The sequence below is a fragment of the Mustelus asterias genome, chromosome 4 (genome assembly GCF_964213995.1).
Source record: "Mustelus asterias chromosome 4, sMusAst1.hap1.1, whole genome shotgun sequence".
Taxonomy (NCBI): Eukaryota; Metazoa; Chordata; class Chondrichthyes; order Carcharhiniformes; family Triakidae; genus Mustelus; species Mustelus asterias.
The window spans coordinates 31,374,869-31,519,047 of NC_135804.1; the positions used below are offsets into that span (position 1 = coordinate 31,374,869).

The window sequence follows — 144,179 nt, forward strand, 5'->3', positions numbered from 1 at the left end:
GTGTCCTTGATAGGTATGTCCCTGTCAGGCAGGGAGGAAATGGCCGAGTGAGGGAACCGTGGTTCACGAAAGAGGTGGAATGTCTTGTGAAAAGGAAGAGGGAAGCTTATGTAGGGATGAGGAAACAAGGTTCAGATGGCTCGATTGAAGGTTACAAGTTAGCAAGGAATGAGCTGAAAAAGGGGCTTAGGAGAGCTAGGAGGGGACATGAGAAGTCCTTGGCGGGTCGGATCAAGCAAAACCCCAAGGCTTTTTACTCTTATGTGAGGAATAAAAGAATGACCAGAGTGAGGTTAGGGCCGGTCAAGGACAGTAGTGGGAACTTGTGTATGGAGTCAGTAGAGATAGGCGAGGTGATGAATGAATACTTTTCTTCAGTGTTCACCAAGGAGAGGGGCCATGTTTTTGAGGAAGAGAAGGTGTTACAGGCTAATAGGCTGGAGGAAATAGATGTTCGGAGGGAGGATGTCCTGGCAGTTTTGAATAAACTGAAGGTCGATAAGTCCCCTGGGCCTGATGAAATATATCCTAGGATTCTTTGGGAGGCAAGGGATGAGATTGCAGAGCCTTTGGCTTTGACCTTTGGGTCCTCACTGTCCACGGGGATGGCGCCAGAGGACTGGAGAGTGGTGAATGTTGTTCCTCTGTTTAAGAAAGGGAATAGAAATGACCCTGGTAATTATAGACCGGTTAGTCTTACTTCGGTGGTTGGTAAATTGATGGAAAAGGCCCTTAGGGATGGGATTTACGACCATTTAGAAAGATGCGTATTAATCCGGGATAGTCAGCACGGATTCGTGAAGGGCAAGTCGTGCCTCACAAATTTGATTGAATTTTTTGAGGAGGTAACTAAGTGTGTTGATGAAGGTAGGGCAGTTGATGTCATATACATGGATTTTAGTAAGGTGTTTGATAAGGTCCCCCATGGTCGGCTTATGATGAAAGTAAGGAGGTGTGGGATAGAGGGAAAGTTGGCCGATTGGATAGGTAACTGGCTATCTGATCGAAGACAGAGGGTGGTGGTGGATGGAAAATTTTCGGACTGGAGGCAGGTTGCTAGCGGAGTGCCACAGGGATCAGTGCTTGGTCCTCTGCTCTTTGTGATTATTATTAATGTCTTAGAGGAGGGGGCTGAAGGGTGGATCAGTAAATTTGCTGATGACACCAAGATTGGTGGAGTAGTGGATGAGGTGGAGGGCTGTTGTAGGCTGCAAAGAGACATAGATAGGATGCAAAGCTGGGCTGAAAAATGGCAAATGGAGTTTATCCCTGATAAATGTGAGATGATTCATTTTGGTAGGACTAATTTAAATGTGGATTACAGGGTCAAAGGTAGGGTTCTGAAGACTGTGGAGGAACAGAGAGATCTTGGGGTCCATATCCACAGATCTCTAAAGGTTGCCACTCAAGTGGATAGAGCTGTGAAGAAGGCTTATAGTGTGTTAGCTTTTATTAACGGGGGTTGGAGTTTAAGAGCCGTGGGGTTATGCTGCAACTGTACAGGACCTTGGTGAGACCACATTTGGAATATTGTGCGCAGTTCTGGTCACCTCACTATAAGAAGGATGTGGAAGCACTGGAAAGAGTGCAGAGGAGATTTACCAGGATGCTGCCTGGTTTGGAGGGTAGGTCTTATGAGGAAAGGTTGAGGGAGCTAGGGCTGTTCTCTCTGGAGCGGAGGAGGCTGAGGGGAGACTTAATAGAGGTTTATAAAATGATGAAGGGGATAGATAGAGTGAATGTTCAAAGACTATTTCCTCGGGTGGATGTAGCTATTACAAGGGGGCATAACTATAGGGTTCATGGTGGGAGATATAGGAAGGATATCAGAGGTAGGTTCTTTACGCAGAGAGTGGTTGGGGTGTGGAATGGACTGCCTGCAGTGATAGTGGAGTCAGACACTTTAGGAACATTTAAGCGGTTATTGGATAGGCACATGGAGCACACCAGGATGATAGGGAGTGGGATAGCTTGATCTTGGTTTCAGATAAAGCTCGGCACAACATCGTGGGCCGAAGGGCCTGTTCTGTGCTGTACTGTTCTATGTTCTATGTTCTATTCTGTCAGTTGTTGGGCCATGCAGCCCACGTACCTAACATCACACTGGCACTACAATTCATATCCAGCATTACCCATTTGTGTGATAGGCAGAGCATCTGTTTGACTTGACGGCAGCATCCTTTTAGAGGTGAATACCACTTGTGTTGCTGTTGCTGCAAGCTTCACCTGTTGCTAAAATTTCTGAGATATCTTATACTTCAAGGGTAACCTGAGGTTGACCGGGCATTTTTCAGGATCGCAAGTGGAGGCCTTAAGCCCATTCATGAGTTTGCATGACATACAGTGAGCAACGACCTTACTGATCTGGGATACGCGCCTTCGCACTTGATTGGCTCAGCTTCCCACCTCGACACTCCATAGGGTCTGGCTTGACCACGTGACCTCGGAACGCCTCATTAAAGGGGCCACACTACCACACTCCTTCCCCACTAACTGTTGAAGTCACATAAGGAGAAAACAAAAAAAAACAAACAACAAATTACAATAAAAACACTAGGGGAAAACCTCCAGGACAACGTTTCGTAAGTTTACTCAGTCCAGCGACTTCCGAACTCTTACAGAACATCTCAACTCCAAGCTAGGTTCATCTGGATATGAAAAATCAGTTTGGGTCGAGGCAAATGGCAAACTCATCACCCCAAGGTCCAGATCATCCTCGACAGTTGCTGTATTCTCTGTTATTACAACTGGTTCCACATCTACCACCGCGATCCCCGCACCCAATTCAGGCGGTTCTACATGTACTGCTGGAGTCACCTGTTATCCCATGTATCAGGTGCCACTCTCCTCAGGTGATCCATATGCTTCTTGACGTGACAACCTTGCACCTCTATAATATAGGAGAGCTGCCCTGTCCTTTCCACGATCTTCGCAGCCATCCATGCTAGTCCAGCTGCAAAATTTCTGACCATGACTAAATCCTCGTCTCTGAAGGTTTACTTTCTGAGAGGCTTGTCAAGCCTCCACCCTCCCCATTAAATTTGGAAATATCATATCCAACAACGCCCTTAAACAATGTCTCCATAGCAACTCAGCTGGCGTGACCCTCGTGATCACATTTGGCACGGTGTTGTAAGATGACAAAAAGCTAGGGATCCTTAAAGGCAGAGGAGGCCTATTTACTTGTTTCTGCATCGAGGCCTTAAACGTTTTGCACGGCATATTCTGCTAACCTGTTGGATGCTGGGTGAGAAGGTGCTGACCTAACATGATGAATGCCATTTGATTTCACAAATTTCTGAAATTCGTCTGCTGTGAAAATGTACCATCGTCTGATACTAATACCTCTGGGATCCCATGAATGGCAAAGATTTGTCTCAATTCATGAATGCTGGCAGCAGCTGTCATGGGGGTGGATATCCAACCATATCGAGTGTGTGTCCTCTACAATCAGAAACATGTGGCAAGGGTCCCATAAAGTCAATATGTATTTATGCCCAGTGTCTCCCTCGCCACTCCCAAAGGCGCAGTTAGCTAGCAGCGCAGTGCTGTTAAGCTTGACAATTAGGGCATTGACTAACCATCCTCCCAATCTCTGTATCAAGGTCTGACCATCATACCTAACTTCTGGCTAGTGATTTCATCCTGCTTTGACCTGGATATGACTTGTGTAGCTCTTGCGACAATAGCCATCTTCCTTGGGGCAGGACTATAACTCTAGCCCCCAACCACACCTCGTCTTCACAAGTTATCTCCATCCTCCTTTGTTGATAGGGCTTTAACAGCTCGGACTTCTCATATCTCCACCCTTGCAATATCATTTTTTTTTAACCTTCAGTAATATTTGATGCATCACAAGTCATCAATAAGGTCTTTGATCATTGTGCACCAATAATGCCGATGACTGCAGAGCCTGTTTGATTCTTGTGAAGGCCTCCTTCTGGTTTCTCCCCATCTTCATTGTTGATGTTTCTTTAATAATTGGTGAATGGGATTAAGATGGTAGATACATCTTGTAGAAACCTACCATAAAGTTCACCATTCCGAGAAATGATTTTAATTCAGAGATGTTTGCTGGCTATGGACTTCTTATGACTTTTACTTTGTCTTCGAAAGGGTGCAAACCTTTTGCATCCACCCAAAAATCTAAGTAAGTAACTTTTTCTGCTTGGAAAGTATATTTCTCCTGTTTAAGCCTAAGCCCCGCTTCAAAATTTCCTCCACGTTTGCTCTGTGTTCTTCAGGTGTGGATCCTACAATTAATATGTCATTGAGATAAACCACTGGCAGGTCCATCGATATGAATTTGGACATCGTTAGGAATAGCGTGCATTTTGTTGATAGAGTCACACTTGTTAAGGATGACTTGCAGTCCCTTTGTCGGGTTTAAAGATATATATGTCCAGGTTGGCCTTGAGATCTCACACTGTTACCTGACATTTGTATTGCATGTGAAAATCGGGCAAGTCATTCACAATCTTGCAATATATTTGTGTTAGCTCAGCTGGGAATAGTTTCAAGGATTCAGCGTCTTCAGTGGATGCTGGTTTATAACAGGATAGCTGGGAATACAGGGTTACAAACTCAGCAAATGCCTCTTCCCATTTGATGTGGGATGGAGGCATTCCAAAACTGAAACTATATGCAAGGACAAACTCCTCGCTGTCAGAGAGATTCACCTCACGTGTGATGGCGTTGATTATACTCAAATTCCATACTACCAAATGACTCATTCCGCATTACTTAAGTTCCTCATTCTCAATATCACGTTAGTATATCTCTTTTGCATATTCTGTTTTCTAAAGTGTGGTGGCCAGAATGGGACACAACATTGCAGCTGGGGCTTAGCCACTGTTTTATGAAAGTTTAGCATAACCACTTGGCTTTTGTATGCCTCTATTGATAAAACCAAGAATCTTGTGTGCTTTAAAACATTATTTTGCCGACCATCTTTAAGAATTTGTGTATTAAGTACCTCCAGGCGTCTCTGTTCTGCACCACCGTTACAATGGTACTATTTAGTTCATATTACATCTCATTATTCTCTGTAAATATACGCTTCTATTTTATATTTCATCTGTCCTACGTATGCCCCTTTCACTAATCTGTACCCCCTTGAAGTGTGTCACTATCCACCTCATTGTTTACGTATTGAGAAACAGCATAAAGAGGAATGTGAACACATTCTGTAGATCTAACACTCTATAGCCTATATTCATCCCAGTCACCTAGCAAATTTAAAATGTTCATCCTTTCTCAGAGTCACATGGCTCTGTATTTCTCTTGTAATCTCCTCCAGCCCTACAGCTACCCCAAATGTTATTCCTGACTCCTGCCATTATGTATCTTCTCTTACCCACAAGTGACAACAATACCTTTAGGTGCTTTGGCTCCAGACTCTGGAATCCTTCCCTCTAAAATTCCTTCTAAACGACTTGGCCTCTGTATTTCCCTCTTTTCCTTTGAGCCGTTATATCCTTAAAAGACACCTCTTTGATGAAGATTTTGATCAGCTTTTCTAATCTCTCCTTCTTTGGCTCATTCATTTTTGAATACGCTTCTGTGAAATGCAGTCATGTTAAAGATTCAATATAAATTTTAATCGTGCAATTCTGTGACAGAAATTCTCTCTTGACACAATCAATGCCTGTATCCAATCCTCTTAACCTCCTGTCCTCCAAGGATAACAGCCCTAGCCTCCCCAATCAATCCACACATCTGAAATTCCTCATCCCTGGAAACTTTTCTGCACCCTCTCTATTGGCTTTGCATCCTTCCTTAAGTGTGGTGCCCAAAACTGGACACAGTACTTGAATTGAAACTGAATTGGTGTTTTATACAGGTTCATCACATTCTCCCCAAGCCTGTGTGGGTTTCCTTTGGTGCTTTGGTTTCCTCCCACAGTCCAAAGATGTGCTGGTTAGGTGGATTGGCTATGCTAAATTGCCCCTTAGTGTTAGGGGGATTAAAAGGGTAAATACATGGGCTTCCAGGGATAGGAACTTGGTGGGATTGTTATCGGTGCAGGCTTGATGGGCCGAATGGCTTCCTTCTGCGCTGTTGGGGTTCTATGATCATAACTTATTTTTTCAAACCTCTATATATTATCTGTATTAGATCTTGGATAATGCTGACACTGGCATTAGGACACATTGATACGGACTATAGCCATGGTCTCTTAGGTTGAACTTTGGAGTTGAAGCAACCAAATTATGTCCATCTAAGTTACATTAGAGGGCTCTGAAAACAAAATGCTAGAAAGAACATAAGTTTCCAAATAGTTTCCAGTTTAGGCGCAGAAAATCTTTTATTGTGCAAGTGCGGGTTAAGTACAGTAATAGGTGTCATGACTGCCTTTGGAAACTGTCAGCATGAATAAAGATGGATGGGAGAAGCCCCAAAGTGTAACTCGGCTAATTTAGTCCATTGGGGTTTAAAATTAGTTCTAAATCTTTCAACTTAGGCCTCAGAGACTGAAGAAAAAGAAACACAGTTTTGACGAAGATAATAAACATGACTATTTTGAAACCCGAAGAACTTTCTTCAATCTTCATCTGGATGTTCTTAAATCTCAAAAGGCTTTGTACCAAGCTACAATGAAAACTGTGCTGTTGTTTTACATGGGACTGTCAAAGGGTGCTGTAACAGCAATCAAAGAACTGACTGATTACTACTGTAATTAAAAAGGTCATTGTTCAATGCTTGAGAGACATTTGTTTTCATTTTCCTGGTTAAGGTCTTTTTGGGAAATGGTATAAATTATGTTTATGCTGCATATTTTACTACTTTAAGTATCATTTACATTTTACAATAGAAATCAATTATTTATTTAAACTTCATAACTTAATATTTCATAAATTATACAAAAGTAACATTAATTCTTTTTGAAGAACCTAATGTTAAATTTGCCTCTTTCACAATGGCAATTGATCACCCTGCTTGGAGGTGTTATTAGGAGAGGGCTTAGAATACTACCACTGAGCCTTTGGTCACCCTGTCTAATGGTAGTTACAGAAATAGAAGATTCTGAGGCATCCTGCAGTATTCCACAAAAGCTTTTAAAAGCAGCTGCGAATGATGATGGGCCAAATTTCGCTGAAGAATCTCACAGGCTGTTTCAATGAGTAGGTCAGGCAGCAGTTTGCAGTGAGGAAGAGATTCCTTGTGAATTACACATTGCCACAACTTGCTTGCCAGTTTGTGCCACTTCACCATTAGTTTTACAACCATAGGATCTCATGCTTAACCACCCCATGATTTTCATTAAGTTGCTGCAAATTAATTATAAAATTTGCCATAGTTAAGTCTAGTAATTAACAGCATAATTATGTCATAATTGTGAATGGTTGGCAGTCAACCTCTCTTGCTCAGAAAGTGAACAAGTGAATCTCATTCCTTCAGATTGTGAACTTTTACCTTTTGAAATTAATCATTTTCCTTTGTATCTTTTTTCTCGCTCAATCCAAGCTTTCTTTTGCACTTTCTGTGAATGTTTTGACATTGAATTCACTCACTCTTATTTCTTAATCCTTTTACCTCACTGGTTAAGTTGCTACGCCCTTTGTTCCATTGTTCACCTGTTTCCTTCATTGCACCATTCATAGCTCACGCTTCCAGCAATTTGCTGAGCAAAGATTTTTTAAAAGCTAAATGTCACATGAATACTCTGATTTCATGATTGCTTAATCTGGAAAAGTGAATACCTTTCTATACTTGGACACATATAAATAAAACGATTGCTAACTGCATGGATTTCACAGGTCTTCCGGGGATTAGAAAGCAGGCGGGTGGTGTCGTAAAATAGGGCACCATTCTGTCGTCAGTGTGTCAGCCACCTGCCTTCCTGCCCTGACAATATTTTATTAGCACCGAAGGAACTGTAGGGTTGGTGGATTCTGCCTGCCTGTGGCCGATATGGGTTCTTAATGGGCAATTAATTGCTCACTTAAGGGTCCTTTCCCAACACTGCTCAGATTTAACGAGTGGCAGGCAAAGCATGTGGCAGGTTTGACCCAGTGGGCTGCTGGCCAGTGAAGAGGGCAGTCTCCTTTCCAGGCCCCATTATCCAAGGTAGCTGAATATCTAAAGGGTAGGATGTGTCCCTCCAAGGTGAGAGTGCTCCATGAAAAAATTGGAAACCCATTCAGCATTATGGTGATCCGCGAAAGGTAACAAATTTAATCAGTTTGAACAGATTTGATGGAAAAACAGGTTGTATGAATTGCTTGCCATTTAATGTAATACTGTAGAACAGTTGTTTGCAAAAATAATACCATTATTAATTAGTGTACATTGAAGTTTGCTGTTTATAATCACTTGGGGCCCTAATCATGTGGAGGTTATTTTTGCAGGGCTAACAATCCTTTCTTGTTACTGTAACCGTTAGAAATCTTAACTATCAATGAAAGATAAAATTTTGAGGTGTGCAAAAGGGGCTCCCAAATCTTATTGCCTGCTTTGAGGTACAAGTTGAGACTAATTTCATCCTAATCTTATTGAACACTGGCAGAAAGAATGTAATCTGCCCATCAATAGGATCCGAGAGCTTAGTCTGTCATTGGATGTTAGATCACCAAGATTCGAGGGAGTCAAAAGAAATCTATAGCTGCTTTCTCACTGATCTTTTATTTATTAAGTGTGCTCAACATTATATGGTTTTGGTGTCAATCAAAGCAAAAGACAGATTTGCAATTATATCACATATAAAGTATCTTTTAATACTTTAGGAAATCCAAAGCTCTTTGACGTGTAGTCAGTGGTGTTAGGAAACGTGGTAGCCAATTTGCAGTCAGCAAGCTTCCAAGCACAGCAATGTGATAATGACCAGAAGATAATCTGTTTCTGTGATTTGTTTGAGGGATAATTATTGACCATGACATTGGGATAACTCAAAATAGTGCCATGGCATACTTTATTTTCACCGTTAAAAAGCAGACAATGCCTCCGTTTAATATCTTATCAAAAGAATGGCTTCTCTACCACTGCAGCACTCCCTCAGTATTGTCCTGGAGTGTCAACCTAGATTTTATGCTCAAGCCTCTGCAGTGAAACTTGAACAACCTTGTGATTCAAAGGTGAGATTGGTATCAATTGAGCCACAACTGACTACTTATTGATCTTGTGAACAAATATTTAGGCACATGCTGAAAGTAAATCTCAGTTTCCACACAAGTGGTGCAATGCAAGAATAGCAGCTAATTGTATCAGGGTATGTATATACAAACGCTCTAGGACATATATTTAGTAAGACCCACTGTGTTAGTAATGCGAGCAGGTAAACCTCTTTTCATCACATACAAGCAAAATAGTATTTTAATGAAATTCTGTTTGCTCTCTGTGTTTAATGTTATAACTCTATTTCTAATATTGAATATTCCTGATTATTACTGTAAGTTCAGATTGATCTTAAGCAAACAATGAACATGACTATGCAGATATGAATAAAAATGCAGTGATGGCAAGGAGCTGCAGATGGGTAGCCAAGAAACGTTCTGCATGGGCTTTGCACCTTATCCTGATGAATGACATCATTTGATGGCATGTTGGTTTTCTGAAGCTGCCTGCTCACCTGCAGAACACAAAAAAGATCTGGTTAACTTTACAACTTGTGATGTCACTCAATTTAATACAGAAAATCTTAAACATAATGGCTCAGAATTTGTTAGAGAAAATAATGTCTAAGTGGCACACGCTGTCATTGTGAAAATTAACTAGCAACTTGTAGCAAAGATGACGTATCTTGTGAATTGGCAATTGCCAAAAGTTGCTGCCCAATTTCGTGGGTTTCCTCCGAGTGCTCCGGTTTCCTCCCACATTCTGAAAGACGTGCTGGTTAGGTGCATTGACCCGAACAAGCGCTGGACTGTGGCGACTAGGGGAATTTCACAGTAACTTCATTGCAGTGTTAATGTAAGCCTTACTTGTGACTAATAAATAAACTTTAATTTCCGCTGCTCCACAGTTGGGTTTGCAAAATGGGCATTTCACACTTAACCTCCCAGTTTCGTGACGTTACTGCATTCGCATGTTAATTGCCCTTTAAGCCAGTGACAGAACATTTAATCTAACAGGCAAGACATTTTTAAACTGGAGGTACAGGAGTTAAAAGGGCACACACAGGTGATGTGCCCTGTTCCAACAAATTCTGGGCCAATTATTTTAAAACTGCTAAATGCTAAGAAATTTACCATTTTATAATCCTGTACTATATATTTTTGTGGCATTTCCAGCACAAGAGAAACAAAGGAGATGCTTGAAGTGGAAATGAAGGGCTTACATTTCTAATAATCAGCAGAGTAAACACTCTTGGCAAGGAAATCTCGTATCAGAGACAATAATCCTTGGTCAAAACATCTATCAGTATCATTTGAGACTTCCGCCTTTTATTGTTTTGCATTGGTTCCCATGAATATATCACTATCATTGGTGACCAATTTGTTTTGCATTCCAATGCTTGAGTGAAACATTTAATAAACATTCTCTTCATGTTGAAAAAAATGAGAATTGCATTATATTTCGGTAAATGCATATTTGAGTGCTTAATATATAGGTTAAAGTTAGGTTAAAATGTGTTCACATTAGCAACTCTTCCAGCATATTAATAATGTGTGTTGTAAGAGTGTAATGGAATTGAATTTTTAAAAAAATTGAATATGGAGAGGAAGCATGATTTTATTTTTGCTTTTTTACCGTCCACGGTAATCATTCCAATTATAAATCAATAATCCTCAAGTTATCTTATTAATTTTGGTCTTAGACTGAAAATGTTTCTCCATATGAAAATATTACAGGTATAATTATTTTCAGGGAAGGCGGAGGTGTAATTGTATTATCATTGAACTGGTAATCCAGAGACCCAGGGCAATGCACTGGGGACCTGGGGTCGATTCCCACCATGACAGATGGTGGAATTTGAATTGAGTAAAAATCTGGAAATAAGGTCTAACGATAGCCATGAATTGATTGTCGCAAAAACCCATCTGGTTCGCTAATGTCCTTGAGGGAGAGAAATCTAATGTCTGGCCTACATATGACTCCAGACCCACAGCAATGTGGTTGACTCTTCTGTCCATATCAGCAGAGATCCTATTTCTAGAAATTTTTGTTTGGCTGCAATATAAACCTAATCATTAATTCTTTCAGAAATTACAAGTGTTGAATTTTCTAAAGATCTCCAATGAACGATAATAAAACTGACCGAGATATATTCGCCGGAATTCTACTGCCCCGCCCGTCAGGGGAATTGGAGCGGACGAGGGGCGGAAGTGGGATAGTCCATTGACCTTGGGTGGGATTTTCAGGTCTTGGGTCGAGCAAGGCCGTAAAATCCCACCCATTATGTTTAACATTCTGTATACACTGAGTTTCAATGTCCATTGTGCTGGTGCTGCGAATAATCAGGAAGTCACCCTGTTTTTTTTACTTACATTCTTGTGACTGGGCAACACAGGCATAGTTCTGAACCAGAGACATAAGGAAATTTGAAGAAAGAAATGCTCCTTAAAGAAAAATCATCTAAGCTTGACCAAAAATAAATATCAGTAACCAGCCAAGCTCCCCTAGTTTAGAAAACTGCTTCACATCGGGTTTGAGAGAAATTTGAACTCGATGAAGAAATGAATAGAACCATAGAATTTCTGCAGTGCAGAAGGAGGCCATTCAGCCCATCAAGCCTGCATCAATTCTCCAAGAGAGCATCCTACCTAGACCCACCCGCCCCACCCCCCCGCCATCCCTGTAACCTCATGTATTTACTCCGCTAATCCCCCTAACCTGCACATCTTGGGATGCTGAGGGGCAATTTAACGTGGGCAATTTAGCGTGGCCAATCCACCTAACCTACACATCTTTGGACTGTGGGAGGTAACCGGAGCACCAGGAGGAAACCCATGCAGACACGGGGAGAATGTGCAAACTCCACACAGTGACCCAACGCTGGAATTAACCTGGATCCCTGATGCTGTGAGGCAGCAGTGCTAACCATTGTGTCACAGTGTCACTCAATAGCTTGCATTGAAAAAACTATGAAAAAACAACTTAATTAACTTTTTGTAAGGTGTTTGTTACAATATCTAATTAAATGCTTATGCATCTAATTTATAATAATGGAACACATTTATGTGAATCTATTTACAGAAAAATTACTCACTTCTTCAGCTTTCTTAAAAACCCGGAGGAAGTTTAAACCAAGCAGCTTCCTAATGTCATTGTCAGTCCACTTACGCTGGAGAAGCTCAGCAATTAAAGCAGGATATTTTGAAACATCTTCTAGCCCAATAGGACCCCTTTCAAAACAAAACAAAGAAACTTTATTGTTCATTCTGCTTCAACAAAGAAATAATTCTAGGTCTAAAATCAGAATCAGCGCACATCTAGATACCTCTCATAACCATCAAAGTCGCTGCCAATGCCCACGTGATCTGCACCGGACACATTTCGAATGTGGTCAAGATGGTCTAAAATTAGAACAGTTTAGTAAATACATAGAGGATTTCAGCTGCTGTCATTGTTGAAAATGGTCACATTATACTAACCTGCCACTTGGGATAAGGTAGCATTTCCTTGACAAGAAATAAAGCTAGGATAAAAATTTACCATCACAATGCCCGAATTGTTTGCCTGAAGAAAAAACAAAGCAGAGAATTTGTGCAATTAAGCAGGACATCAGAATTAATTTTAACATCTTTTAGTTGGTATGATTAGTGCCATAGAATCCTGATCTTAATTCTCTAAAAACCTAGCACTGCCTTAAATCATGACTAATATATGGGCTAAATTTCAATTCAATCCATTGCCTGTAATGTTTGCAGAACTGAATCATTTAACATATTAACATCTGCAGAAATTAAATATCAACATTGAACTAATGTGATTGATTTAATATCAAAAATAAATTGCTGATTACAGCTAATATGCCTGGTAAAATATGGTTATGGTGTAAAAAGCACAGCACAAACACCAGAAGTCTAAAATGAAATGCATAGTGGATGAAGCAGTACCTGAAAAAGAAAGATAGGTTGATGTTTTGATGTAATCTTTTATCATGCATGGTTTATACTCATTTAGACCTCTAAAGAATAAAGTACCCAAAATGTCAAATTAGTTATTTAACTGTAAAGTATGATAAACCAGGTTTGCCTTTATCCTGAAGGAATCAAGCACAAGAAAAAATAAAATTGCTACAATTGGATAGGGCTTTGGCTCGACCACACCTGCAGTACTGCGCTTGCCTTGGAGGTGACAGTGAAAGTTCACTAAATTGGCTCCTGAGAAGGCAGGGTTGTCCCATGATGAGGGGCTGAATAAATTGTGCCTATACTCTTGAGTTTAGAAGAATGACAGTTGATCTCATTTAAACATACAAGATTCTGAAGGGATCAACGTAATAGACGGATGCTGATTAGTCTGGTTGTAGAAACTAGAACATATGGCACAGTCTCACGATAAGGCATTGGCTTTTTATGACTGAGATGAGGAGTATAAGTGTTATGAATCTTTGAAATTGTCTACCTTTTAAGAATTGCGTATATTTCATTGTTTAATACATTCAAGATGTGATCGATAGATTTTTGAATCAAGGGATATAGGGGGCGAGCAGAAAAGAGGAGTTGAGATGGAACATTGGCCATGATCATATTGAATGGTGAAGCAGGCTCGAGGGGCTGAATGGTCGACTCCTACCCCTATTTCTGATGTTCATATTCTTTTAACATTCAACATTTGTAATACTGCTGTGGTAAATTGTTACCTGTAAGGCACAAAGTGATGCATTTATAGTGTCTGCTTTGACATCCTTCTTGTGTAAAATGATGGACATGCAACAAATCCGTAAGGGATAGAGTAACTTCACATAGTGCAAGAGGTAGCTTCTGCCACAAGTGTAGCCACTGATCATCATCTTATGCCTTACACCCTGGACCACAAGCAATGTCACCATTTCCCACTGTCGTTGAATAGTATCTTCCAGGTGTGACAATCAATGTTTAGGGCCCGCATGGCGCACTTGCCAGTATCTTTAAAATGGAGCTTTGTATGTCCTAAAAATCTTCAGGCCACACAGACGTTCCTTGGATATATATGCATCTTCCATCCTGTAAATGTGCCTATGCCAGCAAAGTGACATCTGCTTAATGAGTGCCAATACATTTGGGAGATTTGCCTTTTCTGCTGCCTTCATGATTTTGTCCTTCAATAAGATGCCCAGTATGCACTGCAAACAGCAAAGATGGAAGTTTTTGAACTTCCTTTCTTGATAATGCTAAGTCTTCCTTATTTCACAGCTGAGAATACAGGCCTCATAAGCTAGCACCTTGTTTCGAAGTGTTGTTCTAGGCATGTGTCATGTGTCAAAGGTAGCTGCTTTCCCTATGCATGTATCATCAAGAAACAGATCATCTGTCATTGTGAATCCAAGGTAGCAGAATTTTCTAACCACTTCCAGCAGTGTTATTTTGTGAGATCATAAATCTCACTGCAGCATTTAAGACCATTAGCAGGTATAACTACAAGATTTTGTAGAAAATTGGCTGTCTCGCAAAGCTCCTCAGTCTGATCTGACCCTTTCATGATAACATGCACTGTATGGTACAGTTTGATGGCACCACTTCTGACAGTTTCAGGGTGAAGAATTAAGTGAAACAGGGTTTGGTATTTTCTTTATGCTCCTGACTTGCAGACAAGGAAGGAGTTTCCATGTAGATGAGGAAGACAGCAAGATCTACAATTTGTCAATTCTGCCTGTGACACACGATCAACTGTGGACACACTTTTTATGTTTTCATTTTCTTCAATAACAATGCAGGTAAAACTTGTCTTCAAATAGATGAATAGAGTTAGGCATTTTCTTGCGCCTTTCAGCTCAAAAATGGTTTGCATCATAATGTTCTGGATGTGTGGCACGGACACCAAGACATCTGAGACCTATAGTGCATCTCCTTAACCAATGAGATTTAAAAACAGAAAAATAAACCAAGGCAGTACTGAGGGAGACCATGAATTAGAGTTAAAACCAATACAAACATTGAAATAAAGAGAGACCAAGAAAAATTGGATTAAGGGAGAGTAAAAAAGACAGGAAAGAAAGGTGAAAACAATTCATAATTATCATGTCATTCGGTTAAGGGGAAATTATGCTATTAATTACTTGATGTAACATTCTGTGGCACGTTCAATGGGACAATTGAGGAAGTTTTAAAGAATATTTGGGAGAACAAGGGTGAAATTCCATTTGTGTGAAGAAAGCAACAAGAGTTCATCAATTGACCAATCAATTCTAGCGATTTGGACCTCATGGCATATCTCCTACACTTGCTAAAGTTGCTGACTAATTTTCACATTAATGTCATGATGCATTGTTCAATTGACTTTATTCTTTCAGCAAGTTCTGGTTCAATACATTTATTTTAGATGCTGAATAGTAGTGCACAGCATTTAAAGTTTGCACATAATTACTCATACCAGCTTACGTAGAACATTATCTTGCACATTTCTGTAGTTGTGGCATAAAGCAAATGCAGAAGAATGACTGAAAATAACAGGGGCAGCAGATACTTCAAGTGCAGCCAACATTGTATCTGTAGAGACATGAGACAGATCGACCAACATTCCCAGACGATTCATTTCTTTCACAACTTTCTGAAAAGGACATGCAGAAAACATTTGACATTAGTCTGACATTTCCTTTCTATATAAACAATAACAACTTGTTTTTATGCAGTTCCTTTAATGTACAATAACATTGTAGGGTGCTTTGCAGAAGCAGTGGGAAAAACACAGACCTATTGTCATTAGTTACTTAGAAGTAACCATGAGGAGGAGTGAAAAGACTGGTGAAGGAAATGGATTTTGAGGGGTCTTTAAAGGAGAAGAGGGAGATGTTGTGCCCCGCCCACCATGGCAATCGGAGCGGGCAAGGGGCAGACAATGGAAAGGTCTGTTGACCTCGGGTGGGATTTTACAGTTTCGGGACAAGCAAGGCCGCAAAATCCTGCCCAATGAGTCAGAGGGAAAGAAGACATTATCACCAATGGTAGGAATAAAGGAGGAGGAGATCAACAAGAGGACAAGGGTGGTGGTGGGAGGGAATGTCAGTACAGAAATAGGGACAGGTGAGGCCTTCAAAGCATTGATCTTAAATTGAGGCACCAAGGGAGCAAAAAAGTTCATGGGAAGTAAAATTTGGTCAGTTTTTAAACAGGCAGTGGGCCACTACTGCCCATTTCCCACACTGTGGCAAGTTAAGATCAAACCTCTCCCTCCACATCAGCAGATAATGTTACCAAGGTCCAGAGACAGAGATGAAAGATTGATCTGTGAGGGGTTCTGGAGATAACCATGTGATTACAGGAGAAAGGCTGTTGCTAGATGCACATTCACACTGGACATTGGAGGAGAGCTATTAGAGAGCATAGAACATGTGTAGACCATTTGCCCTCTCAAACCTGTCCTGCCATTCACTGAGCTTATGGTTGATCTGCAACCTAACTCCATATACTTGCCTTGCCCGATATCTGTTTATATAAATGGTTGACAAAAATCAACACCATATTTAAAATTTACAATTGATCTGGCACCAATTGCAGTTTGCAGAGAGAGTTCTGAACCTCTCCCACCATTCATGTGGAGAAATATTTCCTAATTTCTTTTCTAAAAGGTCTGGTTCTAATTTTTAAGACAATGGCCCCCCCAGTCCTCTCCAACCAACAGAAATAGTTTCTCCCAATTTATTCTATTTATACTCCTTCATATCTTGAAAACTTCAAGCAAATAACTGCTTAGCCTTCTAAATTTCAGGAAAAACAACTCTAGTTTGTTTAACTTCTCCTCATAATTTAACCTCATAAGCTAAGTCCAGATATCATTTTGGTAAACTTATGCTGCACTCTCTCCAACTAAAGTAAAATTGCCAAAATGAATCCGCCTCAAACAGTTGAAAGGGAGGGGGATGGAATCAAAGGCTAGGAAGTGCAATTTGTGTAAGGACTGAAAATTGAAATTTGACAAATGTTATCCTAATAATCAAGCATAATGAAATTTGGGCTGAATATCATGTGGAAGGGGAGGGGTGGGGGGATACTACTGCTTATCACCCACCCCAGTGCAAAAGTTGAGTTGGCTCACCAAACAAAGCTGCCCATGCTGGGAGTGGAGCCCTTAATAAGGTAAGTACAGGACTTGTGCCCCTCAGGGACAGAATCATATAATCACTACAGTGCAGAAGGACGCTACCCTGAGAATTGCTGATTAAGGCTGTGTGGTGTGAAAGTCACTCAACAACCTTAATTAGCCACCATCATGGAAATGTGGGTTATTGGCATTGGACCCAACCTGCCCTAGGTAAAGCAGCTGGAGGTGAAAACTCCTCTACAACCCAGTCTGATAGTTTGTGTGCCTCCTTCACCTCCAAAGGCCTAGGAAAATTTGGCTCATAGAATCTTACACTACACATGAGGACCATTCCAATTGTTGTGTCAATGCTGGGTCTTTGAAAGAGCTGTCCAATTTATTCCTTGCTCTGCTTTTCCCCCATATTGAGCTCTGTTCAAACAGACGTCCAATTGACAGATCATAACAACCCTCTGTGTGAAGATAACCACCCACATTTCCCTTCTAGTTATTTTGTAAATCACTTTAAATCGATGACTTCTGGTTACTGATCCACTTGCTTGAGCAAACAGTTTATTCCTACTTGCTCTTTCAAAATCCCTCAATTTGGAACACCTCTGTCAGGTTTTCCATTAACCGTCTCTCCTCAAAGGAAAAAAATTCAGTTTCCCCAATCTCTCCACGTTACAGACATCCTCCATCTCTAGTACCCTGGTAAATCTTTGGCTGGGACATCCTTCCAAAGATGTGATGCCCAGAATTGTACACAATACTCCAGCTAAGGCATAACTAGTGATTGGTAAAGGTTGCTTTCGCTTTGTATTCAACGCCTCTAATTGAGTTTTTAAAAAAAGTTTATTTATTAGTGTCACAATTACATTCACACTGCAATGAAGCTACTGTGAAAATCCCCTAGTCACCACACTCCGGTGCCTGTTCAAGTACACTGAGGGAAAATTTAATATGGCCAATGTACCTAACCAGCACGTCTTTTGGACTGTGGGAAGAAACTGGAGCACCCGGAGGAAACCCACGCAGCCACGGGGAGACCGTGCAGACTCTGCACAGACAGTGACCCAAGCCGGAAATCGAACCCGCATCCCTGGCGCTGTGAGGCAGCAGTTCTAACCACTGTGCCACCATCCCATTCACTTTCTTAGCTGCCTTATGAATTTACCCTGCCACATCTGAGATTTTGTAAAATGCACTCCAAGGTCACTCGATCTGTTTTGCATTCCCTCACAATAGTATCATTTACATTTAGTTTCTCCCAAAGTCCATCACTTCACACTTACCTGTGCTTAAATTGTACCTACCTTGTGTTGCCCGTTTCACCAGTCTATTTACATCTTCTTTCTCACTACTTGCTACATTATTACATTTTGCATTGCTCACAAGCTCCTACATTGTTCTCTCTATACCCAAATTCAGGTCATTTATATATAACAAGAAAAGCTATGATCCGAATAACAACTTCTGGCGAATACCACTTCACGATTCTCCGCAAAAACATCTGTTCACCACTCCACTTTCTGTTTCCCATCCTTTATTTATTTATATACCTGAATAAGTATTATTAATTTAACATTTATTTTCTGAATAAATCTATTGTGTGTTACTATTGTTGTGAGAGGGTGGCACGGTAGCACAGTGGGGGCGGCACGGTAGCACAGTGGTTAGCACTGCTGCTTCACAGCTCCAGGGACCTGGGTTCGATTCCCGGCTTGGGTCACTGTCTGTGTGGAGTTTGCACATTCTCCTCGTGTCTGCGTGGGTTTCCTCTGGGTGCTCCGGTTTCCTCCCACAGTCCAAAGATGTGCGGGTTAGGTTGATTGGCCAAGCTAAAATTGCCCCTTAGTGTCCTGGGATGCGTTGATTAGAGGGATTAGCGGGTAAAATATGTAGGGATATGGGGGTGGGGCCTGGGTGGGATTGTGGTCGGTGCAGACTCGATGGGCCGAATGGCCTCTTTCTGTACTGTGGGGTTTCTATGATTACTTTATCAAATGCCTTCAGAAAGTTCATATATGCAAATTCTACAGCACTATCTTCATCAACCCCGTCTTTTACTTCAAAACACTGTCAGGTTAACCAGACACAAATTTCCTTTCACAAATCCATAATGGTTTGTCTCCAAGTGAAAAGTAATTTTGTCCTTTGATTATTGCCTCTGGTAGTTCTCCCATCACTGATGTTAGAATGGTTGGCTAAGGTTACCAAATTCACCTAACCCCTCATTTTTTGAACAGTTGTGTAACCTTTCAATGCTGCAGTCCCTTGGCGCCACTTCCAAATTCAAGGAATATTGAAAAGTTGTGGTCAGGGCTTTGTTACAAAGTTTTTGGTAAGGCTTAAATGATCAAGTTGGTTTCATTCTCCTGCTGATTCCTACTAAGCAGATAGATTTTGTACACTGCAGTCTGTATTCTAGCACTACAGATTAATGTTGGTAACATTGATTGAAGCTTTCAAGGGGAATAATATCTCAATTATAAGCATTAATTTTTTGCAGTAATCTCCATATATACATCATAACAATATTCACTGATATAAGGACAAATACCTCTGAAATAATAATCACTGTGAATGCTTTCTTTCTACACAGGCAATGTACTTTTGGCATGGTGCTCAAAAACACTCTTTAGGAGTGTCCAGTAAACTTCATAATGTAAATCAAAAGCAGAATTTTTATAGTCTCAGGTACAGTTTACTAACTTTTCCAAAGTCAGATAGGCCTTTGACACCAGGTTTTGCAATGCCACTGTCCACTCTGCTGCTGTCTGCCCTGAAAAATGAGAGAAGTTAAAAAGTTTAGATTAGGTTTGTTGGTACAGAATAAAAAAGTGAAGTCAGTAGTTATGCGATGGGACAATGTATTGATAAACCTTCATGCTTTATCATGGACTAATGATTCTCAACACAACATAAGAATTGGAGCAGCATCTGGGTATTCTGCATTTCAGCCTGCTCTGACATTCAATAAGATCATGGCTGATATTTTCCTTCAACATCATTTTCCTGCATTATCCCCATATCCCTTGATGTTTTTAAGATGTTAGCAATCTATCAATCTCCGTCTTGAACCTCGTCAATGACTGAGCCTCCATAGCCTTCTGGGGCAGAATTCTAAAGATTCACCAATCTGTGAGTGAATGAACTCCTCCTCATCTCAGTCCTAAAAGGCCCAACTCTTATTCTGAGACCGTGTCCCCTAATTCTCGAACCCTCAGCTAATGGAAACATTCTTGCTGCATCTACCCTGTTGAGCCCTGTAACAATTTTATATGTTTAAATGAGATCACCTCTCATTCCTCAAAAAACCCAGAAAATAAAGACCCTGTCTATTCAGTCGTTCCTCAGAGGAAAATCCCTCTATCTCAGGAATTAATTTAATGAACCTTTGTTGCACTCCCTCTGTGGCAAGTGTATCTTTCCTTGGGTAAGGAGACCAAAACTGCATACAATACTCGAGCGGCAGTCTCACTAAGTCTCTTTTTAATTGCAGTAAGATATCTTTACTCCTATAGTCAAATCCACTTGTAATAAAGACCAACATATCATTTGCCTGCCTTCTTAATTGTTTTCTGTACTTGCATGCTAGCTTTCAGTGACTCATGGACAAGGACACCCAAGTCCGTTTGAAGTTCAATGCTTTCCAACCTCTCACCATTTAAGAAATGCTCTGTTTTTCCTATCAAAGTGGATAATCTCACAGTTTTCCACATTGTATTACATCTGTCAAAATTTTCCTCTCATTTAGCCTCTCCAGATCCCTTGGAAAGCATCTTTGCATCCTCCTCACAACTCACATTACCACCTAGTTTTGCGTCATCTGTAAAGTTGAAAATACATTTAATCCCCACATCCAAAACACTGATTCTTGCTGTATCCCACTAGTCACAGCCTACCGACCTGAAATTGTCCATTAACCAGTTTTCAATCCATGCTAGTACATTTCCCCCAATCCCATGAGCTCTAATTTTGTTTACTAACATCTTGTGTGCGATCTTATCAAAAGTTTTCTGATAATCTAAATATACCACATCCGCCAGTTCCCCTTATCTATTCTGTTACATCCTCAAAAAAACTCCTCACAGGTTTGTTGAACATGATTTCCCTTTCATAAATCCATGTTAACTCTACCCAGTCCTACCATTATTTTCTAAGTGTCCTGTTATCACATCCTTATTAAAATATTCGAGTATTTTCCCTATTTCTTATGTGAGGCTAAAAGGTCGATAGTTTCCCGTTCTCTCTCTCTCTCATTTCTTAAATACTGGGGTTACAGTTGCACTTTTCAACCTGCAGGAACCATTCCAGCATCTATAGAACTTTAGAAGATGGCATCTACTATCTCCACAGCCACCTCTTTCAACATTCTGGCATGTAGATCATCAGGTCCAGGGGATTGATCTACTATCAGTCCCATATTGATTTTGCAAGACGAGCTTTGAAGTGACCTTAATAGTTCCCCACAGAGAGTGAGAATTATTCTGTATTGGACTTGTGCACCCCTTTATATCAGATTTCAAAGTGAATTTTGCAGATGTTTGAGAACGGGCCTCATGGCTGTCTTTCACAATGGATGGTGAATGACGGACACACTGAGTGGAATTTTCCTGTCCCGCCTGCCACAATTCCTGTGGCAGGCGGGACACGGGCTATGCACAGGTCCGTTGGCCTTAGGTGGGATTTTCCGGTTTAGGGGTGAGCGCGGCCAGAGAATCCCGCTCACTGTTTTCTATTCAGTCCAAATACAGCAGACACATGGCCCCAATCGATATTTTCTATCACAACAATATGCAGTTTTGTTTTTATTAGGCAATATATTTTTTAGTTATAAATTTCCAAAATACAGGAAGATAAATTGGTATCTAGACATTCATAGTGGTTACCACCTTGATCTTAAGCAGTGTGGCCAGGTTTCCATTATACAGGAATAGGGAATTACTTAAGACATTCGTTCAAGAAAATTACTTTCATTAACTGCATTTGTTCAAGTAACAATGTTGCTGTGTGTAACCCACATTTGCTATTTCAGAGGTAACTGGCTGTACTTTTGTATAATTAAACATTTTCTTACCATGGTGTATTACAGACATGCGTTAATGTCAGGTAACGAACTCCAAGTTCATAGAACATGCGCAAAGTTCCCAGACTGCTGTCGATTCCATGCCCACCTTCCATTCCAATAAGGCTGGCTATTTTACCACTATTAAATACTTCCGTGATTCCTTTAACAGAATTAATCAATTGTATTATGCATTCCAAAAACATTATTCCTATATGCAGTCCTCTACAACCTTATTGCTGATGCCTTGTTATCTGAAGTTTATCGCAGCATTTTGTATAAAATGCCACCATCTCAGAGACAATTAACATTTCTCTGATGATGGTGTCACACAATTTCAAAGTTATGAACTATATAAATCTGTAACCTTATTTTTATTAATTACCCAATTCTTTAGCTTTCTCAAATCACAAACTTTGCCTGCAAATTTTGTTCTTTGAATAGTAAGTCTCACAACACCAGGTTAAAGTCCAACAAGCTTATTTGGAATCGCGAGCTTTCGGGGTGCTGCCCCTTCATGAGGTGAGTGAAGAGACCTACCCTTCCACTCACCTGATGAAGGAGCAGCGCTCCAAAAGCACCTGATTCCAAATAAACCTGTTGGACTTTAACCTGGTGTTGTGAAACTTCTTATGTGCCCACCCCAGTCCAACGCCGGCATCTCCACCTTATAAGTTCTTTGAATAACAAGAGGGCAGTCAAATACTGGTGATCATAGAAATCATAGAAACCCTACAGTACAGAAAGAGGCCATTTGGCCCATCGAGTCTGCACCGACCACAATCCCACCCAGGCCCTACCCCCATATCCCTACATATTTTACCCACTAATCCCTCTAATCTACGCATCCCAGGACACTAAGGGGCAATTTTTTAGGATGGCCAATCAACCTAACCCGCACATCTTTGGACTGTGGGAGGAAACCGGAGCACCCGGAGGAAACCCACGAGGAGAATGTGCAAACTCCACACAGACAGTGACCCAAGCCAGGAATCGAACCCAGGTCCCTGGAGCTGTGAAGCAGCAGTGCTAACCACTGTGCTACCGTGCCGCCGATCTTCCACATCACCCTTGCATTCTTCAGTTTATTAGCAAAGTGTAGACATTGCATATATTACAAATAGCACCTGTTATGCTTCTTTGCAACCCTCAAATATAGATTAGATAATGACATACCATCTGCAGTTGTTGTTAGTTGAAAATCTTTTGGGAACATCTGTACCATTCTTTTTATCACATCTATTTGTTCCAGAGTGTGGCGGACAGCATCTTTGTTCTGCGTGTCACAGGGTGCATAAGCAACCCAAAACTGGGTGCAGTAAAGCAGAAACACATGTTATTGGATCAGCAAAATCAGTACCAAGGTTATTTAATCAGAAATACAGAGTCATTGGTATTCTCATATCCAATCCTTCTTCTTCAATATTATAATTGTCCTTTTCCATATTTACTTAATATGAAAGATTTAGCAGAAGGATTTAACCTGACATAATTCATGATGATGCATCCTTAACGATGTTGCACATTATGATTTCCTTTCATTGTATTGCTGAAACATTGATAATGATGAAGGCCATCTTAAAGATGAAGATAAATTTTAAACATCCATTATTTGGCATGTACCATATTATTCAATGTAATAAAATGATGGTAGTGAATTTCCTCACAATCTTGCATTGCTGTTATGCCAATGGAAAAACATTTATGTCCACTAGTGATCAGGAAAACCTGTTCCTGTTGACCTATTGAATGGCCTAAATACTGTGTAAATCACATGTAATCTGCTGGAGTGCATGGAAATTACACTTGAAGATTTCAGTGGCAGATAGGTATATGTGCAGGTAAATGAGGAAGAGCCTTTTTTAAGTAACTTCACAGTGTGGCTCAACAATTATTTTCTGAAACTTTAAGAATGCCTGCAATAATAGTCACCGGAACCAAGGCAACAAGGCATGGTGTCCGGGTATGGGAAAACTGAGAATGTTGCAGACTCAGACCTCAATGTATTCGAGGAATTCAGATTGTTGGGTGTTTGTCCCAGCAAACCTTCCAGAAGTCTCAAACATGGCACCTGGAAGGAGGCGGCATTGACACAAAATGCCATCTTTCTCACTCCTAATACAGAGGTCCAATGCTGCAAGGAGACACACTAAGAGAAAGAAAGGCAATGGACTCTCACCCTTTCCTTGCTCTACAATAGACACTCTTTATTCTCAAAAAGGAACATTAGAGTAGGTGAAATAGCCTGAAATACTTGAGCCTAGACTATGATGTATATTATTACCTGAAAAACAATGGCTGTGATTCTCCCAAAAAAGTTCTAAGTGTCGACTTCATGGGAAAACTGGTGTATATCACGCTGGTTTTTTCAGTGCGACTTCAGACAAAAATCTCCCACACACTGTGCAATGCAGAGGTCACAATCGGGAATATCATTAAAAGCTCGGGGAGCAGGGACTATTCACGCCGGAGGCTGAGAGTTCTGGGAATTTGCACATGCGCAGTGGCCCCTATCTGTCAGCCTGCAGTTTGCTGGTCATCTTGATCGCTGGTCAGCCTGGGACCCTCGCAGTACTGCCCCTCCACCACCCCGCCCACGGCCCTATCGTGGCCCCCATGACCATTCCCAGTGCCCCGATTTCCAGCCGGCTCCACCCCCCCTCCCCTCCCCCACCCCCAGCAGTGACATATCCCCCACACATCCCCGGCAGAACCCTGCCCCCCAGGAGACAGAACCAGCTCCCCGGCTGACCACCCTCCCCCCCCCCCCCCCCCCCCTCAGCCCACCCCGGTCACTGGCCTCCCTCCTGCCCCCCATCGATAGCAATGGCAGAGTGGCAGCAGGACTTCCTACACCCACCGATCGTCCCAGGTCCTGCCCCCAGCAGGCCCCGCCCATGCCTGATGGGCAGTGCCAAGGTGCCCCCTGGGCATGGGCACTTTGCTCCTTGGGCAGTGCTGGGGCCCAGGCTGGCACTGCCAGGGTGCCCATGCCAAGGGGGCAACACCCCCCTACCGCCTAACCCCCTGCGGGGCCCTAATTGTCCCCCTTCACTCCAGCAGGGCCGTATCACTAGTTCCCTGAAAGTGGAGAGCTAGTCTGAACCCTGCTGGAGGGTGGGAGATGCTAGCGGTCCTGGAGAGTTCAATCCCGGGCCTGTTAATCAGATTTGAATTACATTGAAAGTAGATTTAAATCAATTACCTGGTGTTCCCGCCGGTTTGCAGCGTGGCTCAGATGGCGCCTGATATCCGGCGCTGGGAAATGCGCGTGCGGCAGGAATGCATGCACAAAGCCTGTCAATTGGCGGACACAATTCTCCCACCAAAAAATTAGCGTGGTGGGATGGGAGAATCGCCCCCAATATTTCTCTTATTGTGCACAGATGATTTCCAGCAACAATGAGAGCAACAATGAATTAAGGGTTTGGTTTATAATGAGACTTTAAATCCTGAAAAGTGAGGCTGGAGTGAAATGCACAACTGTACTGCAAATTCATTAATGGAACAGATACTTTCCCAACTGATATCCCTTCCGTCGCCCCTCTTCCTGCCGTAAGATTACATCAATATACTTGCTGTACATCACTGACAAAGAATCTTCTACCTGAGCACCAACTAAACCAGCCCGGAGCTTCTCAATATTGGTCTGAGTAGCAGTCCACGTTTTAAGGTCTACTGCAGAAAGATCATTGTGCACCCTCTTCCTCAGCTGCCATGCCATGTCATTGTGTCTGGAAAAAATGAAAGTCAAGTCCTTTTTATAAAGGAAGAGAATTGATTATTTCATGATACACACATGCAGCAAGTGCAGGTTGTATAGAATGGAAATCTTCCCCATACAAGTGTGTTGCTTGTCTTTACTGGTTTCTCTGCAGAGACGCTAGACTGCTGCAAATTATTTCCTCTTTTCAATTAACTGGTCTCTGACATGCAAAAATTACCAAATTTTAGTTTTTGGGTTTCATGCCAGATATTTTACTCTGATTTAGCATTACCAATCTTTTCCAGTGAACAGACTTTGCATCTCCTAAATCCCCGAATCTGCCTGATATCAGAGTAAATAATTGTGAGATTGAACCAAACATTGCTGCCATTGTACCTTTGGCTAACTGGAAAGTACATGTCGCCATGTGATTCTTACCATAATAGGCAGAATGTATCAGGCCAAGTATCATATTTATAAACCAACAGATATTGAACATTGTGGTGAACCACTGCTACTACATGTATGTACCTGGACACACCCATGCTGCACCTGGCCCGAGACTCCTCCCTTTCCACCCAGAGTGGGGTATAAAGGTGATGGTCCCTCCTCCTTGCCTCAGTTCAGACCAAGTCAGCTATAAGGGTGTGCTCCTGTTCTCAGTGAATAAAAGCCTATTAGTTTTCACTCACTCTCAGAAGTCTACGCGTCGTAATTGATAGTGCATCAAACATAGAACAGGCAAATGAACAGCGCTCAGTGCAAACAGTACAAAGGCAAAATTATACAGATGATGGAAATCTGAAGGAAACACTGCAGAAGCCGGAAATACTCAACAGGTCAGGCAACATCTGTGGAAGTGAAAACAAAGTCAGTATTTCAGGTCTCCGATTTTTCGTCAGGACTGAGACAAGTTAGATAAATAATAGGTTTTGAGCTGAAACAGTTGCTCAAAATATATTATCGTAATTGCATTGAGAAAGCATTTGTCTTGCTGATTGGTCATGCAATTAGCAAATTAACTTCAACATGTACAAGTGAGGTGTTATATCTTGGTGAGAGGAATAAGGAGATTACATATTTGCCAGAAAATAATGTCGATATGGAGTAGAGACATTAGTTATATCAATTAAAGCTAAGTACATACAAGTGGAGGGAATTGATTGGATGGTATCTTGAGCACTTATAAAAAGAAACTTACTGACAAGAATTGATTTGAATCTGGAGGTATATACCTGTAATGTTTCACTCTGTGAATAAAAATATATTTTCGGATTCTTTCCACACCAACTAGCTATCAGGATTATAACAAGAGGAACAGAGGTCTCCGGGTACAGGTACAAAAGTCACTAGAAGTAGTACTCCAGCTTGATAAAGTTATTCAAGTCAATAACAAAAACAAAGCACTGGGGTTAAATTTTAGTGGGACAGAATTGAAAAAATGCAAGTTACATTAGAACAGTACAGAACCATGGTTGGGCCACTTTTGAAGTTCTGGTCTATTTGAAGGATTGAGGAAGGTGCAAAAATGGTTTACTAGAGTGATAGAAACATAGAAAAACTACAGCACAATACAGGCCCTTCAGCCCACAAAGTTGTGCCGAACATGTCCCTACCTTAGCGATTACTAGGCTTACCTATAACCCTCTATCTTACTAAGTTCCATGTACTTCTCTAAAAGTCTCTTAAAAGACCCTATCGAATCCGCCTCCACCACCGTTGCTGGCAGCCCATTCCACGCACCTACCACCCTCTGAGTGGAAAAACTTACCCCTGACATCTCCTCTGTATCTACTCCCCAGTTGGTGATACCTGAACTGAGAGGTCACATCTATCAGCAAAGACTGAATAGGCTGTTGTCCTTTTCTTTGGAAAAGCAAAGCCTTAGGAGGTGACCTGCTAAAAATATTTAAGATCATGAAAATGTTTTAATAGGTTAAAGATGTTGTTTTCACTTGTGGACAAGTCCAGAACTAGGGGTCATAAATATAGTCACTAAAATGACTGTTGAAATACAATAAAGTAATAACCAATTACCCTGAAGGATTCATATTAATTCTCTAACATTTATTTATTTGGATAACATTACCAGCTATGTAATCTAATACAATACAAATATAGATAAATTAGCTCCAGCATTTCATATTGAAATTCTTCAAAATCATTCTAGTCACTACCTGAATCATCAAACAATTTGTTCCAATATCTTCATTCTCTGATATCATCATGTGGATCTTCCTTGTCTTCATCATCATGGGTGGCACTGGTCACTTTAGCATAGTCATTCTTCAAATAATCATTCTCAGCACCACTTCACAGCATATTTGATAGTCCACATTCTTGAAATGAATTTTTGACAATATTGGGTTCAAGTTCATTCCACGGTTCTATGACCCACTGACACAATGGGTGGGATTTTCCGGCCATTCCTGCCAGTGAGATCTTCCGGTCCTGCCGATGGCACATCCTGCCATGGGGTGCAAGCAAAGGGAAACCCCATTGACAGCAGCAGGTCTGGATGATTCCACCGTTGGCCATTGATGGGCCATTTGGCTCCTGCAAAACACACCCAATATTGCTAATAAGGGTGCCCACTTATTTCTGCTTTTAGTGAATGTTTTCTCGCCTTCCAACATTCAACCACAGCACAACTTGAGAAAACAATCCCTGGAAAGTTTAATTATACACAAATCCAAAGGCTGAATAAAACTCGTAAGACCACTCCAAACAAGAGCCATGTTGGTGTTAGTTGATTTCACATCATGGACTACATCGTCGATAAAATGGGATTTGAGCATGTCTGGGATGATCAAGATTTTCTTTTTGTGTGCTTTCATTCATCCATCCAGTCATTCTCGTGAAGGTGAATGGCAACACCATTCTGAAATTTCTTTTTTGGGGAAGTTTTACCCTAGAATATCACTACCAGCTTCATTTTTGTGCCATCAGCCATACAAGATGGACCCACTTTTAATTGCACCTTCTCTTGACCATTCATCTTTACAAGGGCAATTTTTTCATTAATCTTGGTATGGTCTTGTTCGCTGGCACGTCAAGATTAATCGGTGCTTCATCCATGTTTCCAATGCAGACCAATTGATATTCATTCTCCTCTTGATGTTGGGTGATAAATTGTGAAAGTTAATGATTTTATCATCAGGTTTAGGCGGTGGACATTGAAATTTTCATTTTCTAATAGAATACTGAAATGCGCTTTTTCATGGATTTGGTGCAGCATCTGGCACTGGCCTAGGATCCTGAAATACCACTTTTCTTTGCTTTGCTGATGGTGTAGGTGGTAGAATCTTCTCATCATCTCACGTGAGAACACCATCCACCAGATACACGATACATACCCTTGTGACTCGGCCAACTTTGTCTACCTGATACGCTGCAGGAAAAGATGTCCCGAGGCATGGTACATTGGACCATACAGACGCTACGACAACGGATGAATGGACACCGCTCGACAATCACCAGGCAGGAGTGTTCCCTTCCTGTCGGGGAACACTTCAGCAGTCAAGGGCATTCAGCCTCTGATCTTCGGGTAAGCATTCCCCAAGGCGGCCTTCACAACACACAACGCAGAATCGCTGAGCAGAAACTGATAGCCAAGTTCCACACACGAGGACGGCCTCAACCGAGATCTTGGGTTTATGTCACCATCTGTAACCCCCCACGACTTGCCTGGGCTTGCAAAATCTCACTAACTGTCCTGGTTGGAGACAATTCACACCTCTTTAACCTGTGCTTAACCCTCTCTCCACTCACATCATCTGTACCTGTAAAGACTTGATTACCTGTTAAGACTCACATTCCAACCATTATCTTGTAGTTGAGTTTGTGTCTATATATGCCCTGTTTGTGAAACAAATCCTGCACTCACCTGATGAAGGAGCGGCGCTCCAAAAGCTCATGCTACCAAATAAACCTGTTGGACTTTAACCTGGTGTTGAGACTACTTACTGATGGTGTAAGTCAGGTGGCTCTGTGGGTGTAACTATGATGTGGAGATGCTGGCGTTAAGACTTGATTAGCTGTAAAGACTCTCATTCCAATCATTATTCATGTAAATTGAGTTTGTGCCTTTGTGCTGTTTGTGATCAGAACTCCCACCCACCTGACGAAGGAACAGCCTGTTCCGAAAGCTAGTGGCTTTTGCTACCAAATAAACCTGTTGGACTTTAACCTGTTGTTAGACTTCCTACAGTGTAAATATGGCCATTTTGCAGATGCTGGTTAATCTATTCTGCTACCATTTTCTCCAGTTTTACGTTTAGCTGTGTTCTTGTTCATTCTTGAAAGCATCAAGATAGATCATGCACGCTACACATTAGTCTTCTCGATTGGCTGGCAGATTCAGTTAAGACTTAGTCGAGGGAAAATCTAAAGTTTTCTGCATGTGCCTTTCAATTAATGAATTGTAGTAATCACTAGTTCACAATTTGATTCAATTCCTGAGAAACTAGGTTGACTTTTACATGAGATGTATGAGAATTAGTGCAAAAGTCATGGGGACGACTTTTACATGAGTCTGTAAGGAATTTTCTGTAACTCCAGAAACAGTTGAATCCAATGCAAAGTCTCATGTTAATTTAAATATTATCACTTACACTAATTTACATGAACAAATTTCAAGATATACGCTGAAAACCTTGACCTCATCTGCAGCTGGGATTCTCCAGTGCCACTGCAGTGAATGGAGTTTTAACTGGAGCATCAGATTCTCCATTCTTGCTGGCAGTGGGGTGGGTACGGATGAGATCAGAGAATCTCACCCATAAGCTCTAATCTTTCTGATTCAGGTGAAGTAAAGCTTAAAGTGTGATTCACAATTTCTATACAGTTAGGAATACAATAATTTACTCACCCATCAATCAAGGAAGTATTTTTCATTAACTGCTCAGCTTTCTGACGATAAGAAAGTATAGCTGTATATCTTTCAAAACATTGCGTTAAACTTAGCAACAGTAAAACATCCAGAGATTTGAGTGTCATTTCTACAGGATTTTTAATATTTCTCACGACTACAATGGGCTTCTTGCTGTTTGACCTTTCTGATAAGTTGCCATGAATGTTTAAACAATGGTTTTCTGTTACAGGAAACAGTTCCCTTGTGATTTTAGGCAGCGCAAAAATAATGGCTTTAATGGCATATCCTGTCAATATGCGTTATGGTTTAATATACAAAATCAGATGGGATGTAACACAAGCCTGAAATTTTTTTGTGAATTAAAAAAGATTACTTTTGAGCTAGAATTTGAAGCATAAGATTCAGTCGATTTCTGATCCTGTTTTTAAGACTCTTTGCCAGCTTTCAGAATGCACTTCTTGTCCTTGTGAAGATGTATTACTTTGATTGAAAAATTTAAAAGGATTTCACCTAAATTTTGCCAAATGCTTTTCATGGCTGCAGAGTGCACTAGCATGAATCTTGCAAAAAATCAGTGGGTGGGGCCTATTCCCACTGGAGAGGCCAGCAGCATAGTGTTGAGCAGACCACTGGGCGTGTTGCGCTCTGTCAGTGCCGAGATCGGACATGCGCAGTAGACCGCACTGCCGGTCTCCCGATCATTGGCCAGCGGTCCCATGACCACATGATCGCTAGCACAGACTCCCCCACGCCCTGACCGCTGGCGTCCCCAGACACGTCCAGGCCAGCCTCAACCAACTCCCCCTGCATCTCTCCCTGTCACTGCCGAGTGCAGAGTGGCAATGGTATTCCCCCACCCATTGCCTGTCCCCAGAGGCCCCGTCCTCTTCACACTGCCCGATGCCTAGTGGGCAAAGACAAGGTGCCCACTGGGCATTGCCACTTTGTCCCTTGGGCAGTGCCAGGGGCCAGGCTGGCACTGCCAAGCTGGCAACGCTCAGAGGGCACACCACCCTCACCACCGACCCCTGGGGAGCTTCCCTGGCCCCCCTTCACTCCAGCAGGGTTGGCCTGACAGCTCCCCGCAAGTGGGGGCTACTGTGAACCCCACTGGAGTGAAACACTGCTGGCAGGGGCAGAGATTCTAGTGGTCCCGGAGACTTCAGTTCCGAGCTCACTAATGAGATCTAAATGAGCATTTGAATACATTATACAGCTCCACGGCAATTTCTGGTGTGGAGCTGACGGCGCCAGAAATCCGGCAGCCGGAGACTTTCGCACACCGTGGTGCCCAGCGGGAGCTCACTACACGGTCTCCCCGCTTGAGTCGCCTGTCCAAATCGCCCCTGTTGTTTTCAATGAAAACATTTTAGTTAGGTATAGCAAATAAAAATATTTCGCTTCTTAGGCAGTTTTCAGTTGGAGGAAGTGTTAAAATTCTCAGTTTGATTCGAATAGACATTTGTTTTCCTTTGTTTCAAAGTTCAGATTCTATGGAGTAATTTTCAATGTGTACGTGGTTTGACAAAACTAAAATGTGTTTTCTGGTTATACATGAATGCATTGTCAATACGTTTATCAATATTCAACTATTGCAAGTCGTATGCAAAGCCAGCGACAAAGACTATTAGCATAAACCATATTTTTGTAGATGATCCTAAAATTTAACAGGTGCAGCTGAAATTCAACTCCCAAGGCAACATGGATGGGTAGAATAAATAGGTCGGAAAGGAAAGGGGAATAAAGAAATATAAAGAACAGATGGCACATGGGATTGGAGCCACTGCTTATGGAGGATAAACAATGACATGAACTTGCTGGGCTAAATGGCCTATTTCCATGTTGCTACATAAATGTATGGTCACAACATAGAACTCTTAACACTAAGCACTTAACTCTGACTAAAAGCAGAACTGTATTTGGTGGAAAAAAAGGTGATATACCATATAGAATGTACCATCTTCAGTTTTTTTTAAGACAAAGATTTATTACCAAATTACAAATGGTATACTGAATAAAACATAATAGATGACAAACAATACAAGTAAAATAAATTAATCTAATGTTACACAACATTTTAAGAAGTACAATAATTACAGAGGTACTACAGGTCTGGTTTTATTAACACAGAAAAGCTTGCTCAGTTCTACAGTAAGAGATCCATATAGCTTTTGGCATTAAGGCATGCAGCTTAACGTGCGGATTGAATTTGGATACACATTTCTACACGCACACACTCACACAGTCCCGTTATCAAAAGATACTTGTCAGTTTTCTAGAATGCTAATATTTGGCTAACAAAATGTTTTAGTGTTGTTGGTGACATTTGGGAAAGAAGTTCATGTATTCAAAATAATTCTTTAATATCAAATGGCATGTATGTTACATTACTTATACAGTTTCTATATCCACTTCAAACATCAAATTTTAAACTTTCCTTGTACAATCATGGATCTTGAAAAATTATATATTACATTTTAACTAAGTGCTTTCAAAATATCCAAGTATGGTACCAGTAGCCATCTTACAATGTTTTCGTTTAGTATCTTTCATATATTTTGGATTTACTTATGATTGGAAACATAAGCATAGAGCCACAAAAACCAAAAACACATCATCTGATATGAATGGGATACAAAATAACAGGAATAAAAATACATTTGTTTCTGGATCTAAAGGCTCCTGGTTAAACCTATTAACAGTTAAATAACATCTCACAAAAGCAGGTTTCTCCTTACCGTACATTTGTGGGGGGCATGATCACCTAAAGTAAATTTGCAAAGGAAGGTAGTTTGCAGTTTTCTCTCTACCAATGATGCACAATATTTAATTTTTCAGTCAACCTTGCAATGATTCAGGATTCAGTAATAAGGATGTACTTCCTAGTAAGTCCTTACTAGTCAAGCTGAATCCAGCTTAATGAGAACAAAAATCTTTCAGACGCCAACATTTAGATATAGATCCTTACTGTTATTCTTTCGACCCTATAACCTTGAAACCATAATTTATTCTCAAAGATATGGAACTTTATACAAACAGCTGTTGAAGTTTTTTTAAAAATTCACCTTTAACAATTGACTTAATATTAGCCTCCTCACTCCTTTGTATGTTCTCTACCTGCGTCAATCTCTTTAACTCACAAAAGAATGAAAGATAGGTAAATAATGTTGGCTTACAGCAGGCTTTAATTTCTCTAGTCAGTAGTAGAATTAAGATTTTACCAATATAACCACAGATGTGTCAACTACTCTGCCTTCATTAAATTGAACTTTCAATTATTCACATCGATAGGATGCCCCCTTGTGTCTCGATAGGTTGCAACAACCGATGGATTCAATTTCTAAAAAATCTTAGTCCCATTTAGATTGGAATTTGAAACCAAATCTGTTCAGTCTGGTTTGCAAATAGCCATAGAAACACTGGACACTTTGCAAACCAGATTATAATAGACTTTTAATCACTGGCGGTCCAAAAAATGTACTAACGTACTGCATAAATAATAAGTACAGTTGGGGGCGAAACCAAGCATTCTTGAAATCCATTCACCTTGAATTCACCTTTGTGCAATACAAATAGGGCATTACAAATTCTCAGATATTAGCAGTTTGGACGATTTATATATTGCTTTCAATTGTCTTTCACATTCCTGTCAGTCCATTAAGACTTCAAAGTTCTTCCAAACGCTGCTTAATTTTGGAACATTAAGGAAAGGATGTAACCCAGCAGCTGTAGGCCAGTTAGTTGAACCTCGTTGGTTTCAGAATGTGAAAAGTCAGGCAAAGTTCAACACAATAACATTTGCATTTCCTTTCAAGTAACAAAAGCAAAAGATACCCTCACTCAAACACAATCTTAGCTTTTTAAATTAATGGGAAAGTATTTTGCAAACTTCTTTTTACCTGTTGACAAATATTTAAGCAACATAATCATTCTTACTGAAAGGCATTATTTGCTTACTTGTTTGTGGTACGGTTCATGATGAAAGCAGCACCTGGTTCTTCTGGCTTTTCTCTCAACCCAAATACTAGTTCAACCAAACAAATGCCTGAAGTTTGTACTGTCTTCCAATTTCTCAAAGGGCATATCTTCACTTTAGATACTATTTGGTGTAAAAAGCAAGTACTTCCTCATAAATATTTAAATCTTAAATAGATTTTTGAACTGTTTTAATTGCTGTTTATAAGGCCAGTTCATTGCTCAAACTAAACAGTTAAATTTCACGGAGTTCTAAAAATTGAACCATTAGTTCAAAAATGAACAGTAAATTCAAAGGCAAAATCACAAGTCTCTTACCCACAATTTTTGCATTCAAACAAAATATTTAACTCGGTGTAAAAGTATTGTTACATCTTTTAAATTTAATTCACATCAATGTTCGTTTGTGTCTGTTAAAAGTCAATTCAGCATAAGTTTACAATCTTTTAATTTATATCATCAATTACATTGTCAAACTTGAAGTGGATTTCCCTCAAATGGACCATTTTAGTTTTAAGTCGAATCAAAGCAAGGTACCTTATACTGCTTGTTCAGGTCATATGATTCAGTGCAATATTTTGTACAAAAAGAGGAAAAATCATAATTTAAGCAGTAAAATTGCAAATTATAACCGTTTCAAAGGCTCAAAACTGCTAATGTTTATTTTTATCTAAAGTGGCTGTCTCTACCAACAGGCCCAGGACAAATTTCTGAGGAGGTGATGGTCGTATAACTATTAGCCCATTAAAGATGATTTTGAATAATTTCCACTTGGAATACAACATACAGATTTTGTATAAGCTCAAAGCCTTGATATTTCAGTCTGAAGCAGCACAGCTCGGGTGAATATTCACAAACCTTAAATGGCGATCTGAACTAAAGGGTAAAATAAGTTAACAATTATCCACTCCTCCAAATAAAACATTTTAAATTGTCAGCATACACTATGTTTGGAACAAAGCCAATTTTCTGACCGCTTTGAAACAACTCAACAATATCGTTGCATGGAATTTCAAAGAGAATCTGTTTATAATAAAATTAGGTATTCACGGAACACAAAAAATCAAGCAGAGTAAAGCATGACGACTCTTTAAAGCTGCACAAAAAAGTGTTAAGGTGGGACAAACTACTCAGATAAGGCTTTATTCCTTTCTATTTGCAGTGAACTTGTAAAGCACGTATCAGATGCTATTGTATTTCAAGTCAGCCATTCCTAACTAGAGGAAAGCTGTGTGGACTTGGACGAGACCAGTTCCCCAGAAAATTGTATGAACTAAAGTTTTGAACAAAACTTTTGTTTGAAGCCTAAATTTATATTACTACTTAACAAGGGTGAAGCTTACAATCAGCAACTCCTTCATATATCATTGTCCTTAAAAGAGATTTGTTCAGTGATATGATTAGAAAATAGCACCATGAGCAAAGTGCATTGTGAATACAGTAACTCCACTGCCATGTAACAGTTTGTAACTAACTACATGCATAAATATAAAAAAGTTTAATAAATACAGAAATACCATCTGTACCTAAAACACCAGTATTTAGGACGCAGTGTGGAGAAGTGTAAGAAAATTGAAATATCAAAATGATCTTTAAACACTTTGCTTGCATCCAGGTTATTTATATGAAAGATATTGCTTGTATTAAGTTCTTACTAGGGTGAAAACAGCAATGTTTACAACATTTAAAAAAGAAATAAATCCCCTTCTGAAATGTTGACATTCACGTTTTGTTCACACTTGTACAAGCTTATCTCATGACTTCATCCATAAAGAGGCAATATGTATTGTAAATATAGTTTCTGCAGGTTGATTTAGTCAGAACCACTCTGTTCAGGCTGAGAACAGTGGTCCTTGTTAAGGATGATGTTAATGATCTCGCCTTCATGCTCTTTCATGTGATCCATCAACAGCTCTTTACTGGTGGATTCAAATCCGCAGATGCAGCAACAAAACAGCAGGACACAATACTCCATGCCAGCCCGAATCTGACTTCCACTTTTCCCTGGCGTTTCAGAGACATTTATGTCTGAATTCAACTTCTGGCACTTTTCGGGGCTTTTGGTTTCATCAGTAATGAGGTCAATTGCCTCTGGAGTTGACACGAGCTTCTCAGAATTCGTAGAAAGAGGATGAATTGATGGTGGCAATGATGATATTTCTTCAACATCCTCAGCTGCAATTTTTCTCTGGGGCTCTTGAGACCTAAAGCAAGTTAAAGATTAGATAGAAACTACATACATAGCAAGTTTTCCCCCCAAAAATATCTATCTTTATCCATCTATATGTAGTACCTCCTGTCATCTTTCCATTCAAAAGTGCTTTGGTTTGTTCCACACCTGGTGACAGTGCACTTTCACATTTTAAAAATGGTTTTCTTAATAATGTGAATTTATAACAGTGTGATAACAGGCTTTAGCCACTGGGTGGCATGGAGGAGCAGTTAGTTTTCCTCCCTTATGAATTAGTGCAAAACTGGATGGGTTTTTATCATGTTCCTCCCTCCAGCCAGAAATAATCTTTAAAATGTTACATCAGTCACTGTTTCATCAGGCTTCCATTTCCTTTGGGACTCTGGTGGCAGTGCAAGATCAAACTCCCTGCAGCCAAACTTCCCAGTGCATATTACGTAATTTCATAGCATCTATTTTTCTTTATGACCAAATAAACTACCCACCGCTGTCCCATAGATGGTACATCAATTGTCTATATCTCTCAAAATGCGATGTGGTGGACAGAGGCCTGGTATGATGACATTTAGGTCCCTGAGCACCAGCAACCTGCCTCCATTAAGTGCTCTGCCCTGCTGGAATGAACAGTTCACCATAACTTGTGTACATGACCCCAACCTCAACTCGCAGAAAATAGTTATCTGAACAAAAATTCAAGACAATCCCAGCTACATACATGAAGCTTTATACAACACTGGTTCAGCCTCAACTAGAGTACTGTATCCGATTCTGGGCATTTTTCTATCGAGAGGGTGCAGAAAAGATTTATGAGAATGGTTCCAGGGATAAGAGATGTGGCTAGATAGAGAAGTTGAGGTTGTTCTCCTTAGAGAAAGCAAGGTTTGGAGGAGATTTGATAGAGGTGTCCTAAACCGTGAATGGTGTAGACAGAATGGTAAGAGAGAAATGATCCCATCGGCAGAAGGGTCAAGAACCAGAGGAAGCAGAACTGAAGTGATGGCAAAAGAATCAAAGGTGACGTGAGAAAAAAACCTTTGTACACAGAATGCTTACAATCTGGAATGCCTGAAAGAGCAATGGAGGCAGATTTAATTGTGACTTTAAATGTAATTAGATAAGAACCTGAAATGAAATAAATTGCACAACTACAGGGAAAGGGCAGGTGAGTAGGACAAGCTAAATTGCTCTTCAAGGGAGCTAGCATGGGGATGCTCTGTATGGTCTCCTTCTGTCCTGTAACTCTTGCATGGAAGTCATCGAAAATCTATTTTCCTCAGATCTACAATAAAATCATGTGCCCAGTGAAGAAATCTTCCTCTCGTACTGGTGAAGGAAGTATACCTACTAATCCCCTCCCTTTCTCCTCCTCTCCCCCTGAGAATGGAAGAAATTAAATGCCTGTGAGGTGGGAGTCTACATTCTCATCTCCCTCTTTCTGAACAAAAATCAAAGCCTTACAATGGCAGATCATCTCCTCCACCTCTCAAAGAGGAGAATATCCCCATGCCAAGTCATAAATAGCTATACAGCCATGAATATGAATTCCTACCTAGGCTACAGTGTGGTCTAGTATTAAAAATTATTCAGATTATAGTTGATCAGAATGTTTGGCCAATCACAAAATCTGAAGAAGTTTAGCAACGTACAGCCAAATCAAACTACGTAACAAAGGCGAAAGATTTAAAGGCTTCCACTATCCTCACCTGCTGCTTTGTGAAATGGCTTCATTAATGGCCTTATTCACCTGTTCATAATTATAGTTTCGATCACTTGCATGTTTCCACATATGGGACTTCAAAGATGGAGGATGGCTGCACACATAACCACACAGTGAGCACCTATTAAGAAACAGAAAAATTGATCTATGTTTTAGTTTTCATCAAGGTAAAAATAATAAAACCCTAGCCAGGTGGACTCAGTGATAGAAATAGGCCCGTAAAAAGAGGGTCACGAATGTGAATTGCAATCTCGAATAAAATGCAAATATGAGTGTATTGCCACAGGCTAAGTTAGATGTTTTCAGACATGAGGCTCAGCCAATCTAGTGACAAGAAGAATCTCAACAATCATGCAACTCAGATTTTTAAATTGCAGATCCATCCCTTCTTAAGGATTTTTCTGAACTCTCAAAACATGGCATGTAATCAAATGAATATGCAAAGATTAAGATTTAAATTTTCTCTCTGGTTACCATAGTTAAATACATTCTGAAGTTTTAAGAACTTATTTTTTCCTCTGGCCCCTAAATGCTAATGGAAATTGTTGAAATATATTTACCAACTTTAAGTACATTCTTTTAATTACTAACATTTGCATTCTTTTCCGTTAGTGTCCCTGAAAAATAAGTACTACCGACCACGATCTCAGCGCATCCCCAGCTTGCTGTGAGGTCAAAAAAGCCACCCGACAGCTGAAAAACAATAAGACCTCTAGCACAGATGAATATCTCACCTCAGCAGCTACAGGCGTTGGTCGAGTGTGTGGTCCCACGGACCGTCCATCTGGTCAGGTGGGAATGACTGCCGTTCCTCCGGCCGAGGCATTCTGCTGTGAGGAGGCAACTTCACCATCTCCGAAGTTGAGGAGGTGGTGGGAGGACGCCTCCTCGTAGCAGACGTCACGTACAAGAACTGCCCTCTCAGGCTGATAAATGTGTATGCCCCTGCTGTCAAGACCGAGCGGCTGGCGGTTTTTGAACAGCTGCCACTGCTGCTCAACACCTCCAAGCCAATCATTCTGGGTGGGGACTTTAAGTGCATTATTGACAAGGCCGGCCGATCCAGCAGGGCTGAAAACAAACTGGACGCTACGTCCAGAGCCCTGCTGGAAACAGTCAAAGATGCCAAGCTGCTCGACGTCTTCAGCAACCCAGCAGACGGAGGGCAGCGTGGATACACATGGTCGCGGCCAGACAGGTCTGTCCGCTCCAGGATCGACTTCATGTTTGTATCCCGTGCGCTCACGGTCAGGTCCACCGACGTCAAGCCGGTGTTCTTTTCTGACCACTGCCTCCTGCTGGCCGACTGTCAGCTGGAGGAAAACCAGAAAGTGGGCAGGGGGTCCTGGAAGCTAAATGTAGAACTGTTGACCCCAGAGAACCTCGAGGAACTCAAAAGGGTTTACCATGGTTGGAGAACCTTGAAACCCTTCTTTGAGTCTCCATTGCTGTGGTGGGAAACCATCAAGGGCAACATCAAGAGGTTCTTCATCCGCAAAGGGGTTCAGAAGGCCAGGGAGAGACGGGGGGAAATGTCCCCACTCCAGAAAAGCATGCAGAATCTACTCCAATTGCAGTTGATGGGGGTTGATGTCAAGGAGGATCTCCGGGAGGTGAAGAGCCAGCAAGCCTCGCTCTTTGCCTCGGAGGCCTCCAAGGTTATCTTCCGGTCCAAGGTCCACTCCGTGGAGCAGGATGAAAAGTGCTCGCGTTTCTTCTTCCAGAAGGTGCACAGAGAAACCTCTGTGATCAGCAGCCTGAAGGAAGAAGATGGCTTTGTAAGGTCATCGCAGTCTGACATTCTAAGGATCTGCAAATCCTTCTATGCCGGACTGTATGACCTGAAGCCAACAGGCAGCACGGCCTCCCAGTCTTTCCTGTTGTCTATCACGCAGGTCTTAGACGACGGCGAGCGGAAGAGCCTGGACAGACTGGTATCTCTGGATGAGCTGACAAAGGCCATCGAGTCCTTTCAGAAGGGTAAAACGCCCAGAAGCGACGGCTTACCGGCTAAGTTTTACATGGTGTTGTGGGACTTGACGCGCCCGGACCTCCTGGAAGTATACGAGAGTATGCTTCTGGAAGGCAGCATGTCAGAATCCATGAGGAAAGGCATCATTACTCTAATCCACAAGCAGAAGGGGGAAAAGGGAAGAAATTAGAAATTGGCGACCCATTTCACTATTGAACGTGGACTATAAAATTCTGGCCAAGGTCATCGCCAACCGGGTCAAGTCTGCTCTGGGGTCAGTGATCCATCCTGATCAAACCTGTGCTGTACCCGGCAGGAAGATCTTTGATAGCCTCATGCTACTCAGGGATACGATCGCCTACGTGCAGGACAGGCGGGTGCATATCTGCCTCATCAGCCTAGACCAGGAGATGGCGTTTGACAGAATATCGCACAGCTACATGATGGATGTGCTCTCCAAAATGGGCTTTGGGGAGGGAATCCGCAATTGGATCCAACTGCTCTACACAGACATCAGTAGCGCAGTTTCAATCAACGGGTGGGAATCAGATAGGTTTTGGATCAGGTCTGGAGTTAGGCAGGGCTGCCCTCTCTCCTCCGTCCTTTTTGTGTGTTGCATTGCCTTTGTCGAGGCCCTCAGAAGCGACCCAGGCATCAAAGGGGTCACAATCCCAGGCAGCAGAGGCACGCAGGTCAAAGTCCCCCTGTACATGGATGACGTGGCTGTCTTCTGCTCGGACCCCTCGTCTGTTCGCAGGCTCCTCCAAGTCTGTGAGCAGTTCGAGTTGGCTTTGGGAGCCAAAGTCAACCGGGGTAAGAGCGAGGCCATGTTCTTTGGGACTGGGCTGACAGATCCTTTGTACCCTTCACCGTCAGGGCAGACTACCTTAAGGTGCTGGGGATATGGTTTGGAGCGGCAGGGGCATGCGCCAAAAACTGGGAAGAGCGCATCGCCAAAGCCAGGCAAAAATTGGGCTTGTGGGAGTAATGCTCCCTCTCTATCACCGGAAAAAACCTGGTCATCCGGTGCGAGGTCCTGTCCGTGTTGTTGTACGTGGCGCAGGTGTGGCCGATCCCAAAATCCTGCGCAGAAGCAGTGACCCAGGCCATCTTCAAATTTATCTGGAGATCAAAGATGGATCGTGTCCGGCAGGGAAGCGATGCACAAATCTCCAGAGAACAGAGGGAATAATGTTCCCAACGCCGCCTTCATCCTGATGGCCACCTTTGTGTGCGGCTGCATCAAGCTGTGTGTAGATCCTCGGCACGCTAACAGCAAGTGCCACTACCTTTTGAGGTTCTACCTGTCCCAAGTGTTGCGGAGGATGGGTCTGTCCACACTGCCGCGGAATGCACCAAGTAGTTGGACTGTACCGCAGCACCTGTCCTTCGTGGAGAAATTCTTCCGGAAACACACCTTTGACCACATGGCGATCAAGCAGTGGTCAGCATGTAATGTCCTCGAGGCCCTGAGAGGAAAGGAGATGGCGGATCCTGTCGGATGGTTCCCTGAGCAGACTGTCAGTGTCATCTGGCAGAATGCCTCATCACCAGAACTCACAAACAAGCACCAAGACCTGGCTTGGCTGGTGGTGAGAAGGGCACTCCCCGTCAGAGCCTTTATGCACGCTCGAGGTCTCAACATCATTGCACGCTGCCCTCTAAGCGGCTGCGGGGGTGATGAGACGGTCGCACACCTCCTTGTGGAATGTGCCTTTGCAAAGAAGATCTGGAGTGAGATGCAGTGGTATTTGTCGCGGTTCGTCCCGAGCAGCTCGGTGACACAGGACTCTGTGCTCTACGGGCTGTTTCCGGGGACGCACACAGAGACAAATATCAACTGCTGCTGGAGGGTCATCAACTCGGTGAAGGACGCACTTTGGTCCGCCCGAAACCTGCTGATCTTCCAGTTGAAAGATTTGTCCTCGACAGAGTGTTGCAGACTGACACATTCCAAGGTCCAGGGCTACGTGCTGAGGGACGCGCTCAAGCTTGGGGCAGCCACCGCAAAGGCACAATGGGGAAAGGCCACCGTGTAAAACCTTTCAACTGAGGCAGACCGAGGGCCCGGTAACTGCAGAATATCCTCGGCCTGCGTAACTGTGTGCCAATCTGAAAAATAACAGCACACAGTAAAATCTGAAGTATGTATATAGTTTTAAGTAATGAAATGTAATTAATGTAATGTCGTGTAAATAAGCATAGTATTGTACTGTAAAAATGATTCCTTTTTGCACTGTTTGTAATTTTTGGATCTGTCGTTTTGCAATGGTTAATTTGAGAGTTTTTTTAAATGAATAAAGTATATTTTTGAAATAAAAAAAAGACCTCCAGCACAGATGTAATCCCCACTTAAGTATTAAAATGTGGCAGAGAGGCACTCTTGACAAGAATCCATAACCTCATTACCCATGCCTGGAAGGCAGAAATAATGCTGGGAGATCTCAAAGATGCTTTAATTGTGACCATCTTCAAGGAGATAGGTCCGTCTACAGAAATTAGAGGCATTTCCCTACTCACTGCCATGGGAAAGGTCATTGTGAAAATCCTCCTCAACCGTCTCCTCCCAGTGACTGATGAGTTCCTCAATCTCAGTGTGGCTTCTGCCCATCAATAGGCACAATGGACATGATCTTCAGCATTGAACAAATATAGAAGTGCAGAGAGCAGTATCAATCTCTGTACATGGCCTTCTTCAACATCCTCCTTAAATTTGGCTTCCTGCAGATATTCGTCACCATTCTCCATCTGCTCCACAATGACATGCAAAGCCATGATCTTCACCAACGGAACCATCACAGACCCAATGTGCGCGCAAACTGGGGTCAAACAAGGCTGCGCCATCGCACCGATGCTCTTCTCCATCTTTCCCGCAGCAACACTCCACCCCATCACCCTGAAGCTCTCTGCTGGAATGGAGATAACCTACCAGGCAAGCAGAAAACTGTTCAACCTCCAGGCAAGAACCAAGACGACTCCAACTTCTGTCATCAAGCTGCAGTACGCAGACAATGTCTGTGTTCTCATACTCAGAGGCTGAGCTACAAACCATCGTTGACGCAGTCACCGAGACATCTGAGAGAATGGGGCTCAGACTAAACATCCGGAAAACAAAGGTTCTCTACCAGCTTGCTCCTGCTACACAAAACTGCTCCCCAACCATCAAGATCCATGGTGAGCCCCTGGACAATGTGGATCATTTCCCATTTCTCAGGAGCCTCCTCTTGACGCGAGCAGACATCAATGATGAAATCTAGCTTCAACTCCAATGTGCCAGTGCAGTCTTAGGACACCTGAGGAACCGAGTGTTCGAAGCCCAAGACTTCAAATCCAGCACCAAGCTCATGGTCTACAGAGCAGCTGTGGTTCCTGCCCCTCTGTATGCATCAAAAACATGGACAATGTAGAGCAGACACCTCAAATCCCTGGAGAGATATCACCAATGTTGCCTCCGCAAAATCTTGCAAATCCACTGGCAGGGGAGGCATACCTATATGAGCGTCCTCTCCCAGGCTGATACGTCCAGCATCGAGGTACTGGTCATGCTCGACCAGCTGCGATGGGTGGGCCACATTGTTTGTATGCTTGACGTAAGACTCCCTAAACAAGTGTTCTACTCTGAGCTCTGCAATGGCAAGCAATCACTAGGAGGGCAGAGGAAACATTACAAAGACACTCTGAAAAGCTCCCTAAGTAAATGCAACATCTCCATTGACATGTGGGAATCACTTGCCTTAGAATGTGCAAACTGGAGAAAAGCATCTGCGAAGATGCCAATCACCTAGAGTGTCACCAGAGGGAGAATGCGGAGGCCACGTAAATGGTGGAAAGAGTGCAGAACCCTCCTCATCAAACACCACCTGCCAAACCTGTGGCAGAGTCTGCAGATCCAGGATTGGACTATTCAGCCACCGCAGAACTCGCCTCCGTGGAGTGGAAGCAAGTCAACCTCAATCCTAAGGGACTGCCAAAGAAGAAGAAGAAGAGCACCCTCTTCCAGTCCAGGCACCTGAACCGTATCTTCAACAGGCCAATCTCCTGCTCGATCAGCACACATGTTGCAGCGTGAGCCTCATTGCAACAAATCTCCACTGGTGCTTGCGGCCTCCACACTGGCATCATCAGCCACTTCCTGAGTGGGCACCTCCTGTCCCCGAGGAGCCATCCCTTCAGCCACCGTTCTCCTTCAAAGACAGCTGGGATCTAAGAGCGCTCCAAGATGTAGCTGTCATGGATGCTCCCCAGGAAATGGGCACAGACCTGCATGAAGTGCATCGTGTGGTCACAGACGAGCTGCACATGAGTGCGGTTTGTGAATGGCACCATGTGGTGCCTGAGAGTGCGCAGGGTCACGTGGATGCAGTCAATCAAATCTTGCACCTGGGGCAAGCCTGCTAAGGTGGTGAAAGCCCATGGCCCTGGTATCTTGGCTCGCCTGGTCCAAGTTGATAAATAAGTGAGCCCTCGGATAAAGAGCATCTGTAATCTCCCAGATGCATGTGTGTGTGGCTGGCTGGGAGATGCCACACAGGTCGCCCATGCTGCCCTAGAATAAACCACTCACATAGAAATTCAGAGCGGCTTTGAGTTTAATGGCCACAGGTAGTGCGTGCCCTCCCATTCCATGTGCTGCCAGCTCTTAGAGTGTCTGGCAGAGGTGGTCCACCCATCCCCTGGGATAGACAAAGCCCTCTTTGGCACTGCATCTCTGATGTCTGAATTTACCTATGTTACGATCCTGATGGGACTGTTAACATCTAACGAGGAAATCTGAACACCGAGCAATTAATCATTAGAACTACACCACAAAATGTCACCTTTTTAAACAAAGACAATCCTTATTGTACATCAAAAATAATTAAAAGCACTATTTACTTAATACTATAGTGTAAAGACTTATGCCATAAACTCAGTTCTACCTTTTACTTCTCCAAGGGTTCCCTTATCTTATTAAATCTTGAAGGATTATTTACTTTTCCCGGGGCTAACCCAAAAGGTATACCACAGCCCTCTAGAATTTACTCTGATTGTCCTTAGCAATGAACCTATTCCCTGGGGTACAAATTACCTGGGGATTCTTCCAATAGCCTTTGGTTTAGTGATCCTCCAATTTTCTTTAAAGACCTCACAACTTTGAATGTATCCGAGTTCTCCCCCCATAGGTCTGCTCCCTCAGCTTTCAGACAACTCTTTTCAAGACAGCTATTCAAACAGACTGTTTTCTCACAAGATTCTGAGGACCATCGTAGGGTTCTTCCGCTAGCTACAAGCAGGAGCAAATCTTCCAGCTATGTTTCCCTCCCAAATTTTAAAATGAGCTGCCTGCTTTTATCAACAAACACAGATAAATTAAACTAAAGAACCTTCTATTCAAGGCACCACACAATCACTATCTTCACATTATCTCCACAGCAATGTGGCATGCTTTGGGATGATTCAAACAGAAATGCAAATTATTTTACCTTCAACACAATTCTTTTGATTCTGCGCTCATGTGAATAAATTTTATTATTAATGGGTTTAGTTGCCCTTTCTCCAGACTCCCTGGCCGGTATTTTACGACCTCGCTCAGGCGAGGCTTGTAAAATCCCACCCGAGGCCAATGGAGAATTCCATTCTGCGAGCCGTGCCCGCCCCGATTCCGGAGCGGGTGTGGCGGTAAAATTCTGACCCCTGACTCCATTACAAGCTTGGGGATGGACCATTCATTGTTCAAGTTTTTTTCACTATCAACTCTGACCTTGCAAGACAAACACAGTTGCATTTACATCAGACTTCTTTTCACCAGTTTCTCAACCAGATGGCTCCATTTTCTATTGTTAAAAATGTAATTCCTAAGGTTAAAGGTTTTTTTAAAAATGCAAAGATCATGAATGAGATTTTCGCAACACTTACTTGTATTGTTCCAGTAGCTGAACAACCTGCTGTTCCTGTGGATGGCGCCTCATATGACACTTTAAGCTGTTCAGGTTTGTTGTAGCAAAGTCACAACTACTGCACCTGCAAATCGATCAGGGACTGAACATGAGTATGTTTCTTTAAATGTTTGTTCTATTGTAATATAGTGTTGACCTTCACTTTATGCCCCATTAAACTAGAGAATTGTGTTTCACAAAACTCCTCACCACTTCCCTTAAGAGTGCTAACAGGTTATTTTTGCAACAAAATATTAGGAGGGAATTAATTTTGCGTTTATCGAGGTTGAAGGTGCCAGGGCAAAGGGAAAGGAATGTTCACTTTTTACAAAGGAAAGAAATACATTTTTACAAAGTCACTGGAATCACAGGTTCTGTTATGAGTTCAGGAGGATAATGCATACAGGACTCTCAAAAAGCAAATGTTTAAAAGCATTCTGTATCAGGTAGGAATGCAGAGATGGTGGAAAAGATCGTCTTTGTTTATAATGAAGTCGTAAAGTATCCTTCATACATACGGTACAGCAAAGTGTGCAAAGCTCCCCCATTTTTCTAAACATTTAAATCAACTATGCTTAAGGTGCCAAAATTATTCATAATATATAATCAGTTTTGACAAAATTTTCACACCTGAAATGTTAACTCATGTGCTCTCTCTCCACAGGTGCCAGCTGATTGTTTGCATTTTGAAAAATATAATAAAGCGATAAGGAAAGGACTTGCATTTATATAGTCTTTTACAACCTTATAACATTCCAAGGTGCTTCATAGTCAATTAAGTACTTTTCAAATATAATCACCTTTGCAATGTAGGAGATGCAGCAGCTAATGTACACAGCAAGGTCCAACAAACATCAATGTGATAGTAACTAGACAACCTGTTTGAGTGATGTTGGTTCACAGATCAATATTGGCCTGGACAGGGGTAGAATGTCTCTTTCTTTCAAAATACTACCTTGCGATCCTTTATGTCCACCTGAGAGGGAAGATAGGGTTTTGGTTTAATATCTCACCTGAAAGACTCTGGTAGTGCCACACTCCCTTATTTCTACACTGGAATGTCAGCCTGTGCTCATGCTAAAAGATGAGCTTGAACTGCAAGTTTCTAACTCAGGGGAGAGAGTGCTTCTCACTGAATCACAACCGAGCTGAAAAGTTATCTTCAAAATATAACTAATAAAATAATGATATAACCAAGTAATTGTTTATTTTCTAATTCTGGCGAACTCCCTATTGAATGCCTTCACATACAAGGAGTTCAATGAAATGGTCATAGCTCCCAGAAATGAGAAGTAACTATTGCTTATGTTATGGTCCCAGCTAATGTTAACATTAGACAAGTCAGATCCCAGAGTAAAACCTGACTTGGTAGATCCTAACTTTGTTTTGTTTTTACAAACCATGGAGATCAGCTACTGAACACATTCACAAGAGTCTGCCAGTATACCATTAACACAGAGAATAAAACAAGGACAAAAACTGACTATATTACTCTCAACAAAATGGTTGGAAAGATTGTAATACAGATACCAGAAAATGATTCAAACTCGCACTATTGCTTTTATCCCAGAAACTCTTACAGACACAAAATATGAGGATTTACCACCGTCTCAACATCAAGATTTCAAACAGATTTCTTCTGGCAGACTTCTGAGCATTCACAAGATGCTTTTCTTCAGCTAGTACCTCTCCCTGAGCCACCCAAAATCCACAATCTAAACTCACTTCAACTTGAGTGCAAACACGAGTTCCCTAAATTCAGTTCTCCAGCAGATTTGCAGGATTTCTTATTAAAGAAATCAGACCTTCTGCCTGTACACTCTGGTATACACACACTAACTGACTGCCCTTCTGTGTTTCTTGGTCTCTCTTGTTTGTCTCTGCATCCCTGTTGCTAGGCAATAGCAGTTAAAAAATTTTTTTTTTAAAAAAACGTCACTAAACTACTAACTCCTTGGTAACCCATCTCTTCACATCAAGGGTTTTTGGCACCAAACTCACAAAAAACTCTAAACTAAAACCGAAACCAGGTTTCACCTATTCTAACACCCAAATACAAAATATAAATTAACAGTTATACATTTGCCAGAATTTTACCGCCTTGCCCGCCCGAGAATGAAGAACACCCTGAGGATACTAGGATACAAAGAAGAAAACTTCCCTTCTACCCTTAGGGTAGGATTTGCATTATCTGAATACAATGGCATCATTTCCATGCTTGCTTCTGTGTCAGGTTGCTCCTCTCCAGGCAGTGGGGTCACAGTATCAGGATATGACAGTAGGGCTATGCCATCTTCAACAATGGAATAAACCTCCAGATCTGGATCTAGGTTAAATTCCTGCATCGTACTCTTCAGTTGTAGAATCTCTGAAGTTTGGGCTTCTGCTTTTTCACCGAAAGATGATTTGAGTGTATTCATAACTTGCTGGTGAGATTAAAGTAAGCTGTAGCTCAATGTCCTCCACTGATATGATCCAACTTGGAGTTAAGGATATCTCTCCCTAGATCGCTTACTGTTGTCAGCTAGCAAATGGATAACATTGGTGGGTTCAGTGGGACAAGTAGACAAACTCTTCTCTTTCGTACCTTCGTCAACGAAAAGTTGAAGCTCCTCAAAAAGGACAACAGAGGCTTCAGTGGCATAGGCAGTGGAGTCAAAGAGTGTATTAAGTTCTAGGGCATCTTCTTCCAACAGATTACCTGGTTCTGCAATAGCTTCATTGTCCTGAACCTTGCCAGGAAAGAGCCAACTAAGGTCTAGAAGTTCCTCTAGCGATGGTCACTGTCTTTTTCAGTGCCTTCTTGATTTGATTTATTGTCACATGTATTCGTACACCGTGAAAAGTATTGTTTATTGAGCGCTATACAAAGCATACCGTACATAGAGGAGAGAATGCAGAATGTAGTGTTACAGTCATATCTAGGGTGTATAGAAAAATCAACTTAATGCGAGGTAGGTCCATTCGAAAGTCTGATGGCAATAGGGAAGAAGTTGTTCTTGGGTGGATTGGGACGTGACCTCAGACTTCTGTATCTTTTTCCTGATGGAAGCTGGAAGAGAGCATGTCCAGTGTGTGTGGGGTCCTTGATTACATTGTGCTGGCTGCTTTTCCGAGGTAGCAGGAAGTGTAGACAGAGTCAATGGATGGAAGGCTGGTTTGCGTGGTGGACTGGACTTTGTTCATGACCCTTTGTAGTTTCTTGCAATCTTGGACACACCAGGATCTATACGAAGCTGTGATACAACCATAAAGGATACTTTCTATGGTGCATCTGTTCCTTCTAGCCTGTCAGCAAAAAGAAATGAGAGATTTGCAATCTTCTCCTACGGTGCAGTATCTGGTGTTTCTACAATAAAGAGCGATCTACTTAGTAATGAGTAGACTTCAACTGTTGCTGCAATTTTGAGGTCTGCCAGTCCTCTAACCAACTTTGGAAATTCATCTCCAAGTACTGCTTCACTGCCCTGTCCTCTATTGATACATCATCAACCTTCTATAGATAACCAAGTCTTAAATACCCAACCTGCCGAGCACAGAAATTTTCTGGTTCTGTAAAATGTAAAGGGTTTCATGCTTTTTTAAAATCTTCATGCCGCAGGGTTGTAGGGAATTGACTCTTCACTTTGAAAATTTATGCCTCCAGACTCTTGTAGCTTTAAATCAGATGGTTGAATTCTGCCTCCTTTAGCCAGTTTGAAGCCAGTCCAATTTGTCCAATGAGACTGATGCCCCTGCCCCGGTGCCCAGTTTATATGTATCCTTGGACTTCCAACTCTATAAACGAGAACTGTTAATGGCTTTTGATTTTCTTTAGGAAACCAGATGGTTGGAAAGGTGCATCTCCTATTTCTTGGACCTCAAAGTGGTTGGGAACATGTCCTAACTTCTTTCCCTTGAATTGTGTTTTACATGCACAAAATTACTTAAAATGCCCAGTCTTGTCTCAAAGAAAGCATTTGGCTCCCCCTGCTGCCTATCCTTACTGATTGCGGTCTGTGGGTTAGGAAGTCTAGAATCCAGTCGCAGAGAGAGGAGCCGAGCTCCAAGCCACAGAGTTTGGAGATGAGTTTTGTAGGAATAACACTGACACCCTGTCTTCCTCACAATCTGTTCGATCTTCTCCAAGGTCAAATTCTCTTTGGATTGCAACATATCCAACACTGTGTCGTTGAGCATGCTGATTATAATGCAGCCATGAATCAACACGTGTTTTAAGGCTCTGTATCCGCAAGTACTAGCCAATCAATACAAATCATTAATAAAGGAATCAACGGATTCACCTGGCCTATGGCTCCTCTGGTTGAATCTTGCTCTATTACTAGATTCTTCTTCAGGCTAAAGTACTTACCAAAGCCACCCCAAAACCAGTTGTATAATGCCACGCTCTCCTTGATATCTTGTTACATCAGGACATCATCAGATGTGGCCTCAAACGCATACAAAAATGGTACAGACTTGGCTCTGCTTTTCCTTGCAAATGCTAAGCTGTTCTGCACCTTTCAAACTGTCTGTTCTTTCATTGCTCTTGTTGCTGGAAAGCCTGTAGAAGGGGTAGTAGCTGCCAACATTGTGTGGGTCTCACTGTCCCCTCATTGAGGTACCTTTCGGTTTTGTGTTTCGTTTTTGCGAAGTTGATCTGTTCCAAGGTCTTCGCCCCTGGGTTACCAATTTTTGGCCTCAGTTTCTTAAATTGTGGTCTCCAGCACTGACACCTTGTTGTGAATTGGTTTAACTTAGGCTATGAGTGGCTTGAGACACAGTCAGTCTATAGTTTTTCAAGAAACTATTTATTTACAATACTTCGTATAACTACACAGTTCCATGGACACAGCCCATTCGGTGTCATGCTCTCTTGCAGCCTCTTGGCTATGTGACTCTTGATGTCATGCTTACATAATCAATAACATCACCATTAACCCATTACTCTACAATCCCTGAATGATGCTTATAAATTATTGCCTTCATATCCTTCTTAAACTGTGGTGTCCAGAATTGGACACACTGCTCCAGTTAAGGCGGAGTCCGTATTTTATAAAGGCTCACCATAACTTCGTATTGTATGCCACAGGCTCCAGAATTCACTCTATTCTCCTTGGTATTCCAGCTTTCTTCAAGGTATAGGATTTATGGGATCCTTCTATAAGCTTTTGGCTAAGCAACACTCTTAACATTTTCTTATATAAATCTGGAACTTTTCTTGTCTGCCAGCAAAAGCCAAAACTGCCTTCTCACAGCGTTCCAAACTAACTCCGCTGACTGCTTTCTGCCACAGGGCTCTGTGAGGACCACTGTAGTTTTTCTCCTCCAGCTTCAAACTTAAGCAAATCTTCCAGTCTTCCCTCCTCACAAATTCCAAACTGAGCTTGAGCCCCTCCCACATTCTGCACGGTGAACAATAAAGTAGTATTTTCTCTGTGCAAGATGCAGGTCTGACTAACATTTATCTCCTTTTGCTCTCTGACTCAATGAGTTGCAACCTATGCCAGACCAAAATTGCAACTACCATCTGTGAGATTCACCCAGATAAATACTCTAACTCCTTTACAACATGGCATGCTTTGGGATGATTCAAACAGAATTGCAAACTAATTAAGCTTACCTTCAACACAAATCTTTGATTCTATAATGAATAATTTATATTGCCTGGTATGGTGGGAAAATTGTATTGAGGAAAGGCTAAGAGACTTGAGGTTGTTTTCGTTAGAGAGAAGAAGGTTAAGAGGTGACTTAATAGAGGCATACAAGATGATCAGAGGATTAGATAGGGTGGACAGTGAGAGCCTTTTTCCTCGGATAGTGATGGCTAACACGAGGGGACATCGCTTTAAATTGAGGGGGAGAGATATAGGACAGATGTTAGAGGTAGGTTCTTTACTCAGAGTAATAAGGGCGAGGAATGCCCTGCCTGCAGCAGTAGTGGACTCGTCAACATTAAGAATATTCAAATGGTTATTGGATAAACATATGGATGATATTGGAATAGTGTAGATTAGAGGGGCTTTAGATTGGTTTCACAGGTCGATGCAACATCGAGGGCCGAAGGGCCTGTACTGCGCTGTAATGTTCTATCTATGTTCTATATCTCTAATGGATATAATTGCCCTCTCTCCAGGCTTGCTGCCTCTATCAATGAAATTCCTTGTTGCGCAACTGCCTTTAGCTTCTTTTAATCTCGGAATTACATAAATCTTTTATTGAGACTAGGTAGACCTTCTGGCTTCATTACAAGCCCAGAGATCGGCCATTAATGTTTACATTTCACACTCCTCTTTCTGACCTAGTAAGATAAACACAAGTTACCTTTCAAATGCAATCAAATCCAGCTCGTTTGATTTGCATGTACGTTAACATTTATCTCCTTTTGTTCTCTGAGCTGCAACAGTGAGTTTCCACTTATGTTACATTTCATACTTTAATCTCCAGCCTAAAAGTCATATTGCTACAACTAAAAGTTATACCTCTAAAACAAATGAACTAGATGATTATGACAACACATAGAAGCAACTGAATTGGTATAAAAATGCTTCAGGATTTATGTCTACATGAGGTCTAACATTTAATGCAGCAATATGGTGCTTGTACATATGTACTGCATATTTCAATGGATAGGCTTCATACTAGATTTTAGCCCAAACTTAATAATGGAGCTAATGGTCAGTGGAAGGAGGTAGAAGAGAAAGTATCCTGTGAAAATATTTTTATCAGCCGTTCAGTAATTTATTTTTTTAATTCTTGTATAAAGAGATTTAAGGTTAGTAGATGATTAGATCCAGTTCCATTGCTATAGTATTGCAAACTTCAGTTTGTCTTTATGTATGAAATAACGAAAAACTTTATACAGCCTCAAACATCATTCATTGGCTGAGTCAGAAAATCAAGATAATGCTTCAATATACCCTGTACAGAAAAGGAAAGGAGTATAAATACACACCACTCATTGAATGGTTCAGGCTTCAAAGTAAAGCATTAAAAAATTATAATTGGCCAGATTTTGCTGGAGCAGGGCATCTCGCTGCATGGCCTGTTAGTTAGCTTACAGTATGTTTAGTCTTTAAAAGCCTTTGTCCACAAAGTTGTTGAAAGTGGAAACTGATAACAGTGCAAAGGTCGACAGAGCATCTGTGGTTATGATGAACAGTGGTGCAAATGGGATCATCTTAACAAATGAACAATTAGGAAATAAACAGAAAAGACTAAGAAGGGGTTGAGTTAGAATGGATGAATGCAATATCAAATCAGGTACATAAAGAGAAGTAGAAAGAGAGAAAGAAAAAATGGATTTAGAGACAGAGAGACAAAGGGCAGAATTTTCTGTTCTGGAGACTAAGTCTGGTGGCAGGAGGGGAAGTCAGAGTGATTCCCGCTGGGTGGCAGGATAGCTGAACAAACATGATTTTCTGCTGTTCAGCTAATTAATTATGCACCTTCAAGGAGCTCAGAATCTTGTTACGGGACAGACAGGGAATCACCCGCTCTGCCATTACCTCATGGGGTCATATTTAAATGGCACCTGGACACACAATGCAAGCTAGGAGCTTCGAACCACTCCATGTCGAAGAGAAGAAAGCAGCCTTGAGCCTCATGGTTCAGCGACAATTTGCTGGGAACTCCTCCAGGCTGTCTGGAAAAAGCAGGAGGTGATGTTTCCATGGGATGGAAGGAGGAGGCTGTCCCATCTGAGCATGGAGTTCTGGTATTTGGGCATGAGGGTGGTTAGTTTAGGCTGGGCCAAAACCAAGTGCAGGAAGAGAAGGAACAAGCTGCTGCCCTCTGCCAGGATAAGCAGACCATCTATTCACTGCAAACTCTCACTCTCATAAAGGAATCAGGCAATATAAATGCACAAGGGTGTCACACACGACCAGCAGGTGGGACAGCAGCATGAATGTGTGCTAGCCACTTTAAACTCTTCAAATCATGTTAGTTCCTAGCTATGATAGTCACGTAGCTTCTCAACTGCTCATTGACCCTATGGCCTCGCAACTAATCCTTCTATCTTTCCATAGGTCAGGATATTGCGTAAAAAGAGAGAACAGGCAAAGATGGGAGGTGGCATCCAAAAATTTATCCAGAATAGTTTCAAAGCTGGCAGGAGAGGAGAGAGGCTGTGCCTGCATGGAAGAAGAGATTGGCCTCTCCCACCACCCAGGTTGCATCCAGTAACCATCTACAATATGTGGCTATTGACAGAGTGATCTTTAATGTGTGAGCCTGCTTAGTGAATCATTAATTTTCTTTTTTTTTATGCCAGGTACCAGCAAGAAAAGGAGAGGACATCACCAATGAGATGTCACAGCTCCAGCCCACCTCTGAGGAGGAAGCTTTAGTATCCTTTGAGGAAGTGCCGTCATGGCATTCAGCTGCACCCTCCACCAGCGCTGATAAACACACCTTAGTGGATCCTATCTCTGGACCAGGCCCAGGCTCACAATCTGGTTATTATTTCATAGGCAGAGGTTCATAGCTGGAGGACACAGTGACAGAAGTCTTTGACACTCGGAGGACTGCTGGAAACCAGACCTCAACTGAGTCTAAGTCAGATAAAGTGCCTCTGAACCCAGCACCAAAATACCTCTTGGAGATGCAGAGACAGGCAGGAGAACATCTGGCAGAGTTGTCAGAGGCTGGCCACAGACTGGACTGAAGGCTGGAGGAGTCCATCCACATTCTGTCTGCTGTCATGGTACCGACATGCAAGTCTTCATGGGAAGGGTGGCAGCTGCATTGGGAGACCAGCTTCTGCTGGATCTGCACTCCATCACTCTAGCCATTGGTGTGTTTCAGCAGTGGCTAGGTGAGAGGGAAGCAGGGCACCTGGACCTCCTTCCAGGTGCCCCTTCTTTTCAAGAAGTCAGGGATGGGCCATTGGGCTCCCACAGGGAGAAAGTGCACCAGTCAGGCATTCTGAGGGCATCGATCCAAGACACTCCAAGGGTGCACTAGTGCTTCACCTCCCCTCTGCCAGTGACCCCATCATTTCCAGGAAGTCAGGCGAAGGAGCGTGCACCTGTACCTGAGCAGGAGACTCATGGCAAGCCAGGGCCTTCAAGCCACCAGACACTCGCCAATGCCATGTCAGTCAGCAGGGCATAGTAGGCTGTCTCCATCTCAGCTGTGGATGTTGGGGCTACACCTAGATATAGTGCTCGGGTTAGAAACACTAAAAAGTATTGAATGCACACTGAGGGCATGGGTGTATGTACACTTATTGTATATAGTTGTCACTTTTGTAAATAAATGTTGAATCTATCCTTTTCCAAGCCTCAAGGATTCCATTTTCATATTATTTGCTTCAAGGTTTTATGGTCAGCTAAGGCTCCAGAATGTTGATCGCCAATGGAGTCCCATCAGCAACTTCAATGGTTTCATTTCTCAGTAGTCTATAATGGCACATGTGCAACATCAGACAATGCCCATCATCTGTAACTGTGCTGTATGGCCAATAATCCTGTCAGTCAATTATCGCAGGTGATCATGCTTTGGCCTCAGGAGAAGTGCTCATTGAGCTTATGGCATTTACTGCTGCTGTTGCACTGATATTACTTGTTTGTGGTTAGCACAAGTAATCGTGGTGACTTAAATCCGATTTGTCTGCCTCAAGTGTCATTTTGAATGATTTTGCAGAGAAACTGTATTTGGGCACTGTAATAACAGCAACCGAAACCTAGTCTTCCATACCGCCTGGCATAAAACATAGTGGGCGTCTTTAATGCTTGGTGAATTGTCATTCCCAGTGAACACGTGCTGAACTAGGCAAGTAGGGATACAATAGAATGGACACCTTAGCCTTGACTGCAAAAGGGTGAGTGTATGATTTAAGACTTGTCTGTTCATCTTGCCGAAGCAGTTTCTGGAGCTCAAATGGATTTTATTTGGACCTGCGTGCATCCTAAGCAAGTAGTCCTTGAATTAAAGGCATAGCATTCTACTTGAATTGGAAATCATTGCATGACAGGAATTTCAGTGACTTAGGACAGAGAGACAGGAATGGACTGTGTCCTGTACCGCCTTCTCTCTAAGGCCTCTTAAAGCTCCATGCAAGAAACAATGCTACCTTGCCTGATTTGTCCAAAGAATGTTTCGCCTTAATGCAAAGGCCATCTAGGACAGACACTTAAGGCCTCCGTGATTGTAGGATCCCAAGTGGTTGCACCGTAGCAAACTACAGCCCTGGCGAAGCACCATCAGTGAGGAAACTGTCAACAAACCTCATACCCTAACTGCATGATCAAGAGGTTAATACTTCTGGTTTTTATGATGTGTGACTGATCAGTGACTGATAGCCAAGTTCCGCACACACGAGGACGGCCTCAACCGGGATATTGGGTTCATATCACACTATTTGTAACCCCCACAGTTGCCTGGGCCTGCAGAGTTTCACTGGCTGTCTTGTCTGGAGACAATACACATCTTTTTAGCCTGTCTTGATGCTCTCTCCACTCACGTTGTTTTGTTTCTTAAAGACTTGATTAGTTGTAAGTATTCGCATTCCAACCATTATTCATGTAAATTGAGTTTGTGTCTTTATATGCTCTGTTTGTGAACAGAATTCCCACTCGCCTGAAGAAGGGGCTTGGAGCTCCGAAAGCTTGTGTGGCTTTTGCTACCAAATAAACCTGTTGGACTTTAACCTGGTGTTGTTAAACTTCTTACTGTGTTTACCCCAGTCCAACGCCGGCATCTCCACATCACCACTGGAGAGCCCCAGCTGAGTGGTCCAAACATTGGAAACACATCTCCAGGAAGCCTATCGTCTGCTCTATCAAGGACCTGATGGCAGAATATGCAGTATTGTATCTCTTTTCAGCAACACTATAGCAAATGGATGTTATGAACCACATCTTCTGGAGGTATCCCAGATCAACAAGGAACAAAGATCTGTGGCACCTGTGAGTGAGTCAAGATATAAGGGGTGTGAGCGCTTCCAGGCTACCTAGCACAAACATGCAGGATTTGTATTCTGTGATCACAAATTAGCTGGACATTCAAAGAGTGAAATTCTTTATGATTGACAAATCTCACAGGGAGCTCTCAAGGCCACATGTACAGTCGATGGCGGCTTGCACTTGTGGGAAATCAGATATCACTGTGAATTTCACAGCTCCAGTAGCCTGGTTTCTGGCAGCCATGTGAAACTGGACATACTGGTGAGTTCTAGCGAAAAGGGCATCTGTCACCTTCCTTATGCATTTTTCAAATTTGTTTTTAATGACATGTGGGCATCGCTGGCTGGGCCAGCATTTATTGCCCATCCCTAATTTCCCTTGAACTGAATGGTTGCTGGGCCATTCCAGAATGTATTTAGGAATCAGCCACATTGCTGTGGATCTGGAGTCACATGTAGCTAGACCAGGTAAGGATGGCAGATCCTAAAGGACATTAGTGAACCAGATAGGTATTTACAGCACCCGATATGTAGCAGTGACAACTTAAAAGGAAGACACAAGAACGCAAGGACGACGCCATTTGGCCCCTTGAGCCTGCTCCACCATTCAATAAGATCATGGCTGATCTTTCCCTGGACTCAGCTCCACTTACCCACCCGCTCACCATAACCCTTAATTCCTTTACTGTTCAAAGATTTATCTACCCTTGCCTTAAAACCATTCAACAATGTAGCCTCAACTATTTCACTGAGCAGGGAATTCCAAAAATTCATAGCCCTTTGGATGAAGAAGTTCCTCTTCAACTCAGTCCTAAATCTACTCCCCCTTATTTTGAGGCTATGCTTCCTAGTTCTGGTTTCACTCGCCAGTGGAAACAACCTTCCTGCTTCTATCTTATCTATTCCCTTTATAATTTTATATATTTCTATAAGATCCCCCCTTATTTTTCTAAATTCCAACGAATATAGTCCCAGTCTACTCAGTCTCTCCTCATAAGCCAATCCTCTCAACTCCGGAATCAACCTCATGAATCTCTTCTGCACCCCCTCCAGTGCCAGTATATCCTTTCTCAAGTAAGGAGACCAAAGCTGAACACAGTACTCCAGGTGTGGCCTCAACAGCACCTTATACAGCTGCAACATTACCTCCCTGATTTTAAACTCCATCCTTCTAGCAATGAAGGACAAAATTCCATTTGCCTTGTTAATTACCTGCTGCACCTGCAAACTAACTTTTTGTGATTCACGCACAAGGACACCCAGGTCCCTCTGCACAGCAGCATGCTGCAATTTTTTACCATTTAAATAATAGTCCATTTTGCTGCTATTCCTACCAAAATGGATGACCTCACATTTACCAACATTGTACTCCATCTGCCAGACCCTTGCCCACTCACTTAAACTATCTATGTCGCATTGCAGATGTTCAGTGTCCTCTGCATACTTTGCTCTGCCACTCATCTTAGTGTCATCTGCGATTTCTGACACACTACACTTGGTCCCCAACTCTAAATCATCTATGTAAATCGTAAACAATTGCGGTCCCAACACTGATCCCTGAGGCACACCACTAGTCACTGATTGCCAACCAGAAAAACACCCATTTACCCCCACTCTTAGCTTTGTTAGTTAACCAATCCTCTATCCATGCTAATACATTATCTGTAATACCGTGCACCTTTATATGTAGCAGCCTTTTGTCCGACACCTTGTCAAATGCCTTCTGGAAATCCAGATACACCACATCCACTGGTTCCCCGTTGCCCACTGTGCTCGTAAAGTCCTCAAAGAATTCCATTAAATTAAACATGACCCGCCTTTCATGAACCCATACGGTCTTCCCAATGGGACAATTTCTGTCCAGATGTCTTGCTATTTCTTCCTTGATGATAGATTTAAGCATTTTCCCCACTACAGAAGTTAAGCTAACAGGCCTATAGTTACCCGCCTTTTGTCTACCTCCATTTTTAAACAGTGGCATCACATTTGCTGTTTTCAATCGGCGGGAACCGTTCCAGGGTCCAGCGAATTTTGGTAAATCACCACTAGTACATTTGCTATTTCCCCTACCATCTCTTTTAGTATCCTGGGATGCATTCCATGAGAGCCGGGAGAATTGTCTACCTTTAGCCCCATTAGCTTACCTAACACTGCTTCTTTAGTGATATGATCGTTCCTAGGTCCTCACCTGCTGTAGCCTTCTTGTTATCAATTTTTTGGCATGTTGTGTCTTCCACTGTGAGAACCGACACAAAATACCTGTTCAATGCCTCGGCCATTTCCTCATTTCCAATCATTAAACCCCCTTCTCATCCTCTAAAAGACCAATGTTTATCATAGCCACTCTTTTCATTTTATATATTTGTAGAAACTTTTGCTATCTGTTTTTATATTCTGAGCAAGTTTATTCTCATAATCTATCTTACTTTTCTTTGTAGTTTTTTTCGTGGCTGTTAACCTTTAAAGATTTCCCAATCCTCTAGTTTATCACTAATCTTTGCCACTTTGTATGCATTTTCTTTCAATTTGATGCCCTCCTTTACTCCCTTAAATACCTATGGCTGATTATCCCTTTTTGTACAGTCCTTCCCTATCACTGGTATATACTTTTGCTGAGCACTGTGAAAAATTGCTTTGAAAGTCCTCCACTGTTCCTGAATTGTCCCACCCTCAAGTTTTTGCTCCCAGTCTACCTTAGCCAACTCCTCCCTCATCCCTTTGTAGTCTCCTTTAAGCACAAGCCACTGGTATTGGATTTTACCTCCTCACACTCCATCTGTATTTTAAATTCAACCATACTGTGATCACTCCTTCCGAGAGGATCCCTAACTGTGAGATCATTAATTATTCCGGTCTTATGACACAGGACCAGATCTAAGATAGCTTGCTCCCTGTTAGGTTCTATTACATACTGTTTGAAAGTTAATTGGCAATTAATAATTATCACTTGTTAACAGGGTATTTATACTGTTAATTACTAGACTTAATGTGTTGTGGTGAATTAGTGTGCAAATGCTGCATCCTTGTGAAAATCACAAAAGTCCAGCAACTTGTGGATGATTGTAATTCATGAGGTACTAGGGCCATTTCCTCATGATTTGCATGTGAAAATCAGTGTGTATTGTTCGGACAGTGTTATTTTTCAGCAAAACATTAGCAACTTGTAAGCAAAATTGAAGCCTATGGGTTTAAAGAGAGAGTTGCGGTTACAGACAAAGAGACAGACAGCAGAGAACAGCAGTGAATGGTTGTTTTTCAACTGAAGGAAAGTGTGCAGTGGTGTTCCTGCCAGGTCAGTTTTAGGACCACTGTTCTTTTTAATATATATTAATGAACTGGACTTGGATAGGTAGGATATAATCTTGAAGTTTGTAGATGACATGAAACTCAAATGTAGTTAGCAACAAGGGAGGTAGATGAAGTGACAGATGAAATTTAAAGTAAGGAATGTGAAATTATACATTTTGTTGGGAAGAATGAGGATATGCAATATAAACTAAAAGATGCATTTTAAAGTAGGTGCAGGAACAGAGATACCTGTACAAAAATCAAGGAGGTGGCAGGACAAGTTGAGAAGGCTGTTAATTGGCAGCCATTAATAATGATCACATTGTTAATGGGGTATTTACATTGTTAATTACAAGATTTAAAGTTCTGCTGGGAATTAAATGTGCAATTGGTGTCCAAGTGCAGCAACGTTAGGATCTTGGGATCCTTAGTTTTATTAATTATGCTATTGAATAAGGAAATTATGTTAAATCTGTATAAAACACTGGTGAGGCCTCAGCTGGAGTATTTTGTTCAACTCTGGGCACTATACTATTAGAAGGATGTCAAGGTCTTAAAGAGGGTGGAGAACAGATTTACCGGATTGGAATCAGTTATGTGGAGAGCTGGCATTGTTTTCCTTAGTAAGAAGTTTAACAACACCAGGTTAAAGTCCAACAGGTATTTTGGTAGCAACTGCCATTTGCTACCAAATAAACCTGTTGGACTTTAACCTGGTGTTGTTAAACTTCTTACTGTGTTTACCCCAGTCCAACGCCGGCATCTCCACATCACTGTTTTCCTTAGAGCACAGAAGGTTAACGGGAGATATAATAGATAGATTTTGAACATGAATGGTTTTCACCCAGTAAATGAGAAACTGTTTCCAATGGCAAAATGGCCAGTAACGTAGGTTTAAGGTGATGGGCAAAAGAACCAAAGGTAACATGGGGAAACTTGTTTTCTATACAGGAAACTGTTGATATCTGAAATGCACTGTTTGAAAGGGAGGCGGAAGGAGATTCAATTGTAGCCCTTAAGGGTGAATCGGATAAATACTTGAAGGGAAAGAAATTTGGAGCTATGGAGAAAGAACAGGGGAATGTGACAAGTTGGACAGCTCTACCAAACAGTCAGCATAGGGACAATGAACTGAATGCCTCCTTCTTTGTTGCATAATTCTATGGTTCATCGATTCCGTAAGCTTTCGGATACTGATGGAAAAGGACAAGTGTTGTCCTAGGGTTGGGTGCTAAATTGGGGGAAGGCTAACTATAACCGGATTAGGCAGGATTTGGAGGATGTTGTTTGGGAGAGGCTGTTTGAGGGTAAATCCACATTTGGCATGTGGGAGTCTTTTAAGGAGCAGTTGGTCGGAGTACAGAGCACGTGCCTATGAAAAGGAAGGACAGGAAGGGCAGGATTCAGGAACCGTGGATGACCAGGGAAATTTCGAGTCCAGTCCAAAAGAAAAAGGATGCATACATGAGCTCTAAGCAACTAAAAACAGATGAAGCATTTGAAGAATACAGGGAAAGTAGAAAAGAACTCAAACAGGGAGTTGGGGGGCAAAAAGGTGTCACGAAATATCCTTGGCAGACAGGATTAAGGAGAATCCCAAGGCATTTTATACATATATTAGGAATAAGAGGGTAGCTAGAGAAAGAGTTGGTCCACTCAAGGACAAAGGAGGGAAATTGTGTAGAACCAAAGGAAGTGGGTGAGATCCTTAATGAGTACTTTGCATTGATATTCACAAAGGAGAGGGACATGTCGATTGATGGTGTCTCGGAGGTGTGTGTGTAAATCCTTTAGAACAAGTCATTGTTACGAGGGAGGAAGTGTTAGGTGAATTAAAAAGCATTACGGTAGACAAATCCTCAGGGCCAGATGGCATCTACCCAGATTACTGAGGGAGACAAGCGGTGAAATTGCTGAGCCTCTAACAGAAATCTTTGTTTCCTCGTTGGCCACTGGTGAGGTCTCAGAGGATTGGAGGATAGCCAATGTTGACCCGTTATTTAACAAGGGTAGCAAGGATAACCCGGGTAATTATATGCCAGTGAGCTTGATGTCAGTGATAGTGAAATTCTTGGAGAAGATTCTTAGTGATAGGATCTATACACATTTGGAACTGAATGGTCTTGTTAGCGACTGACAGCATGGTTTTGTACGAGGGAGGTCATGTCTCACTAATTTAATTGAGTTTTTTGAGGTGACAAAAATGATTGATGAGGGAAGGGCTGTGGATGTTGTCTACATGGACTTTAGTAAGGCTTTTGACAAGGTCCCTCATGGCAGGCTGGTACAAAAGATTAAATCTCACGGGATCAGGGATGAACTAGCTAGATAGATTTAGAACTGGCTTGATCACGGAAGACAGAGGGTAGCGGTGGAAGGGTGTTTTGCTGACTACAGGTCTGTAACTAGTGGTGTTCCATAGGGATCAGTGCTGGGACCTCTGCTGTTTGTAATACATATAAATGACTTGGACTGATTAGTAAGTTTGCAGATGATACTAAGATTGGCGGAGTTGTGGATAGTGATGAAGGTTGTCAGAGAATACAGCAGGATATAGGTAGGCTGGAAAATTGGGCAGAGAAATGGCAGATGGAATTTAACCTGGACAAATGCGAAGTGATGCATTTTAGTAGATCCAATTCAGATGGGAGCCATAAAATAAATGGCAGAACCATCAGGAGCATAGACACACCGAGAGATCCTTAAAAGTGGCGGAACAGGCGGAAAAGGTGAAGAAAGAATATGGCATGCTTGCCTTCATCGGACGGGGCATCGAGTACAAAAGTTGCCAAATTATATTACAGTTGTATAAAACATTGGTTAGGCCACATTTTGGAATACTGTGTCCAATTCTGGTCACCACACTACCAGAAGGATGCAGAGGCTTTGGAGAGAGTACAGAAAAGGTTTACCAGGATTTTGCCTGGTATGGAGGGTATTAACTACGAGGAGAGATTGAATGAATTGGGATTGTTCTCCGTGGAAAGACTGAGGATGAGGGGCGACCTGATACAAGTTTATAAAATTATGAGGGGTATGGATAGGGTGAACAGTTGGAAGCTTTTTCCCAGGGCAGAAATGATAATTACAAGGGGGCACAAGTTCAGGATAAGGGGGGAAAGGTGCGGGGGAAGTTTTTTTTTACAGAGGGTCATGGGGGCCTGGAATGCACTGCCAAGTGAGGTGGTTGAGGCAGATATGTTAGCAACATTTAAGACTTTTCTGGATAGACACATGAACAGATGGGGAATTGAGGGATACAAGCGGTTGCTCTAGATAGGACAACGTGATTGGCGCAGGCTTGGAGGGCCGAAGGGCCTGTTCCTTTGTTGTTCTTTGATTCTATGAAAGTCTGGCGCAATACATTCAGATGTATGCTTACAAAATTTAGCACGGTACCTGGCTAGATTTTACAGTGCACAAACCTGTAAGGTCTATCAGAGTTGTGGATTCTTCTGTGGTTTCTTACACCAACATATGTCGAACTTGTGTAGTCACACACATCACACTTGTACAGTTTCTGGGTTGCCAGTATTTCTAGATATAAAGGAGTCATAGAATTAATACTAAGAATTGTTGAGGATATTAGCTCAGAATTGACATAAAAGGCAATACAGTCAGGATTTATAAATATACATGCTACTCGACGTAGGTATCTTTTATTATATCACGTATATACAAGAGTGTTTACACAGGATTTTATGTCAGGGCTTGTTGGCACCCAGGGTTGATGGGTGGCAGTTAACAAGAAGTGGAAAGATACAGAAAATAAAGTATCTCAATGGCACAGCAGATTTTTTGCCTCATTCCTCATCTTCATCCCAGCAGGAACACTGTTGTAAATATCAATCGTGAACAGGCTTGCTCAGCATCAGTTCAAGATTCTAGAGGGGATGCCCAATATTTAAAAAAGGGGTCAACATCTAAGAATGTTTGAAAATAAAGTTTAGTATAGTAAGTAAAGGAAGCTATCATTTTAATTTAACTTTGCTGGATAGTGTTGCCACCCCAACCTTTACTGCATAATTGCCATTTGTAGTTAGAATTACTTTCATTAGAGAGCATTTAAAGACAAAGAAATAAAATATAGCTGCTTGTGAATCTTAACTGTTTGTATATGTGTCTCAGTCCTCCTGCGCAGAACCAAACTTCCAAGTACCTATTCCAACAATCATTCAAATTCACAAATGTGGATAAACAGAGATAGCCGTCAACAAAATAAAAATCTTGAATAGCTCCCAGATTGAAAGAAATCTCAGTGGAACTATTAAAAAGGTAGCTGGACGCAAAGCTATCAATCAACTCCACATCCAGTTAGTAAAGCTTGGGAAACCAATGCTCTTCCAAAAGACATGAAAAAGGCTATGATCTTGCCTTTTGTAAACGGAGATGAGTCTCTAATCAGACTGTCAAAATATTGAAGCCATTACTCCATCAGTGGCTGCAAAGTAATTTGTGGCTCACGACTGCTCAGCAGTCTGTAACAACACTGTTACAGCATCCTGAAGTCTATAGCGGATGCGTGTATGTGAAATGTTTATACTGAAACAAGTAACAATTTTTCATTGCTTATGATGTCTTAACTATGTTCAATCTCAACATCTGTGTTTCTGAAAAATTGAATTATGTACTAGAGTATCTAGCATAGTTAATACAGAGGTTTGATTTTAAATGCATCGTAGATAGTTTTACATGAATTGGAAAGGGAAAGACATCATGGCCACAGACCACAATTATTCAGTGGACAGCAATCATTACAGAAACTCCTGTAGCAGACTTCTTTGCCTTTAATTCAACAAAATAATTGGACTGCAACACAAACTGGCAGGGTCTGAAATTCCATCACCAGCACGTTTTATAGATGACAAAATAGTCAAAGCAATCAGCCAGTATTCCGATTTGCATCCAACTGCAACATTCAAATCAATGGTACAGCAACTGAATGAAGATATTCATCCACAATTTATCATAAAATATCTATTAAGTCATATAAAATTTTGCAAGCTTATGCAGGCATGTTATTTAATCCAGTCAATAGCATTTATACATTCAAGCCAGCTACTAAAGCATCCCTTCTGAGCTCATAATAAAGAGATTTATACTTACGTTACACAGCCTTGAAATAGTTCTGAGACAAAAGCTAGGATTAAGCTCCTTTACAAGTCCTTACTGCAACATTTGTGACTGTGCTTAATCTTCCCAGTACACACTGGAACTGATATTTATAGAGAGGTGGTGAACTGTGTTAGCAGCTGGCAAATCCAGAAATGCCAGGTTCACAGAGGTCTGGTTGAATTAAAGGGCAGAACTTAATTAGAATGTTTTTACTTCCTTTCCCACCCAGATTGAAAGACTGTCAGGGTACAGGGCTGGAAAGTCAATAACACAAGACAGCAATGAGGGCTGCTGGGGAATGGAGATTGTGAAGGGGAGGGAAAGGGGATGTGGAAATAGTGGGATAGTGGGGAGGGGCATCTGGAATCTTCAGGTGGAGGAGGGCTCTGTAAAGCATGAGGAATTAGGGGTTGGCTAAAAATTGCAGGGAATGAGGGAGGTTGAGATTTTGTGGGGGTTGGGTGGTCATGTGGTGTGGGAATCTAAGGCAAGTCACAACAGGTGCAAGTGAGGGACCATGTGGAGGAAGTAAACCTGAATGTTCTTCCCCATAAATGGTGTGGAAAAATACATACGTCTGGTACTGGCAGTTCCTGCCTTTCTTCAGCCGCCTTGGGAAACCCAGCCAAATTTAAATTTAAGCAGCTGTCAAATTTGAGGAATTCAACCTTATTAACATATTGAAATCACTGATCTGCCTGTCCACAGTACATTCCTGGACAATTCCAAACCCACCCTAGTTAAACCGGAAGTAGCTGCATTTGCAGTGGGTCGCAGGTCAGGTTGCACATTCGTAACAATTTAGCCACCACCCCACATCCTGTCCATCTTTGTGGGGCTAAAATGTTGCTCATCCATTCTCCTGGACAGAAGACAATGCAATACCTTGAGATAGAGCTTGGATAAACCAATTGACAAAAGGAGCAGATATCATGTTGCCAAAGGCGAAGAAACTATATCACTGTTGAAACAGAGCCAGATAAAAACTTTGCAGCCGTAACTTTTCTCTTCACTTCAAACATCTGCATCTTTTTCCATCATACATTCTGTACCAAAAGGACATTTGCCTAATTGGAAAGCAGGCCATCTATTCAGAAATAAGCCCTCTTAACTTCACTTACAGGTCCAAGAGAAATCTAATTATCTCGCATATCTGCAATTAGTGACACATTTTGCACATAAGAATACATATATACAAATATTCACATTACCCTCATGTGTGCTTTCAGTTTCTCCTCTACTACGGTCAGTATTTTCATCATTTGTTGAGGAAATGTCAGAGAGGCCATGTTGTTCACATTCATGATTCCGAAGTTGACTCTGTCAGAAAGGTGCCCAGAATGTAAAAAAAAAAGTCATATATTGACATAAGATGAATCCAACAAACTACAAGGAGTCAAAGTTAAACATGGTAATCTTTCACTTTACAGAAAACATTTCACTAATTTGTAGAATTACAATGATTTAAATTCACTAAACGAAGAAAATATTTAAAAGTATGCATTTGCAAGGAAGAACTCAACAAGGTACTAGAGCATTTTTAAAACCAAAACTGAAGCAATTTCTCAGAAACATAATAATGATTTTACAATGTTAAATCCACCGTTTATTAAAATAATGGTCAGTTTTCTTAGAACAATGTCTGATTAGGCCTCTAAATTCACAACTATCTCACCTACTGTTAAATACAGAATGATTCCTTAATCTTAATGGGACAGTTTTTTCAATAAAAAAAGTCCCAAACTTACAAACGATTATAATTCAAACTGGACCTTGAATGATTTAACACCTTTGAGAATGTTTTAATTGTATCACAGAACTTGAATGATATGCAATACTTTACTAAATGATATGCAAAGCCAAACCAAAGGGCTGCAGTTTTACTTTAGTTTCTATATATATATATAAATATATATATAAGTGTTACACTTCTAAATAATGAAACTCTCTCATTAAAGTCAGTTTACCTTGTAATAAAATGTTTCACTGCACCGCTTACAGTGATATATTCTAGTCTTACAGTGATTTATCATGTGACTCTCCAGACTATTGCTATCAGCAGCAATGTGATCGCAGATTGGACACTGGTAAGGTTGCCGTTGACGGTGAACTCTTAAGTGCTGCTTGATGTACCCCTTGTTACCACTGCTATAGTGACAGAGGCGACAACGGTAAGGCCGCTCTGTGTTGGGTATATACTCCACTAGGTTTCCTGGTGAACTCAGATCATTTGAAGGTTGACATTGTGCATTATCCTGTAATTCCTTCAGGATATCTTCATCAGAAGCATTTTGGTCAGTTCTTTCTCTCAATTTTTCAATTACAGTGAGTAAAGACATGCTGATGCCCATCTTGATTGGTACTTCAGAAAAACCAGATTTAGCCTTATCAAGCTGCAAGTCACTGCTAGTACCATCTAGAGGATAACCATGAGCTGGAGAAACGGAAGTGCTGACTTCCATACTTCTCTGTCCTGTATCAGGCTCAGGATTTTTAGCATTTGCCCTGGTTAATTCTGGTGCTCTTGTTGGCATTGCAACAAGGGCTTCAGCAGCCAATGAATGAAGCCTCAAAGATTCAGAATTAGTTCTCCTTCGTGCTGGTGGAACATTTTCATCAACTGCCACAGGTTCTGTAGGTTTTAAAGCATTATTACTTTCTTCAGGATTCCACCCCAAGGCTGCTGCTTCCACTTCAGCTGTACTGTTACTTTGTTGATACATTTCTGAAGAATCTTCGCAATAGATCATGTGAGACTTTTCAGAGATAAGCCTCTTCTCTACTTCAATATCTGGTGTAATCAGGAAGTGCTTTTCTGGGACAGTGTCTCCAGCTCCTGGGACACGCTCCACAATAACATTGACATGTCCCACCTTGTTAGAACTGCAGCTAATGATTTTCTGTGCAGAGGAAAGCAGGCTATCAGGAATTGTATTTTCCTGTTCACAATCCAATATTAGAGGCTCCTCCTCAACAATTTCCACGACTGTAGGACTCGGTACTTTTGAACAGGTAATATCAGAATCTTTCACAGTTGTTTCAGATAGTGAGGGCTTGCAATCGAATGAGTTCATTGCAGTAACTGCAGTCACATCACAAAACTGCAATTGATTTGAACCAGTGCAGTGCACACTTTCTGATTTATTTGTTGGTGAGAAAACAATTATGGGTTCATCCTCATGAGTTGTGAGAGCTGTAGAAGAAACTGCTGAGGTAGCTGGCTCACACACTTCCTCAAAAATTGGATATGAACAATCTACTTCACCGGCATGTTTCCATGCATGCGTTTTTAACATTCGTTGGCGATCACAAGCGTAACTGCAAATTAAACACCTATACATGCCATACTGGTCAAATGTATACCACTTTCTTGAGCCTGACTCAGTGTCCAAACCAACACTTCCTGGTTTTGTTCTGCCTATAGTACTTGACTCTAATTGTTGCTGAATCTGTGGCAACTGTTTTCTCTGCATTTGTGCATCCTCAAGATGGATCCAAATATGAGCTTCAAGCTCTTCTTGTTTTTTTGAAACAAAGCAACACTCAGAACACATCAATACCACTTCACTTGATTTTCCATGTAGCTCAAAGTGCTCCTTCAACTGTGGGAAAGTCAGCGAACTAAATTTGCATAAATTGCACTGATATCGAGTGAGTTTCCTGTGCAAATATTTGTGTTCTACGAGATCTTTGGAAACTGTAGTGGCAAAGTTGCACTGTTCACATGTGTAGATCTCAGTACTGTTATGGCTGCGTATATGTGCGTAAAAGACAGATTGTTCTACAGTAACAAAGCCACAGACAGAACAACAGAAGCTCTTTGAAGTGTCAGTTTTAGTTGCAGAGTTAATTGTGCTCAGGTCTAGTCTATTACAACTCTTCGGCAGATCTTCTGTCTTCGGATAGGACTGTCTGACTGTGGTGCCATCCTTCAATTCATCATTGTTTGTGTCTGCAAGTTTTTTGGCTGTACTCTCACAGTTGTCAGCATGCTCAAATATTGCACTTTTTGAGTCAGCGGTGCTGGAATAAGGCCTCTTTTGACCAGCCAGAGAACACTGCTTTGATCTTCCTTTCTCCACAATCTTACTCAATTTTTCAATAACCCGAATTAGCGAACCCGACCGTTCCATTTTTGTTACAATTTTACTATCCACAAACGAGCGAGTTGCAATCTGCTTCAAGAGGTGTTCGTCACACTTATGCTTTACTGTACACCCATGGCTTTGTGGTTGAGAATCCGCAACAACATCTGAAATCATACTGTCCGGTCTGTTGGTGTTGTATTACCAGAGCAACACTGCTCTATTTTTTTCAGGGTACCTACAAAAGAAACAAAACAATTTTTAACTCATTAATCTGAAGAACACACATTACCATTAGTAACTTTTGTGGATAGTAAAAATAAAACTTACTTTTTCAATTCGGGCAAGCATACACAAATATATTTAACATTTCACCAGATCCAATTCCAACTCTGTGTAGCTCACAAAGAACTTAATGTGGGAACCTTTTGCTTTAAAAATTATTTGAAATGTTCTACACTTACATTGTCAAACTTCATTGTATACACCCAAGTCCAGGTATAGACAATTTGCATTTATGTAACATCTTTAACAGAGATTTTAAAAAACCTCATGGTTTTTCTGGAGGCATAAGAAAGAAAGACATGTCAAAGGAGTGTTAAGAGAGTTTCAAAAGAGATGCAGGTGAAGAAGCAGAAGGATTTAAGGAATGGAATTCTAGAATGTGGGTCCTTCGTGGCTGAAGGCTCAACTATCAGTCAGGGGACAAAAGGATTTCAAAACATGAAGAATCAAAGTCAGAGAAATGGAATGTGAGGGAAGGGAAAGACTTGGATAGCAGTGCTGTAGACTGTTAGAGGAGGTAAGCAGTGTGAAACTATGTTAGGATTTATTGATGGAAATAAGAATTTTAAATTTAATACTTGGTGAACAAGGAAGGACATGGGTGATGAGTGAGCAGGCCCTGGAGCAGGATAGGAAATGGGCAGCAGAGTTCTGAATGAGCTGAAGTTTGTAGAGGGCAGAGGATACATGCAAAGTTTGCGATTTAAATTGTATTTTCAGATGGTTCCTGGTGCAGGACAACTGCCCATGGGAATTTCGTACTTCAGGCAATTGCAATGCTATTCTTACCTGTGAACTTACAGGAGGGATTCCATAGCACATGTTTGGGGCACCCCCAAAGCGTGGAGCTCAGAAATTACAGCCCATTAGCTTTGGGGGCTGCCTTGAAAACTCAAGGAATATAAAAAAAGCAGCCAACTGAGGCTGCTCAGTTTGTCAGTTTCTAGCTGTTAACTCAGAATAAATGAATGCATTTTCTGCAGGATCAAACTGTTCCCTGCTTGGACAAGAAAATATTCCTCTTCTTCAACTACATAATGCTCCTTGCAATCATCATCCACAACTAGGGGGTTACCTTGCCACACCTTTCCTTTCTTGAGCACTTCATTGTCTCTGTCCTGCCCAATATCCAGCCTTGGACTGAGCCACAATTTACATTAGTTAACCACCGGTAACAGCAAAACCATTGTCTTTGATGCTTGCCACTAACTCTATCCCCATTTCTAGCCACTGTCTTAGCCTTACTCAAATGTCTCCCAACCTTGGCATCCTGTTTATCCTTGAACTGAAATTATAACCCCACATTTTTCCAATCACCAAGTGTGTGTAATTCAATGCCTACCTTAGATTACCTGCTGCTGAAACCCTCATCCATACCATTGTTAACTTAGCTATTCCAGATAATCAGGATTCCAAGTGACACAAAAATGGGCTCATCATTTTCCATTTCTTTCTTTCTTATGCCTCCAGAAAAACAATGAGGTTTTTTAAAATCTCTGTTAAAGATGTTACATAAATGCAAATTGTCTATACCTGGACTTGGGTGTATACAATGAAGTTTGACAATGTAAGTGTAGAACATTTCAAATAATTTTTAAAGCAAAAGGGGCGGCACGGTAGCACAGTGGTTAGCACTGCTGCTTCACAGCTCCAGGGTCCCGGGTTCGATTCCCGGCTCGGGTCACTGTCTGCGTGGAGTTTGCACATTCTCCTCGTGTCTGCGTGGGTTTCCTCCGGGTGCTCCGGTTTCCTCCCACAGTCCAAAGATGTGCGGGTTAGGTTGATTGGCCAGGTTAAAAATTGCCCCTTAGAGTCCTGAGATGCGTAGGTTAGAGGGATTAGTGGGTAAATATGTGGGGGTAGGGCCTGGGTGGGATTGTGGTCGGTGCAGACTCGATGGGCCGAATGGCCTCCTTCTGCACTGTAGGGTTTCTATGATTTCTATGAAGAGTCGGGTGAATATGCAAGTTGCAAAGCAGAAATACATCCTTCGTAGTTGTATATAGATGGTAACAGAAGCAAATAGCAACATAAATGCAGAATTTACTTCCATTTATGCAACTTTCTAGTTCACTAACTTACAAGTTAGTTGCTTTGCTGCAAATCCAGGAGCTGGTATCAATGAATATATAGCAGATTATTCCAATCTGTTCATTCAGTTGTAGTTGCAATTTTCCATGCATCTTTCAAACTCATGCTAAGACCACAGTTGTTTAGGTGATAAGTAAATATAGCTGGTTTTAGAACATTTTAAACAGCTACTATTACAGTAGAACTCCATCCTGCTGATGCAAACAAGCTTAGGTGCATTCAGTAAAGCCAGCTTTTTTTTTGTTGGCTGTTTTACAATTACTTATTGACAGTGTGAGGTGATGTCATGTATTTCAGATAGGAAAACTATGCTTGACAAATCAGCTATAGTGGATGGGGGAAATGCAATACTTGTGGTTTACATTGACTATCAGAAAATATTTTTTTATATTCATTCATGGGAAGTGCTGGCTGGGCCAGCATTTATTGCCCATCCATAATTGCCATGCTTGCTAGCCATTTAAGAGTCAACCACATTGCTGTGGTTCTGGAGTCACATGTAGGCCAGACCGGGTAAGGACAGCAGATTTCCTTCTCTGAAGGACATTTGGTGAAGTGTCCCATATGACAGTATCGAAGAATTAGAGAAAAGTAGAATATTGGAGGCAGGAAACAGAGCAAGAAATAAAGAACATTCCTCAGAGTGAGGGCAATGGGTTGAGGTATCCTGTGGGACTATGTTGTGGGACAACTTCTGCTCACTCTGTATGTGCATAGTTTGTATATAGGTTTTCAGGGAGTTGCATAGGGCTACAGGGAGTAGCATTCAAATTTTCAGAGAATGTTAAAATAGGAAGCATTCCATATAATTCTGAGACCAAAGGAAGTGCCAAGGGAATACTGATTAGCTCATGGAATGAGCAAAAAAGCAGCACAAGTCATCAAGCGTGATGTGGCATTGTTTGCTTAAAAAAATCCTTAGGAGAAAAGTTGGTCGATGGGTACCTGTATAGAATTTACACCGTGTTGTAATCTTTAACAAAATATCAAGCTTTCTAAAGCTTCACATCTTTACCACAACTCATGCCCTTAAATCCATATTGCTGAGATTAGACGCAAGTCATTGCAATGTAACTATTTTTGAGGTTCAGTTCAAAAAACATGAATCTTCTATCACTGCCACACAAAATTGACAAGCTTAAGCATTTTTATGCTACCTTTACATAAAAATCATATTGGAAAATCAATCCATAGGCTGTAATGAAAACTTTGAACTAGTTATCTTGTGAGCGATCTTTTCTGAGTCACATAATAAGATCTTCAAATGTTTTTAATTGCTCCATGGGTCTTCAAGCAGAATAAGATGTTATAAACGCCACAGTGATTTTATAAAAAGTCAAGATATTTCCAGCTTAACCATTTTCTAACAGGAATCATAACTGGGAAGTTGAAAACATGAACAAGGATTTATGATGACTGTTACGATTTTGGTTTCTTCAGATATCTTTTCTCATGCCCATCACAAAAGACAGCTCATGAATAGAAGTGAAATCTTACATCGAAAATAATCTAGAATGACATGCCTTGGGTGACTAGACGCATTCAGCATCTGTGAAGTACATACTGGATTTCCACTGCATGCCATTTTCATTTCAGAGAATGATTCATATTAATAACATCAGATACTTCATAGATTAAATAACGAAACATGTTCACTAAAATAAAAGCAAAATACTGTGGATGCTGGAAATCTGAAATAAAAGTAGACAATGCTGGAAAAAAACTCAGCAGATCTAGCAACATCAGTGGAGAGAGAAACAGAGGTGAATAATTCGAGTCCAATATGACACTTCTTTGGTCGCCAAGGATCTTTCAAGCCTTCTTAAAATACTCTCAGATTGTCCAGCCACCTTCAAAGGTTTGTGTGCATACACCCCCAAATGTTCCTAAACCTCTTTTATATTACATCAATAAACCCATAATGTCTCTCCTTATTCTTCCTATCAAAATGTACATTTGTGTTAAATCTCACGTGCTATTTGCCTGCCATTTCACCAACCTATACCATCCAGCTGACTATTAATAGCCACAATATTTACATATTGAGAAAGAGTGTGAAGAGAAATGCAACTCCATTAAAGACTGACGAAGGCAAGACTATAATGGATGAAAATGAAATGGCAGAGCACTTTGCATCAGTTTTCACACTGGAGAAAGAGGGCAAAATACCAGCAGTTGTCAATGTGTGACTAACCATAATGTGTGACAATTTAATTGTTAAGAGAATTGCTAGTTAAACATGTAACATTAATTGTACTATAAATAGAGACAGCTGAAACACTTTGGTGGAAGTGCTTCTTGTAGATTAGTAGTACGGAGGAACTGTCTTCCAATAAACCAGCTTTAACCTAAAGACCAATCTGGAATGATTGTTCCACCGCAGCCACTTATTGTGAAGAACGTTAGTAGAAAAAAAAGTAAATTAAGGTACTAAAGGGAGGAAAGGGGGCTGGTTACCTCAGTTGGGTAGATGGTTAGCATGTGTTTTAGAATAACAGTGCAGGTTTCATTCCCATTCTGGCTGAGGTAGACTTGGGATCTGCCTCCTTGCTCTGCCTCTGAGAATGGAAGGCAATGGCAAATCACCATTGACAACAATTGCCAAGAAAAAGTAGCCTGGGAAGGAACACCAGCAGCCAATAACCCAAAACCTGCCTTCAGCAGAGCACATGAATAAATGAGTGACGAGGTGGAGGTTAGTCAATAGAAGTAAAAAAGGGCAAGAGAAAATAACCATGAGACTTGAGATAAATCCATCCCCTGGACCTGATGATTTCCACCCAAGATACTAAAGAAAATATGAGGAAATTGAAGACAGAATTTCAATATTTTCCAAAGTTCTCTAGATTCAGGAGTTGTAAATGTCATTCCAATATTTAAAATGTGAGTTGGAAACCATGTAATTGCAGACCTGTCAGGTTAGCATCAATATGCATCATCAGAGACAGGGTGGCTGAGCACAGACAAATATTGCTGGTTATGTTATGTCTGACAAACTTAATTGAATTTTTCAGGAGATTACCAGCATGGTGGAAAGGGAAGTGTCTGGATGCTGTTTCCAATGCAAAAGATTAGTGGCAAAAATGAATATGCATTTAATTGGAAGTAGTCTTATGATATGCTGGTAATTGGTTAGGAGGTAAGAAACTGAGGTTCTCCATTTGGTGGGATATCATAAGCAGCATTCCTGAAAGACTGGTACTGAGGCTTCAGCTTTTCACCATTAATGAATTGGCTAAAGGAATAGAGCTGTATATTCAAGTTTGCAGATGATGCTAAATTAAGAGGTATAACATGGGGAACAGGAAATTTCAAAGGAACATAGACTGAGTGTGCGAAGCTATGGCATACGGAATTCATTTGAGTACTTTGAGTTCCAGAAAGACACATCAGAATCTCTTAATGGTGAGTCACACAGCTGTGGAAGGAGCAAAGGAATTTAGGTTCAACTAATTAAGGGGTAATGTAAAGGTACAACAAGCAATCTAAAGTTGAATGGAATATTGGCCTTTAAACCAAAAATAAGGAATCGATGCTTTAGTTGTAGATTCTTGCTCAGACTCCATTTGGGGTACTGTCATAGAGTCAAAGAGGTTTACAGCATGGAAACAGGCCCTTCGGGCCAACTTGTCCATGCTGTCCTTTTTTAAACCCTTAAGCCAATTCCAATTGCCCACATTTGGTCTATACCCATCTTATCCAGGTAACTGTCTAAACGTTTTTTAAAAGACAAAATTGTACCCGCCTCTACTACCACCTCTGGCAGCTTGTTCCAGACATCACCACCCTCTGTGTGAAACAATTGCCCCTCTGAACACTTTTGTATCTCTCCCCTCTCATCTTAAACCTATGCACTCTAGTTTTAGACTCCCCTACCTTTGGGAAATGATATTGACAATCCAGCTGATCTATGCCCCTCATTATTTTATAGACCTCTATAAGATCACCCCTCAGCCTCCTATGCTCCAGAGAAAAAAGTCCCAGTCTATCCAGCCTCTCCTTATAACTCAAACCGTCAAGTCCTGGTAGCATCCCAGTAAATCTGTTCTGCACTCTTTCTAGTTTAATAATATTCTTTCTATAATAGGGTGACCAGAACTGTGCACAGTATTCAAGTGTGGCCTTACCAATGTTTTGTACAATTTCAACAAGACGTCCCAACTCCTGTATTCAATGTCCTGACCAATGAAACCAAGCATGCTGAATGCCTTCTTCACCACTCTGTCCACCTGTGACTCCACTTTCAAAGAGCTATGAACCTGTACCCCTAGATCTCTTTGTTCTTTAACTCTCCCCAACGCCCTACCATTAACTGAGTAAGTCCTGCCCTGGTTCAATCTACCAAAATGCATCACCTCGCATTTATCTAAATTAAACTCCATCTGCCATTCGTCAGCCCACTGGCCCAATTGATCAAGATCCCGATGCAATCCGAGATAACCTTCACTGTCTTCTATGCCACCAATCTTGGTGTCATCTGCAAACTTACTAACCATGTCGCCTATATTCTCATCCAAATCATTAATATAAATGACAAATAACAGTGGACTCAGCATCAATCCCTGAGACACACTGCTGGTCACAGGTCTCCCGTTTGAAAAACAACCCTCTACAACCACCCTTTGTCTTCTGTCATCAAGCCAATTTTGTATCCATTTAGCTACCTCACCCTGGATCCCGTGAGATTTAACTTTGTGCAACAACCTACCATGCGGTACCTTGTCAAAGGCCTTGCTAAAGTAATGTAGACAACATCAACTGCACTGCCCTCATCTACCTTCTTGCTTACCCCTTCAAAAAACTTAATCAAGTTTGCGAGATATGATTTTCCACTCACAAAGCCATGCTGACTGAAAAAAGATAGCATATAACGAACCCTTTCTTAACAAAGGGTAGTACTTGTATGTTATTGCTTAATGGATGGCGTTAGCCATCAGTAATGTTTATACAGAAGTTTGCTGACTTATATGCTGTTGCGAGTTGTCTGCAGCTTTGAAGGCGGGCTGTGGACAACTCTCAATGCATGCCAGCTGTCCGTTCTGGTGCTTTGCTTGTAGCATTGTAGTTAAATGTAATTAACATGGTTATTTGTTGATTGTTAAATGCAATCTTTATAACTTGTAATGTACTTTTGCATCTGTATTTTGTAGTGCTTTGTAATAAAAATAATTCCCTAATCAGTCCTTGCGTCTCTAAATTCCTGTAGATCCTGTCTCTCAAAATACCTTCCAACAACTTACCCACCACAGATGTGAGGCTCACTGGCCTGTAGTTCCCAGGCTTTTCCCTGCACTCTTTTTAAACAAAGGAACAGCATTTGCCACCCTCCAATCTTCCAGCACCTCACCTGTGACTATCGATGATTTAAATATCTCCGTTAGGGGACCCGCAATTTCCTTCCTAGCCTCCCACAATGTCCTGGGATACACTTCATCAGGTCCTGGGGATTTATCTATCTTAATGGTTTAAGACTTCCAGCATCCTCTTCTCTGTGTTCACTATTTATTTCCCCAAGTTCCCTAACACCCATGCTTTTCTCAACAGTAAATACTGATGAGAAATATTCATTTAGGATCTCACCCATCTCTTGTGGATCTGCACATAGATGACCTTGTTGATCCTCAAGAGGCCTTACTCATTTGGCCTTTATGTATTTGTAGAAACTCTTTGGGTTCTCCTTTGCCTTATCTGCCAAAACAATCTTGTGTCCCCTTTATGCCCTCCTGATTTCTCTCTTAACTCTACTCCTACACCACCGAGACTCTTCAAGGGATTCACTTGATCCCAGCTGTCTATGCATGTCATCTTCTTCTTCTTGACCAGGGCCTCAATATCCCGAGTCATCCAGGGTTCCCTACTTCTACCACCTTGCCCTTCAATCTAAGGGAAATGTGCTTACCCTGAACCCTGGTTAACACACTTTTGAAAGCCTCCCACTTACCAGACGTCCTTTTGTCTTCCCACAAACTCCCCCAATTAACTTCTGAAAGTTCCTGCCTGATACCATCAAAATTGGCCTTGTCCCAGTTTAGAATTTTAACTTTTGGGTCAGACCTATCATTCTCCAAAGCTATCTTAAAACTAATAGAATTATGGTCACTGGTCTCAAAGTAATCCCTCACTAACACTTCTGTCACCTGCCCTTCCTTATTTCCCAAGAGGTCAAGTTTTGCCCCCTCTCTAGTTGGGCCATCCACATACTGAATGAGAAATTCCTCCTGAATACACTCAACAAATTTCTCTCTGTCCAACCCTCTAATACTATGGCTTTCCCAGTCAATGTTGGGAAAGTTAAAATCCCCTACTATTACCACTCTATTTTTCTTGGAGCTAACTGTAATCTCCTTACATATTTGCTCCTCAATTTCCCGCTGACTATTTGGGGGCCTATAGTACAACCCTATCAAAGTGATTTCCCCCTTCTTATTTCTCAGTTCTACTGCATTTAGGTTTGGGTACAGAACCTCGAGTAACAATTGGCTTTGGGAAGGGTACAGCACAGGTTCACTTAAGTGATACGAGGGATTAAAGAATGAAATTCCGAAGTCACTTCACACAAACCTTATTTTACTCTGGATTTAGATTATGGGGTGATTTAGTCAGAGGGCCGGATTCTCCGACCTCGCTCGCAGTCAGGATTCTCCCCGGTGCAGTGAATGGAGTTTTGGCTGAGTGCCAAATTCTCCATCCTCTCTTGCAGTGGCAGTGGAGCGAGAATGGCCAGAGAATTCCGGCCAAAGTCTTTAAAATAACAAAAGCGTCTGACAAGGTAGATACAGAAAAACTATTTCTTCTGGTGGGGGAATCCAGAACAAGACCATTTGGGAATTAAATCTAGAAACAGCTCTTCCAAGAAAAGGAAGTGGAAATCTGGAACCTGATCTCCCAAAATTACATACTTGCTGTGTAAATTGAAATTTTCAAGAGTGAGATTGATAGGAAATATGGAACAAGGAAGTTTGGAGCCCAGGTACAGATCAGCCAAGTTCAAGGGACTAAATGGCTTGCTCTTACTCCTGTGGCACAGAGTGAAAGAGCAAAAGACAGATGTTGAAGCAAATCGGTTTAATTTTTATGTTACCCCTGTGGAGCAAAATAGTGAGCCAGGCAGAAAATTTATGAGAGAGCAAATAGATTTAATTTTTTTATATATAGTTTAGTCATTAAATAAAAGTTAATGCTGCTATTTTGTTCATGGGACGTGGGCATCGAATTGCTTTGAGAAGGTAGTGGTGCGTTGCCTTCTTGAAGTGCTGCAGTCCATGTGTTTTCTTGCCTTCCTAAGGATCTGATGTTTTCCCCAAAACGAAAGGTGATGCTATTTTTCTGCATGACCATAGACATAGTGGTCAGAAGCAAGCAGACTGTCAGGTCAGACTTCAATGAATTGTCAAGTGCTGGTTGAAAAGTAGAGGGAAAAATGTCTTTCACTGATTTACCATGGAAAAAGTGTCACTGAAAACTACAAATTTAGTGTTGGAAGCAAATAGGGCAGGGGTGCCTCTTATTAGGTTAACAGCTGAGGAAAGCAAAGTCTGAGGGAAAACAATTGAAGTACTCGCATCTTAAGTAAATACTAAAATTCATTGTGGAGGTTAAAGCTCAAACGTTTTGGAATAAGATTTCAGATATGTCGCCACAGAGGGATCTTAATGTAACAATATGTTAAAACTACCATTAAACTAAACTTGACTCTCGCCATGTTAAATCGGCAGGACAGCAGTGTTGTCAGGTGTTAATGAGTTATCAAACAGGGTTATCCGAACCAGCCACTAGAGACAACTAAACAGTTTGATATCCAGTGATTGTTCACGCTAATTACTTCTGCATCAACACTAGTCATTTGAACTTGGCAGAGGCTACTGCCAAATTGCACTGGTGGATTCTTCTCTTGTGGGGAAGGGGGCAGGGAACAGGGTAGTCAGTTTGACGAAAAGCTGACACTAGAGACAGACAAAAAACAGCTGCGAAAGCTGGAAGTAGTCAAGCAACAAAGGGCTGCAAGAAGAATTAAATACAAAGGAGAATTAGAAAATTAGATTTAAGTCAAGGAAGATGACCCAATGAACTGTGATAGCAGTATATTCATTCCTTTTCTATTATGTTAAGACAAGTTGTTTTGAAAGGAGTAAGTGAAGCCGATCAGAACCATTGTTCTGTGTGTTCATCCGAGAGGAAATAAAACAGCTTAACAATTTTCAGCAAGCTTCATCTCAGAGTGTTTACTCAGTCAACCTTTGGAGAGATCTTGCCCTGATCACAGGAGAATGCTGTCACTGTATCCTTGGGGTTTTCTATTGTCCAAAAGAGTGTATTTATTTAATGCTTTTCACGACCCCAGTTGCTCCATAGTGCTTTACAGCCTTTGAAGGTGCTGGAACTGTCGTAATGTAGGAAACACAGCAGTCTAATTGTGCACAAGGTCCCAAACAGCAAACAAATAAATAACCAAGTGATCTTTTTAGGTGCTAGTTGAGGGAAAAATATTGGCCGGGATCCTGAGAACTCTCCTGTTCTTCTTCAAATAATGCCATGGGATCCTCCACTTCAAATTGAGAGGGCAGATGGGATCTTGGTATATCTCATCCAAAAGATGGCACACCTCTGAAAGTGTGTTACTCCCTTAGTAGTGCATTACTTTCTTAGTGGTGCATGCCCCCATGTTTTTCTGCAAGTCTTGCCACTCATCTGTCTGCACCAGGGCATCTTGGCCTCCTGCCCCCAGTGCTCCTCCTAATAGGAAAATGGCCATATGGCTTCTAACAACCTAACCACATAAAGGAGTACATGTATTTAAACTAAATGCAATTCCGTTCATCCCATTTCTTTCTTAAGTATACTGAATATTACTGTGAATGATTTTTTTTATGTCTTCAGATCTTTTTGTATTTTTAATCAAAGCTTGATGTACAATTAACGTTTTCTGTTAGAATTCTGGAAAGGTTCATATTTTAATAGCCATTGTTTAAATATTCATAGAATCATAACAGTGCAGAAGAGCTCCTTTGACCCATTGAGTCTGCACTGATGTGTGAGAAACACATGATGTCCCACCTAACGTTACTTACCAGCACTTGGCCCATAGCCTTGAATGTTATGATATACCAAGTGCTCTTCCAGGTACTTTTTAAAGGATGCGAGGCAACCTGCCTCCACCACCCTCCCAAGGAGCGCATTCCAGACTATCACCACTCTCTGGGTAAAAAAAGTTTTCCCTCACATCTCCCCCAAACCTCCTACCCCTCCCCTTGAACCTAGGACTCCTTGAGATTGACCTTTCAACTTGGGGGAACAGCTGCTCCTTATCTACTCTGTCCATGCCCTCATAACCTTGTACACTGTGATTAGGTCACCCTATAGTCTTCTCTGCTCCAACGCAAACAACCCAAGCCTATCCAACCTCTCTTCATAACTTAAATGTTCCATCCCAGGCAGCAGGCAGTGAATCTCCTCTGCATCCCCTCGAGTGCAATCACATCCTTCCAAAATGTGGCAACCAGAACTGCACGCAGTACCTAGCTGTGGCCTCACCAAGTTCCATACAACGTGCCAAGGTTCCTTTCTTACACAGAACTTCCTAGTGCCATGTCGTTCATTGAATACTTTATTGTCAAATTTTGAATACTTCGTAAAATTACTCCTTCCCAAGTGTGTCTCTTCGCTCTTTTCAGGGATATTATTTGATTTCAAAAGACCTAGAAATTGTTGTTTCAGGTATTAACAGAGACAGCTTTTGTGTTTTGACTGTTATTTCAGTGGAATCGTTAACGCATTTGAGGCTAAAGTATTTTAAAATATTGGTATGAAATCATATAACTAAATACACGTTATTTGGTGAATAACAGAGCATTAACGAAGGCAGCGTAGTTGATGCTGTGTACATAAATGTTCAAAAGATGTATGGTAAAATATTAAATCATGGATTGGATAGCTAAAAGCTCATGAGATTAAAGGAGCAGTGGCAGCATAGATACAAAATTGGCTAAAAGACACAGTGATCGTTTTTCAGAATGAAGAGTGTAGTGGATAAGGGCAGCAGATGTATGGGAACACCGGAAGTTTCTCTGCAAGTCTCACTCTTGCCTTGAATCAATATTGCCCATTGTTCCTTCACCGTCACTGGATCAGAAACCTGGAACTCCCTTCTTAACATTTCTATGGATGTATTAATATCACATGGACTGCAGCTGTTCAATGGGCGACTCGCCATCATCTTCAAGGGCAATTATGAATAGGTAACAAATGCTGGCCTTGCCAGCAATGCTCATAACCTATGGAAGAATATTTTTAAAAGCCCTGGACTTCGATACAGGAGACAAAATTTCAAAGTCTGCAGTTGACACAAAACTTGGAAACGAGCTAAACAGCAAGGAGATAACAGTGGATTTCAGGAGGACATAAACAGACTGATGAAATGAGCAGATGAAATTCAATGCAGAGAAAAGTGAAGTGATGCATTTTGGAAGAAGATAAGGAGAGATAATAAAAACTAATTGCTACAATTTAAAAGGGAGTGCAAGAACAGAGGCTGGTGGTTCATATGCACAAATCTTTGAAGGCTGCAGGGCAAGTTGATAAGGCTGATAAAAATAGCATATGGGATCCTTGGTTTTATAAATGGAGGCTTGATTAGAATTTACTGCACGGAAACACACTATCTGGCTCAACAGGTCTAATACTAGTGTTTGAGACCTGCAACAGCTCCTGCCCAGTGTAATTCATCTCATCCTATCAAGAGATTCCTTTTTCGCTCATGTCCTACATAGCTTTCCCTTAAAAGTATGTTTGTAGATGAGAGCAAAAGCAACAAATTTTATAAACCTTTCTAAATCATTGGTTATGTAGGGCAAGTCGTGCCTCACAAATTTGATAGAATTTTTTGAGGAGGTAACTAAGTGTGTTGATGAAGGTAGGGCAGTTGATGTCATATACATGGATTTTAGTAAGGCGTTTGATAAGGTCCCCCATGGTCGGCTTATGATGAAAGTGAGGAGGTGTGGGATAGAGGGAAAGTTGGCCGATTGGATAGGTAACTGGCTGTCTGATCGAAGACAGAGGGTGGTGGTCGATGGAAAATTTTCGGATTGGAGGCAGGTTGCTAGTGGAGTGCCGCAGGGATCAGTGCTTGGTCCTCTGCTCTTTGTGATTTTTATTAATGACTTAGAGGAGGGGGCTGAAGGATGGATCAGTAAATTTGCTGATGACACCAAGATTGGTGGAGTAGTGGATGAGGTGGAGGGCTGTTGTAGGCTGCAAAGAGACATAGATAGGATGCAAAGCTGGGCTGAAAAATGGCAAATGGAGTTTAACCCTGATAAATGTGAGGTGATTCATTTTGGTAGTGAAGGAGGAAATTTTCCAGAAAACCATATTTGCATCATCAAACATATTTTTATTGGACTAATTGGCACCACTCATAACGGGCCAACAATGCAGAGGGGCACCCCCGGATGGATATTCGATCGGGTCTCCCCCTGCACAGCTGAGAGACTCACGAATTTCAGAAACTACGGAAGATCCCTAATCTGCCTAGCAACAGCGCATAGCTGCATTTTAAACTGGCCAAGGAAGATCAAGATCCCTATGAAACGAGACAGAGAGTGGGTTATCAAAACCAAGCTATCACTGAAATATTACCAATTCGGCCAAGGCAGACATAAAAATCTGATAAACTAAGAGATAAGGATAAAAGGTTAAGAATGAAATACCCCAGACACCCAACAGGACAGGATGACATTAACACTCAATCTCACAAGCAGGAAACACAGACACGGAACAATAGGACCAATTTAAATAAGAGGACACATAGAGATAGTAATGGGAAACGCATTTAGACACCGGGGCAGGACCAAGTAATCCCATTAACACGAACACACACCATACAAATGCTAATCCATGAAACTTCCTAGGGACTTTTGAAACTGACAGACCACTTTATACATTGTGTAAAAAAAGGCATAATCAAATGTTCCCGCGCGAATTTTGGATCCCTATAAAGATCCAGAGCTGATGTGATTTAATTGAGATCAACGTGGCCAAGCCACTGTTTCTGAGCTGGCTACGGGGGTCTCCCTGGGATCCCAGTAATTGTACAATAAAGACACGCTTTGAACCTTGATTTGCGACTCAACTTCTATTCTGCACTGGTAAGGGATATTTCCCTACAACAAAATGGCGTAGTCGGCAGGATTTGATATCTGACTTCTGACTGATGGCCACAGTTTGAAAGTCGGGATCAAATTTAAACGAATCTGATACAAATCCAGAGCAGTCAAAGGCGAGTGCAGGTCTCCGTTCAAAGTGAGGTACCTTTAAGGGTTAGGGTTTGTCTGTTTTAAGTATTGTTGTCTTGTAGAACTGTATAATCTTGCCTAAGTTTTTAAATTGAAACAGAAGTCCGCACTAAAGAGGTACAGGTCAGAACGACCGCGTGGAAAAAGGTAAGTAACTTTTAACTTTAATAGGAGTAAAGGACCAGAGGTAAAGATAACAGGTTTTGGGCTATTTGATAACAGGAATTAAGACTAATATAAAGATAAGTACCGCATGCAGAACTAATTGGTGTAACTAACCCAGGATTGTAAATGAAACCGCTGTCTGTGCCAAGGCAATAGGACAAGGGAGTGCTTGACTCAAGGTGCCCTACCCTAAACTGGACGTTAAGAGGAGAAATCTCCCACGCTAAGGTTGGGTTTTGAAGCGGGCGCTAAGAGGCACAGGCACTCAGGGTGCAAGGCACGGACAGTGTAAATCGGGTAACAACACTGACTCTGAAGGGACGAACAACCTCAGAGTCGATACAGTTACTAACTATAACAGGGGCTTTGATAACAGAATACATGTGTGTAAGTGTTGAGGAAAAGGGGACCCGATCCATCCTGACCAAGAGACACGACGACGGAGGATCCATTAGGGACCCGGGCGGAGTTTGATAACCTTGTTCGTCTGTAGGGAACACCACAGCCCATAGCAGGATACCCGGTTTTGGGGTAACGGATCAACCCTGCTAGTGGGGGTGGTGGCCGAGCGGGAGGCGTTGTACTTAGAGGGGCTGGGAACAGGGGCGGACAAACCCACTAAACAACCAGCACACATCCCAATAAGACAACACAAAATAGTCCAAGCGTGAGGTGTCAGGAATAGTTGGGGGAGCCCAGGGGAAAGAGACCCACTGGAACCTCACTACGAGAACCTACAGCAATACAGACGGTGCTGGGGCAGTATCAGTGACAGGAGATAAGGGAGAGAGTTGAGGCACTTTTACTGTAGCAGCCAGCATACGGGGGTTGCAGGACTGCTAGACAGAAAAATGGCAGACCACGTTGTTAAGGGAGAAACTGCAGTAGCTCTCATTTTGAAGTATCTGTTAGCCAGAGAAGCGATTGTTGCAAAGATGAAACGGAATGGGTGGAACGCATCACAAACTTTAGAAGATCAAAGAAAGTGGGTAGACGGAGTTAAACGGGACAAAACAAAAGTAATGGGAGTAATATTAGTGACCCAGTTAGCTGGACTAATTGAGGAAGTAAATGCCTCTATGGAGGAGAGACACAAAGAGACAGAGCAAATTAAAGTATTACAGGAGAGAGTGAGGGAATTAGAATACAGAAACCACACTGCGGAGATAACGCAGAGATCAGAGGAAACGGACCCTCGGCGCCCATACGAGTCAGTGCAGAAACATACAGCCACTCCAGCATCAAAAGAAAACATAGACAATTATAATCTAGCGCCAGTCACGAGAGGAGGGACGTTAGCACAACCAAAGGCAACCTATAAGCCTTTTACGCCAGGGGAAAGGCAGCAGATGGATAGGAGAGATCTTAGTTTTCGTATTTCAGTGTGTTTGTGAGATCTGGTAGCTTGTCGAATGTAGGTGGTTGTTGTTGTAATTAGATTGAGAGCAGGGAGCTCTTTGTTCCTGTGGAATGTTTGCTACAGGCAGTGGGTGCAGTACATTGCACCTTGGTTTAGCCTCAGGGGGCTGGGAGAGTGTTAAAACTGTTAAAGATTAAAGTGATAGGATTTCTTGAATTTACTTTTGCTTTGAGTTAATTACAGTTTGGAAGAAAGAAGAATAAAAGCGATTGTCTTAATCAATGTTCTGTATTCTCTTTGAATGTTTTACACTCATCCCAGTCTGAAATGATAAGTTTGAATGAAAAAGGATGTACTGTGGAATGACTTTTGGAAGCTTCCATGTGTGTGTGTGTGTTTAAACAAAGTGGTTGCGTGGATGCTTTGTTGTTGTTTGTTTTAACGTTAAGAAAGGATTTAAACCTTGGAAGGAAGCATGTGCTCTTTCCTTTGTCTTGAAGTAGAAATTATAAGAGTTAGTTGAGGGGTTAAGAGAAGAAAATAAGTTATTTTGTGGAAAGGTAGAAAAGCAGGAACAAAAGACTGAGGTCTATGAATTAGTTTAAAGTGTATCAAGTCAGTGAAATACAGTATTAATCGCAGAATATCGCGATTTGCGAACGTCAGATAGTTTAGTATTCTGAACTAGTTTAAAATTATGTACTGCCGTCGGAATTTCATGAGCCATCAAGGTTCAAGGTTTGCCAAATATAAAAGCACTGCAAAGCTTAAAACCTAGCCAGTTAAGAAACCAAAATGTTCCTAATCAAATAACTGGTATGTATTGTACCTGCTTTGATTTTGATTCGGCGCCTGTTACTTTTCCTAGAGTGCGGGGGTTTCGATCTGGAGCTCAGTTTAAAAAAAAAGAAACGGCTTAAATTAAAAGGGTTTGGATATCACGGGTACGATGTGTAAAGTGGTATGATACAACTGCCGCTTGATTATTTTTATTATACAGTATAGCACTGCCATATAGACACAAGAATAACATCAAATCCTGAAAAGCCTTAACCAACTTTGTATGATATATTCATATACTATATTGGGCATGGATAAAGACATAATTATTTTGTGAAGTACTGTGGTGTAGCGCTTGCACGCAAACAAATGATCAAATTAGAGATAGTGTAAGAGTACTCATATAAAGATCGGAACTGTATGGCATGTGATTTTAATGGGGAAAGCGATGTCTTTTGATAAGATTACATACAAATGAATGGATGTCCAATTGCAGCCAAAAAAGGCCAGTACAAAGTGTTATTTAATTCACACTAAGCTTGCTATGGATGGGGGATGCCAATTCAAGTTGATTCGGACCAGGGAACACATTTCACAGGAAAGGTTCTGAAAAACATTTGCCAACTATTAGGAATAAAACAAAAATTTCACATCCCCTATCACCCACAAAGTTCCGGGATGGTGGAGAGGATGAATCGGACTCTAAAAATAACAATGGCAAAAGCAATGCAATCCTCAGGTAGAAATTGGACAGAAGTCCTACCTGCAGTTCTGATGAGGCTTAGGGCGACCACAAATCGAACTACCGGCTTGACTCCATACGAGCTGATGACCGGGCGAGCAATGCACTTACCCGAAAACATTATTACAGGCTGGACAGATGTGGGTCCGATAAAAGATAGGATCCGACAATACATCCGAGACCTTAGCACCCAATTGAAGGGGATGCGCCGGTCCGTAATTTCTAATCAGGCACAGGTCGACGCAGAGGGGGACTCAGAAATATTACCAGAAGTCCCAAAAGCCGGGAGCCGGGTATTAACAAAAGTGCTTCCTGCAAAACCAGGATTTGCCCCAAGATGGCACGGACCTTACGAGGTCATTATTAGCGGAGATACCTGTGCCTGTATAGATATAAGGGGACAGGGGGTCTGGAAACACTGGACCCAATTAAAACTATATGAGGACAAATGAACTAAAAAATACCGTTTTGCTCATTCAACTTCCACAGGAACCAGGACCAGATCTACTATCAAGACGTCGGAACCAACTACTTTTAATTTGATTGCCTGTTTATTTTCTGTATATACTGTAATTGTAAAATACTGTTGAAAAAAAAAAGAGCGATATGGGAACAGGGACATATCTGATAATAACCCTGACCATTGTAAATACACTCCAACATATGGGGGTTAGGGGAGCAGAACCACCAATCATGGAAGGAAACCTATTCCTGAAAACACACATCCAGATCTATGGGAATAGGACCGCTTGTTACCCCTCAGCGCGATCAGTAAACTCCCTATTCATCGCAACACCAGGGTGGCTCCCACAAGAGTTATTCACTATTGACACATCGGGGGCACCCTGCAAAGAACATATTGGGTACTTTAAGCAAGGGATACAAGGAAGGTGTGTAGAGCTCACTGAGCCGGGAATTCTAAGGGGGACGGGACCCCAACCGGAGGAGACACTTGGGAACTACCCACAATGTTTTAAGGGAGAGGGATGGGGGTGCGTGCATGCCTTTGTCCCTAAAAATGATTCGTGCGCTGAGGCACATTGTGCTCTCCAGGAGTGCCGGGTCCGGGAAGGACACTTCACTTGTGACTGCAAGCAACAAAAATGCATTGCAGTCACCGCGGGTAGGCAGCTTATGTGTGGCAAGTGCAACAGCACCCACGTAAGCTCAGCCTCAGGGACATATCCATTTGATTCTCACCAAGAGGTACAATCAAGTGGACAGTCCAGGGGGAGGGAAGGTTCCACAAGATGGGGCCATGCGGTCAAACGACACCGGGGTAATGCATGTTATCGGGTTAAAGACGGGTACGTGTTTTATTTAAAAATGTATATATGACGGCCACAGACAGGCCTCCAAGGTTCTTTTCCGTAGGGACAATCAGACCTCTCACGGTTCCATGCCCAAGTGAAGGGCATGTCCAGAAACGCATAGTGACCAGGGCCATCAGCGCAGAATTTTGCTCCGACTGGCAGGCCCCTGTCACACTAGGGTCTTCTTTAGGATATGGATTTCTGGGGACACTATCCCTGGGAGGCGCCGCAGGGGTGATCAGTGCCAGTAATAGGAACTTCTTCATATGTGGACTGACCATTTTAGGAAACAACACCCTACAAGCATTAGGCGCAATTGACCAAGAACTCGCAGAACTCAGACTATACACACAACAAACGAGATATGCGGTGGACTATCAGCTAGCCAGACAAGGGGGGGTATGCACCATCATCAAGGAAAAATGCATCACATACGTACACGACGAGACACTAAACATAACAGCAGCCATGTCCGGGATACAAAAGCAATTGGATAACTTTAAACAGGGGTTAACAGGGACTGATGGGTGGTTAGGATGGCTGTTTAACACAGTTTGGGGAGCATATATTATGAAGGGATTAATCCTAGTAGTAGCCATCCTGTTCACACTCTGCCTTGGCCTAACCTGTATTAAAGTGATATGTGCAAATATTACATCAAGAATGCTACCCACTGCCAGTATCCAGATGCAAGAACTTAACAACGACCCAGAAGAGGAGGAACAACGGCAAGGACAACAGCTGTACAAATCACTGTTCCTCTGAAGGTCGTCCATGGGGGGTCAGCCATGAATGGCACCCCCTGGACGAGAGGAGGGACTGAAGGAGGAAATTTTCCAGAAAACCATATTTGCATCATCAAACATATTTTTATTGGACTAATTGGCACCACTCATAACGGGCCAACAATGCAGAGGGGCACCCCCGGATGGATATTCGATCGGGTCTCCCCCTGCACAGCTGAGAGACTCACGAATTTCAGAAACTACGGAAGATCCCTAATCTGCCTAGCAACAGCGCATAGCTGCATTTTAAACTGGCCAAGGAAGATCAAGATCCCTATGAAACGAGACAGAGAGTGGGTTATCAAAACCAAGCTATCACTGAAATATTACCAATTCGGCCAAGGCAGACATAAAAATCTGATAAACTAAGAGATAAGGATAAAAGGTTAAGAATGAAATACCCCAGACACCCAACAGGACAGGATGACATTAACACTCAATCTCACAAGCAGGAAACACAGACACGGAACAATAGGACCAATTTAAATAAGAGGACACATAGAGATAGTAATGGGAAACGCATTTAGACACCGGGGCAGGACCAAGTAATCCCATTAACACGAACACACACCATACAAATGCTAATCCATGAAACTTCCTAGGGACTTTTGAAACTGACAGACCACTTTATACATTGTGTAAAAAAAGGCATAATCAAATGTTCCCGCGCGAATTTTGGATCCCTATAAAGATCCAGAGCTGATGTGATTTAATTGAGATCAACGTGGCCAAGCCACTGTTTCTGAGCTGGCTACGGGGGTCTCCCTGGGATCCCAGTAATTGTACAATAAAGACACGCTTTGAACCTTGATTTGCGACTCAACTTCTATTCTGCACTGGTAAGGGATATTTCCCTACAACAGTAGGACTAATTTAAATGTGGATTACAGGGTCAAAGGTAGGGTTCTGAAGACTGTGGAGGAACAGAGAGATCTTGGGGTCCATATCCACAGATCTCTAAAGGTTGCCACTCAAGTGGATAGAGCTGTGAAGAAGGCCTATAGTGTGTTAGCTTTTATTAACAGGGGGTTGGAGTTTAAGAGCCGTGGGGTTATGCTGCAACTGTACAGGACCTTGGTGGGACCACATTTGGAATATTGTGCGCAGTTCTGGTCACCTCACTATAAGAAGGATGTGGAAGCGCTGGAAAGAGTGCAGAGGAGATTTACCAGGATGCTGCCTGGTTTGGAGGGTAGGTCTTACGAGGAAAGGTTGAGGGAGCTAGGGCTGTTCTCTCTGGAGCGGAGGAGGCTGAGGGGAGACTTAATAGAGGTTTATAAAATGATGAAGGGGATAGATAGAGTGAACGTTCAAAGACTATTTCCTCGGGTGGATGGAGCTATTACAAGGGGGCATAACTATAGGGTTCGTGGTGGGAGATACAGGAAGGATATCAGAGGTAGGTTCTTTACGCAGAGTGTGGTTGGGGTGTGGAATGGACTGCCTGCAATGATAGTGGAGTCAGACACTTTAGGAACATTTAAGCGGTTATTGGATAGGCACATGGAGCACACCAGGATGATAGGGAGTGGGATAGCTTGATCTTGGTTTCAGATAAAGCTCAGCACAACATCGTGGGCCGAAGGGCCTGTTCTGTGCTGTACTGTTCTATGTTCCATGTCTCAGCTGGAGTTTGTGTCCAATTCTGGGCATCACCCTTTAGCAAGATGTCAAGATCTTGGAGAGAGGTGATTTACTTGAAAGATATCAGGAATGAGGGGACTTCAGTTATGTGGAAAGACTAGAGAAGTTGGGATACTTCTCTTTAGAACAGAGAAGGCCAAGGGGAGTTTTAAGAGGTGCACAAAATTGTGAACGGCTTTGATAGAAAAATAATACCAGTGGCTGCGAGTCAGTAACTTGTGGATGTAGATTTAAGAGAACTGGTAAAAGAACCGTCGGGGTAGATGCGTAAAATTTCTTTTTAAATGGAATAAGAATAGTCTAGAATGAACTCCAAGGAAGGATGGGAGAAGCCAATTCAATAACTTTTTAAAAGGTTATTGAATATGTAATGAAAAGGAAAGGAACTGTTGAGTTTTTGGGAAAGACCAAAGGAATGAGGTGAATTGGATTGCTCTTTCAAAGAGCTGGTGCAGGCATGATGGATTGAAGGCCTCCTTTTTGGTGTATGATTCTATATTGAGCTGGACAATGGTTGGGGGGGGGTTGTAGGTAGCTAAACATATCAATGGCTACAGAGAATTTGAGGGTTAAGGATAGTGCCCCCTCCTTTGCTGTAAGATGCCAATAATTCCAAATCTATATCCATTAATATCTTTAACAGTAATCTGACTGTAAATATTAATAATTGATAGTTCTGGGCTCTGGTAATTTACTTGAATTATTAGTGCACTGAATTGATTATTGTGAAAAACAAAAATATGAATTATTCCTAACCAACTAATTAACAGTCACTAAACAGATTTAGATTCTGAATTTAAATCCTTTGGGCATTAACTGGGCTGAATTAACATTTTGATGTGTGTTTAAGAACTTGTGTGCAGAATATCCAATTGATCCCAAGGTTCTAGTTCCCAACACAACTCACGGTGTACAACACATTTAATAGAAATCACTTCACAGTTTAACTTCTATATATGGTATTTTGTGATATCAAAGATGTTTTGGTTCAAAGCTCTTCCTTGTGACCAAGAGTGTGAATTCAATAGCTCCATTCTACATGCACCTAGACTTAACCTGCTAATATGCAGTGACAAATATATTCACCATTCTTCAGTCATAGTTGACTGAAAATAAATTATTCAGTCACTGAGGGTTTTTGTTCATTTGGTAATTTGAAATGCATAATCTGGTCTCCTTATCTACATCAATAGTGTTTACTTAACAGCTGCCTAAGTCTTATATTGACTTGCGCCAAGGTTAAAGAAACTACAGGTCAAGATTTTAAATACAATTTCAGGCTACTCAGAACATTTAAACTATATTGCGAATCTAGAGAAAATAAGATGTAAAAGCTCAATTTAAGTAATTATGACATAAGCAAGCACGTTTCTCAAAAGTCTGCAGCTCAAACTATCAAGGGAAACAACTGTTTCTTTCCAATATATTATCCCCAAAGTGAAAATACACTTAATATTTTTAATTCCCATGTTTCCAAATATTAGATTCTGAACTACTGCATTCAAGTCAATAACTGAGTGCACAAAAAGCACTTTGAAAGCAATGTTAATGTGAAAAGTCATTTTTAATAACTGGGGAAAATTTTGAAATATCTTTATCAGAGATCATTTCTCACCTATTCCTCCTGGTTTTTGTAATGCACAAATAAGTATGTTATGGCACTTTCAAAAAGTTAAAGATTTCACTTACTTTTCTATGCTGAAATAGACTATTGTGGCATTCAAGAAAATTAATTCAATTTAAAGTACTTTATGCAACTTTCTGGAGCAGAGACAACTGTGAATTCTCAACTACAGTTAAACATGCTATTAAAGTTCAGCTTAGTCAAATAAAACATATATCTCGGTGGGGGAGGGGGGGCACAATGGTTAGCACTACTGCCTCACAGCACCAGGGACCTGGGTTCAATTCCGGCCATGGGTGACTCTGTGCGGAGTTTGCACATTCTCCCGTGTCTGCGTGGGTTTCCTCCGGCTGCTCCAGTTTCCTCCCACAGTGCAAAAGGTGTGCTGGATAGGTGCATTGGCTGTGCTAAGTTCTCCCTTAGTGTACCTGAGCAGACGCCAGAGTGTGGCGACTACGGAATTTTCACAGTAACTTCATTGCAGTGTTTATGTAAGCCTACTTGTAACACTGATAAATAAACTTGAAACAGTCTGATTTTACCTGTGTCAATGGCTGAATGTGGTAGGAAATCAAAGCTGAGAGTAAAAGAGCTTGTGGCAGAGAATGAATACTATGGCTTTGGTCTTTCAATGTTTAAATGGGCCACAGCTTCCTTTATTCAGGATTTTACATCCAACAAGTAGGCCAACAACACACTCGGCAGTGGAGGGAGTTGAGAGCGGTGCTAAAGAGGCAGAGCTGAGCATTGTCAGCATACACTGGAACTTAATGTGACGTCTTTGGATGATGCAACATGCAAATGAGGAAGAGGTGGTTGAGGTAGATTCCTTGGGGACTTCAGAGGTACTAATGTCAGGGTGGAAAGAGAAACCATGGCTGGAAATGTTCTAGCTACATTTGGATAGCTAAGAGCAGAACCAAACAAGGGCAGTCCCACTTTAATGGACAATGGAGCAGAGTTGCAGGGAGGAGGATGTGGTCAACCACATCAAAGGGTGAGGAAGGGTAGTACATCATGGTCACAACCACACAATACTACTTGCAGCTTTTAAAAGTGGTGTTTTGATACTGTGCTGTGGCAGAAACCTTGATGGAGTTGCTAAGATGTTCATGATAAAGGGGGGGGGGCAGTCAAAATTGGATTTCAGGAAGTGGGTGCTGGTGGCAGTTGAAGGGAAAGGAGACAACACGAGTAAGGCAATTACAAAGTTGGCTAACCATAGAAATCCTACAGTGCAGGAAGAGGCCATTCGGCCCATCGAGTCTGCACCGACCACAATCCCACCCAGGCCCTACCCCCATATCCCTACATATTTTACCCGCTAATCCCTCTAGCCTACATATCTCAGGACACTAAGGGGCAATTTTAGTATGGCCAATCAACCTAACCTGCACATTTTTGGACTGTGGGAGGAAGCCAGAGCACCCGGAGGAAACCCACGCAGACACGAGGAGAATGTGCAAACTCCACACAGACAGTGACCCGAGCCAGGAATCGAACCCAGGTCCCTGGAGCTGTGAAGCAGCAGTGGTATCCACTATGCTACCGTGCCGCCCTGAGGACAAGGAAAGGAAATTGGGGTGGTCAGCAGTTTAGTGATGATAGGGTTGAAAGCTAACTTGAGTTTCATGGACAAAATGAACAGAGGGGATATGATAAGAAATTGGAGAAAAGCGAGAGAATTGAGCAGTTCTTGGCGATGAAGACTTGGAAGTTTGGACAAGGGAAAATGGAGTGTAGAAGCCAGAGAGGTTGTACAAAGGTATCTCAATGGATTATCTCAATTTTATTGACAAGTTCATGACCTCCTCTTTCCTTCTTGGAATTGAGGGCAAAAAGATGTTTAAGGGGGGTGGTGAATTAATATGATGCAAGCATCCTATATCCTTCAAGTGTCTATAGTATTTCTATCAAATTCTATGGAAAACAACTCTTAAAAAAGCTACTGATATGCAGCCTCAAAAAAGTACAATTATGAATAAGCTCTGAATGACCTCACTGTTTGAAGCAGGTATAATTATTTAGAGTTCTCAAATAAGAGCAGTGATCTTAAAAGGAGCAGACCGAATTAAAAGTGAAACTTTATAATCATATTGCACACCCCAAGTTAACCATGAACGTCAAAAATGAGCCATGCTTCCTGTGGAAAAAAAAATCAACAATTTCGAGGTGCTAGGTTAGTGCGTTCTTCCATGTGCTGATATTTTTAATGGATCTCTTCATTTTCGAAACACAGTCTGTCTGTTTACGTAACTAGCATCCTGTTGAAAAGCAATATTGAATGCTAAATGTCTCCCAAATTAAAAGGCAGAACATTTAACCTCGCAACTGAGATTTACACTTCAAAAACAGGGTTGAGTTTATTTTCCCCAGTAAACACCATTGCCACGAGTGAGCTTAAATCTCCAAATTTTGGTCTTTATGCAATTGGGTTTACAAGTTACAAGACGGAATTGACGAATTGCCAACATGGCAGGATACACTTAAAACTTGCATTAGGAGTAACTTGGGGCGGAAAGTAAACTCCACTCAGAAAACAAAGCCCTGTCAAAGAGGCACATCTGATCCAACACACATCACCCTATCACACTCATAGCTACACGTGGGGATGGCTGTGTTAGTATTGGCGGTTTCTGGACGCGCTGTGCCCGGGTTGCCATGCAGTCCGTGTGTGTGTGTGCGGAATGAGAGTGCCCCCCAGCCTGTCACTCCACCTCCATCCCCACTAACCGCACGTCGGCCACAGGCCGCGAGGAAGGAGGCCAGGGCTGCGGGCTTCCCTTGCACTGAGGGGCGGGGGGTGGATATGAGGGGTAAATGTTCTTTGTAAGTTGAGACCGGGCGATCTGTAACACTTGCCGAAGCGGAGGGTGAACTTCCCCCTCCGGTTTTTTTTTTACCTGCTCAATCCAATCTCCAACTCCACGGTGCTCGCCTCAGTCGCCACAAAATGCCAGCCGCTCAGCGCAACCGCGCATGCGCGCAGCCGGAATCGCGCGATACCGCATCCGCGCGAGCCTCTGCGACACGTCACGGAATGGGGGCGGGGCTCGTCCGGGCTGCGGTTGCCATGGTTGCAAATGCTCCAGCCTTGTCTTTGACGCTAAGGTTCTGGGCTCCCCCGTTTTTGATGATGGATGTTTTATGAAACTTTGTCCTCCTGCTGGTTGTTTATTTGTAGCAAACGCCACTAGCTTTCGGAGCGCTCGCTGCTCCTTCGTCAGATGGAGTGGGAGATCTGCTCACAAACAGGGCACACAGAGACATTGTTTAATTACCCACCGTTCATTCACAGTTGAATGTGGCAGTACTGTGGAACTTTGACTTGTTGGTTTGAGGATCACTCAGCTCTCTGTTTGAAATACTCTGTTTCCATTGTTTATCATGCATTTGGTTCTGTGTTATAGCGTCACCTGGCTAGCAGCTTGTTCTTAGGTATACCTGGTGCTGGTCCTGGCATGTCCTTCTACACTCCTCATTGAACCACGAGTGATCCCTTGGTTAGTCATATTGGTTGACTAATGGATACGTTGGGCTACAAGGTTACAGATTGTAATCGAATACAATTTTGCTCTACTTAATAGAGGCATATAAGATGATCAGAGGATTAGATAGGGTGGACAGTGAGAGCCTTTTTCCTCGGTTGGTGATGGCTAGCACGAGGGGACATAGCTTTAAATTGAGGGGTGATAGATATAGCACAGATGTCAGAGGTAGGTTCTTTACTCAGAGAGTAGTAAGGACGTGGAATGCCCTGCCTGCAACAGTAGTGGACTCGCCAACATTAAGGGCATTTAAATGGTCATTGGATAAACATATGGATGATATTGGAATAGTGTAGGTTAGATGGGCTTTAGATTGGTTTCACAGGTCAGCGCAACATCGAGGGCCAAAGGACCTATACTGCGCTGTAATAGAATAGAAACCCTACAGTACAGAAAGAGGCCATTCGGCCCATCGAGTCTGCACCGACCACAATCCCACCCAGGCCCTACCCCCATATCCCTACAGATTTACCCACTAATCCCTCTAACCTACGCATCTCAGGACACTAAGGGCAATTTTTAGCATGGCCAATCAACCTAATCCGCACATCTTTGGACTGTGGGAGGAAACCGGAGCACCCGGAGGAAACCCACGCAGACACGAGGAGAATGTGCAAACTCCACACAGACAGTGACCCAAGCCGGGAATCGAACCCAGGTCCCTGGAGCTGTGAAGCAGCAGTGCTAACCACTGTGCTACCGTACTGTGTTCTATGTACTGTAGATGACCTACAGAACCTCATGGATGCCCTGTTTTGAGTTGCTGGTGGTGCCATCCAACACAATATAGTGTGTCCTAAGTGTGATGAGGGGACTTTGTGTCTACAACCACTGTGTGGTGGCCACTTTTACCAATACTGTCATGGACAGATGCACACGTGACAAGTAGATAGAAGATAAGATGAAGTCGGCTTTTCCCTCTTGCTAGTTTGCAGGTCCAGTCTGGTAGATATGTCTTTCAAGACTCAGCCAGCTTGGTCAGTGGTAGTGCTGCTGAACCACTCTTGATCAATGAAATGAAGATCCCACCCAGAGTATATTCCGTGCCTTTCTACCCTCAGTATGTCCAACTTGGAGGAGTACTTATTCATCAGCTGGGGGAAAGTGGTAGGTGATGATAAACAGGAAGTTTCCTTTCCCATTTACCTGATACCATGTGACTTCATAGAGTTTGAATGAATGTTCAGGACTCCCAGAACAACTCCCATCTGATTGCATACCACTCTCCTGCCACCTGGGATGGTGATGGAGGAGTTTGGATTATTGGCTTCAAGTATCAGCTTTAACTTTCTCAATCGATTTTAATTTAATGTGCAAGTTCAAGGAGTTCTTAAAAATAACAAAGAGTTTGAGAGTGAGCTGCCATTTGGACCCGGCAAATGGCAGAGCGGCATAAATTGAGCAACAAATTACAGCAATTTGCAACTCAAATCCTTTTCAATCTACCTCCTCTTCATAGAATCCCTATAGTGCAGAAGGAGGCCATTTGGCCCATCGAGTACAATCCCACCTGGGCCCTATCCCCGTAACCCCATATATTTACCCTGATAATCCTCTAACCTACGCATCCTGGGACACTAAGATGCAATTGAGCATGACCAATGCACCTAACCCGCACATCTTTGGACTGTGGGAGGAAACCAGAGCACCCGAGGAAACCCACACAAACATGGGGAGAATGTGCAGACTCCACAGAGACAGTGACCCAAGCTGAGAATCAAACCCAGGTCCTTGGAGCTATGAGGCAACAGTGATAACCAGTGTGCCACCGTGCCGCTTCTTTTCTGAACTTTCCAACAGACTCTCACCTTAATGTTGTGCATTACAAACTGGGTTGTTATATTAGCTAAGAGTAAATTCAGTGTGTTATGAGTTAAAGATAGCTGTTGTGCTTATGTCTGCCTTTAGGATTAAGATCTTTTTATTGGTTAGAGAAAGTTAATAGAGAAGAATGTTTATAGCCTTTTAGGTTTCCTGATTACCACTTGCAATGGAGTATTGTCAACAGGTGACAGACAATTGGGTGTAACCCAGAATGTCTACTCTAGGAGCTGTACATTAATATCCTGATAATTCCATAGTGGAAGATTTAAAAAAAGTTGTGTACAATTTAAGGCATAAGAAATGTTTATTTTGTTATTTTGTGTACACCTTAGTTTAAGTTTAATCCCCAAGTATTAAATAAAGAGCAGTTTCAAACTTATACTATAGTACTCTCATCAATGGGGGTGGTTATTGTTAATACTTATGATAAGTAATTATGTTGATTTATATGGGCAAGGTCAGGAGAAGTTAACTTTAAGTAACCCATCAAGGATCAGAGTCCTCGTCTGACTCAAAAACAACAAGGAAAAGCAAATATGTACAATAAATTTCATACTGATTCATCAGTTGAGGCAGCGCAAGAGGTTATGGTGCTAATGTATGGAAACCAACTTCTTTTATTCATTCAGGGGATGTGGGCTTCGTTGAATAGGCCAGCATTTATTGCCCATTACCCTCAAGAAGGTGGTGGTGGTGAGCTGCCTTCTTGAACCACTGCAGTAGGATCAACCACAATGCTGTTAGGGAGGGAATTCTATGATTTTGAACCAGCGACAGTGAAGGAATGGTGATATAGTTCCAAATCAGGATGGTGAGTGGCTTGGAGAACTTCCAGGTGATGGTATTTCCATGCATCTGCTGACCTTGTCCTTCTAGATGGAATGGTTGTGGGTTTGGAAGGTGCTGCCAAAGAGCGTTGGTGAGTTCCTGCAGTGCATAGAACCATAGAACCATAGAAAATTACAGCTCAGAAACAGGCCTTTTGGCCCTTCTTGTCTGTGCCGAACCATTTTTTGCCTAGTCCCACTGACCTGCACTTGGACCATATCCCTCCACACCCCTCTCATCCATGAACCCGTCCAAGTTTTTCTTAAATGTTAAAAGTGACCCCGCATTTACCACTTTATCCGGCAGCTCATTCCACACTCCCACCACTCTCTGCGTGAAGAAGCCCCCCCTAATATTCCCTTTAAACTTTTCTCCTTTCACCCTTAACCCATGCCCTCTGGTTTTTTTCTCCCCTAGCCTCAGCGGAAAAAGCCTGCTTGCATTCACTCTATCTATACCCATCAAAATCTTATACACCTCTATCAAATCTCCCCTCAATCTTCTACGCTCCAGGGAATAAAGTCCCAACTTATTCAATCTCTCTCTGTAACTCAGCTTCTCAAGTCCCGGCAACATCCTTGTGAACCTTCTCTGCACTCTTTCAACCTTATTTACATCCTTCCTGTAACTAGGTGACCAAAACTGTACACAATACTCCAAATTCGGCTTCACCAATGCCTTATATAACCTTACCATAACATTCCAACTTTTATACTCGATACTCCGATTTATAAAGGCCAATGTACCAAAGGCACTCTTTACGACCCTATCCACCTGTGACGTCACTTTTAGGGAATTCTGTACCTGTATTCCCAGATCCCTCTGTTCAACTGCACTCTTCAGAGTCCTACCATTTACCCTGTACGTTCTTCTTTGGTTTGTCCTTCCAAAGTGCAATATCTCACACTTGTCTGCGTTAAATTCCATTTGCCATTTTTCAGCCCATTTTTCTAGTTGGTCCAAATCCCTCTGCAAGCTTTGAAAACCTTCCTCACTGTCCACTACACCTCCAATCTTTGTATCATCAGCAAACTTGCTGATCCAATTTACCACATTATCATCCAGATCATTGATATAGATGACAAACAACAATGGACCCAACACCGATCCCTGCGGCACACCACTAGTCACAGGCCTCCACTCAGAGAAGCAATCCTCCACAACCACTCTCTGGCTTCTTCCATTGAGCCAGTGTCTAATCCAATTTACTACCTCCCCATGTATATCTAGCGACTGAACCTTCCTAACTAACCTCCCATGAGGGACCTTGTCAAAGGCCTTGCTGAAATCCAGGTCGACAACATCCACCGCCTTCCCTTCATCCACTTTCCTGGTAACCTCCTCGAAAAACTCTAATAGATTGGTCAAACATGACCTACCACGCACAAAGCCATGTTGACTCTCCCTAATAAGTCCCTGTCTATCCAAATATTTGTAGATCCTATCCCTTATCACACCTTCCAATAACTTGCCCACCACCGACGTCAAACTTACTGGCCTATAATTTCCCGGATTTCTTTTGGAACCTTTTTTAAACAACGGAACAACATGAGCCACCCTCCAATCATCCGGCACCTCCCCCTTGAATACTGACATTTTAAATATGTCTGTCAGGGCCCCTGCAAGTTCAACACTAGCTTCCCTCAAGGTCCGTGGGAATACCCTGTCCGGTCCTGGGGATTTATCCACTCTGATTTGCCTCAAGACAGCAAGCACCTCCTCCCCTTTAATCTGTAAAGGTTCCATGACCTCCCTACCAGTTTGGCCTATTTCCGTAGACTCCATGCCCGTTTCCTCAGTAAATACAGATGCAAAAAAACCATTTAGTATCTCCCCCATCTCTTTTGGTTCCATACACAGTCTTGTAGATGGTATACACTGCTACTACTGAGTCGGTGGTGGATTAAAGTTTGTTGATGCTTTGCAAATCAAGTGAGCTGCTTAGTCCTGAATGGTGCCAAACTTCTTGAGTGTTGTTGGAGAAGAAACTATTCCACTCCTGACTTGTGCTTTTGTAGATGGTGGGCAGGCTTTGGGGAGTCCAGATTTGAGTTACTCTTTGCAGGATTCCTAGCCTCTAACTTGTAGTCACAGTATTTATATGGCTCGTCTAATTCCATTTCCGGTCAATGGTAATCCCCAGTATGTTGATTGTCGGGGTTGACTGTCAGGGATTCAATGATGTCAATGCTATTGAATGTCAAAGGACGATGGTTGGATTCTTTCTTTTTGGAGATGATCTTTGCATGGCACTTGTATGGTGTAAATGTTGTTTGCCACTTGTCAGCCCAAGCTTGGATATTGTCCAGGTCTTGCTGGATTTGGACATGGACTGTTTCAGTATCTGACGAGTTGCGAATGGTGCAGAGTATGCAATCATCAGCGAACTTTCCCAGTTCTGACCTTATGATTGAAGAAAGGTTATTGAAGCAGCTGAAGATGGTTGGGCCTATTTCACTACCCTGAGGAACTCCTACAGTGATGTCCTGGAGCTGAGATGACTGACCTGCCAACAACCACGAACATCTTGCTTTGTGCTGGGTATGACTCCAACCAGCAGAGGGCTTTCCCCCCAATTTCCATTCACTGTAGTTTTGCTAAGACTCCTTGATGTCACAGTCAATCAAATGCAGCCTTGATGTCCAGGCAGACACTCTGACCTCACTCTCATGTTGGGGCTTTAAACAAGAATACTAAGTTAGACAAGAATCTCACTGGAAGTTGACATTTTAGTTACAACTCTGGTGTGAGTGGGGAGGAATCCATCAAAAAAGCCATGGTTCTTATTGACCCAAGTCCCTGCCAATTCTAAGGGTTTTTGTTAGCTAAAAGGGGGTCCAACTCTGGTTACCCCATCCAAAATCAATGATACCAAAGAGTTTGAGGGTTGTTGTTTCTGTGACTGAAAAGAAACCTTCATATTATTGGAGACATTGCTGGTTCTATGAAACGAGTTGTTATGTCACTAACAGTATGGACTCTGTAAGGGTCATCTCTGGAGGACACTAATGAATGTGATCCTGAATTAAACACCAGGGTCACAAATCGGTTTTTGAGATTAGGGTATTTCTGGTTTGGCAGTTTTTCAACATTTCTGTGCTTGGGTTTTGAAAAATCAGTTTTCATAAGATCAATATCTTATGAAATTAATAAAACTTCCGTCAATCATAATTATCATATTTTAGACCTCATAAATTATATATTTGTTCCAAATGATTTTTATGAACTGGTCACCTTAGATGTTAAATGGCTAAAGGCAATTAAGGTTATATTAAATCTACCTCCAACCCAAACGTATTTTTGTTCAATCATATGGTTCATCTTGCTCCGCCTCATGCACTATTGCATACAAAGTAAACCAACAACAACAAGAGATTCTCAATCTTTCAGCAGCTCAAATAAACTTTCATTTCGTTCAAACCAAATTTGTTCACAATGGGTTTTGAGCAAATTGTATTGCAGCATTGTTTATTTACAAAAGGTAGCAAATTAAAGCATAATTTTATCTTGTCTGTCTTCCATCTTTTTGGGTTCTCCCAAATCCACATTAACTATCCAAAGTATTGTATGGTGATCTCTCTATCTTTATCGCGTGAAGTGAGATGACTTAAAGTTTGGCTGCAAAAGGAATAAGAAGTAAACTAAAAAAAGCGGTGACTTGCTCTGACCAGTTGAAATACTGCAGCTAATAAACTGGAATGTAATTGAAGAAGGGAATGAAGCAGCTGTCATGGAATTTGTTAGAACTTGTTGGCAGTTACATTCTCTCACCACCTGGCTTTCAGCATTCAAGACTGGTTATTGACTACAGTGTGAAAACTTGATAAAATAGCATAAACTAGAGCATAGCCACTGGCCAAACTAGGTAAGAAATGAAATACAACTTAATTGTCATGTTACCATTCTGATCATTTTGTCGTGCTGAGTCCTCTCAATGGTTTAATAGCAGTTCCTGTACTATAAGGAACTGTACTATAAGGAACTGTGCTATAAGGCTCCAGCATGTACAAGACTAATGTGGGACGGACTGAATCCAGTACATAGTGATGTAAGAAGGGACATGACCCAGACTTGGGGGTCAGTGTGATGTTGACCAGGGATGTGTGAAGACTCGAGAGAACTCCTATCCTGTACTCTTTACTGTACATGTGTAAATAATTCTAGTTGTTAATAAAGACTTACACTTAACCTGCTGAAAACCTTTTAAAGTCATACCATTCTGTAATGATACTTTTCACTGTATACCAATACGTGTGACCATAATAAATCAAATCAAAAATCCAATACCCTTCCAACATGGTGGCAGCTGGGATCAACCTTGCTAAGATGCTAGAAGACTAAGAAAACACTTCAACTAAAATTCTGACCTGATAGAAGCTCCAAACAGAAGCTGAAGGTGCAGAGAAAATTAGCCAGAAAATATTCCGAAGAAAAGGCCTGGAAACTGAAGGCAGAGATTTTTACTGCAGCAGAAGACTCCATTGAACCTCTTTTTGAAGTCCAGCTTCAGAGTGTCCCCAGAGCCTCCAAGAGTGAGCTAAATCTTGTAAAGTGACGAGCTGCAGCTAGCCCTGAGAACCTTTTCCCTAACTCAGTATCAGAGGCGCTGTTGAAGGAAAGCTTGTCGCTTGAAGCCCCAATACAAGGCCTCTAATTCATAAGGTCAGAAAAATAATTAATTATAAAAAGTTCTCAGAAATGTCGTGACAATCCAGTTTGGAAAACTGCAAGCATAACTACATTTGAACAACGCCTTGCTTATCATAGCAACTAAAGAAGTTGGCACACAACCAATCCAGGCAGCCTTTGCTAAAAGTCTTCTTCAAGGAGCATACCATTGTCACTTTGTGGAGACTGCCAAAACTGGTAAGTGCGAGAAATCCCTTTGTCTTGGATTCCACGGAGACGTCATCTTGAAAACTTGTAAGCTCTTTAAAGCTGAACATGCAATTTAAATATTTGTAACACGGATCCTATGTCATCACTTCCAAATCAATTGCACTAACCCGAGGCCCAGACTTGTCAGAAAATTAGGGTCTTTGCAAGAAGATATTTTAAAGATACAGCACTATTTCTGGTTCAAGTAAAAAGTAAAAAGAGTAGCAGATGAATCTGCTGCCTTACTTTCGGCCTAACTGCAGATTACATCATTGTAAAATGGGGTCTTAATGAGTCACCCACCAAATTTGAGGAAGTTTTAAAATCTTTTAATGTTTATTTTAACTTGCAAATCTATAAAATACTGGAGAGAGCTAAATTCCATAAGAGAGTCCAACTGCCAGGGGAACCTATCAATTCCTTCATAAATTATCTCTACTGAATGCTCGAAGGGTGTGAATATGGAGATTTTAAAGTCTGGACTCATCAGAAACAAAGTGTCTCTGTAACAGACAATACACTCTCTGACCTCTTACAAGCTAATGAAGATCTCACACTAGACAAGGTAATCCAGACGTTAGACCGTCTGAACTCAGCAACACAGGACTAGTTTATGGGAAAGAATAAAACATGGGGCAGAATCCAACTGTCAGTCCAGTTTATCAGGCCACAAAGACAATCTAAGTCAGGAAAAACAATTCCTGAACTTGCCAGCACTGTGGAGAGATTAGTGTCCTTCGAGTACAGCCCAATGCTTCCACTGTAACAGGTTTGGACATTATGGCAAACAGTGTAAGTCAAAACCCTAGAAACAAAAGGAAGAGTCAAAAATAATTCACAAGGTTGAGACTGAAAACCCAGAAGAGATATTGCCACACTTCTTGGGTGAAGTCAAAGATTGTGGTTTCTCATTCTGGAATGCAGACATCTTTGTCAATGGCTATCTCACAAGTTGATTCAGGTGCCAGCATGAAAATCCTCTCAGACATGGAACCATGGCTCAAAGACCTCTGGCTTCGAGTGACAGATACCCGGACTACCTGGATCCACTACAGTTTGCCTACTGCCGCAACAGGTCCACAGCAGACGCCATTTCCCTGGCTCTGCACTCAACCATGGAACACCTAGATAACAAGAACACCTCTGTCAAACTCCTATTTATTGACTACAGCTCAACCTTCAACACTATTATTCCCACAAAACCCATCTCCAAACTCCATGGCCTGGACCTCGGCACCTCCCTCTGCGACTGGATCCTGAACTTCCTAACTCACAGATCACAATCAGTAAGGATAGGCAACAACATCTCCTCCACGATAATCCTCAACATCGGTGCCCCACAAGTCTGTGTTCTCAGCCCCCTACTGTACTTGTACAACTATGATTGTACAGCCAAATTCCCCTCTAATTCGATTTTCAAGTTTGCTGACGACACCACCATTGTGGGTCGGATCTCAAACAATGATGAGACAGAGTACAGGAATGAGATAGAGAATCTGGTGAACTGGTGTGGCAACAATAATCTGTCCCTCAATGTCAACAAAACAAAGGAGATTGTCATTGACTTCAGGAAGCGTAAAGGAGAACATGCCTCTGTCTATATCAATGGGGACGAAGTAGAAAGGGTCGAGAGCTTCAAGTTTTTAGGTCTCCAGATCACCAACAACCTGTCCTGGTCCCCCCATGCTGATACTATAGTTAAGAAAGCCCATCAATGCCTCTACTTTCTCAGGAGACTAAGGAAATTGGCATGTCAGCTATGGCTCTCAGCGGCTTTTACAGATGCACCATAGAAAGCATTCTTTCTGGTTGTATCACAGCTTGGTATGGCTCCTGCTCTGCCCAAGACTGCAAGAAGCTACAAAAGGTCGTGAATGTAGCCCAATCCATCATGCAAACCAGCCTCCCATCCATTGACTCTGTTTACACTTCCTGCTGCCTTGGCAAAGCAGCCAGCATAATTAAGGACCCCACGCACCTGGACATTCTCTCTTCCACCTTCTTCCTTCGGGAAAAAGATACAAAAGTCTGAGGTCACGTACCAACCCGACTCAAGAACAGCTTCTTCTCTGCTGCTGTCAGACTTTTGAATTGACTTACCTTGCATTAAGTTGATCTTTCTCTACACCCTAGCTATGGCTGTAACACTACATTCTGCACAATCTCATTTCCTTCTCTATGAACGTATGTTTTGTCTGTATAGCACGCAAGAAATAATCCTTTTCACTGTATGTTAATACATGTGACAATAATAAATCAAATCAAATCAAAGTAATTTACAGGAAGGAAGAATCTGACTTCCAGTCATTGATATGATCCTGGAATGACTGAGGTATGGCAGGAAACAAACCTTTGAGCTGATATACTCCATCCATAACCAGCCTTTATCTCTCCTGAGCAGGATACCTGCATAGCCTTGAACCTCTACACAGCAGAGGGCATCAAAATAGACACTGTCATCAATGAATGGTCCTGGGTACTCAAACACTCAACAGTATTCAGACTCAGTCTTCAGCTCTGAACACTTTTTTTGTGAAGCAGGTTTGTCCATTCTCACTGCAGATCCCAGAAAGCCTCCGGTGGTCTGACCAGCGTACCATCCATGAGATAACTACGATGCCTCCCGTGGAAGTGGTACAAGAGAGTGTCCCAATGGCCTTTATTTCCTATCAGCTGTCCCAATGGCCTTTATTTCCAAATACAACAATGGCAGCTGATCAACACAGCAATCACCGTGCACACTATAATACACCACTCCTTCAGCCCAGCTTTATCTATACAGGTGTACAGAGGTTTGTAAGGATTAAGTTACAAGTTACAAAATATCTCCTTGTATGCTCATTTTCTTAGTAAGTACACAGTCCATGTAAACCAATAGGACAGACATGCTATGCTCTGAAACCGAGTGACAGATGCCACCTGCTTCAACTTCTCTGAATTTCTCATCAAATCCCCCCCCCAGAAGCTTGTCACACTGAGCGAACAGATCTCACCAGAACTTTGGCTGCTGCACAAGTGTTTCCAAACTCCACTCTCGAAGAACATACTTTGAAATCTTCCCCCACAACAGCTTTCTCTCAGATGCCTTCACCGAGGATCCACATCCATGATTTCAACCACTCCTTTAGTATTCTGGAAAATCTCAGCAGCACTGACAGCATCTGTGGAGAGAGAATAGAGCTAATGTTTTGAAACAGGAAACCAGTTTCTCCAGAAACAATGTCCAAAAAAAGAAACAGAACACACCAAAAGGGTAAAACAAAAATAATTCTACTAAAAGAATTTACAGTGTGGAAGAGAAAAATAAGAACAATGAAGGCACAGCGCATGATGAGGAGTTGAGGGTTAAATGTACTTTCAGTTCAAGATGAATCACATCGGTTTTGGGTAAATGTAGGGCAGCCGATAAGAATGGAGGTCGACACGGGGGCCCACATCTCCATAATTCCTTAGACCACCGATAAGCAAAAATTGAATCGTCCACCATTGAAACCAATAGGTGTCATGCTGAGCACCTATACAAAGGAAATAGTGCCTCTAAGAGGATACAAGTAGTCAAAAGTAGAGTTAAATGGGCAAACTATGGAGCTGCCACTCCATGTTGTCTAAGGAAGTTTTCCAGCTTTCTATGGCCACTCTTGGCTAGAGAAGATAAAAGTTGAATTGGAGTGCTGTGAACAGGTCAGTTGATTCTCAAACAAATCTACAGAGCACCTTAGGGACATATAGTAGTATATTTGAGGACACAGTAGGGTCAATGGAAGGAGTACAGGTGACGCTTGGGTTGGCTGTTTTGTTTGATCTCAAGTTTCTCAAGGCCAGAGCAGTAGCCTATGCCATACTTCCAAAGATGGAATCTGAACTAATGAGACTTTTGGATACAGGAGTCTTAGAACCTGTCACCACTAGTGACTGGGTAACCCCAATCGTATCTGTAATGAAGCATGACAGGACTGTATGTATTTGCGGAGATTTCAAAACAACCATTAATCCAGTTCTGTGTGTGGATCAATACCCGCTACCTTTAATTGAGGATTTGTTCATTGGCCTAGCAGGAAGATAGAAACTCAGCAAAATCAACCTATTGCAGGCCTACCTGCAAATTAATGTTGGAACTGAAACTCAACACCTGTTCACCACTTTATATGACATATAAAGGCCTATTCTACTATAAGAGATGACCTTTTCATTTAACATCAGCACATTCCTACGAGATCAAGTACCGTCAGTCGGAGAGCCACGCTGAGGCATTGTCACGCTTGCCTTTGCTTGCTGGTCCAGTGCAACCCTGTAGTGTTTCCCATATCTTCCACTTTTTATAGATAGAGTGCATCCCAGTGACTGTAGCACGACTCCAATGGGACCAGAAATCATCCTGTGATGGGGAATGTGCTTGAAATGGTGTTAAAAGGGAGATTAGTGGGAACACATCCCAAATTAAAGCCATATGTTTCCAGAAAGCTCAAGTTGACGAACAGGGCAGATGCTTGTTGTGGAGGATGAGGGTAATAATTCCTCCAAACTTGCAGCAAAGAGTAATAGAATAATTACATGAAGGACACGCAGGTATAGTTTGAATGAAAGAACTTGCGAGGAACTACTTCTGATGGCCAGGACTCGATGCCCAGATCGAGGAAAAAGCAGGACTGTGACACTCATGATTCTGGGTAAGGAACGCACCACTGTTGTCCCCATTTCATCCATGGGAATGGCCTGAAATGCCTTGGCTACATGTACACATTGTCTTTGCAGGTCCATATGAAAGGCACATGTTCATGGTTGTCATAGATGCACTTTCCAAATGACCTGAAATTATCCTAATGAAGTCAACAACCCTGAAACAAACTATCGAAAAGCTCTAAGATTTTCACTAGATTTGGGAAACTAGAACAAACTGAATAACAATGGACCACAATTCACGGCTCAGGAGTCTGAAGACTATCTAAAGGTGAATGGTATCCAACACATAAAATATGAACCATACCACCCATCCACCAATGGATTAGCCAAAAGGTTTGTCCAGTCCTTGAAGCATTCACTGAAAATCTCCAAGGACCAAGCTTTGTTAAATCATCATCTAAACAGTATTTTGGCGATGTATTGAAAAACTACACATGACCCTACTCAGAATTCCCCAGCTTTACTACTATTGGAGAGAAAGCTGAGAACTACATTTGATCTACTTTTACCACAGGAGACGTCCAAGATAGTAGACTGCAATCAGTAGTCCTAAATCTGAAGAGAAGGTAATTCCAGTATTTCTATTATCCAAGAAAATTACAATTGATCCCGTTACAACTAATGCAAACATTATTAAAAACAATTGCAAACACCACAGACATTTTGGATAAATTTTCTTGCTGTATCACTTCCAGGTCAGAGCTCATTAAAACCTGTTCTGTCACCTTTAAAGATCTCTAATTGCACCCCCTTTAAAATTGCGCTGTTTTGCTTGTTTTGTCACTCCTAATTTTTTCGACTGAAATATATCATCTTGCATTTTCTGCATTGAATTTCATTTCCATATGTATGTTCATTCCATCCTGTCAATGCATTTTTGAAATCTATTACTATTTTTCTCACTGTCTACTACACACAGGGTGGCACGGTGGCACTGTAGTTTGCACTACTGCCTCACAGCATCAGGGACCGGGGTTCGATTCCCGGCTTGGACCACTGTCTGTGTGGAGTCTGCACGTTTTCCTCATGTCTACGTGGGTTTCCTCCGGGTGCTCCGGTTTCCTCCCGCAGTCCGAAAAACGTGCTGGTTAGATGCATTGACCATGCTAAATTCTCCCTCAGTGTACCTGAATAGGTGGCGGAGTGTGGCGACTAGGGGATTTTCACAGTAACTTCATTGCAATGTTAATGTAAGCCTACTTGTGACAATAAATAAATAAACTTCGAAGTTTCATTTCATCTGCAAATTTTGAAATTATACATTGTACCCATTAAGTCAACCAACTATCCTCTTCCCCTTTGCTCCTGGATCATGTACCATTTTGCCAGTGAAACTTTAATTTCTCCTCACCCCACTACCCCAGCTATTCACTATAACTTCCATTTATTTCGTGCTTTGAGGAAGGGAAGTATCCTAAAATACTTTACAGGAATGTAATGAGACAAAATTTAACACCAAGCAAAAGAAGGAAATACTAGATTAAAAGCTTGGTCAAAGACATAGGTTTAACACCACCAAATGCAAGGTGATGCATTTTGGTAGATTGAACCAGGGCAGGACTTACTCAGTTAATGGGAGGGCGTTGGGGAGAGTTACAGAACAAAGAGATCTAGGGGTACAGGTTAATAGCTCCTTGAAAGTGGAGTCACAGGTGGACAGAGTGACGAAGAAGGCATTCAGCATTCTTGGTTTCATTGGTCAGAACATTGAATATAGGAGTTGAATATAAGAATTTTCTTGTTGAAGTTGTACAAGGCATTGGTAAGGCCACACTTGGAATACTGTGTACAGTCCTGGTCACCCTATTATAGAAAGGATATTATTAAACTAGAAAGAGTGCAGAAGAGATTTACTAGGATGCTACCAGGACTTGATGGTTTGAGTTATAAGGAGAGGCTGGATAGACTGGGACTTTTTTCTCTGGAGCGTAGAAGGCTGAGGGGTGATCTTATAGAGATCTACAAAATAGTGAGGGGCATAGATCAGCAAGAAAGTCAATATATTTTCCCAAAGGGAGGGGCGTCTAAAACTAGAGGGCATAGGTTCAAGGTGAGAGGGGAGAGATACAAAAGGGTTCAGAGGGGGAATTTTTTCACGCAGAGGGTGGTGAATGTCTGGAACAAGCTGTCAGAGGTAGTAGTAGAGGCGGGTACAATTTGTCTTTTAAAAAACATTTAGACAGTTACATGGGTAAGATGGGTATAGAGGGATGTAGGCCAAATGCAGGCAATTGAGACTAGCTTAGGGGTTTAAAAAAAAGGGTGGCATGGACAAGTTGGGTCGAAGGTCCTGTTTCCATTCTGTGAACCTCTATGACTATGGCTCTATGACTAACAGAGGATTGAAAGCTGGATAGGCAGAGAAGGTTAAGAAACATTAACAGCAATGATGGAGTAAATGGAATGTGGTGGTTTGCAGAGGAAGAGGGTTCAAAGACTTTTTTTTGAGGAGAGGATGGTGGTCCCAGATTTGAAAGAGAGGGGAACGGTAGCTGAGGAGAGGTAAATTGCAGATGTACAATTAATTCCTAGTAATATATGGAACTGTGTTGCTGTATTAAATAAAGCTATTAGTCTCTTCTACATAAAGCAGCTTGCAACAGTGAGCAATAATATTCACATTTCTCAAGTTGCAGCTGTCTTACCCTCACTACATAAAACAATCTGCAACTTACCAGCAATATGCAGGAGCTGCTAAAATATCAGCGCTGGGCCAACAGGGGAAGTTTATTGTGCATGTGGTTGAGAGCGGGGTTTATGGACAAGATGCACTTGGGAGAGATGAGAGAAAGAGTTAGTCAAGCAAAAACCTCACATAGTAAAACTCATGGAATCATACCTTGCAGATAATGTCCTAGACACCATCATCACCATTCTGACCCACTGATGGGACAGGCCCAGCAGATGTGGTGGCACAGTGGTATACAGCTGAGAGGGAGTTGCGCTGGAAGGCTTCTATATCCACTCTGGACCCCATGAATTCATATGGCACTAGGGCAAGGAAACCAACTGCTGATTACCAAGTACGGTCCCCACTCAACTGATGAATCAGTACCCCTTCATGTTAAACACCACTAAGAAGAAGCACTGAGGGTGGCAAGGGTGCAGAGTGTACCCTGGGTGGGGGACTTCAATATGCATCACCAAGAATGGCTCGGTAGTACCACCACAGACTGAGCTGGCTGAGTCCTAAAGGACATAGCTTCTAGACTGTGACTGTGGCAGGTGGTGAGGAAAACATACTTGACCTCACTCTCACCAACCTGCCTTCTGCAGATGCACCTGTCCATGACAGTATCAGTCGGTGTGACCACTGCACAGTCCTTGTGGAGAGTCCTGTCTTCACATTGAGGATACCCTTCATCATGTTGTGTGGCACCACCACCGTGCTAAATGGGGTAGACTTAGAACAGATCTCGCAGCTCAAAACTAGGCACCTGTGACGCGCTGTGGGCAATCAGCAGCAGCAGATTTGAACTCGACCACAATCTGTAACCTCATGACCTGGCATCTCCCCAGATCTAATTACCACAAAGTCTGTTTCAATGAAAAGTTCAGAAGAGCATGCCAGGAACAACACCAGGCATACCTAAAAAATGAGGTGTCAAGCTGGTGAAGCTACAAAACAGGGCTACTTGCGGGCCAAACAGCATAAGCAGCAAGTAACAGACAGAGCTGAACAATCCCATACCCAACGGATCAAATGTAAACTCTGCAGTCCTGCCATACCCAGCCGTGAATGGTGGTGGACAATTGAAATAACTCACTGGAGGAGGAGACTCAATAAATATCCCCATCCTCATCGATGGAAGAGCCCCACACATCAGTGCTAAAGATAAAGCATTAGCAACAATCTTCTGGGCGACACAGTGGCACAGTGATTAGCACTGCTGCATCATAGTGCTAGGGACCAGGGTTCGATTCCCGGCTTGTCTGTGTGGAGTTTGCACGTCCTCCTTGTGTCTGCGTGGGTTTCCTCCGGGTGCTCCGTTTTCCTTCCACAGTCCAAAGATTTGCTAGTTAAGTGCATTGGCCATGCTAAATTCTCCCTCAGTGTACTCGAACAGGTGCAGGAGTGTGGAGACTAGGGGATTTTCACAGTAACTTCATTGCACTGATAACATACACTGACTTGTGACACGAATAATAAATTTTAAAAACTGAAATGCTAAGTAGATGATCCATCTTGGTCACCTCTGGAGGTCTCCAGCATGATGTGGAGATGCCGGCGTTGGACTGGGGTAAACACAGTAAGAAGTTTAACAACACCAGGTTAAAGTCCAACAGGTTTATTTGGTAGCAAAAGCCACACAAGCTTTCGGAGCTCTAAGCCCCTTCTTCAGGTGAGTGGGAATTCTGTTCACAAACAGAGCTTATAAAGACACAGACTCAATTGAGTCTGTGTCTTTATAAGCTCTGTTTGTGAACAGAATTCCCACTCACCTGAAGAAGGGGCTTAGAGCTCCGAAAGCTTGTGTGGCTTTTGCTACCAAATAAACCTGTTGGACTTTAACCTGGTGTTGTTAAACGTCTTACTGGGTCTCCAGCATCACAGATGTCAATTTTCAGCCAATTCGATTCACCTCATGTGATATCAAGAAATGGCTGAAGGCACTGGATACTGCAAACGCTATGGGTCTGACAATATTCCAGCAGTAGTACTGAAGATGTGTGCTCCAGAACTTGCCGCTCCCTTATCCAAGCTGTTCGAGTACAGCTACAACACTAGCATCTCCTGGCAATGTGGACAATTGCCTAGGTATGTCCTGTTCACGAGAAACAGGACAAATCCAATATAGCCAATTATCACCTCATCTGCCTACCGTCGGTCATCGGTAAAGTGATGGAAGAGATCTTCAACAGCGCTATCAAGCAGCACTTATTCAGCAATAACCCGCTCATGGATGCTCAGTTTGGGTTTCACCTGGGTCACTCAGCTCCTGACCTCATTACAGCCTTGGTTCAAACATGGACAAAGAACCGAATGCCAAAAATGAGGTGAGAGTGACTGCCCTTGACATCAAGGCAATAATTAATCGAGTGTGGCATCAAGGAGCCCTAGGAAAACTGGAGTAAATGGGAATCGGGGGGAAAACCTTCCGCTGGTTGCATTGATACCCTACACAAAGGTTGTGGTGATTGGAGATCAATCATTTCAGCTCCAGGACATCACTACAGGAGTTCCTCAAGGTAGTGTCGTAGGCCCAACCAACTTCAGCTGTTTCATCAATGATCTTCCTTCCATCATAAGGTCAGATATGCGGATGCCCACTGATGATTGCACAATGTTCAGTATCCTTCGAAACCCCTCAGAGACTGAAGCCAGTCCCATGTCCAAATGCAGCGAGGCCTGGATAATATCCATGCTTGTGCTGACAAGTGACAAGTAACATTCCCGACACATAAATGTCAGGCAATGACCATCTCCAACAAGAAAGGATCTAATCATTGTGCCTTGATATTCAATGGCATTACAATCACAATCACCACTCTCAACATCCTGGGGATCACCATTGACCAGAAACTGAACTGGACTAGCCATATTAATACTGTGGCTATTGGAGCAGGTCAAGGGCTAGGAATCCTGTGGTAAGTAACTCACCTCCTGACTCCCATAAGTCTGTCCACCATCCACAAGGGACATACCTTTATCAGCAAAAGCTGAATACTTCCATTCATTGCAATTAGCATTTGAACACTTCTATTCATTTCTAATCTCAGCAATCCTCCAGCTGCAAGGACTTTACTCTAATAATTCTGTGAACTAATTCTGTGGTTTACTAAGGAGGTTGAATCTCTTGTGAAGAGGAAGAAGGAGACTTATGTTAAGATGAGACTTGAAGGCTCAGTTAGGGCACTTGAGAGTTACAAGTTAGCCAGGAAGGACCTAAAGAAAGATGATATTGGAATAGTGTAGATTAGAGGGGCTTTAGATTGGTTCCACTGGTCGGCGCAACATCGAGGGCCGAAGGGCCTGTACTGCGCTGTAATGTTCTATGTTCTATTGTTACCAGAGAATGCAGTCTGTCTGATTTCATTTTTTCCCATTATGCTGTGGGGCAATTGCTTTTGACCAAAGCTCACAAATACCTTTAAAACTACATTTCAAAGTTACAATACTTGTTAAAAATCCATTATTATTGACTATATATGTGGTTAATAAACAATACCTTCGCATAATATATGTGGGAGGCACTTCGTGATGCCTTTGATATATATAAGGCACATTATGGTCCCTAACTAACCTACTTTGGATTAAAAGCCCCTTAAGCAGGGGTTTCAATATCCCCTGCTACACCCTCCAAGTCACTCACCATCCTGACTTGTAAGTATATAGCCATTTCTTCACTGTCGTTGGGTCAAAATCCTGGAACACCCTCCCTAACAGCACTGTGGGTGTACCAACACCTCAGGGATTGCAGTGGATCAAGAAGGCAGCTCACCACCGCCTTCTCAAGGGCAACTAGGAATGCCCACATCCCATAACTGAATTTTAAAAAAATTATTTAAAAATTCTATTGCTTACCAATGTGGTAACCGCTTCAGGGCAAAAGTCGGTAATAAGGGTTTTATGTCTGACTCCTGACCTTACTAAATTTACCTCGACGTCGGTCGGGGAAAGAAAGGGAAGCTCAGGAATGGCGAGAAGTAAGTGTTCACCTGTGGAAGCGGTTCTAAGAGCAGAATCAGAGAAAAATAGATTGAGTTAAAAAAAGTATAACCAGCACAAGTAGAACCATGTATCTGTAAGGAGGGGGGAGCATCACTGATCTCTAGGTTGCTGAGTTAGTAGTTAAAAGTTAAAGTTTATTAGTCACAAGTAGGCTTACATTAACACTCCAATGAAGTTACTGTGAAAATCCCCTAGTCGCCACACTCCAGTGCCTGTTCAGGTACGCTGAGGGAGAATTTAGCATGGCCAATGCACCTAACCTGCACACCTTTGGACAGTGCGAGGAAATCGGAGCACCCGGAGTAAACCCACGCGGATACGGGGCGAACATGCAAACTCCACACAGACTGACCCAAGCCGGGAATCGAACCCAGGTCCCTGGCACTGTGAGGCAGCAGTGCTAACCACTGTGCCACTGTGCCACCCCACCAACACCAACGCTTCAGGTTTGTAAAATGATAATTGTATGTATCCAATGTGGAAATGATTTTGGCTATCACCAAGTTGGGTGTAATGCCAGTACTTCACAAAAGCAGGAAAAACTGAATGAAATGATACTTTTGGGTTAGTTAGTGGGCAATTTAATCCACAGTCTCCATCTAGTGGCAACAGAAATGTATTGAATAAAAATAACATTCCACACAAAGCACCCTTAAAGTTTTAGGCGCTTGATTGTAGCCAGTGTCAAGGTAATTTTTTTAACTAAACCTACTTGATGGTTGGCACTGAGATGAAAGAAAATCAATGACTTCATCAACAGGACTATAAACCAAAGCTGGGCAATTTTAATAATATTAGAACTTTGAGATTCAATTACCGTCTTATAAATCTACCAGATATTTTGTAATTCATTGCAATAAATTTAAATGTTATCTGACACTTTATAAACTAGTTTTTTTCAGCAGTACTTAACTCTTCTTCAGTGAACTCTTATGAATAATGTAGTAAAAAAGCAATTTATTGGCTGCTTGATATAAAAATCACACCTTTGTGAAGGTCATAAAATTCCACATGAAGTTCTAATTTATGGATTAGATGTTACAGTGGGTGCTAGAGTGATGTACAGAGTTGCCACCAGATCTGAAGACCTACAGGAAAATATAAAAGTGGTTGAATTGGCAGAGTGTTCCTTCTAGAGATTTTAGTTTAAAATAATTGTTATGGAAGATTGAAAAGTCCCAGCATTACCTATGCTCGATTTTTCTGATTAAGTGCAAGTGATTGATTCCAAGTGCAGATATTATCATATACTGGTGATGTATTATTTTCATCACATGGCATTGTAATTCATTAGTAAAAAGAATATTTCTGAATTTAAAATTTTTGGAATGTGAGTTGTTGCTTATTTATGTGGTTGAAGTGCGGACTTATGTCTTAGGAATAGTTCCTATACCTTTGGAATAGAGCATCCATAATCCCCAGTAATATATAGAACTATGTGTTGTATTATACAATTATATTAATCTCTTCTTCATAAAACAGCTTACAACAGTGAGCAGTAATATTCATGTTTCTCAGTTGCACTGCCTTACCGTTACTATATAAAACACAATATGAAACTTACCAGCAATGCGCAGGAGCTAATAGAATACTTTTCACATCTCATTCCTTCACCTTTGAGCATTCCTTCACGCATAACTAAATACACAGGGGTGCCATAGATAAGACACAATTGATCCTTCATTTCTTGAATATATTTTCAATTCCAGTGAGGAATGCCTTTTTAAGACTTAATTCTTGTTGGGGAAATGAAAGTAAGTCGTTTAACTGAGGCAGGTCAGCAGTTGTCTTTTAGTGGAAAAGACCCTTTTACTGCCACTGAGGTGAGGACTGATATTATTTCTGCTTTTGCCTGCTAATCATTGTGCTTGGGTCCAGGCTGAAATTTGATACTAGCTGAAACTTGCCCAGATAATCAACAGTACCAAACTGTTCATAGTGATGCTTACTTGTGTAACTAACCTTACACTGCAGCATAACCATTGTCTCATTTACTCTTACCTGTTAGATTCTGCCATATAATTGCTGGTACTTGAAATAAAAATTGAAATGCTGAGACTATACAAGATCGTGTTTTTCATATAGAGAAAAAATTATTATATTTTTGAAGGATCAACATTGAAAATGATGAAGTGCCGCACTTGAAATATTATTCATCTTTTATTTTTCAAGATGACAACAATTGTGTATTTCCTCTATTTTCTGTTATTTCAATTTCTGGTATCTTTTTCTTTCCATCCGGGCCTTTGTAGAACCCAGGATAAGGGTCATGGTACACCTTTGTGTACCCTTTTTTTGGAGTAAACCCCTCTAATGGGATGTAATAATAATATTACAGGAGATTTAGTAATCTCATATTCCCAGTGGGAGGTTTTCTTGAAAAGTTGGGGTGTTAAAGTTTATTTATTAGTCACAAGTAGGCTTACATTAACACTGCAATGAAGTTACTATGAAAATTCCCTAGTCACCACACTCCAGCACGTCTTTGGGTACACGGAGGGAGAATTTTTTTTAGCATGGCCAATGCACCTAACCAGCATGTCTTTCGGACTGTGGGAGTAAACTAGAGCACCCAGGGGAAACCCATGCAGACACGGGGAGAACATGCAGACTCCGCACAGACAGTGACCCAAGCCAGAAATTGAACCCGGGTCCCTGGCGCTGTGAAGCAGCAGTGCTAACTACTGTGCCCATCACTGTGTTGGTGATGAAAAATAATCTGTTTAAGTGTCAAAGAGAACAAAGGGGGAAAATATTGTTACTGAGAAGGTAATTGAAAGTTAGAATTCTTTGCCACGGGGAATATATGAGGCAGGTATCATTGGATTTTTTAAGGGAAAACCTGCCCTAAGTATTAAGTTACCTTAGGAATAGAGCAAACATAAGTGGTTTCACCTCTCTTTCAGAAGAAGCCAAGCAACAGGGAGGCTCAAGGCAAGGGATAACCTCTTACATACTAGCAAGCTCTTAGACCATAACCACATAGCTGCTGCCTTATTGATTGGGTAAGATATCTATGTGAACATACAAACTTGTTATGAACAAGAAGCAGGAGTAGGCCATTTGGCCTCTTGAACCTGCTCTGCCATTTATTAAGATCATGGCTGATCTGATGGTAACCACAAATCTGCATCCGCATACCCCTGATAATCTATCACTGCCTTGCTTACCAAGAATCTGTAACTTATCACCACCTTGCTTACCAAGAATCTATCACCCCTGCCTTAAAAACATTCAAATATTCTGCTTCTATCGCCTTTTCAGGAAGAGAGTTCCAAAGACTTACGACCCTTAGAGAAAAAATCCCCTCCTCTCTGTTTTAAATGGGAAACCCTTTATTTTTAAACAGAGACACCGAGTTCTAGATGATCCCACCAGAGGAATCCTCCTTTTCACATCCACTGGGCAGGACTGGGACTGATGTCCTAGGGGGAGTGTTTGCTAGAGCGGTTGGAGAGGGTTTAAACTAATATGCCAGGGGGATGGGAACCTATGTAAGGAGTCTGAGAAGGAGGGAGCAAGGACAAAATGTGGGGAGAATGTTCCAACTACATCAAAAATCAGGAAAAAAGTTAAAAGGAAGGAGAACTCAGGAGATGTTATTAATGGAAGTGTTAGAATTCAAAAAGAAGGTACAAAGACTAGCATAAGGGCACTTTATCTGAATGCTCGTAGCATTCAAAACAAGGTAAATGAGTTGACGGCACAAATCATTGCGAACGAGTATGATTTGGTGGCCATTACAGAAACATGGTTGCAGGATAGTCACGACTGGGAGTTAAATATCCAGGGTTATCAGACTGTTCGGAGGGACCGACAGAAAGGTAAGGGAGGTGGTGTAGCTCTGATATTTAAGGATGACATCAGAGCGGTACTGAGAGATGATATAGGTTCTATGGAAAAAAAGGTTGAATCCATTTGGGTGGAAATTAGAAATAGTAAGGAGAAAAAGTCATTGATAGGCGGACTCTATAGATCACCAAATAATTGCACCATGGTGGGGCGAGAAATAAACAAAAAAATAACTGATGCATGTAAAAATGGTACAGCAATTATCATGGGAGATTTTAATCTACATATCAATTGGTCAAACCAGGTCGGTCAATGCAGCCTTGAGGAGAAGTTCATAGAATGTATCCGCGATAGCTTCCATGAACAGCATGTAATGGAACCTACGAGGGAGCAAGCTATCCTAGATCTGGTCCTGTGTAATGAGAAGAAGCGATCATGGTATGGTTGAATTTAAAATACAGATGGAGCGTGAGAAGGTAAAATCCAATACCAGTATCTTGTGCTTAAACAAAGGAGACTACAAAGGGATGAGGGAAGCATTGGCTAAGGTAGACTGGGAGCAAAAACTTTATGGTGGGACAATTGAGGAACAGTGGAGGACTTTCAAAGCGATCTTTCACAGTGCTCAGCAAAAGTATATACCAATGATAAGGAAGGACTGTAGAAAAATAGATAATCAGCCATGGATATCTAAGGAAATAAAGGAGGGTATCAAATTGAAAGAAAATGCATACAAAGTGGCAAAGATTATTGGGAACCTAGAGGATTGGGAAATCTTTAAAGGCCAACAAAAGCCACGAAAAAAGCTATAAAGAAAAGTAAGATGGATTATGAGAGTAAACTAGCTCAGAATATAAAAACAGATAGCAAACGTTTCTACAAATATATAACATGAAAAAGAGTGGCTAAAGTAAACATTGGTCCTTTAGAGGATGAGAAGAGGGATGTAATAACTAGGAATGAGAAAATGGCTGAGACATTGAACAGGTATTTTGTGTCGGTCTTCACAGTGGAAGACACAAATAACATGCCAAAAATTGATGAAAGGAAGGCTATGGCAGGTGAGGATCTAGAATCTATCACGAAAGAGATAGTGTTGGGCAAGCTAATGGGGCTAAAGGTAAACAAGTCTCCGGGTCCTGCTGGAATGCATCCCAGGGTACTAAAAGAGATGGTGGGAGAAATAGCAAATGCACGAGTGGTAGTTTACCAAAATTCGCTGGACTCTGCGGTGGTTCATGCAGATTGGAAAACAGCAAATGTGATGCCACTGTTTAAAAAAGGAGGTAGACAAAAGGCGGGTATCTATAGGCCGGTTAACTTAACTTCTGTAGTAGGGAAAATGCTTGAATCTATCATCAAGGAAAAAATAGTGAGACATCTGGATTGGTAAGACGCAGCATGGGTTCATGAAGAGCAGGTCATGTTTGACTAATTTGGTGGAATTCTTTGAGAACATTACATGTGCAGTGGACAATGGGGAACCTGTGGATCTGGTGTATCTGGATTTCCAGAAGGCATTTGACAAGGTGCCGCACTAAAGACTGCTACATAAGATAAAGGTGCATAGTGTTACGGGTAATGTATTAGCATGGATAGAGGATTGGTTAACTAACAGAAAGCAAAGAGTGGGGGTAAATGGGTGTTTTTCTGCTTGGCGATCAGTGACTAGTGGTGTGCCTCAGGGATCGGTTTTGGGACCGCAATTGTTTACGATTTACATAGATGATTTGGAGTTGGGGACCAAGTGTCGTGTGTCAAAATTCGCAGATGACACTAAGATGAGTGGCAGAGCAAAGTGTGCAGAGGATATAGATAGTCTGAGTGAGTGGGCGAGGGTCTGGCAGATGGAGTACAATGTTGGTAAATGTGAGGTCATCCATTTTGGTAGGAATAACAGCAAAATGGACTATTATTGAAATGATAAAAAAATGCTGCATGCTGCTGTGCAGAGGGACCTGGGTATCCTTGTGCAAGAATCTCAAGAAGTGGGTTTGCAGGTGCAGCAGGTAATTAAGAAGGCAAATGGAATTTTGTCCTTCATTGCTAGAGGGATGGAGTTTAAAAACAGTGAGATTATGTTGCAGCTGTATAAGGTGCTGGTGAAGCCACACCTGGAGTACTGTGTACAGTTTTGGTCTCCTTACTTGAGAAAGGATATACTGGCACTGGAGGGGGTGCAGAGAAGATTCACTAGATTGATTCCGGAGTTGAGAGAGTTGGCTTATGAGGATAGACTGAGTAGACTGGGGCTATACTCATTGGAATTAGAAGAATGAGAGGAGATCTTATAGAAACATATAAGATTATGAAGGGAATAGATAAGATAGAAGCAGGGAAGTTGTTTCCACTGGCAGGTGAAACTGGAACTAGGGAGCATGGCCTCAAAATAAGGGAAAGCAGATTTAGGACTGAGTTGAGGAAGAACCTCTTCACACAAAAGTTGTAAATCTGTGGAATTCCCTGCCCAGTGAAGCAGTTGAGGCTACCTCATTGAATGTTTTTAAGGCAAGGATAGATACATTTTTGAACAGTAAAGAAATTAAGGGTTATGGGAACGGGCAGGTAAGTGGAGCTGAGTCCACAAAAAGATCAGCCATGATTTTATTGAATGGTGGAGCAGGCTCGAGGGGCCAGATGGCCTACTCCTGCTCCTAGTTCTTATGTTCTTATGTTCTGTCAAGATCCATCAGGATCTTGTATGTTTCAAGATAATGGCACACAAGTTATCTAACGAGCCAGAAGGGTTCCTCCTATCAGGAAAGTCCAGAACTACTCATCTTTTCTGAGGTACAGTTTTGATTTGATTTGATTTGATTTTTTATTGTCACATGTATTAACATACAGTGAAAAGTATTGTTTCTTGCATGCTTTACAGACAAAACATAACGTTCACAGAGAAAAACGAGAGAGTGCAGAATGTAGTGTTACAGTCATAGCTAGGATGTAGAGAAAGATCAACTTAATGCAAAGTAAATCCATTCAAAAGTCTGACAGCAGCAGGGAAGAAGCTGTTCTTGAGTCGGTTGATCCATGACCTCAGACTTCTGTATCTTTTTCCCGACGGAAGAAGGCGGAAGAGAAAATGTCCAGGGTGCGTGGGGTCCTTAATTATGCTCGCTGCTTTGCCGAGACAGCAGGAAGTGTAAACAGAGTCAATGGATGGGAGGCTGGTTTGTGTGATGGATTGGGCTACATTCACGACCTTTTGTAGTTCCTTGCGGTCTTGGGCAGAACAGGAGCCATACCAAGCTGTGATACAACCAGAAAGAATGCTTTCTATGGTGCATCTGTAAAAGTTGGTGAGAGTTGTAGCTGACATGCCAAATTTCCTTAGTCTTCTGAGAAAGTAGAGGCGTTGGTGGGCTTTCTTAACTACAGTGTCAGCATGGGGGGACTAGGACAGGTTGTTGGTGATTTGGATACCTAAAAACATGATGCTCTCGACCCTTTCTACTTCGTCCCCATTGATGTAGACAGAGGCATGTTCTCCTCTACGCTTCCTGAAGTCGATGACTTTCTCCTTCGTTTTGTTGACATTGAGGGAGAGATTATTGATGCCGCACCAGTTCACCAGATTCTCTATCTCATTCCTGTACTCTGTCTCGTCATTGTTTGAGATCCGACCCACTACGGTGGTGTCATCAGCAAACGTGAAAATCGAATTGGAGGGGAATTTGGCCACACAGTCATAGGTGTGTAAGGAGTCGTAGGGGGCTGAGAACAGCCTTGTGGGGCACCGGTTTGGGGCTTGAACTTAATCTTAACATTGCTCATGTTTATGTTTAAATACATTTACCACAGGAAATAACAAGGATTCCCCTTCATCTCACATGATGATAAAGAAGAGGAGATATACCATCAGGAATGCCTGGCTTATCAGACAAGATAAGAAACATTTAGCAATTATCTACAATTATCCATACATTTACTCCTTAAAAAGACACTCATATCTGAAGCTCAGCATGAGAAGGTTTCACTGACTTGTGCCATATGAGTTCCCCAGACACAGTCCACATTTTTATATAAGCTAATTGCACATCATTGTATTAAACATATTTATGATTGTACAATGGATATTACACATCATTGAGAGAGGCTGACCATTTGATTGATAGGAGTTCTGTAGGTTCAGGTGGTCATTGATTGCAGGTATGCATGCCTCTGCATGTACCTCTTTCAAAATGCCATCAGATCCCTGAAAATAAAAGCTTTCAGCCTATGAATACTCATGTTATTGATGATCAACAACACATTTTATTACTTACAAATGCTTAGCACCCAATTATCTACCATTTTTTCTTCATTTTTGGGACAATCTAACATGCCAATAATCTTTGTTGCTGAAAGGTATGTGTCTAGATGGCACCTTGGAGATGGATCCTGTCCTCTACAATAACAGTTTATGCCCAAGTCCAGTTCCTTATATCCAAGGAAAAGTCTGTGCTTCTATCGAAATTGAGCATACAATTAGAATGTTGAAAGAATGCTTTGATAGATTGGCTGTCTTAGTATATTTTTAAAAATCATGGGTGTGTGTTGCATGTTTTCCAATTTGATACAATGAAGAGTAGTGTTCAGGAGGAGGAAGAGGGAGGAGCGCATCCAATATAATGAGCAAGAGGATACACTGAACAATGATAGCATTCCGAGGCCGCAGCTTCCAACTCTGCTCACTGGGCAAGGGCAGAATGTTTCCTGATCCACCAACCCAAATGTGAAAGTTTTATATATGTACTTCGCTCTTGCCTCATGCTGTAATCTGTACACCATCATCTTCTCTGTGAAGTTTAGTCACTGACTAGTGAAAATCTTTTTCTTCTGTATTGACCAGACCGATGATTGACTGAAGTTTAAACTTACTGGAATTTAGATGGACGGAGAAATTTTGTCTTTCACGGGTAACGGCATGATTTACTTAATTCTCAGTCAGTAACTGATTCTCTTCAAGTGGAAGCGTATTCTTTCATGGGAATCGAGATGGTAGTTTTCATGGTGCTCTCATTTTCATATGTTCTATAAATAACTAACAAAATCTATTCAATGAACAAATAATTATATGTCCTTAGTAAATAAAGTGAGTCTGCTGTGAATAGATGTTATGAAAACAGGAACCACATGCATTTGCACACAGATTAAAATTGCAATAAACTTCAAGATATTTGCTCTACCGAGATCAACACCCTCAAGTGCTGTCATCTGCTTCCCTATCATCTTCCACCTAGTGTCCAGTTTCCTATCATTTTGTGCCTACTATTCCTCTGTTACAATTTCCCAGGCCATTCACAGTTTGAGTATATGGTGGAGCTTGCAAACATGTAGGTCCATTAAAAGATTAATTATAACGAACATGGGCTCCCACACTGTCTAAATTGAAAAGCGTTGAAGGGTCAGACACTGGGTTTTGTTTGTCTCTCAATGACTAAGTATTTAGTCTGGTATCAGCTGGAAATACTTGAATCAGTACTTTGAAAAAAGCACAGAAACACAGAAAATCATTCTGTCAAGAGTCAGATTTGGTTTTACTGATTTCTTTCACACTCACCGGGCCCTATTTTACCAAGAAAACGGGCGCGAAATCGCGGTAAATTCGGGAGTCAGGCCTTTAACGCGATCTGCACCCGAATCCGAGCAGATCACAGCTTTACCGACAGCATGCATTAAAATCGATTTAATGAACTGCCTGCCCAGCTCTACCGCCGAATCCCACTTTACCACCGCGCAGCCCGATCCGGATCCGCGCTTTTAGCGACCTGCTAAATAAAAGTCAGAAGCCGGCGCTTCCTCAGTGAGAGTTGGTGAGGAGGTAGGTGCATGGCGTCCGAAAGCTCTCCGCTACTCACGGGTGTCTTGTAGTCGCAGCCATTCCGCCATCCCGGGTCGGTGGTGGCTCTGCGAGTCTGTGGGGGAGGAGGGGGGAGGATGGGTCTCTGGTTGGGGGGGGAGGAGGGGGGAGGATGGATCTCTGGTTGGGGCGGAGGAGGGGGGAGGATGAATCTCTGGTTGGGGGGGGGGCGGAAGGGGGGAGGATGGATCTCTGGTTGGGGGGGTGGGAGGACGTAAACCATTCCAGGCACGTAAACCATTCATGATCTTTACTGTTAAAGGATAGGAATTGAAACATTTGAATGTTTTAATTCCTATCCCTTAATAGTAAAAAGCTTCTCTTTTCAAAATACTATTACACTTTAGAAAGTTAATAAACTAATTTTTCTGCACAAACTACCATTACATTCATTTGATCTAAAATATTAAACTTCTGACACTGTTTAAGTATATCCTCGATGTTCCTGGGACTAGAAATTTCTTCTAAAGAACTGTTGCTTCAGGATATATGCCACAAGTACTGGATTTGTTATATATTCATTTTACAATATGTTGATGGGGAGACGTCTCTGTGACAACAGGAATGAACAGACACTCAAAATGATATGGATGTACTTTATTCTGTGTGGTCGAAGATTCTCAGAAATGCACATTTTATTTTTCACTTGAGCCCTGCAAGTCGACACAATCAGCCCAAAATAACCCAAGCAGCTCACATTCATTACTGAGACAAAAGTAGACAGTTGAAATAGATGCAAGTGTAATCTTTCGACAAAAGCTTTGAGTTTAATAGCGTTATCAGATTGTTAGAACAATGTTTTCTCTAACAAGAGCAGGTATAGTTATTGCCAACTCTTCCATGTGTCAGAGAGCTGCTCTCTCTGCTTTTTTATCTTGCGCGCTGCTTCGGATTTTTTTTTGAACTGCGCATGCGCAGTTCAGAGCTCCGATCGTTCCGGCAGCGCTAAGCCCCGCCCACTGTGCGGATCAGACTGGAGCCGGCAAAAAGCGTATGGGCGCGCTGCAAAGAGGATTCCGGGCTCGGATCTCTATTACGCCCAGATCCGGCCCTTAAACTCCAAATGGTAAAATAGGGCCCATCGTGTGCCAATGAAAGCAAGGGCGAGAATATATTACTATGACATGCTATTTTTTTTTCAAAAGCACTAATGAATCATGGTTCTGCTCCTGACAAATCAATACAGCACTAATGAAAAGGGAGGTGAAGCATTGTAATAATTTGTTGAGTCAGGAGGAGGTCTGCTCATTTATACAAATGATTTATAAGAATCTTCTTTGTCGATAAAAGGGAGTTCTGCTTCTTTCATGTATGCAGTTGTGTCAGATCCTTCAGTTGCCTTAGAATTTTCTCGACTAATGCACTGTGATTCCACAACACATATAAGAGTAAAAAATGCACTCAAAACGGCTTCTTATTAGTTATAAACTTGTACTTTAGTGACTGACAGCTTTCTAATGCTACGTATTTCCAGCACTTTTTGTTTTTATTTCAGATTTCCAGCATTTGCGCTACTTTTCTTGATAGTTATGTCAGCTTTCTAAGCTTTGTGTTCAACATTTGATAGTGTTATGAACCCAGTCAATGATACTAGTGGACGGGAAGGTCCCAGAATGGAACCTTGGCTCAAAAGACTGTAACTTTTACTTTTTTATTCGGAAAACATGGGTGAACAGAGTCACAGGACTGCCAGTTAGGTTTTAACAACAGAAAACAACATTTAATTAAACATGAAAAGTTTGACTGCAATACAATACTCCTTCACTCTACCTATACCTTCACAAACATACACAGATTTTAAGAATAACACCAGTCACACAGTCCCTGTAAACCAATAGGCCAACTGTGGTCAGATACATCCCACTCTGAAACCAAGTGGCAGATACCATCCAATCGTACTTCTGTGGATTTCTCCTCAAATCCCCCCAGAAGATTATTATACTGTATGAGCCAGCTGACCTCACTAGATTCTGGCTTCCACATGAGTGTTTCAGGAACTCCATTCCTGAAAAGACACATCTTGGAATCTTCTTCCAAACAACGCTTCCCTCAGCTGTTTTCAGCAAGGATCCATTTCCAGGATTTCCAACTATCCTTTCAGCATTCTCTGTCTTGAATTGCCATGTACTTTCAAGCTTCCTCACAATTTTGCAGGTACTCAGACATGCCAATAAAACACCACTGTTTCACAGGCTGTCGTAAGATGTCACCAGACTTTTGGTGTAACTCTAATGTCTGGTTCCCAACTCAGAGCATTTTCTCTGCCTTTTACTTGAATTTCAATGAACAGTGCCTTGTTCAAATTTCAGTTCCTTTTCTCCCTTTGACTTCAATCTTTCTGGGAGCTTTCTTTTCAGTCCCTGATATCTAGAACTATCTGTTCTTTAGTTTCTGGGGCTTGCTTTTTTCCCATTACTCTATTGTCCTGCGTCTCCTTCTGGCAGAGTGGTTGAAACAGTTTCCTCTCTAGCTGCTAAGCTCCTATTGCCTTGGGTCAAGTTAAAACTAAAATCAAAAGGTCTTTCTGGTTGCTAAGCAACAGCTCAGCCCTTCCCTAATCTCTGTTTGCTTTTTACATCATAAACTCTCAAATCATAATGCAGACACAGTTTGAAATGAAACCAAAACCTCTAGGCATGCAAACACCTTTGTTTAACGTGAATCTAACCAGGATTTTAACCCTTTCTTACACAGAAACCGGAAACTAAACTCACTTAAATCTATACCTTATTTCTAATATCCAACAATACAAACATAGATTACTTAAAACCAGCTCTGTTTCCTGACAGTTGCAACGGAGATTACACTTTAAAGCAAACTAATTGAGGCAACTAATTAGTATGCACCAAGTTTTGGATAATTTAAAAGGAAAATATATTCAACTGATTGCCCTGACATGTTTCCTAAATGCTGCAAAAGTGGTTGCATATTTAATTCATTAAAACTACTTGTGATAAATATTGCTCACTTATCACACCTGTCCTTGCCAGTCTATGCAGCTCATTAAGTGCAATTTAAAATCTTTGCTCTCATCTTGAGACTGCACAATGGCTTCAGTCCTTCTTATTTCTGCAACATTTTTCAATTCATATCTCTTCCCGTACTTGTCAGTTCTTCAAATTTGGCCTATGCGTTCTTATATCCTTACACCCAAAACTTTGGTCGTGAAACCTTCTGTTGCCTCTGCTCTGCTCTTCAGAACTACCCAAACACTGCCACCTTTTTTTTGCCCCGTTCTTTCTTTAAACCATTCTCAGAACCCTCCTTTTTTACCTAGACTTCTCTTAACCTTTTTTCATGGCTTGGCATCCATTTCATTTTTTGCAGATAGCTAACTACAGGCCTCCCAACAGCCAGTGGGAGGTAGAGGAGCAGATATGCAGACAGATTTTGGAAAGATGCAAAAACAACAGTGTTGTTGTGGTGGGTGATTTTAACTTTCCCTATATTGGCTGGGACTCATTTACTGCTAGGGGCTTGGATGGGGCAGAATTTGTAAGGAGCATCCAGGAGGGTTTCTTGAAACAGTATGTAAATAGCCCAACTTGGGAAGGAGCCATATTGGACCTGGTGTTAGTGATAGACAGCATGGCTTTATGAAGGGGAGGTCCTGCCTCACTAACTTGATCAAGTTTTTCAAGGAAGTGATGACGATAATAGATGAGGGAAATGCAGTGTTGTATACATGGACTTCAGTAAAGCCTTTGACAAGGTACCTCATGGCAGACTGGTACAAAAGGTGAAGTCACACGGGATCAGAGGAGAGCTGGCAAGATGGATACAGAACTGGCTTGGGCATAGAAGACAGAGGGTAGCAGTAGGGTGGTGCTTTTCTGAATGGAAGGCTGTGACTAGTAGTGTTCCACAGGGATCAGTTCTGGGACCTTTAATGTTCGTTGTGTATATAAATAATTTGGAGAAAAATGTAGCTGATCTGATTATTAAATTCGCAGGCTACACAAAAATTGGTGGAGTTGCAGATAATGAAGGGGATTGTCAAAGGATACAGCAAGCATATGGACTGGTTGGAGTTTTGGGTGGAAAAATGGCAGGTGGTGTTTAATCCAGACAAATGTGAGGAAATGCATTTTGGAAGGTCCACTGCATGTAGGAATTATTCAGTAAATAGTAGAACAATTAGGAGTATTGACAGGCAGAGAGATCTGTGTGCACATGTCCACCGATCACTAAAAGTGGCAACGCAGGTGGATAAGGTAGTCAAGGAGGCATATGGCATGCTTGCCTTCATCGGTCAGGGCATTGGTAGGTCATGCTGCAGTTGTACAGAACCTTAATTAGGCCTCATTTGGAATATTGTGTACAATTCTGGTCGCTACACTACCAGAAAGATATGGATATTTTGGAGAGGGTACAGAAGAGGTTTACCCGGATGTTGCCTGGTCTGGAGGGTATTAGCTATGCGGAGATGACAATCTGGTGAGCACATCACTGACGCGGGTTCAGAGCTGGTGGAGGTAGTGACAGTCGGGTTCTCTGACATTCTGAGGACTGCTGGAGACTAGGCTTCTGCTCATCCCCTGCAGGTGATGAGCCTCTGGACTTGGCCATAAGAGACTTGATGCAGAGACAAGCAGGGAAACCTCAGGCAGAGATGCCAGAGACCATGCGCATACTGGATTGAAGGCTGGAGGACTAAAAGTGCTGGAAAGATTCAGCAGGTCTGACAGCATCTGTGGAGAGAGAAACAGAGTTAAAGTATGACTTCTTCAGAGCTGCCAGATTTGCTGAGTCTTTCCAGTATTTTATTTTCTTATATACAAAGCTTGAATGTGACAGAGCTATATTCAGATACCACTGGAGGAGAACAGCTGATGTCTTACAACTTCTGTCACTCTCAACAGATGTGATTCAGTACCACAGAATTCCCTACGGATTAGGTTCAGTACCTAGCATGTTCCAGACAATCGAGTCTTCCATCTTGACAGATGTTGAGGGGATGCTCAAACTACCTGTAGACATTGTTGTCCATGAAAGGGACAAAGCAGAACATGATCAGTGCTTATAAACAGTGCTCACTCAACTCACACAACACAATTTGATGCTCAACAGGGACAAATGCATATTCACGGTATCTGAGATTGACCTACTTGGGTATAGAGTGACAGCAGATGGTGTAAAGCCTACACACGGCACCAAAGCCATTCATACACTTCTGACATTCTGTAATATGAAAGAGTTGGCTTTGTTCCTCATAACTTTTATCTCCTACATATGCAGATAATCTTTTCCTACCTATGTGTGAATGGATTGTTTAAGCATTTTCCTTTCTGGCCTGTTAACACTCAAGCTATCCTTTATCGTGCTGTTGAATCATTCAATGTCACCATTTGATTGCAGGTTGTATCTCAATGTCAGATGGTGGTGAATTCCATGTCTTAATAGGAACTCTGAACTGACTGGGAATAAACTACAGTCTATTGTCTGTAGTCTCTGACAATATTAGTCTACGACAACCTCATTTTCTAAACAACTTGATTTTTCACTGGTTATATATGCAACGCAGTTTCTGATGAACTCTTCTTTGTATTTAGATTACATTTAGATTCCTATGTATGCAGAGATCGCTGAGCCTCTTTGAAAGTTACTGCACAAATATACCCAATGGGGATGGACATTCACACAGCAAACGGTTTTCGCCATGTTAAAGGCAAAGATAGCAAAGATGTGCTGGTAATCGTGCATTTCAACTGACATTGGGAAACATATGTTACGAGAGGTGCATCCGTAAATTTAATTTGAGCTGTACTCTCACAGTATATTGAAGGGAGCGAATGTCCAGTCGTCTGTATGTTACATTCATTGTGGTAAACTGAACACAATACTCTACTGGAGAATGGGAAGCACTAACCTGCAACAACTCTTGTGAAAATTGGTGCATGTATCTCTTTGGTAGAAACTTCATTCTCTGCAATGATCCTCAAGCACTGACTACAATTGTTAGTCATATCATGATCTGGTCATCTTCCCATGTACCGACAGGTGTTCAGATTGTCTTCATTGGTACAACTTTGAGGTTGGGTATCTTGCAGTTTCATATAAGTGTATAAGTGACATGCCTAGCCATACTACAATTGCAGACAGTGTTAGTGATAGCAAAGTGACTCATGTCATTGAAGACCACGTAATCATTATGATGTTACATGTTACTATGAATCTTGTTATACAAGAAGAGTTGAAGGCAGAATCGTTGACACAGTGTACTGTAGAAAGTAAGCATGTACCTAAAAGCCAAGAGGCTGCAAGAAAGAAAGGAAGAACTGGTCTTGTACTACAGAGTAGGCAATGAGTTTGCATTGTTTGATGACAACTATATTGCCCATGGAACTCGCGTGGTTGTTCCAAAGGTGCTTCAGCAACATGTATTTCAACCTGCCCACGAAGCACATCTGGGTGTTGTTCAGATGAAACGACGATCCTGAGAAGCAGCAATATATCACCACAAAGAAGAGTTCATCAGAAACAGCGTTGCATATATAACCAGTGAAAAATCAAGTTGTTTAGAAAATGAGGTTGCCGCAGACTACCTGGAAAATTCCAGCTGATTTCCACCTCTGGAACCTGACAATAGACTGTAGTTTATTCCCAGTCAGTTCAGAGTTCCTATCAAGACATGGAATTCACCACCATCTGACATTGCGATACAACCTGCAATCAAATGGTGACATTGAATGATTCAACAGCACGATAAAGGATAGCTTGAGTGTTAGCAGGCCAGAAAGAAAAATGTTTAAACTATCCATTCACACATAAGTAGGAAAAGATTATATAATGATTTTAAATTTTTATTGATCAATCCATTAATTAAAAAAAACAGTTATCAATGCCAGCATCAATTGCTGAAAGGTCTGGTGTACCTTGGGACAGATCCAAAGCATAGGCCTCTCTACTTAGTCACTAATCTCAATGTCATTGGTGTGTAAATTTACATTTCTTACACCAGCCATTTCTTTAGCTTGACTGAATGTAATTTTAATGGTAGCTTGTGCAAAATTAGAAAAAAAATAGGCTTGCCTGTACCAAGTAAGCAATCAGTTGAGAGAAAAATTCACTTCAGATAGAACCTCTGAAGTTGTAACAGGAAATTTTCATCCCATCATTTAGGAGTGAAGTTGAAACTTAATCCCGGAGGTAAAAGGAAAATATGCGCCAGAGACCTGTAAAGGTATGTGTGGTATGGTTGGAATAGAAGTTCAGATTATAAGCATGGAAAACATTAAGCGCTTTATAGTTAAGCTGCTTGTATTAGTTATTAAACTGAGGTTACGATATGGACTTAATGTAACTAGCTTAATATTTCTTAAATATATGCAAAATAGAAAAATCTTTAAAGAATATACTCATACAATTGTTGATTTAGAAAGTGTTGCTTGACTTAATCATACAACATCTGTAAATCAAAAGTTGTGTTTTAGGAGCAGTGGATAAGTGGTGACCGATAAGTTCTAATTGACTTTTCATGACGTGTCCCTTGTAGTAACTATAATTTGCCCTATTTAGACATAGTCCACACACTGTTGCAGTAATGTGACCTGTAACATTTTCCACTTTCCCCAGACCCCAGGTTGAGAAACAAATCAATATAAAATTGCAATGATTGACCATGCTGTTCCCAAGATGACAATAGCTGCCTAACTGCCTTCACCTCTGAAAATGGTGGCGGATTTTGGAGAATGATGTTGCAGGTTCATGATACAGCTTCATTATCTATAATGTCCTTCAGCCTTCTGGTTTCTTAGGACCAAGTTGCTGTTCATAGTACTTTATTGTGCTTTTAACATTTTAACATTGCAAGGTGCATTACGGGAGCATATTCAAAGAAAAATAAATGCCTGGCCAAAGGCAGGTGGAATTTAATACAGCAGTGGAGATGGTGAATGAATTTCAAAAGAAAATTGGATTGATACAAGGGAAATAAACTTCGAGGGCTACAAGGATAGATAGAGTGGAAGAATGAAACTGACTGGATTGCTCTACAGTGAGCTGGCATGGGCTCGAACGGCCAAATGGCCTTCTTCTGTGCTGTAATCACTCTGTGAAAATTAGGAGGTGGAGTGGCAGTCATGATTAGTGTTCACAAAAGAGTACATCCTTGAGAGGGCAAAGGATAGAGCCATTGGTTACCATTGAAAAGCACCAAAGGGGAGCTTTGGGAGTGGTATTGTCACTGGACTAGTAATCCAGAGACCCAAGGCAATGCCCTGGGGACTGGGGCTCGAATCCCACCATTAGCAGTCGAACTTGAATTCAATAAGAAATCTGGAATTAAAATTCCATGACCATGAAACCATTGTCGATTGTCACAAAAACCCATCTGGTTCACTAATCTCCCTTGGAAAAGGAAACTGCCATCCTTACCTGGTCTGGCCCACACATGACTCCAGATCCATAGCAACCCTGTTGATCCTGCATAGTCCTCCTTATTAACTTCTGAGGGCTTGTGCCAAATCTGGGAGAACTGTCTCACAGCCCAGTCAAGCAACAGCCTGAAATAGTCAGAATGACAGAATCATACCTTACAGATAATGTCCTAGACACCACCATCACCATTCCTGGATGTGCTTTGTCCCACCAGCAGGACAGACCCAGCGGGAGTGGCAGCAGCACAGTGATATACAGTCGGGAGGAAGTTGTCCTGGGCGTCCTCAACATCGACTCAGATCCCATGAAATCTCATGGCATTAGGTCAAACATGGGCAAGGGAATCTCCTTCTGATTACCACATACTGCCCCCTCAGCTGATGAATTAGTACTCCTCCATGTTGAACACCACTTGGAGGAAGCACTGAGGGTGACTCCATGAGGGAAGACTTGTGCTCCAGAACTTGCTGCACCCTAGCCAAGTTACTCCAGTACAGCTACCACACAGGCATCTACCTGGCGATGTGGAAAATTGCCCAGGTGTGTCCTATACAAAAAATAGGACAAATCCAACCCAGCCAATTAGCACCCCATCAGTCTACTCAATCATCAGAAAAGTGATGGAAGGGGCCATCAAGAGTGTTAGCAAGTGACACTTGTTTTGCAATAACCTGCTCAGCGATGCTAAGTTTGATTTCTGACTCGGCCACTCAACACATGACCTCGGAATATCCTTGGTTCAAAAATGGACAAAAGAGCTGAATTCCAGAGGTAAGTTGACAGTGTTTGCCCTTGACATCAAAGCCACATTTGGCATCAAGGAGCTCTAGCAAAACTGGAGTCAATGGGAATCGGGGGGAAAACTCTTTGCTGGTTGGAGTCGTACTGGCACAAAGGAAGATGGTTGTGGTTTTTGGAGAACGGTCATAGCAAAATGGCTCGTATCAAAATAACCATTGGCAACCTATGTCTCTGTGGTAAACTATCCTTCCTTACCCTCCTTGACTTGTCTGTCACCTTGCAAATGGTTGACCACCCTATTCTCCACCACTGCCTCTCCTCTGTCATCCAGCTGGTGGGTTGGTTCTTGTCTGGTTTTATTCTTATCCATCCATTTATTGCTAGGAAATCTCCTGCAATGGCCTCACTTCTTGCTCTTGTACCCTTACCTCTGGTGTCATCTGATGATCTCATTATGACCTCTCCTATTTCTCTTTTCCATGTTTCCCTCAGCAACATCATCCATAAAGATGCCAAGGTCCACTTGTACATACGAATAAATGAACATGCGAATTAGGAGTAGGAGCAGATGACTCAGCCTCTCATCCCTGCTCCGCCATTCAGTAAGATCAAGGCTGATCTAATTTTAACCTGAGCTTCAGATTCCTGCCTATCCCGATCATCTTTCACCCCTTTAATTATCAATAAACTATGCACTTCTGCCTTAAAGATAACAGGAATTCTCGGGGCGATTTTGAGCCTGTGTTCTCTGTCTGCAGGATGGTGGCACGTGCTAAAAATCTGGAGAAACTTGGAAAGAACAATTCGCGCTGCCGAGTTTACAAGTTCCGATCTTCCAGCGCTCCTTCCAGCGCCCTTGCTAGTGGAGCAGCGTAAAACACACCCCGAGACCTCAGGAAGCTCATTTTAAACATTAGCATGCCATTAGCGAACAATCTCTCTGGGACTTCCCCCCTCACCGGATATTCAGTGGGCACCCGCCTGATGCTCTACATAAATGTGGACATGGCATCTTTACCTCTGAAGGGGAGTTCGGAGGTGAGTGCTCAGGCAGCCATCAATCTCTGGGGTGTTCACTGCACAGGAGGGACTGGAGAGGATGCACAGGACACAGATAAGTGCAGCTTGGGTGGGAGTGGGGTTCCCAGAATCGCCATATCAGAGAGAAGGGTCCAGGGGGTCACTTACAGGCCTTACTTTCCCTTAATTTCGGGAGACCCCTTGCTTTGAAAGCGTTGTGAAGGCTGGTATGCAGGCAGCCCTTCCCGTGTCCTCATTCCTGGATTCCTGTCCATATCGCAGCTGAGGAAGTGCATTTCTGTAGTAGGGGCTGGCCAGAAGGTGAGGAGCAGTGAAGGGGTCTGAGGGGTGAGGGCTGAGGAGCCTTTCTGTTTTTACTTGAACTGAGATGAAGTCCTATAGCACACTGAAACAGCCTGCCTCCATACCCAGCAGCCCTGAGGCTGCCTCAAAACCTTCCCTGGGTTAACCTTACTGTAGCTCACACCTAGCCCTCTCCTGCCCCCCAGAATGAAAATCTCCCTCCTTGTGGGCACTTTCTCCTGAGGAGTGTAGGCTGAGCCGACTCCCACTACCCACGTTGGGGATGGAAATCCAAGGCAATGTTTTGGGTTGATGAATCAAGAAAACGAAAGATAGAAATGTAAGAGTTTTTAAGCCAGTGGAAGGACAGAGAAACAGGGTGAACAGAGGAGAAGGTTTGTGATGGTGGTAGCATTTAAACAACAAAATATTTCATGATGCATTGCCAAAAAAAATGGTAATGGATAGAGTAAAGAAACAAAGGTTGTGCTCAAATGAGATATGAATGATGACATAAAAACCATCTGAATGCAACATGAAGTGATAAAGAAAGAAACAAGACAAGACTAACCCAGCAAAACAAAAGTAAAGAAAAAGAACATGTAGAACAAGAGGGAGGCAGAGGTTATGATGTGAGGTTGTTAAACTCAATGTTGAGTCCATAAGGCTGTAGAGTGCCAAGCCGAAAGATCAAGTGCCGTCCCTGGAACTTGTGTTGAACTTCACTGGAATGCTGGAGCAGACCATGGGCAGGAATGTCAGCATGGGAGCAGGGTGGAGCATTAAAACAACCGAAGCTCGGGGCTGTGCTTGTGGACTGAATGGAGATGTTCCACAAAGCAGTCACCCAGTTTGCACTTGGTCTCCCCAGCGCAGAGGAGGAAACATCATTAGCAATGAATGCAGGATACTAAATCAAAAGAAGTACAAGTAAATCACTGTTTCACTTGGAAGGAGTGTTTATGGCCTTACTGCAGCCCACACCTAGCCCTCTCCTGCCACCCACAACGAAAATCTCCCTCCTTGCGGGCATTTTCTCCGGAGAAGTGTAGTCTGAGCCGACTCCTACTACCCGCCTTGAGGATAAAAATCCAGGGCAACGTGAGAAGGGGGGAGGTGGAAGGACGGGTGCTGCATCCCTAAGCTTCATGCAAAACGTGAATTTTGTGGTTAAAGAACAATTAAGCGGTTACAAAATAAACGGGGTATCCACACCATGGTCTATGGGTTATATGTAATATTTTTTATTTATTTTAAAGTTTGCCCTGTGGGCCAGAGGATTTGAAAATTCTTCTTTGAGCTATTTTTTCATTGGTGGATGAATGCTAAGTTAGAGCACCAATGTCTGTTAGTATCTGCACTTTGAAATATATGTAGATTAATGCGAACATTGATTTAAGAATTTGACAAAATTAGTCAACACTCTAACCAGAAATAAACAGAGAGCAACTTTAAAACAGTCACATGAAAAGAACATTAAGCTGAGCAATGGTTGCAAAAATCAAGGGATGTTAACTTCCTAATGGTCTGATACAGGTTTTACATAATGTTAACAACATTCCTGCTATTTATATCACATCGGCCTTTGTGATTCTCAGTAACTGTGCAATCACAAAGGCGACCAGATCTATTGTAATCCAATCATTTAGGAGTTTACCAGTTTTTCTGTTGCAACTCAACCTGCTGTAAAATATAGCACAGAGGAAGCCAGATGTTGATGCTATTAAAAGGAAAGTGGATTGCTGAAGGTATTATAAAGTAGGTGCACAAATATGAATTTTTTAATAAGCCTCACAAAATGCAACGTCCTAAACTAGTTTACATCTGTCATGCCAATTGTATTGATGGATTTCTGACACAGCAACATATAGTATTGAGTGGTGTTGGATATTATAGCATCCGAGGCTGCTGCTTGTCTCTGGAAACCTGTCAATTCATACACTATTGCTATACTGGTTGATAAATGATAGTAATTTTATTAAAGAAGAAGAGCTTGTGGAATGTGTTGACTTGTCTGAAGCTTCCAAAGGCTAGAGGTCAAACAATATAGAACCTAAAAAAGAGGTGACTCTTCTGCTCATAATCTGAGTTTGTGATACTTTTCCTTCAAGCTAAAATATTAATAATAAAATAAAGAAATTCTAGACAGGAACATCAGCTGAGATCTTCTTTTAATAGGCCATTATTTGTGGTTTGAAAGGGAAAACAACCTCATTGCTTCCCTTTTATTTTCTCACAAGAGATTTGCACATGCATGACCTCCTTCACCTGAGAAGGCAGGCCTTTCAAGCATCATATTTCTTCATAGCGAGAATTGGTTGAAATTCCACAAGCTGCTGGAAGGAGGCACATTAGGAGTGTGCTAGAATAGACAATCTATGCATCTTTTTCTTTAATAGTGAATACTTCTCCATGGAGAGCTTACAAGGGATCTTATAAAATATACAAATTAGGAGCACAAATTGGCCATTTGGCTCATCAAGCTTTCTCCACCATTCAATAAGATCAAGGGGAGGTGGTGGCCTAGTGATAATATCGCTGGACTATTAATCCAGAAACTCAACAAATGTTCTGGGGCGGAAAAATCCATCTGGTTCACTATTGTCCATAAGGGAAGGAAGTCTGCTGTCCTTAATGGCCTGGCTTACATGTGACTCCGGAGCCACTGCAATGCTGGTGCTGCACCAGCAATGTGGTTGCCTATCAACTGCCCTCGGGCAACTAGGGATGGGCAATAAATGCTGGCCAGCCAGCAAAGCTCATGTCCCACGAATGAATAAAAAACGATGACAGATCTGACTGTGGTCCCAAATCCACATTCCTGCCTGCCTTGATCACTTTCAACTCCCTTGTCAGTCAATAATCCATCTACCTTTGCCTTAAACATATTAAATGACCCTGCCTCCACTGCTCTCTGTGGAAGAGAGTTCCAAGGGCTCATGACCTTTTAGTAGAAAAAACTTTCTCCTCATCTTCATCTTAAAGGAGGACCCCTTATTTTCAAACTGTGTCCCCTAGTTCTAGACTCTTCCACAAGGATAAACATGCTTTCAGCATCCACCCTGTCAACTCCCCTCAGGATCTTACATATTTCAATAAGATCACTCCTCATTCATCTCAACTCCAATCAATACAGGCCCACCCAGTAGAAGCTTTCCTCATAAGCTAACACCCCCATCTCAGATAGCAGTTGAGTGAACTGCTTCTAACACGTTTCTTAAATAAGGAGACCAAAACCATAAACAGTAGCCCAGATGTGGTCTTACCAATGCCCTATACAACTGCAGAGAGGGCAGGAACCTGATAATTATGTAAAACCCCTCATTATATTCCCATTAGAGGCTGGATGGCCCATTCAGGAGCCTCTTCTTATTGATCTGGCTCCCCAGCGGGAACTGCACCATGCAGGCTTTGGTGTTTGTCATGACCAATGTGAACCTGTGGTGCTGGACACCAAGGGGAGGTCAAGGAGGTAGGTCCACTGCCCATATGCCCCTCTTCCACTGCCAGCTGCAGAGGGAAGGTCCCCCAAGGGTCCTGAGGGTTGAGCGGGCTTAGGCTGGGGACAAGAGGCTGACCTCACCACTTTCCCCTGGGTTGGGGATCTCATGGCTGGACTGCCCCTTCTAGCCCTGGAAAACATATTGTTCAGTTTCAGAAATTCGCAAATTCAGACACCATCCTGGAGTAAGATGTTCATTATTGTCTTTGTTGTCTAAAACATTTGAAGTTCCCTGGTCACTTTAATCTCCATGCCCCCTGGACTGCGGAAGGCTTCCAAATCACCACAGCACTCCTTTACCAAGAACAAAGAACAATACAGCACAGGAACAGGCCCTTCGGCCCTCCAAGCCCGCGCCGCTCCCTGGTCCAAACTAGACCATTCTTTTGTATCCCTCCATTCCCACTCCGTTCATATGGCTGTCTAGATAAGTCTTAAACGTTCCCAGTGTGTCCGCCTCCACCACCTTGCCTGGCAGCGCATTCCAGGCCCTTAGCATGAAGGATTCCCCTTTCTCTCTCTAGGAAGCTGCAGGCGTGAGAAGATCTCTTTTAAGTCCTCTGATGGAAATAAGTCACTCACTTTCACTAGGGGGGTGATTCCCTTCTCCACACTTGTTCACTCAGCCCCATTGTTTTTACAGAACATTTATTTCAAGTCTCTGAGCCTTCATAGAAAGCTAAGACCATTTGAAATACCTTCAAACCATCGGATAACTTTTGTTTCCATTCAATTTCAGTCCAGTCCTTTTAACTCTCCCTTGATTGACAGCTCAATGGTTTTTACTTAGTAAGAAGTTTAACAACACCAGGTTAAAGTCCAACAGGTTTATTTGGTAGCAAAAGCCACACAAGCTTTCGAGGCTCTGAGCCCCTTCTTCAGGTGAGTGGGAATTCTGTTCACAAACAGAACTTATAAGACACAGACTCAATTTACATGAATAATGGTTGGAATGCGAATACTTACAACTAATCCAGTCTTTAAGAAACAAAACAATGGGAGTGGAGAGAGCATCAAGACAGGCTAAAAAGATGTGTATTGTCTCCAGACAAGACAGCCAGTGAAACTCTGCAGGTCCACGCAACTGTGGGAGTTACAAATAGTGTGACATAAATTCTGATTCTAGGATCGCATGATAAAGACTCAGGAGGAAAAAAGCAGAAATATTTATGTGAAATAGTGTGACATAAACCCAATATCCCGGTTGAGGCCGTCCTTGTGTGTGCGGAACTTTTTACTTAGTAGGCAGTCAGCTGTATTTATTTACTTTTCTCTTAACATTTGAATGCAATACAAGTGCTCCCCATTGTACCTAACTGCAATGTTTAAACAAAAGAGGAACTGAAAAGCACTTAGCTGCTTTGAGGTTGCCTCCAGCTATGATGACATTTGGTAGTACAGAACTTTATCATCGCAGAAAAAAGGAACATGCTGTTGAAGCTTTTCATGTTGCACTCATCAGTACAATTTGCAACAGTGTTGATTGGTTGGCAAGTGGACTCTATTTGGAAGAGGTGTTGTCATGGAGAATTCTTCATGGAATAATTAACTGCCAATCTTTTGTTCAAATTTAAACCAGGCATGTTGACTCTGATTGGTCAAAGCATTGCCATGGGAATGGCTGTCCCCCAAGCTTTTGTTTAGTAGAAAAAGGTACAAAGCATGGGCATGTTCCTTATGTTGTAAAGGACAGAGCCCCATATATAAATATATCTAGCTTCTTTTATCTATTTTGGCATTTTCTATGATTAATTCCCCAGACTCATTCTCTAGATAACCAATGCTCACTACTATTTTCATTTTAAAATACTGGTTTAAACTCTTACTCTCTTTTTATATTTCTCTAACACTCTAATTTCTCCCTCTTTATTAATATTTTAGTTATTCATTGTTGTTCTTTACACTCTGATTAATCTGTTGATCTGCCACTCATCTTTGTGGAATTATATGCTTTTCTTTCAATTTGATGCTATCTGTAACTTGCTTAGTTATCCACTGATGGTGCACCCTACCCTTAGAGTCTTTCTTTCTCACTAGAATTTATCGTTTCTGAGTATTCTAAAATATCCCCTTAGATGGTTGTCTATGCATCTCTGCTGACCCATCTCTTAACCTAATTGCCAAGTTCACCTCAGCCAGCTCTGTCTTGATGGCCTCATAACTGTCCTTGTTTAAGCTTAAACACTGGTCTTGGATCCACTCTTCTCTCCCTCAAAATGAATGTGAAATTAAATTATATTAAGATCACTACTAACTTCACAATAAGGTCATTAAGTAATCCTGTCTTATTGTACATTGCCAGATCTAGTATAACTTGTTCTCTTGTTGTCTTAGAACATATTCCTTGAGAAACTGTTCTGAAAACACAATGAACTCATCATCCAGATTACCTTTGCCAATCTGATTCGTTCAACCTATATGTAGATTAAAATCACACATGATTACTGCCATACTGTTCTCACAAGCCCCCATTATTTCTTCCTTTCTATCCTTGTTAAGTTTGTGTTAAGAGGCCTATAAACTACTCCCACAAATGATTTCTTACCTTTACTATTTCCAATCTCTACCCCAAACTGATTTTGCATCTCGATCTTCAGAACTACGATCATCTTTCTTTATTGTACCAATAATTGAGAGGGCTACCCTTCCAACTTTTCCTAGCCTCCTGTCCTTTCTAAGCTCTCTCTATTGCCCTAGGTATACGACTTGTCAGAACACTGGTCCCAGCCCAGTTCAGGTGAAGACCGTTACAACAAGTACAGCCTCCATTTTCCGCAGTTCTAGAGACAGTGCCCATGAATTGAAACCCATTTCTCCCACATCAATCGTTAAGCCGTGCATTTAACTCTTCAATCTTATTTACCTTTTGCCGATGCTTATGACTCAGGTAGTAATCCAGAGATGATTATCTTTGAGATCCAGCTTTTTAGTTTAACCTCTAGCTGCTCATACTCCCTTAGGGGAAGCTCTTCCCTAGTTCTATCTATGTCATTGGTACTTACGTGGACCACAACCAGTGGATCCTCTCCCACCCTCTGTAAATTACTCTCCAGCCCAGAGCAGATATCCTGAACTCTGGCACGAGCAGACAACACAGCTGTCTGGACTCTCGCTCTGGGCTCCAGAGAAGAGAATTGTTCCTATCCCTCTGTCTATACTGTTCCCTTGTACCATTGTATTCCACCCCCCCTCCCGCCTTGTACCATTGTATTCCACCCCCCCCACACACACACACACTTGAATGGCTTCCTGGGCTATGGTGTCACGGTCAGTTTGCTCATCCACCCTGAAGCCACCACTTTCATCCATACAGTTTACAAGATCCTCCAGTCTATTTGACAATTGCGAGGGTTGAGGCTCCTCCACTTCTACCTTCTCAATCCCCATATCACCCTCCCTCACAGTCACACACTCTGTCCCTGACCACATCAACCTTTGAGCACTGCATTTAACTCTTTAACCTTATTTAGCCATTGCCATGTTTTTGTATTTGAATGCCAAAGTAGTGAGACTATGGAGCAATGAGTGACTGGGCTGATAATCCAGGATTTCGTAAAGTCGCTCCTAATAGTTTACTGATGGCTAAGGTCCCAGCCTGTATGGGGCCTGATGCAGTGGCATGCCAAAGGGGGAAGTTCAATGTGTAACTGGTTCTTGAAAGGCTACAGTCAAAGGAATGGGGCCACATAAAGGAAAAAATTGTTATATTTATTCTTGCCAAAGGCTGCAAATATTTTAACAAGATGATCATTTTTCCAAAGGTTGTACGAAATAAAAATTGCTGGATAAAACCAAAGCAGAAAAGACAAATGTGGAGCCAGGAAACAGTCAGTGGTCAATTGATGGATGCAGCAGGAAAGCCCATTTGGTGGCGAGAAAAATTGAGGTGCTGCTGAATAATTTAGTTTCCCTGTTTGACGCCCAGGCACTCTCCCCATGGGATGGCAGTGCAACATGCCTAGCATCTGGTGGTAGCCATGTTCATCCTGTTATTAATGATTGCATGATCTGGAAATGAATAAAAAGGAGGAAGTTGTCAAGGTAAGTTTATACAACATTTGAGGTTACCAGGCAGATGATTCAGATATGCACACCACAAAGTGCTACCTATTTGCCTCTTTCACCTGGGGCAAAATTTTAGTTGGGAATTTAAACCCCCAAAACAGGGCAGCACGGTGGCACAGTGGTTAGCACTGCTGCCTCACAGCCAGGGACCCTGTTTCGACTCCTGGCTTGAGTCACTGTCTGTGCGGAATCTGTACATTCTCCTTGTGGCTGCGTGGGTTTCCTCTGGATACTCCAGCTTCATCCCACAGTCCGAAAGATGTGCTAGTTAACTGCACTGGCCTTGCTAAATTCTCACTCAGTGTACCCGAACGGACGCCGGAGTGTGGCGACTGGGGGATTTTCACAGTAACTTCATTGCAGTGTTAATGTAAGCATACTTGTGACACTAATCAATAAATTTTAAAACAAGAAAGGGTTGGGCTTGATTTTCAAATTTAAAAAATCTGCCTACTTCAAGTTATAATGGAGACAGGACAGAGGGCCAGCCACCATCCTGCTCCCAGGTGTTGGGTTAGCAATTTAAATATTATGATGACAGTGCATGCCTCACATTGAACAACCATTATAAATTTAATTCCGGTTGGTGAACTTACTGAATCTTAATTGGGAAACCTGGTAGTTAAACAGAGGGGAAGACTGCTGGGTCTGGGAAGTAACTGCCTTTAATTCATCTCTTGGATCCATTTTAGCAACATTACCAAAACCCCCAATCGGACTTCACCACTTGACCTTCTGATATCCCTCCTAACTAACTCTTCTGATATCCCCTGGCTCTTCTGATCTCCCCCTGTCACTTCAGATATGCACATCCCTGCCCTCCAAGACCCTTACAATCTTCTCCATGAGGCCTCCGATGCTCCACTGCCTCCTTTGGTCCCTTCTCTCATCAACACACAATTGCCTCTACAAGGGCAGCAAGGTGGCACAGTGGTTGGCACTGCTGCCTCACAGTGCCAGAGATCCAGGTTCAATTCTGGCCTCAGGTGACTATCTGTGCGGTGTTTGCACTTTCTCCCCATGTCTGCATGGGTTTCCTCACGATGCTCCGGTTTCTTCCCACAGTCCAAAGATGTGTGGGTTAGGTTGATTGGCCATGCTCAATTGTTCCTTAGTGTCA

The 144,179-nt window shown here is 42.0% G+C and overlaps 2 protein-coding genes across 6 annotated transcripts; both read right to left on the reverse strand.

Moving 5' to 3' along the window:
* Positions 1-8,151: 8,151 nt before the first annotated feature.
* On the reverse strand, positions 8,152-30,992 carry LOC144492256 (dipeptidase 1-like). The gene is made up of 10 exons (XM_078210241.1): positions 30,751-30,992; positions 25,782-25,908; positions 23,351-23,483; positions 22,187-22,337; positions 19,819-19,888; positions 15,457-15,633; positions 12,534-12,618; positions 12,380-12,455; positions 12,149-12,284; positions 8,152-9,568 (listed from the first exon to the last, which is right to left on the reverse strand). Exons 1-10 carry the CDS (start codon positions 30,876-30,878, stop codon positions 9,395-9,397), a joined length of 1,257 nt encoding a protein of 418 aa, XP_078066367.1. The 5' UTR covers positions 30,879-30,992; the 3' UTR covers positions 8,152-9,394.
* Positions 30,993-32,727: 1,735 nt separating this feature from the next.
* znf507 (zinc finger protein 507) lies at positions 32,728-95,980 on the reverse strand. 5 transcript variants are annotated; one of them, XM_078210781.1, is made up of 7 exons: positions 95,885-95,980; positions 67,782-70,137; positions 67,026-67,134; positions 64,125-64,236; positions 46,504-46,608; positions 38,623-38,757; positions 32,728-36,932 (listed from the first exon to the last, which is right to left on the reverse strand). In XM_078210781.1, exons 2-7 carry the CDS (start codon positions 70,074-70,076, stop codon positions 36,542-36,544), a joined length of 3,147 nt encoding a protein of 1,048 aa, XP_078066907.1. In that variant the 5' UTR covers positions 70,077-70,137; positions 95,885-95,980; the 3' UTR covers positions 32,728-36,541. The 5 variants fall into 5 exon arrangements, with proteins under 5 accessions (XP_078066907.1, XP_078066908.1, XP_078066909.1 ...); XM_078210783.1 differs by having other exon boundaries at positions 36,766-36,932; positions 38,664-38,757; XM_078210782.1 differs by lacking the exon at positions 46,504-46,608.
* Between the last annotated feature and the right edge of the window lie 48,199 nt (positions 95,981-144,179).

Excerpts from the sequence above, each read along its gene's own strand:
- LOC144492256 (XM_078210241.1), bottom strand. The coding sequence starts at position 30,878 with ATGACACTCAAATCTCTGGATGTTTTACTGTTGCTAAGTTTAACGCAA. Across the intron at positions 25,909-30,750 it reads AATACTTCCTTGATTGATGG|ACACAATGACATGGCATGGC; the intron begins GTGAGTAAATTA and ends CATTTTTTCCAG. Across the intron at positions 9,569-12,148 it reads TTTTTAAGAAAGCTGAAGAA|GTGAGCAGGCAGCTTCAGAA; the intron begins GTGAGTAATTTT and ends TGTGTTCTGCAG.
- znf507 (XM_078210781.1), bottom strand. The coding sequence starts at position 70,076 with ATGATTTCAGATGTTGTTGCGGATTCTCAACCACAAAGCCATGGGTGT. Across the intron at positions 64,237-67,025 it reads AACTGAAAGCACACATGAGG|AAATACTGGCAACCCAGAAA; the intron begins GTAATGTGAATA and ends CTTTATATCTAG. Across the intron at positions 46,609-64,124 it reads AACTCTGATAGACCTTACAG|GTGCAGTAGTTGTGACTTTG; the intron begins GTTTGTGCACTG and ends ATCGATTTGCAG.